Below are 137,180 nucleotides of genomic sequence, written 5' to 3'. Positions count from 1 at the left end.
AGGATGGTCAGATCTGTGTTTGCGGCTACTTTGATTAGTAAAGGGCAATGTTTTGTTTTGTTTTAATTATAAATATGGGTAGGGTAGGCAAAAGTATAGGGTATGAATATATTTTCATGAATAAATCAGCACTTACTATCAGTTCTAATTAATGCTTACATTATCATACTGATAATACATCCATCCATCCATCCATTCATCCATCTTCTACCGCTTATCCGGGTCCGGGTCACGGGGGAATCAGTTGGAGCAAAGAAACCCAGACCTCCCTGTCCCCAGCCACCACTTCCAGCTTCTCCGGGGGTATACAGAGGCATTCCTAAGCCAGTCGAGATATGTAGTCTCTCCAGTGTGTTCTTGGTCTGCCCCGGGGCCTCCTCCCCGTCGGACATGCACGGAACACCTCACCAGGAAGGCGTTCAGGAGGCATCCAGACCAGATGCCCAAACCACCTCAACTGGCTGCTCTCCACGTGGAGGAGCAGCAGCTCCACTCTGAGTATCTCCCGGATGTCCGAGCTCCTAACCCTGTCTCTAAGGGAGAGTCTAGAAACCCTGCGGAGAAAACAAATTTCAGCCGCTTGTACCCACAATCTTGTTCTTTCGGTCACTACCCAAAGCTCGTGACAATGGGTGAGGGTTGGGACGTAGATTGAATGGTAAATCGAGAGGATTGCTTTCCGAGGTATTTAAACTCCTCCACTTGAGGCAGGATCTCACTTCCAACCTGGAGAGTGCATTCCACCCTTTTCCAAATGAGTACCATGGACTCGGACTTGGAGGTGCCGATCCTCATCCCTACCGCTTCACACTAGGCTGCAAACTGGCCCAGCAAGAGCTGGAGGTCCCGGCTCGATGAAGCCAACAAGACCATATCATCCTCAAAAAGCAGACATGGAATCCTGAGACCACCAAACCGGACACCTTCCGCCACTTGGCTACGCCGAGAAATTCTGTCCATAAAAATTGACAATGGGTGACCGGTGACAATGGGCAGCCCTGACGGACTCCAACTCCAACTGGAAACCAGTCTGATTTTCTGCCAGCCATATGAACCAGACTCCTGCTGTTTATACAGGGACTAAATGGCTCGTAGCAAAGAGCCCAGTACCCCATACTCCCAGAGCACCCCCCACAGAATATCCCGAGGGACATGGGCGAATGCCTTCTCCAGATCCACAAAACACATGTAGACTGGTTGAGCAAACTCTCACGCACCCTCCAGGATCCTAATGAGGGTAAAGAACTGGTCCTGTGTTCCACGACTGAGGCGGAATCTGCATTGTACCTCCTGGATACAAGGTTCAACTATCAGTCAGACTCTCTTCTCCTGTACCCATGCATAGACCTTACCGGGGAGGCTGAGGAGTGTGATACCCCTATAGTTGGAACACACCCTCTGATCCTCCTTTTTAAAAAGGGGAACCACCACCCCAGTCTGCCAGTCCAGAGGCACTGTCCCCGATGTCCATGCGATGTTGCAAAGACGTGTCAGCCAGGACAGCCCCACAACATTCAGAGCCTTGAGGGACCCAGGGTGAACTTCATCCACCCCCTGGGCCCTACCACCAAGGATTTTTCCTTCCACCTCGGCCACCTCAGCCCCAGTAATAGACGAGCCCTCCGGGGTCCCCAAACTCTAACTCCTCTGCGGAAGACGTGCTGGTGGGATTGAGAAGATCCTCAAAGTATTCCTTCCACCGCCTAATGATGTCCCCAGTCGAGGTCAACAGCTCCCCACCCCCACCATATACAGTGTTGGTGGAAAACCGCTTTCCTCCTGATGGTTTGCCAGAAACTTCTTGGAGCCGACTGAAAATAGTTTTTCATGTTCTCGCCGAACTCCTCCCACATCTGAATTTTTGCCTCAGTTACAGCAGTCAAAGCTCTGCCAGATGTAGAAGTTGAAGATCTTTCTGATAGGTTCCTCTGCCAAACATTCCCAGCAAACCCTCACCACACATTTAGGCCTACCAGGTCTGTCCGGTGTGATGGGAAAAACGCAGATTCACCTGATTCACAGGGCCAAGAGAAATTTCATGGGGGACCGTTTGATTTACTTAGATGCAATAGGCATTCCTCATGGGGTCACCGATGAATTAAAAGCACAAAACCCTATAGCAGCAGGGTTTGAGTCTAGATTTGTATGGGCAAATGGCTAATATGACTCGTGACACACTGAGAATTCTGGGGGAACAGTTGCATTACACTTCACAAATGACATATCAGAACCAAATTGCCCTAGATATGATTTTGGCTGAAAAGGGAGGTGTCACATGTTTGGTGATCACTGCTGCACTTTTATTCCTAATCACACAGCAGCAAATGGGTCATTCACTAAGGCTATGAAGGAGTTAACAACTTTTACTAAGGAGTTGTATGGATTTTAAGGTATAAATAATGACTGTATGGCATGGTTTCATTCCTATTTTGGCAAATGAGGTGCATTGGGGTTGAACCTGGCTATCGCGGTGATCATTTCTCTATTATTAATGTCATTAATCGGATGTTGTATTATTCCCTGTATCAGAAGTCTGATCATCAAAACTATTGAGCGTTCTGTTACATTCAGTATGGTGAGTGAGACAGACGTACAAGTACAGACGTGTACTTGGAGCTTGACCCTGCAGCCTCTGGTCACAAGAGAAATCCGCTGGATGAGATGCCTCTTGAAATGCCCCAGCCATTGAATGCCTCATTTGATGGGGAGTAAATCTTTACATTAATCTCACTTTTCATTTATTAATGCTGATTTCAAGTTGATTTTATAGGTTTAAATAATCATTTGATTTAATCATTTGACATGTAATCACATCACATGTAATCATTCAATATGCTTTTTTAGTGCATGAGTTATGATGCCTAGACTGAAAGCTTAGCTAGTCTATGGTTGATGTTATCTTTTGCATTTTCTTTTAGCAATATTATGATTAAAGTTCACATTGATTTTTAAATCATAAAAAGGGAGGAATGTGATCGGAAAATGCAGATTAACACTAATGAGTAATGGTTAATGATAACTAATGATTTATATTAATGATACAATATATTCAGGGAGAAATGGTATTGATTAATCTTGATTAATTCTTACTAAATTAAGTGTGCAGCTTAGTGTGATTGTGACCTGAATAGACTTGTTACATTGTGTTGTGTTACTGTGGCCCAGGGATATAGCGGAGACTGTGATGAAGTGCTGAAAAGAGCAATTCTGAGAGTAGTAGGGGAGACTAAATAGAGTGGAAGAAGGGAGTCAACAAACTGAAAGACACCCCTCACCTGCAACCATTTCTCCTGATAGTAATAAACTAGGTTCCACCAATAAGGGAATGTTTGGGTTGATGTAATAACGCATGATGGTGTACGTGACTGGGGTCATATGTATACTGCATGTTTTTGATTAATAAATTAGAGATAAGAGAGAATCCTTGACTGTGTGTCTTTATTCCTCTGGTCTCTCAAAGAATTATTTGAGCATTGATCTTCCTTCCTGGTGATACTTGGAGATTAATTTTAGATTTGCCATAACATCCGGCATCCTGCCCCCTCCAGGGTATATTCCCGCCTTGCACCCAATGATTCCAGGTAGGCTCTGGACCCACCGCGACCCTGAATTGGATAAGCGGTTACATATAATGAATGAATGAATGAATGAATCTGGCATCCTCCCCCGCCATCTGATCCAACTCACCACCAGGTGGTGATCAGTTGACAGCTCAGCACCTCTCTTCACCCGAGTGTCCAGAAACATATGGCCGCAGGTCCAATGATATAATTATAAAGTCGATCATCAAAATGCGGCCTATGTTGTCCTGATGCCAGGTGTACTTGTGGACACCCTTATGCTCGAACATGTTGTTCGTAATGGACAAACTGTGATGGACACAGAAATCCAGTAACTGAACACCACTCGGTTTCAGATCAGTGGGGCCGTTCCTCCCAATCATGCCCCTCCAGGTCTCACTGTCATTACCCACTTGAGCGTTGAAGTCCCCCAGCAGAACAATGGAGTCTCCAGAATGAGTGCTCTCCAGCACCCCCTCTAGGGTCCTCAAGTAAGCATGGTACTCTGAACTGCTGTTCAATGCATAAGCACAAACAACCGTCAGAGCCCTTTCCCTAACCTAAAGGCGCGCAGGGAAATTACCCTCTCATCCACTGGGGTAAACCCTAATGTACAGGCCCTAAGCCAGGGGGCTATGAGTAAGCCCACTTCTGCCTTACACCTGTGGCCCCGGGGAGTGAAAGAGCATCCAACCCGTCACAAGGAGATTGTTTCCAGAGCCCATACTGTGTGTCGAAGTGAGCCCAACTATTTCTAGCTGCTACCTCTCAACCTTGCGCACCAGCTCAGGCTCTTTTCCCACCAGAGAGGTTACGTTCCATGTTCCAAAAGCCAGTTTCAGTCCCCGACCCCGGCTGCCACCCGATCCACAATGCACCAGACCCAGATTACTACCTCTCCCACAGGTGGTGGACCCATGGGAGAGTGGACCCATGTTGCTCCTTTGGGCTGAGCCCGGCCGTACCCCATGAGTGAAAGTCCGGCCACCAGGCGCTCACCAAGGAGTCCCTCCCCCAGGCCTGGATCCAGAGTGAGACCCCAGTAACCCTATTCCGGGCGAGGGAAGCTGTGTCCCTGTTTTTGCAACCACAATAAATGTTTTTGATAACACAATTTAACAAAAACCCCTGGAATCCTCTTGTATATAATCAGTGCACAGATCTACTTTAAGGTGCTCCCATTTCGGACACAGGTCGGATTTCCACACAGACGGCATAATCATAATGAAAAAGCAGGCAAGGAAATGTGTGCTCTGGAGCATTCATGCTTGAGCCTGAGGTCATCAAAGCTCAGCTAAAAAGCTATGAGCTGCGAAGCAGTGGAACTGCAATCCATGGGGTATCATCCAATACTTTAGACATAATAGTATTTGTGATCCAGTATTATATCAGCTGTGTCCTTTCTATCGCTCAAAATCGCCACAGTTCCAATAGAGTACCAACAGATAAAGCAGAAAAGAAGGGGCCACTGCAGCAGACAGGCAGTAAAACTGTGGGAACTGTGTCAATGGTCACACATCTATACGCATCAGGAGCTTTGTTGTCCACTTCATCAACCAAACCCAAACCAAGAATCTTCTAGGGCTGAGAATAGAGAGGGGTTAGATATGTGTTTGTGGTCTGACTTCTGTTCTAGTGCCTCAGACACTCAGATATTACCAACCAAAATGGAACTGAAACCCACTTACCTGGAGGTCAGAAATAAACAAGGTGGGCACAGGTCAGCAATCGTGTGAAGGGTCAGAGCCCAGTTGATCTGAAGTACCCAATGGAACAGTTGTTATATTTCATGAACAGAATTAATGGAATTCATTGTATCATAGAGTAGTAACTTAAATTTATTTGGATTTTATTTATGCTGGGTAGGTGTGTTTCTGCTGGGTAGGGTCCGGACCTACTGCAACCTCAAACTGGATAAGTGTTTACAGACAATGAATGAATGGATGCTAATCTAAAGAAGAGCTTTAATCCACAGTGGTATAAGGCACTGATTATGAATATAACTGTAACTACTGAAGGGAGACCAGTTTTTATTACATTAATGCTTCAACCTGAAATTCTATTAGCTGTGAATAAACCTGGATGGAAGCATATACACACTACACAATCCAGGACTGAGTATTCAGTAAATTATTTCAAAGTAATTCTCAAAATAAATTTAAGTGATTGTGGAGCATTTCTACTAGTCTGTTCATGATGAAATTCTCATGCAGTGTGAAAGAGAGCTGCTGTTAACTAGTAAACAACTAAACAAGCAAAAACAGATAATTCATTTCCAGTTATCAGCTGCACAATTCCCACTAAGGACTGGCGCCCCCTCCAGGGTGTATTCCCGCCTTGCGCCCAATGATTTCAGGTAGGCTCTGGACACACCGTGACCCTGAACTGGATAAGGGTTACAGATAATGAATGAATGAATGAATGAATGAGATAAAATATTTAAAAACTTAATAAAAATTTAATTCAATAATAAAATGATTAGAGTACTAGCTAAAAAGTGCAGTTTACAGGAAAGCTATTGGATAAACAGCTAAAAGTTTGTCATTTAAATGAATAGCTAATTTTTAATGCTACACTAACATTAAATTGCTAACTAGCTAGCAAAACAAATAATCTCAATAAAGCTAATAATTGGATATTTTTTGCTTAATATTTTTGGTAAGGGAAATGCATTGTAACTATCAAATCATTAATAATCATGTTCTTACAGAAGTACTCAGATGTTTAATATGGTCATGTCTTTGTGTTATATTTCAGGTTCTGTCTTTCAGGTTCATCAAGTTTAATAGCTAAGAAAATAGTATTATTATTATATATCAGTATCTTAATACAAACTTATTATTGCAGTAAGCAAAGTGGGCTCTGAGTAATAATTGGTTTCATAACTGTATCAGGAATCTAAAAGAAAAGCAGTTCAATACTGAGGTCTCTCTCTCTCTCTCTCTCTCTCTGAGGATAAGAACAGAGGAAGTGTTGAGAGTTTAACACACTGCAGTTCTCAGTCTTTACTGGGGCAGAATGGAGCTCAGTCCTCTCTCTGTGATGCTCGGTGAGTAAAACTGTCCTTGAATATCTTCATTAACTTCAATAGAGTGAGGGCCGCTGTAGGAAGACGTTGATAAAGTAACAGCTTTAACTTGAGATCAGAGATTGAAGTGATTTATTTCTAAATCAAATATTCATGAGCTCTAGCTGTGTAGGTCCTGAATTGGGTCCACACACACACACACACACAAAGAGAAATTAAACATAATTTTGAAAAAGTAGAGATAATTTATTTCTGATTTTCATGTGTTTAAAGCCATAACGATTGAAAGTTAAACACATTTCATTTTTTAATTGTTGGACTACACTTACAGTCAGTTGTAAAACATGTATTTCTTTTCTTTCAGTGACTAACAATTTGTGTGGTTTATTCATTATGCCTTTAATTAAAAATTCTGCAAAAAACTTTACTCCTCGTTGCAAAGATCCAGATAAAGTCTAGCACCTGGTGTTATGAGTTTAATATTCGCCTTCAGTCTAAAGCAAAGGTTTGGGTGCCACAATTAATTACTATTTAATGTAGATTAGAGTGAACAAATTCACTTGTACACAGCAAAGATGCTCACAGACTGCAAACAAATGCTGAGTAAATAGTAACATTTAGGTAAAAAAAAAAAAAAAGCAACGGGACATGGAGCTTTCCCGAAGGTGAGTAACTGTGCTTGGTCTCTACCTTTTCATCACTGAGAGAATTTTGTATTACATTTTGACTTTATGTATTTTATGTTGAACCTCTTTCTCTACTAGAGAGGGTTACGATCAGGAATAAATGTTTTAGAGCTGTAACATCCTCATTTACATTATTATTTTGCATTGTATTTTCGCCTAGATACAGTACTTTTATTCTGCACTTTAATAACGTGATATTAACAGGACACTCTTTAAAGTAAAAGAGCTACAAAGTGTTCTTCAACAATGCCATAGAAGAACCACTTTTGGATCCACAGAGACATCTTTGCTAACAAGTTCAAGTGAAGTTTCTGTAAACCTTTAAAAGGTTCTTCACACACACACACACACACACACACACACACACACACCTCTTAACCCAACACTGTTCTTTCATGAACCCAAAGAGGTTCTTCTATGGCATCGCTGAAAAAGAACATTTTGTAGCATGTAGCACTTTCACTGGATGGAAATGATGATTGTTTCCTGATCTGATTCTCTAGCTCCAGCTGCACAATCTCTTTCAGATTTCTTCATTCACATTAATGCATCGTATCTTGTGTTCTTCTGTCTGTGCTTTAGTGCTGGTTGGACTTCTCCACTGTGGACAAACTCAAGGTGAATCATGTTCCTCTGCTGAATTAATTCAGTATTATTCATGTACACTCAAACCCAGATTACGTTCCTCACCTAAAAACACCTGTGGCACTCTAATATTTCACTGGACCACCTTTAGTGTTGATCACACTGTGTATTCAACATGGCATAGTATGAACAAAGTCACACAAAATCTCATTTATTTCTGTCCAAACTTGCACTTGTTTCAGACGTGTACTGATGATGTGTTTGATAAACGCTCCGTAAAATACTACATCAGACTTTCACTGGGGTTAAGGTCAGGGCTCTGTGGAGGACAGTTTGTGTGTAACAATGATTCCTCATGCTCCCAGAACTACAATTCCAAAATCTGAGCAATATTATTTTGGGTGGGCTCCGGACCAACCGTGGCCCTGAAGTTTACGAGTGGCTACAGACCATGAATGAATATGCTTGTGCTATCAGGGAAGACACAAGGGAAGTTGTTCTCATTGATTGATTCAGGGCAATACTTTGACTCTTCAAAAACACAGTAGTATTATTCCAAGACTGAATAATTCCAGATACATCTTTTGACATGGCTGCTTAAGAAAAGAGGAGCTACTCCCTGCATCATGGCCATGACAAGAAATGAGTTTTTCTCAATGAATCTCCAGTTAGGAATTTTAATGAGGACACAGAGCTGTAGAAAGTTACAGAGAGAAATACACAGAAATATTACAGACATAAACTTCACAGCATGGACTTTTTGGATGATAGAGCTATTTCATACCGTAATGCACTGCCTGCAATGGACATACTCTGGTCTAAAAAAACACACATTTTCCATTTTTTATTTATTTGTTTATTTATGTATAGTTTAGCGCGGCACAGTGTCGCAGCAGGTAGTGTCCCTGTCACAGCTCCAGGGTCCTGGAGGGTGTGGGTTCAAGTCCCGCTCCGAGTGACTGTCTGTGAGGAGTGTGGTGTGTTCTCCCTGTGTCCGCGTGGGTGTCCACCGGGTGACTGTCTGTGAGGAGTGTGGTGTTTTCTCCCTGTGTCCGCGTGGGTGTCCACCGGGTGCTCTGGTTTCCTCCCACGCTCCAAAAACACACGTTGTTAAGTGGATTGGAGACTCAAAAGTGTGTGAGTGTGAGTGTGTGTTGCTCTGTGAAGGACTGGCTCCCACTCCAGGGTGTGTTCCTGTCTTGTACCTAGTGATTCTGGGGACCCACCGCCGTCTTGAACTGGATAAGGGTTACAGACAATCAATGAATGAATGTATAATTTAAAATAATTTAATGCTGTAATTTTTGCACAGGCCACAATCTTACATTATGTTACATTCTGCAGATAAACACTAATTGTGTGTTAAATGTGGAGAACAGTTTGATGCAGGGCGCTCATTCGTTAACACACAGCTGTGATGTGTAAAGAGAAAAGCTGCTGTGCTGACTTCTTCATTTTATTTCAACAGAAGAACCCACACTGAGAGTGGAGCCTGAGGGCCCAGTCTTTACTGGAGGCACAGTGACTCTGAGCTGTGAGACACAGTCGACTGGAGCTGAGATTTTCTGGTGGAAAGACTCTCAGCAATTTATTCCTGATCTGATTCATAAAGATACTCACACCACCACAGTCAGAGTAACAGTGTCTGATCCAGGAGAAACAGATTTCAAGTGTATTGGGAAATGGTCCCTGCAAAGTTCATATTACAGTGACACCATCAAGATTACAGTGAGAAGTACGTAATGTTTACTGTTTTAATTATTTATTAATAATGTGAGTTATTAATTATAAGAAGAGTGATGCACATCAATGAATACCCGGTGTCTGGTGTTAAACTCTCCAGTGCAGGTGTTTATACCTGTAACGGAACACAGTCAATACAGAGAATATACACACACCACAGTCACACTGTTACTCTGACAGTTTCAGGAGACTGTGGGCTCTTTATCACATTATTTTAATCATTAACAATTAAACATGTCCAGCTGCGTTTTTAGAGAATGTGTATAAGCCACAAATAATTATATAAAATCTTCCTGCAGAGAGACAGAAGCCTACAGTGAAAGTCCATCCAGCGGAGAGTGTGTTCATCGGAGAGAGGGTTACTCTGACGTGTGAAATAAGGAGCGGAGATTGGGATTACAGCTGGTACAAAAATAATCTCCCTGTCAGTGTTACACAGCGTATGAAGGAATACCAGATCTCTGTTAAACCGTCCGACGCAGGTGTTTATACCTGTAAAGGAACACAGTCATCAGGCCGAATGTACACACACACCAGTGACGCTGTTACTCTCACTGTATCAGGTGAGTGTTTTTTGCTTCTCACATTGTTTCACTTTATTTTAATCATAAACAGAAAAAAATAGTGCACTTTTAGGTGAGAATATGTCACAACAAGGTTTAACATCTTCCTACAGAGAGACAGAAGCCTACAGTGAAAGTGCAGCCAGCGGAGAGTGTGTTCATCGGAGAGAGAGTCACTCTGACGTGTGAAACAGGAGGTGGAGATTATTGGAATTATGAGTGGTATAAAAACACACAGTCTCTCAGGGGTTCTGTAATGAAGGATTATATCATCTCTAATGTTGGTCAGTCTGATGCAGGTGTTTATACCTGTAAAGGAACATCAGGCCAGATATACACACACACCAGTGACGCTGTTACTCTCACTGTATCAGGTGAGTGTGGGGTCTCTTTCACATTATTTCTATAATTAACATTTAATAATTTGCAGGTGCCATTTCAGAGTGTTTGTATCTTCCTGCAGAGAGACAGAAGCCTACAGTGAAAGTGCAGCCAGCGGAGAGTGTGTTCATCGGAGAGAGGGTCACTCTGACGTGTGAAACAGGAGGTGGATACGACTGGAAGTATGAGTGGTATAAAAACACACAGTCTCTCAGGGGTTCTGTAAGGAAGGATTATATAATCTCTAACGTTGGTCAGTCTGATGCAGGTGTTTATACCTGTAAAGGAACATCAGGCCAGATATACACACACACCAGTGACGCTGTTACTCTCACTGTATCAGGTGAGTGTAGGGTCTCTCTTGCTTTTATGTTTCCATCATTAAAAATACATTTTTTGGTGCCATTTTAGAGCCTGTTTCTTCCTGCAGAGAGACAGAATCCTACAGTGAAAGTCCATCCAGCGGAGAGTGTGTTCATCGGAGAGAGGGTCACTCTGACGTGTGAAATAAGGAGCGGAGTTTGGGATTACAACTGGTACAAAAATAATCTCCCTGTCAGTGTTACACAGCGTATGAAGGAATACCAGATCTCTGTTAAACCGTTCGATGCAGGTGTTTATACCTGTAAAGGAACATCAGGCCGGATATACACACACACCAGTGACGCTGTTACTCTCACTGTATCAGGTGAGTGTGGGATCTCTCTTGCTTTTATGTTTCCATCATTAAAAATATAAATTTTTGGTGCCATTTTAGAGCCTGTTTCTTCCTGCAGAGAGACAGAAGCCTACAGTGAAAGTGCAGCCAGCGGAGAGTGTGTTCATCGGAGAGAGGGTCACTCTGACGTGTGAAACAGGAGGTGGATACGACTGGAATTATGAGTGGAATAAGAATAATCAGGTTCTCCGCAGTTTTTCAAGGAAGGAATACACAATCGGAAACATTGGTCAGTCTGATGCAGGTGTTTATACCTGTAAAGCAACACAGTCATCAGGCCGAATATACACACACACCAGTGACACTCTTACTCTGACTGTATCAGGTGAGTGTTTTTCGCTTCTCACATTATCTCACTTTATTTTAATCACAAACAGAAAAAAATAGTGCACTTTTAGGTGAGAATATGTCACAACAAGGTTTAACATCTTCCTGCAGAGAGACAGAAGCCTACAGTGAAAGTGCAGCCAGCGGAGAGTGTGTTCATCGGAGAGAGAGTCACTCTGACGTGTGAAACAGGAGGTGGAGATCATTGGAAGTATGAGTGGTATAAAAACACACAGTCTCTCAGGAGTTCTGTAAGGAAGGATTATATCATCTCTAACGTTGGTCAGTCTGACGCAGGTGTTTATACCTGTAAAGGAACACAGTCATCAGGCCGGATATACACACACACCAGTGACACTCTTACTCTGACTGTATCAGGTGAGTGTGGGGTCTCTTTCACATTATTTCTATAATTAACATTTAATAATTTGCAGGTGCCATTTCAGAGTGTTTGTATCTTCCTGCAGAGAGACAGAAGCCTACAGTGAAAGTGCAGCCAGCGGAGAGTGTGTTCATCGGAGAGAGGGTCACTCTGACGTGTGAAACAGGAGGTGGATACGACTGGAATTATGAGTGGAATAAGAATAATCAGGTTCTCCGCAGTTTTTCAAGGAAGAAATACACAATCGGAAACATTGGTCAGTCTGATGCAGGTGTTTATACCTGTAAAGGAACATCAGGCCAGATATACACACACACCAGTGACACTGTTACTCTGACTGTATCAGGTGAGTGTGGGGTCTCTCTTGCTTTTATGTTTCCATCATTAAAAATACATTTTTTGGTGCCATTTTAGAGCCTGTTTCTTCCTGCAGAGAGACAGAATCCTACAGTAAAAGTCCATCCAGCGGAGAGTGTGTTCATCGGAGAGAGGGTCACTCTGACGTGTGAAATAAGGCGCGGAGTTTGGGATTACAACTGGTACAAAAATAATCTCCCTGTCAGTGTTACACAGCGTATGAAGGAATACCATATCTCTGTTAAACCGTTCGATGCAGGTGTTTATACCTGTGAAGGAACATCAGGCCGAACACAAACACACACCAGTGACGCTGTTACTCTCACTGTATCAGGTGAGTGTGGGGTCTCTCTTGCTTTTATGTTTCCATCATTAAAAATATAAATTTTTTGGTGCCATTTCAGAGTGTTTGTTTCTTCCTGCAGAGAGACAGAAGCCTACAGTGAAAGTGCAGCCAGTGGAGAGTGTGTTCATCGGAGAGAGGGTCACTCTGACGTGTGAAACAGGAGGTGGATACGACTGGAATTATGAGTGGTATAAAAACACACAGTCTCTCAGGGGTTCTGTAAGGAAGGAATACACAATCTCTAACGTTGGTCAGTCTGACGCAGGTGTTTACACCTGTAAAGGAACACAGTCATCAGGCCGAATATACACACACACCAGTGACGCTGTTACTCTGACTGTATCAGGTGAGTGTGGGGTCTCTCTTATACTATGTCTACCAAGGAAAGTTCAAATTTGAGTGGTGTTTTATAATTAAATCTATTGTAGTTCTTTATTAAAACTTTATATAGTGTTAATCTAAGTGTATAGTTTTGTTGGTTCTTTAAAATATGTTCTTCTTGGGTTTGCACTTTGTCTTATTTTTAATCTGCTTAAATATCTCCTGAAAATACACTAACTTGCACTTGATGACCATTTTAAAATTTAAAAATAATAAAATATTAAGTACTAAAAAGGTATTGAATCAAAAAAAACCTCTTTACTTTGTTCTTCATCAACAGATAAACCTCATCCTACACTCACTTCAAGCCTTAAAGTAGCCGTACTGACAGGAAACACAGTGACTCTGTACTGCATTCTGGGTCCGTCTACTGGATGGACGTTCTACTGGTCCAAACACACACAGAACCCTGAGAACAACAGCCGCACCTACAACTACACCATCAGGTCAGTTAGGCTCTCTGAGGGAGGTCGGTACTGGTGCAGAGCTGGCAGAGGAGACCCAGTCTACTACACACACTACAGTGATGCACTCTGGGTAAACGTCACAGGTGAGTGAGACTTTCACTAAGGGACAAGAGAGAATGCTATTAGGACACATTAAATCATGGGCATAAGTTTGATTTAAAAAGTGAGAGAATGCACATTAGGGGTTACATTTAAGTCCACTGCTCTTCAAGGTCCTGAGCAAGAACCCTAAATTTCAGTGGAGCCCATGGGACCCTGGCTGTGGCTGCAGACATCAAGTAGAAGAGAAAGTGCCACTGATGCAGTGCCGTATGAGCCCCAGAAGTGAGCTGTACACTCTCAACTGGGGCTAACTTGGCTCTCCAATAGTGAGCTGCTGCTGTAACTAACCACACTCTTCTCTGCTTCTTGCTCCTGTCTGCAGCCAAAACCATGTTCCAATAGTCAGTGTTGAGCCCCAGTGTATCTCCCTCCTCCAGGCGGGTTTGTCCTCCACAGCTTTCCCCTCAGGGACTTATTCATTTTGCTAGTACGGACCATGCCCGTAAAGGTTGATATGGAGGTGTTCAGGGCTTTGGAGTGTGTATGAAGACAAACCGTGTGGACACCATAAAAAGGTGTAGAAGGGATAGAGGTGGGAGCAAGTTTAGCCGACACGGAAATGATGTGAGATCACAGGGCTGTGTGGAGGGGTTTGTGTGTAGCCCTACTCCCAAAAATTATGTCATTACATAACAAATATCATAATGATTAATTCTTAAAATTATCTTCTATTTTGTTTGTATTATTAATTGTTTTATCTGTAATTAAACTGGTAATATGGCAGGATATTTTACTTTAACACAGTTAAAACAGTTTTAAACATCACATTAGCATTCATGTTATACAGAAAAGTTAAAGCCTTTCTCAGAGGCTGAGAAAATAACATTTACACCATCAAATTATAATTTTAGGGCTTCAGGGTGATTCAGTTTATTTCTGTAGCCTAATTTTAAAAATGACCTATTACCCATATAATATTTTATGAATAACGAGTTGGAATATGCTTACAAATCCATCCATCCGGTATACTGGGGGTATACCGAGGCGTTCCCAGGCCCGTCGAGTGAGTACCGATTGACACGGTCGAATGCCTTCTCCAGATCCACAAAACACATGTAGACTGGTTGAGCAAATTCCCACGCACCCTCCAGGATCCTAGCGAGGGTAAAGAGCTGGTCCTGTGTTCCACGACCGGGGCGTAATCCGCATTGTTCCTCCTGGATCCGAGGTTCAACTATCAGTTGGACTTTATTCTCCAGTACCCTCGCATAGACCTTACCTGGGAGGCTGAGGAGTGAGATCCCCCTATAGTTGGAACACACCCTCCGATCCTCCTTTTTAAAACGGGGAACCACCACCCCAGTCTGCTTACAAATCAAATAATATAATTTAGTGTCATTTAAATATAACAATTACTTTCTAGCTTTTGACCCTGCATTAAACCCTCCCAGAGAATCACTGACCACCTCCTGCTCCCTCTCACATGCGCCTTACTAATTTTATACACTTCATATTGCATATAGCTCACAGACTATCACTTTTACTTCTGATCTTTGTTGTGCTTTCAGGTGTTGACCAGAGGAGGATGGGTTCCCTCCAAGGTTTCTTTCTCGTGCGCTGAGGGAGTTTTTCCTTGCTCCTGGCTTGCTGATAGGATGTTTGGATTAAATCGCTGTAAAGTTGCTTTGTGATTGTCACGCACTCGTCCTGTCATACCTGTTTTCCCCGCTATGTGCTCTCTCCGCACATGGCTCTGTCTGTTGTTGTCTATGTCTCCGCCCATGTCCCGCCTACTTGTCCATATTCCTCATTATCTGTTTCAGGTGTGTCTCGTTTGTATGTATTATTTAAGTTCCCTTTTGTCATTTCCTGGTATCGGCCATTCGTTTTGTTTTCAAGACATGTCATGTTGTTTCTTTCCCTCTCCCAGTCATGTCGCTTTGTTTCATTCGCGTTCCTATTCCTATTCCTAGTCACGTTGATTTGCTTCCGTTGTTATGTTGCTCAGTCCAGTCTGTCTGTCCCTCGCTTTGGTTTGTTCTCTGTCTGTCTAGTTCCCTCGGTTTAGGTTTAGTCAGTATCTGTCTCTTTAGTCTAGGTCTCTGTTTAAGTCTTTCTGTCCAAGTCTGCCTGTCTTTGTTTTGTTTTCTTTGGTTTAAAATAAAGTATTCTGTGTTTTAACAAGTGCGTCCGCCTCCGTCGGTCCGCACAGCTAATCGTGACAGTGATGACTTCTGCTGTGAAAAACGCTATATGAATATAATTTGATTTAACCTAATTTTCTTTATACAACATTCTAAACAATTAACATTATAAATTAATCCATAAATTAAACTTAACATATTAAACACTCTAACTGAATTATTAACAAAATCAGTTATGTTTCATATCTCCTGACCGCCAGGGCGGTGCCAAAAATGGAATGTATCCCTGCCGTGCCATGGCCAACCGAGAGCGTATGCCAATGAAGTCACTCACGTGCCACAGCATGAGAATCCCATGCAGTATATAACTGCTCGGATCATGCTGTACTGCCTCCTTCTCTTCTCGCCTTGGAAGCTGATTGAGCGCAGCTCGCCTTGAGCTTCAGAATTTTTCCTGACCTCTTCTCTTCACGTCTCTTCGAGTGATACGTCAGCCGACCGCCGTACTTAGCCTGGTACACCAGAGTAGGTACGAGCCTATACGCAGTACAAACCACCGCAAACCTAACGAGTGAGTACCCTTCTCCAGCCTTCAGACGCACAAGCCACGGTACAATGAGGGCTACAGCGCTAGGCATCCACGCATTTTTTCCTTCCTGCTCCCCAGTGCTCGGTACACTGAATCCACTGAGGCCATGCAGTATACGTCGGTAATGAACGGCTGTCATGACGCGATGGCTTTTTTTATCTTAGGCAATGCTATTTCAGATTAGCTGTATTCACTGCCCCTCCATTTTGAAGTCCAACGATGGACACAGACTGTGTTGGTCGTGTCCCTCTTTCTCTTCGAGTGGAGCTAGAGAGGATGGCGAAACCCATGCGGCGTCTTCACGCAGGTCTTCGGTGGAAAAGACATTGAAACTAGCCCTGGCCAGGCTGGGCCTAGATACTCCAGGGGCAGAATGCTTGCGCTCTAACGCTCTGTTTAAGCGCTTTGAGGCAGATGAACTTGCAATAGCCCCATGTCAGGATTTTGTTGCGGAATTCTCTGCCGCCTTTCATAGTGAGAGAGCATGCTGTCCGACAGATACGGCTTGCATGCTATCTTCCATGTCCAGAGCGGCTGACTACGGTTTAGTGAACATGCCGCCTGGTGGTTTCACTGGATGAGGCTCTTCGTCAGGAGCCCCGCTGCCCCAGTGTGGAATGCAGACGCAATGATGAAATGGTTGTTAACCTGCATAATTCAGCGATGTGGCTGGGTAGGCTGCTCAACACACTATGCAATCTGCTCATAGCCCTTCAGAACCCTCCTGCTACCACAGAGGACCCCACCGCTCCAGAAGGATTACTGAATCTGGCCCTTTTAACGGCTGGCTATATGACCCATGATACTGGACGACTTGTGGATACAAGTCTACATGCTCGTCGTCAAGTGTGGCTGGCCCAGTCCTCGCAACCCGAGCCACCACACTACAATCAGTACCCCTGGCTCCTGGTTATCTCTTTGGCCCTGCAGCCAAGGAAGCCCTGGACCCCTAAGTTCTAGCCCAGTGTTTACCAGAGTTCAAGACCCACACCGGTCTCTCCCAGGAGTTCTCCTGGACAAGGGAACCTTAGAGTTCAGACAGAGGGTTTATACTCTGTTTACTTTGTGGTTCCCAAAAAGAATGGTGGGCTCAGACCCATTTTAGACCTCCAGCGGCTAAGCACCTATTTAACGGTTCTACCGTTCTGGATGCTGCACACGGTGGTCACCCTTCGTATGATTGACAAGGTGGAACGGTTCGCGCTTGTTGACCTTGCAGACGCCTACTTTCATGTTCCCATTGCTCCAGAGCACAGGTGCTTCCTCTGGTTTGCCTTCAATCAAAAGGTGTACCAATTTCATGTCTTACCATTCGGCTTCTCCCTGGCTCCCAGGGTGCGTACATGCCATCCTGTCCCCATTTATGGCACAGGGACTGAAAGGTCTGCCTTACCTCGATAATTGGCTTATGTGCACCCCGACAGAACAGTGCGAGCACATAGACACACTCCAGTTGCTGCAGCACACGTAGGCACTGGGGTTCACTGTGAATTGGGGCAAGTGCATGCTCACTCCGACCCAAACCATCACCTTTCTGGGAATGGTACTGGACTCACGCCTTATGAGAGCATTCCTCCCTTGGGCTCTTGCTCGAGTCATACTCTGCACCATCCGCCACTTGAAACTAGGACGCAAGGTCCAGATTTTGGATCTCTTGCGGCTGCTTACCGCAGCCTTGCAGGTGATGGCACTGGGGAGGCTCTACATCCGACCCTTCCAGATATGGATCACCAGGTTAAGGCTGGACGCAGTGCATCACAGGCATTTTCTTGTCCACATTTCAGGAGAATGTGTTTCTGCCCTGAACATATGGACCTTGAACACCTTCCTCCAGCCAGGTGTCAGGCTGGGGTGCATCCCCTCCCGCAGGGAAGTGATCCTGCAGACACCTCCTCCATTAACTTGACTCTGCTGAAACACTGGAGAATCTAAAATGGTGGCGATGACTCTCGTTCACAAAAATGACACATTAATTAACCGTATTAAGTTCGATTAACTAATATTCACATATCGAAGTAAAGGCTTATTAAATAAACAATCTCTATGATTACATTTTCAAATGTATTTAAACTCTATTTTACTGGTTTTATATCTAAATAGGGAAATGAACCTCACAGTACACAAGCGCTGTTTCCCAAAGCTGGCTTTATGAAGAACAAACCCCGCGGTCGCCCCCTACTGCCCGAGTCGAATATAGCCGAGCAATAAAAGACAACTGAAATAAAAGTTTTCTAGATGCAAATGAACACCTCTAGATACTCTGTATGTATGTAATAGTTTCCTCTTAAAAATACTGGACAATGTATTATGTGCCATTTTTATGTTAACTATTTAACACACAGTTTACGTTCACTGAACAAAATTCAGTACTATGAAGAGGATAAGGAAAGTTTTTTGATGATGCTGTGAAGCTGATAATTTCTGAATGTATATGAACAGTACAGGCTGTGGTGTTAAATAATCTGTAGTGTTGTTTAAAAATGTGTTTGTTTACAGATAATCCTAAAGCCATATTGTCCATAAAGCCTGATAAACAGGTGTTTAAAGGAGAGACGGTCACACTGAGATGTGACATACTGGCAGTAGGAGACACTGAGTGGACTTACAGCTGGTTTAAAGATGATGGATTTTATCTGAGCAGTGGAACACAGGAGAACACCATCCACTCTGTTACAGAGTCTAACAGCAGTAAATACACCTGCAGAGGAGAAATGAAGAATCAGAACTCAGAGATCAGTGACGCTGTTACACTGACTGTGTCTGGTGAGTGTGTCATTTATTTTATTGTTAATTCTACTGTATGTAATAATCTGCTCTCTCTGTATGACCGTGTTTGTGTGTGTTATATCCTCCATGTTGTCTCTGTCAGGTGTAGTCCAGGCAGTGTTGAGTGTGTCTCCACAGAGCTGGTTGACTGAAGGAGGCTCAGTGATTCTAAACTGTGAGGTTCCAGGCTCCGCTGCAGACTGGACATTCAGCTGGTACAGAGCTGTTCCCCTCAGACAAGGTTTAACCCCGGTAACAGATGCTCATGGTACCGTCATGTATTATGAGGAGCTCCTGTCAGACAGCAGAAGAGGAGCTGGAGGTTCCTACACTCTCAGTCCTGCTGCTCTAAATCACACAGGAGTTTATGTGTGTGGAGCAGAGAGAGGAGAACCGCTCTATCGCACACAGCACAGCAGACCACACCCGCTATGGATCACTGGTGAGGAACTGGAGAACTGTGTTACGTCTTTGTTTAGCCTTATGTTACTATTTATCAACATTCTGTGTATTTTCAGGTAAATCTCCTCCAGTGTCTCTGATCATCAGTCCCAGCAGGACTCAACACTTCAGCACTGACTCTCTCTCACTGAGCTGTGAGGGACAGAGAGACTCTACTGGATGGAGAGTGAAAAGATACACACAGAATAAGATGTCGAATTGTTCAACAGACACAGGATTTACCTGCAACATCAGCTCCCTCTCCACATCGTACACTGGAGTTTACTGGTGTCAGTCTGAATCTGGAGAGGGAAGTGATCCTGTAAATGTCACAGTGTACAGTGAGTCTCCATTACTCTCCTCAACAATATATCTGTATATATTTATTTTATGTTTAATATTTTGTGGTTAACAGTTTAAAAACACTCTTTTCACTGTTATCCTACAGATGGTGATGTGATTCTGGAGAGTCCTGTGCACCCTGTGACTGAGGGAGATCCTCTGACTCTCCTCTGTTTATTTCGCTCCACAAAGTCCTCACCTCTTCCAGTTGATTTCTATAAAAACGGATCACTCCTCCAGAACCAGACGACAGGAGAGATGACCATCCATGAAGTCTCAAGGTCAGATGAAGGACTCTACCACTGTAAACACCCAGAGAAAGGAGAGTCCCCACAGAGCTGGATTTCAGTCAGAGAAATGACTGAAGAGTTCAGTGTCGAAGGTGGGTCAGGCACCATTTTAACTCCATCAGGTGGCTTTATTTGTTCTTAAAGACAAGGAGAGTACTGCTGTAACTGCAACAAAGTCCCATCCAGTGTATTTTGAACTGAGCTCAAGGGACTGAATATTTTTATCCATACACTGTTTACAAACTATATGACCACAAAGAGGTATTCTGCCCTCCTATCCACTCCTATCTTACTGAGCATGTATATTTCACACTCCACACTAAACTAAAACAACAAGTAAAAATAAACAACAAGAATATGGATGGGGCATGGGGTATTAAGATGGCTGTAATGCCTAGGGCCTGACCTGTACATAATATATCCCACTGATAAAGCACCAGTATTCAAATTTAAAAGCTTAATGTATAAACATAAATAAAACACATTAAACATAAATAAATAAAATTTCTGTAGATTCATTAATTAAAACAAGATATCCCAATTAATATTCTGTTAGAAAACAGAGCTATGCAAAGACAGCTAAGATAGTCACCTCAAAAATCTATAATATTTTTCATTCATTCATTCATTGTCTGTAACCCTTATCCAGTTCAGGGTCGCGGTGGGTCCAGAGCCTACCTGGAATCATTGGGAGCAAGGCAGGAATACACCCTGGAGGGGGCGCCAGTCCTTCACAGGGCAACACAGACACACACACACACATTCACTCACACACTCACACCTACGGACACTTTTGAGTCACCAATCCACCTACCAACGTGTGTTTTTGGACTGTGGGAGGAAACCGGAGCACCCGGAGGAAACCCACGCAGACACAGAGAGAACACACCACACTCCTCACAGATAGTCACCCGGAGGAAACCCACGCGGACACAGGGAGAACACACCACACTCCTCATGGACAGTCACCCGGAGGAAACCCACGCAGACACAGGGAGAACACACCACACTCCTCACAGACAGTCACCCGGAGGAAACCCACGTGGACACAGGGAGAACACACCACACTCCTCATAGACAGTCACCCGGAGGAAACCCACGCAGACACAGAGAGAACACAACACACTCCTCACAGACAGTCACCCGGAGGAAACCCACGCAGACACAGGGAGAACACACCACACTCCTCACAGACAGTCACCCGGAGGGGGAATCGAACCCACAACCTCCAGACCCCTGGAGCTGTGTGACTGCGACACCTACCTGCTGTGCCTAATTACAGAGGTGTTTAAGAGAAAATGTAGAAGGAGGGACACTGTATAAAAGACTGATGTTTCAGAGGTAAATCAAAACTGTGCTTTTGCTCTGCACAGTCAAAGACCCCACCCTCCACCCAAATCTAACCCACAATCTCCAGGCCCCTGGAGCTGTGTTACTGCAACATATAATATTTTTATAATAATCTATAACATAATGTTAGAAACAAAAAAAAGAAAATACATAAAAATGATTCTTTTAAAATGATTCTGAGTTGAAATCCATTATTGCTTTTAATATCACACAGAAAAAAGCAGCCAGTAGTGAAAGTGTGTTCAATAACTCACCTGAAAATATGTAATTTGTTTTCATTATTATAAGCTCTTTAAAACCAGAATCAAATATGTTTAGACCCTTTTTTGCATTCCCTACTCTCCTCACACAGTCCTTTCTAGATCAGGGAACCCATGGCATGGTATCTAATATAGCACAGCTTTTTTCATGATATTGCATTCAGTATTAATTTCTGTCCTACAGCGATCAGTTTTCTCGGTCATGTCCTGGCAACGTCTCCATTTGTGATAATCTCTGTTGTGCTGGCGGTTAAATGCTGCAGATTTTGAGGTAAGAGTTCCAATGGTCACCCAAATTTTCTGCATCAGGAATTTCTTTATTCACTTTAAACTGAATCCTAACGTCTGATGAAAGACTAACTTACATCACTGTGTTTTTCACAGTTAAACCTGATGAGGAGAACCGCCCCTACGCAGTGACAGAAGCTGGAGCAACTGGCTGAGATACTCCAATGATGCAGAGTGCATGCAGTTAATGCAGCAGTTATTTTACCCATGGCTGCCCCCCTGTGGAGGACACGCTGTATAGAGCATGAACTTAATTGTGGTACTTAATAATAATCTGATACTTCATTTCTCTTCCTGATATAATTATTATATAATAACTTTGCTACATTAAGCCATTCTGTTTTTTTTTTTTTTTTATTCAGTAAGAAAATTAAATTTATAAATTTATAACAATTATTCATTCATTGTTTGTAACTGCAGGTGCAGCAGGTAGTGTCTCTGACACACAGCTCCAGGGACCTGGAGGTTGTGGGTTCAAACCCTGCTCTGGGTGACTGTTTGTGAGGTATTTGGTGTGTTCTCCCTGTGTCCGCGTGGGTTTCCTCCGGGTGGTCCGTTGTCCTTCCATGGAATTGGCAGATTGGCGACTCAAAAATGTCCATAGGTGTGAGTGTGTGCCATACATTGAAGGACTGGCGCCCTCTCCAGGGTGTGTTTCCACTTTGCGCCCAGTGATTCCGGGTAGACTCCGGACGCATTGCCACCCTGAACTGAATAAGCTCCTACAGACAACTAATGAAAAAGTTTGTTGTAAGTGCTTCTTTAGTTCAAGGTCGCAGTGGATCCAGAGTCAACCCGGAATCACTGGGCGCGATGCAGGAACACGCCCTGGAGGGGGCACCAGCTACATGGCCAGTCCTCTTACCAATGTTTGTTTTTGGACTGTGGGATGAAATCAGAGCACTAGGAGAAAACCCACACAGACACAGGGAGAACTTACCATGCTCCTAAGAGGTAGTGACCTGAAAGCGTGGTTTAGACCCATAATCCTTGGTCTCTGGAGCTGTGTGTCAGTGACACCATGTTGCAGCAGTATGACGTCCTTTTTAAAGATGACATTATTCTTTATACATGATTAAATTGTGTCATTTATGTGTATATTTTCATGACTTAGCACACTTTTGTATTATTTTTACCGTCCTGTTTCTTTAATCACATGGTATATGCTTAGGACTTCTTTTACAGTTATAGACAATTTAGACTCTGAAATAATTTCATGAATTTTTAAACTGATTCAGTGAATGTGCAATGTTTAATCATTTATTTAGTATATTAATAATTTACATTTTTAATGTTTTTGTATTATTTTTTTATGATTTTAGAGCATTTGAGGCACATTAAAAGAAATCCATATATTAATATTTTTTACACATAATTTTTATTTTTTGGTTCATATTTACACATTCCAATTCATTCATTCATTGTCTGTAACCCTTATCCAGTTCAGGGTCACGGTGGGTCCAGAGCCTACCTGGAATCATTAGGCGCAAGGTGGGAATACACCCTGGAGGGGGCGCCAGTCCTTCACAGGGCAACACAGACACACACACATTCACTCACACACTCACACCTACGGACACTTTTGAGTCGCCAATCCACCTACCAACGTGTGTTTTTGGACTGTGGGAGGAAAGTGGAGCACCCGGAGGAAACCCACACAGACACAGGGAGAACACACTACACTCCTCACAGACAGTCACCCGGAGGAAACCCACGCGGACACAGGGAGAACACACCACACTCCTCAAAGACAGTCACCCAGAGGAAACCCACGCAGACACAGGACACAGGGAGAACACACCACACTCATCACAGACAGTCACCCGGAGGAAACCCACACAGACACAGGGAGAACACACCAAACTCTTCATAGACAGTCACCCGGAGGAAACCCACGCGGACACGGGGAGAACACACCACGCTCCTCACAGACAGTCACCCGGAGGAAACCCACACAGACACAGGGAGAACACACCACACTCTTCACAGACAGTCACCTGGAGGAAACCCACACAGACACAGGGAGAACACCCCAAACTCTTCACAGACAGTCACCCAGAGGAAACCCACGCAGACACGGGGAGAACACACCATGCTCCTCACAGACAGTCACCCGGAGGAAACCCACACAGACATAGGGAGAACACACCAAACTCTTCACAGACAGTCACCCGGAGGAAACCCACGCGGACACGGGGAGAACACACCACACTCCTCACAGACAGTCACCTGGAGGAAACCCACGCAGACACAGGGAGAACACACCACACTCCTCACAGACAGTCACCCGAAGCGGGAATCAAACCCACAACCTTCAGGTCCCTGGAGCTGTGTGACTGCGACACTACCTGCTGCGCCACCGTGCCGCCCCACAATATGTTTAAACATTTAATATTGCGCAATCAAAAAATGTTAAGGGCAGATTTACAAGGCAATGACAGCTATTGCCAATAAGTAATAAAATATTTTTCTTTGTCTAGTAAGTCATGTAAAGTCTACATTTAATGTTGCTGATAAAGACATGACAAAAATCAATGTAGGTTGTTGTTTATTCTAATAAAATCAATAAAGCAGTTGCACACACACACACATGTATTATGATCTGCTGCCCATGGTACCACAAACTTTCAGTGAGAGATAGGGCAAGGACACATTCCTATACTGGCACAAATGAAGGCAAATTTGTAAATAGCATTTCATTATATTTATCACTGTGACAGAAACTGTGAACACAGGATAAGTGTCCAACTGTGGCAACATGATCCAGCACAGTTACACTTACAGTTAATGGTCATAATTAACATCATAATGGAAGAATTTAATACTGTTTAACTACAGAAGCATATTTTGCCATCAGAGCAGGTTTAATAATAGTCAGGTTTATCACTAGATTAGTTATGTTCCCCTTAGAAGTCATGGTGTCAAGGTATTCCTCCTTACAAAGTGGTGCCTCTTCCCTTTCGTGTGGTCACCTGCATTATATTTAAAATGAAATATAAATATGTTTGGAGCAATAACCATTTGAGAACAATTCTTGTAGCTTAAGCTGAAATTCATATCATAGCAATGGTGAATAAATAAAAAAACTTACAGGTTACAATTTGGAAGAACAGCACAGTGTCTATGAGATGTATTGATCCCTTGGTTGTTTCCCCTTTGAATGCATTTATAAATGAAATCATTGTCAATATCATTTTAATTGTTTTGGACAGAATTTCCAAAGGATAAAAAATAAAAATTAAAAAGGAAAATCTACAAAATAATGTCAACTAAATAAAAACATAATATAAAATAAGTGACTGGACGCAGTTACAACACTGAGTCTGTGTGGAAACATTCAATAAATGCTCTATCTTTACAAGTCTTCCATAGTTTTTAAAATACAGCTTCCCTTGTCTTGGATGTTTTATGTTCTTTCATTTCTGGTGTTGTTTTATTTATTTTTATTAAATTATTTATGTGTTAATACATAATAAGGCTTTTTTCATTTTTGATTTCAGCTGAAGACTATTACTACTAATAATCAGAATAACAATAATACTGTTTATATTACAATCAAATAATGACACAAGTGGGGGAAATGAAAGGTAAATATAAAGTATAAAAACAATGATGTATGTGCGTGTGTAATAATATTTGATGTGTATTAAATCTAAAAAGCTGTGGAACTACAGGAAGTGTGGCCAGAGCAGGGAGAGGATACATTGAGGCGGAGGTGAGATTGCAGGAGGAGCAGATAGTAGGGCTGTAAAGTATGTGTTAATTCTGTCGTCTAAATGTGTGTATCCAGGGTGTAAATATCATGTAAAAATAACCACATTCTGGAGATGCATTTAACTGCACTTTCATTCAGCAGTTAGTTTCGAACCTCTGTTAAGTTCTCTTTACAGAAAATGTGATTTATGCACAAAGTTGTATGCTCTGTGTGACTTGTATTTTCAGAAAATTTGATTCACTAAAAATCTGATGCAGTGAATTAAAGATTAAATGAATCTGTCTAATGTATAATTTTAAAAATAAATTCTGATGTGAACAACGTAGACGCCCAGATTGCCTCTAAATACATCTTTAATGATATGAACTTTGTGGAGTTAGAAACTGAGTTCTTTTGCTGAGGTCTTTGTCAACTTCATTCTTCACATGTTTGGTTAAATATATTGTGTCAGCTGGTTAAACACAAGGCATACGAATTATTAATCATAAGGAGTGTATAGATCATAGTGTAATAGCTGAAGAATTAGGGTCCTTTTACAATGAACTGTGTTCTTCTCTAAGAAATAGGTGAGAACATATTTTTGTATTTTTTAATCAATATGTAACACTTTTTGTGTGAAGCAGAAACTGTATTTCCCAATTAATATCTTATATATTCCCTCTCACAATGAGACAAATTATTATTATCCTTGTTCCAATATCAGAAAAAGACCCTAGAATACTTGATAATCTACAGCCAATAAATTTACTGATTTCTGGTTTAAGACTAAATCTTTTAAATGACTCGTACACATACAAAATTGTCATTTAACAAAATGTAATGGTGTTTCAGTTAAACTAACTTTAAAATAAATTGTTTTCTAGCTTTCAAAAATGAAAAATATGAAGTCCACAACTATCTTTGTCACGCTCTTGTCCTGTCGTGTCTGTTTTCCCTGCCATGTGCTCTCTTAGAACATGGCTCTGTTTGTTTTTGTTCGTGTCTCCGCGTTTTTCTTTCACAAATCTTCAGTTGAGAATATCATGTGGGAACAGTGTTGTTACGATGTGTTAAGACAGTGCTTCTTAAAATGTGGTAGGCGTACCACTGGTGGTACATGAAGCAGCAAGATGTACACCAGCTGACCTAGAAACATTTACTATAATTAAGAGATTCACAATAACTGAAAATCTAAAGCTTTCATGTAAATTACATAATGTTTCATGGGGTTTTGTTAAAATTTATTTCTATTAAAAAAAATACAACATGGCCTACACATACACCGTAGTTCACTACGTCTGTAAGGGAAGGTGGCGAGGGGCAGTAGGAAAGGTGTCCCCTGCAGTTTTCCACCGAGGAAGGAAACACAACCCTAACCATAACCCAGTATTTTGTGAAATCCTTGTAAAAAAGAAGCCAAGTTTCAGCTCCTCACTGGATGTAAAGAATGGCTAGAGACAGATGTGAGCAATTTGGGCTTTATTACAAAAAGGGCAAAGCGGAAACGAGAAAAACAAGCTGTGACCGATGCTGTTTCTTAATACAAAGTACGTCAAGTTCAAACTGCCATACTTGGTAGTACAAAGGAATTTGACTCGCGATTACAAACTTCAGAGAACACTGTGGTTGTTCTGTAATTGGAAAGGCAGAGTACTTGATGAGTCACCATTTCAGTAGCAGGAAAAGCTGAGGTTGGTGCGAAATGCATTCTGGGATATCTGACGCTCTCAAGTCTACAGAAGTCAACGGGTATTTGTACTGTACTTGGCTAGATGTGGACTTTTAAATGGAACATTACTTGGGCTGCAACTCATGATGTTTCCCAAGAACCCACAAGGACACCTACTGAGAAACGGCTCAAGCCTCAGAGATACTCTGGCGCTCAATCGACAGACAAAAAGAGAGAGAAACAAAGCGAGAATTCTGTACGCATGAAGACAAAATAGAAGAAAATGCTCAGGCTCCTCACATCATTAGAGTCCTAAAACACTGTTTAACACTGCATTTCTTTGACTTCTTGATACTGTAAGCACCTGCTCCGAACAACACATTACCAAAAATATATATATATATTTTTCATAAATGTTGTCTCTATATGTTTACTAATTATCTTAGATTAACTTTGTGTAAAGAAAATAAAATTGAGTAAAAAAAGGAAACAAAACATGCAAAACTCAAACCAAAGCTTTGCCTTATGCCCTCCACCTGCCCACAGAACAGAGGAAGAACCAGGGGCGCATGTGTCAGTGATAAGACTCGTTTGGAGGTTTTGGTTTGATAATGGGTAGTACTTCATCTAACAAGTTTGAGAACCACTTTGTTAAGGGAATGTGACCTACTTTGAGGACAAGAGTGAATCCTATGTCTGTTAAATCACTTTGTTAATGATATCTACATCAAATTTATGTCTATAACTATGGTGTAACTATGCAACATATTACACATTATGAATACTATGAACGATTTATTAAGAGTACATGTGATTTTAAGGTGATGGAGCTAATTCTTACATTCCTTCACTGTCTACAATTTTATGTATATTTTGGACACACCCACTTTTCCTTCGTATAATGTTGTGTATAATTTCTATTTATTTATTTTTAGTTATTTATATATAGTTTAAAATACTGAGGAAAACTATGCTTTACTTTTTTACCAATATTTTAAACAGTAATTATTCTAAATGTCCAGAAGAATTTGATGAAGTGCACTCACACTTTAACACACAGCTGTAAAGTGTAAAGAGAAAAGCAGCAGAACTGATTTCTTCATTTTTATATCAACAGAAAATCTCAAACAGAGAGTGAAGCGTCAGAGCCCATTCTTTACTGAAGACACTTTAAACTATGACACACCAGAGAGTACTGAAGCAGAGGACTCTCAGTTTAAACCTCCTTTGACTCCTGCATATACTTACACCAGCAGGGGCAGAGCAAAAAGGTCAACAGTGTTCGAGTGTCCTACCAGCCACAGTGTTCCCACACCTTCTCCTAGACGTATGTTATTATTATTATTATTATTATTTTACTTTTTCAAAAATGGTTATTAGGGAAAATTTATAATTAATCTTTAACCAGTGCGCATAAACTCCAGCATACAGACAGGCTATTCAATCTCTTACTTCCAGGCATTTTAGGCTGTCAAAGAACACATATATCCAAGTCCTAAAGTGATTTTCTCTAACAGGTCTATGAAGAAATCTGTGAGGTTGTGGTACAGAAAAAAATGTTTGAAGACAGAAGTGAAGACAGAAGATAATATACATATTTAGACTCATCTCTGGAATACAACATAGGTGCAGTGTTCCAATGATGTAGTTAAATAAAAATGTATAAACATTGAGTTTTTGATTGGACAGCAACGATATCAATATAATTTTTTTGCCAGTATTGTGTATTGATGATGTGAAAGGGGTTTATTTGTTCATTACTCCTTTAGCATTTCCAACCTTGGCATAGTTTAGGAACAATTAAATATTGTGAACAGCAGAGTATAATAGTTTAATAATATATTAATAACAAATGGGGTGGAACAATTTCAAACATGCATACATGGAATTTTCAAATTGGTGACTGAAAACAGTCATCCTGGATACATGATTGTCTCTTCCGATGGTGTCTAATGTGAGACAATGTGGTCCTGTTAGTGAGTGCTACACCCATGTATTGTAGTTTGATAGCAATCAGCTAGTTAGTTTTGTAAGTCTAGTAAACTCCTCAATAACATGTTTAGTTGAGTGCTTTCAACCGTAAACCTTCTACAGTCAATTTGTTGTTTCTGCATGATACTGGTTTGTTGTAATATGTGAAAATGAACATAGATGTACAAATGTGGTCTTGAATTTACAACATAAATCATATGCAACATATGTCATTATAATATATAACAATGGGAATGTGGGTTGTTGTGCAGGGTGTTGTAAGTGTGTGGTAAGAAAGTGAAGTAATATGTCTCTCCACGCAATATCTGTCTTAAATTAAATCTAAAAATTGTATGAACCACAAGAAGTACGGCCAGAGCAGGGGGTGAAAGAACTAAGGCAGATGTGAGACTGCAGATGGAACAGAAAGAAACATGATTGATGTCATTTATTTTATAATTGTTTATATTCTTATTAAAATACATTTGTAAATCTTTTCAGTCCAGTTGAAATAATAGTAATAATTAACATTTCCTTGAATTGTTTTTTAATACATAACCAAAAGGTATCAGTGAAATTAACTATATATTTTTTAATTTTTGCTGATGCTTGAAATGAATGGAAATAAATATATTTTGACCAGAAACACTAGTTCTGTTCATTTCTGATCAAATGCCAACTGTGTGGATGGTAATAAAACTGGTAGAGTACAAAATACACCAATTTGCAGCAGTTACCTATTCATTTATTTACATTAAAAATACATATATGCCATTGGCCAGAATCTGTGGTCACTTGTCTTTTTGGAAATATCTTAAAATAAATGAAGTCTTAAAATAGGAATCTTGCTCATGGTGTGTGTAGTTTGACCTACTGAAAATCTGATATAGTGAATAAAGGATTAAATAATAATAATAATAATAATAATAATAATAATAATAATAATAATAATGTGCATATCTGTCATTGTATAATGTAAAATATATGTGTGTGGCACAGAACACATACACACACACACTACAGCACTAGGGGATATGAACACACACCCAGAGCAGGGGTCAGCCATCTCATCAGCTAGTGAGTTTTTTAACTGGACCCATGTGGCCTGGTCTGATGAACCATGGTAATTGGTATGAATTAATTTTTCAGTCTGATGGTACAATTCATGCTTGTGATGCAAACCTGTCATGTTGGTTTTGTTATGCTAGCCACAAGGATAGTATTTAGCCAACTGACTTCATGTTGTCTGTGAAAAGATTCAATCAATAAATCAATGAGCAGAAAAGATAATATTTTCATGTTTACATCTGCTGTGCATATATATATCATCATTACTTTACTCATGTTTTAATAAACATATGATTAAATTGCACAACTAAACAGAACTTTACACAAAGACTTTAACAGCATCTACAAAGAGGATTTGTTTTCATTTTTGTAACTGATGTACAAACACATATTGCAAACTGTCATTGCAAGGTGTTGGCATGAGACTTGAAGTGGAAGTTACCAGTTATATGCTCATCTGATTGGAGAAGGGAAGGAGCGCCAGTGGTCATTTCTGACAGTGGGGTCATCACAACTCATTGGACAGCTACCACCCGCCTTAAACTTGTCAGCCCCCAATCAGTAAGATGATCGCCATGGCTTACCTGCTTAACTGGGTCCATGGAGAACCTTCTTGAAAAGTCAGCCAAAAAACCTCTGCACTAGGCAGTCAGAACAAACAAAAGAAATAAGACTGCAAAACAACGATGCAAGGAAGACTCACTCACTGAATTGCCTGCCTCCAGGAAACTTGACCTGCTGACAGTGGCTCCATCAGGGAAGCAAACTACACCTTCTTTTTGCAAGAGAAATCCTTCAGTTCAGTTCAGTTTATTATTATTATCTCTCAAAGAGAAACTTGATTTGCAAGCAGTCACTAACAATCTCATCCATAAATACAGTAAAATTAAAGACATAAAATACAAAGACATACATTGGCTGAACAAGTTCATATACACCAAAAGGAGTTAACATTATGCAGCGGAGGACTGAGAACTTTATTTTGCTCTTGTATTTAGCAATAAAATTGCACTAGGAATAAATACATTCTTAAATCTATTGCAGCGTATTTTCATAAACTCTCCCTTCAGAAGATGATCAACATATACAATAATTAACTCAGCTTTGTTCAATATATATTTCTGATACAACTGTGATAAGGATGCTTGCTGACACCCAATAATCTGATTTCTAATTTGAACAATACTGCTGAGAAGATTTTTATTCTTAATACTCAAATTTTCAAACCAAGTAATGAATGTGAAGTCAAGACTGATTCAATAAAACACTTATAAAAAAAACCTAGGCCATTTGGCTTTGGTGTGAAGGACACACTTGTTGCCTCCATTGAGCCATCATCTGCAGATACTGAAAGAATTCTTGTTCTTTGGTTGTCAACATTCTCAGGCCCAGTCAACATCATCAGCTCTTCAAACCTTAGATCTTCACCTGAGGAAAAAGATCTATTCTATGAGAACCTGGATGAAGTACCTGGGATATCTGGGATCCCCAGCACTGAAAACGTCTACCTTGTAGGAGATTTCAGTGCGAGAGTGGTAGCTGATCATGAGGCCTGGCTGACCTTCCTCTGGAAGAGGCAAGATAATCGAAAATGGCCAGCGACTGTTGGAGCTGTGTTGCATGCGCAACTTATGTGTGACTAATACCATCTTCTAATCCAATGAGATCCACCAAGTGTCTTGGAGACATCTTTGTTTCCACCACTGGCACCAGCTAGATTTATTCATCATCATTTTGCCAGCACCCTACTCACCCAGTTATCATAGCGTAGACTGTGACAGAGATCACTCTTTCATTGCTAGCAAGGTGCATTTAACACCAAAGTTGCACCACTTGATGAAGAAGGGATGGCTCTGTAGAAATACCTGCTGTGTTAGAAACCCTGCGAAAACTGTTTTTTTTTCAGAAAGCTGGAAGAAACACTCACTGAGAAGAGGCCACTGAAACCATCGACTCCAAGTTGGCATGTCTCACAGAACCTGTATACAACTCAGCGACCACTGCCTATGGAAATAAGGAACGCAAAAACGCTGACTGGTATGAGACCCACTGGGACGATATGGAGTTTAAGACAGAAATGAAGAGAAAAGCACTCCTGGCCTATAAGTCTGCACCAAGCTCCAGTGAACTAGAAGCCCTCAGATCAGCCAGGAAAATTGCCCAGCAGACCACCCACCACTGCACCAACACCAGTGGGTTGGACCTTTACAGCAGCATACAGACAGCTACAGATGCTGGGAACAATAGAGTGTTCACCCAAGTCACTCTAGAATGCCTGCAGACCCTAGCCTCCCACCTTTATCCCGAATCCCAGTGTGGATTCATAGTCAGAAGGTCAACAACAGACATGATATTCCCATTACACCAGATGCAGGAGAAATGTCTAGAGCAGCAAATGCCTCTACATTGCCTTTATAGACCTAATGAAGGCATTTGATTTGGAGACTCCTCTTTGGAGTCAGCATGGGCGTGGGAAGCCGAGGCCGTCCCCACCTCCACCGCAGCCAATCTTCACTTCTGCCAACCGGTTTGAGGTGCTCAGCTCCTGGCCTTCACCTGCACCTGTTCCAGCACCGAAGACTAAACAGGACGGTGTTCTTATTATTGGTGATTCAATAGTTAGACATTTAAAAGTGCCGGGGATAAAGAGTAATGCAACCGTGTCTTGTCTCCCAGGCGCACGTGTCCTGAACGTTGCCAGGTGGCTTCCGTCGGCGCTTCGGCAGCGCGAGGACTTCGGCACCGTCATTCTCCACGTGGGAACGAACGACGTCTCCGCCCGCCGCAGCGAGGTCCTGAAGGAGCACTACCGTTCGCTTCTGGATACCGCTTGGAAGAAGACAGATGCTAGGATCATCGTCTCTGGTCCCCTGCCCACCTACCGTCGAGGATGCGAGGTGTTTAGCAGGCTCTTCGGGCTCCACTCCTGGATTGGTGTGGCACTGTCAGCGTGGACTACGTCGACAACTGGGAGTGCTTTCGTGAGCATCCGACCCTGTATCGTTGGGATGGGCTTCATCCGAGCCGTCTAGGATCCGTAGTTCTCTATGAGAACATTGAGGTGGTTCTGCGCTGGAACTGACTGGTCATTCCCAGTCACATCAGTCAGGTAGGTGGAATGGATAGTGAGCAGGTAAGTAATATTAAAATTCCTAATGTTCCTCCTGACCATCTCTCTACTGCTAGTATGATGAGTAGCATGTCCATATCACCCACTCTGATTAACGCTAATCAATTTTTCAGCATTGAGACTGTGTCTGTTCCCCGCAAAGCTTGTTATCACAAACACCCAAAAATCAGTTTTAACAACCTAATTAGAATTAACACCAAGGCACTGCAGCGAACGCAATATTTCAGCACTTCCAGCATTAAATTAGGACTTTTAAATATACGATCTCTAACATCCAAAGCACTCACTGTCTGTGATATTTTTACTGATAACAAACTCTATGCATTATGTCTCTGCGAAACATGGGCTAAACCCAATGAATACATTGGGTAAGTGAGTCCACTCCCCCTGGCTTCAGCTATTACAGTTGCCCACGAACATTTGGTCATGGTGGTGGTGTAGCCACAATTTATGACCCTACCATTGACACAACACAAAAATATAGTTATGATACTTAATCCTTTGAAGTACTTACTCTTAAAGTCACTGCATCAAAAAGGAAGCACTCTTTTATGCGCATCACAATCTATTGTCCTCCTGGCCCTTATACAGTATTTCTTTGTGAATTTGCTGATTTTCTCTCAAGTGTAGTTATCGTTTCAGAAAAGGCCTTAATTGTTGGTGATTTCAATATTCACTTTGAGAAGGATCATGATCCACTTAAAATTGCATTTGAATCAATTTTGGATGCGCTAGGGTTCACTCAGAATGTTACTGGGCCCACTCATCAATGCAAACATACAACAAACATACAAATATGAAATTGCGTTAAACTTTGATATTTGTCCACAGCCACGGTATATTAGAAAGCGCACTATAACATCCTCAACAGTTAGTGATTTTATCAACAACCTTCCAGACCTTACCACCACTTCTTTTCCAACTCACCCAAATGACCTTGAGCTCATTACAAACAACCTACAACACTTATTGTGTACAAACCTAGATAGTGTTGCACCAGTCAAGGCCAAACAATTTAGAGAGAAAAGGTTTGCTCCATGGTACAGTGACAGCACACGTGCCTTAAAACTGGCTGCTCGTAACCATGAATGTAAATGGAGACACACAAAACTAGAATGTTTCCGAATTGCATGGCAGCACAGCCTCACCGACTACAAACATGCCTTATCTAAAGCCAAATCACAGTACATCTCTTCCCTTATAGAAAACAACAAAGACAACCCTAGATTTCTTTTTAGCACTGTATCAAATCTAATTGGCAACAAAAAGGAAATCAACCCCATTGTCCCCTCTGATTTCTGTAGCAATGACTTTATGAGGTTTTTTAATGATAAAATTGATTGCATTCGCCTCAAAATCCAAAATCAGTCCAAAGTCACATCGACTTTTGTTGATGAACCCCCCGCCAGCTCTGAGGTGCACTTAGACTACTTGAATTCTGTCGGTGAAAATGACTTGCTTAGATTAGTTAGCTCATCTAAATGAACTTCATGCTTACTGGTTCCTGTACCAACACAATTATTTAAACAAATCTTACCTAAAGTCATTAGACCATTGCTCACAATAATAAACTCATCCCTCAACATTGGATATGTACCAAAACCTCTGAAACTAGCGGTAATCAAACCAATTATTAAAAAACCCAATCTTGACCCTCTTGACCCCCCTTGTACTTGCAAACTACAGGCCAATATCAAACCTCCCTTTTATTGCTAAGATTCTAGAAAAAGTCATGTCACAGCAGTTGTGCTCTTATCTACAAAACAATGACATTCATGACATTTTTCAGTCTGGATTTAGACCAAATCACAGCACAGAAACAGCTCTAAAAAGAGTAACTAATGACTTACTCCTTTCACATGATAAGGGCTATATCTCTATTCTGGTGCTGCTTGACCTTAGTGCAGCGTTTGATATCATATATCATGTGATGCTTCTTGATAGGCTGGAAAATCTGGTAGGAATAAAAGGATCTGCCCTCTCTTGGTTCAGATCTTATTTATCTGAGCGTTATCAATTTGTTTATCTGAATAATAAATCCTCTAATCATACGTTAGTCAAATATGGTGTTCCACAAGGATCAGTGCTTGGCCCTGTATTGTTCACACTCTACATGCTGCCACTGGGTAGAGCATGGGATTCAATTCCACTGTTATGCTGATGACACACAACTGTATATATCAGCCAAACCTAATGAAGTTGCTTGTCTATGTAAAATAACAGAATGTCTAACTGAAATTAAAGACTGGATGATGCAAAATTTTCTCATGTTAAATTCTGATAAAACTGAGGTCTTGTTACTAGGTACAGATACTCAGATACATTCACTCAGAAATGCTGCTATTAATCTTGATAATTCAACAGTAAAACACAATACCATCATTAAAAACTTAGGGGTAGCCTTTGATTCGACTCTCACATTTGATACCCACATATCCAATACAGTCAAAACCGCCTTCTTCCACCTACGCAATAATGCCAAAATTCTGCATATTTTATCCTTAAATGCAGATGCAGAGAAACTAGTGCATGCTTTTATAACTTCACGTCTAGACTACTGCAATGCGCTCCTGGCAGGGAGCTCGTGCAAAGTGTTACACAAGCTTCAGTTAGTTCAAAATGCAGCAGCCAGGGTGCTCACTAGAGCTTGAAAATTCGAACATATCACCCCAGTTCTCTCGTCCCTACACTGGCTACCTGTAAAATTTCGCATTGACTATAAAATACTCCTCTTAGCTTATAAATCTCTAAATGGTTTATGCCCGCAGTATCTTACTGAACTTCTCATATCTTATCGCCCGTCACGTACACTTCGTTCACAGGATGCCCATCTACTCTTTGTTCCTCGCTTTAAGAAAAACACAGCAGGAGGAAGAGCCTTTTCTCACAAAGCTCCTCAACTCTGGAATAGCCTTCCGGTTACTGTTCGGGGCTCAGACACCCTCTCAATCTTTAAATCTAGATTAAAAACCTACCTTTTCAAACAAGCTTTTGGTTAATCATTCACTTTCAGGTTACTCCTTCTCTATTGGTGTTCGGGCTGTTTTTCATATTATCACTGTTCTATATTTAACCCTGTCATATCACCATAGCTACAGCATTTTTAGTTAGCTTTCTAGTAACCGCCAACACGCTGTCTGTCGCTGGGTTCTCTTGCCTGACCCGTGGAAGCTTTCTTCGCAGGACAAATTTGCCCGTTCTTTACCATGACCCTACTAACCTATGTATTTTTATTTGTTCCCTTTGTCTGGTTTTGAGATGCTTTGAGATGTCCTGTTGCTCTCCAGGTGTTGCCCTGATCCAGCCCCTGTGTATCCTGTACAAGATCCTGGCCTTGTCTCATGTACAATATCATGCTTGGCCATGCTGTTTTATCTCAGATTAAGTCTGCACCTAATTTTAACTCACACAGAATCCCTGATCACCTTCTCCTTCATCAGACTCATACATCACTAATATACTACATTTATATTACTATAACCCCTTCGTCTGTCATCATTTCACTTACTTCTGTTTTGTTCTCTGTTGTGTCTCCGGTGTCGACCCGAGGAGGATGGGTTCCCCGTATGAGTCTTGGTTCCTTCCAAGGTTTCTTCCTCGTGCGCTGAGGGAGTTTTTCCTTGCCACTGTTGCCCCTGGCTTGCTCATAGGAGGCTTGGACCCGGATCTCTGTAAAGCTGCTTTGTGATGACTTTTTGTTGTGAAAAGTGCTATATAAATAAAATTTGATTGATTGATAGATTGATTGATTTGGTCAGAGGGCTATTAAGGATGCTGCAGAAGATTGGCTGCCCCCCACATCTGCTTGTGATCGTCACCTCGTTCCATGAGAACACATCCAGCACAATCTGCTTCAATGGTGCATTATCAGGGTCTTTTCCAGCAGAGTGAAACAAGGTTGCATCCTTGCACAGACTCTCTTCTGTGTTTTTACTCCATGCTTCTTCCGTGCGCCTTCAAGGATTGCAGCGAGAGAGTCTACATTCAAACTAGGAATGATGGCAAGCTGTTTAGTCTTGGCGTGAAGACACGCAAGGTTAAAGTCAAAGAGGTACTCATCCGTGAGTTGCTCTTCGCTGATGACACATCCTTGACGCCACACACTGAAGGTGAAACAAGCATCATGGCTGAAGTTTCAGACCATCCTCCAACCATCACTATTAATGGGCACAGCTTGGACATTGCTGAGAACGTCACATACCTGGGATCCATTATCACAGCTCACTCTCCATTGAATGCAAATGTGAACAGCAAAAGCCAAGGCACTGACAGTTATGGCTAGACTAAACCAGATGGTCTACTACAATCACAGTCTCACTGTGAAGACAAAGCAACATGTCTACCAGGCCGAGTGCTCAGTACACTCCTCTACAGTAGTGAATCATGGATCACTTTTGCAAGGCATGAGAGGAAACTCAATAGCTTTCACCTGAGGTGTCTGTGACGCATTCTGCACATACAGTGGCAGGACAAATTACCCAACACAGAGGTATTGGAACGTGCCAACATGAACAGTGAGTTTTCACTACGTTTTCAAACACAGCCTACATAACAACCAATTAAATAAAAGCATCCGCCTGATATAGCAACAAAGAAACCAGCACCCATTCCTGTGTAGGTGCGGGGAAGAGAACTCTAATGCAACAGCAGAACATATGTTTATTTAAATGTGAATGAATATGTGAATGGTACTGCATTTTCACAAAACCAAAAAAATGGGACAATAGGTGTCCAGAGAAGGATGATTACTTTTCCGGGACAGAGAGAAAAAAGAGGACAATCCCGGGAAAACCAGACCATGTGGCAACACTAGGCATGTCAGGAATTTATCAGGGGCGTATCCCCAAAGACATACCATATGGTGAACTGGTAGAGGGCTGATGACTGTCTGGACGCCCATGCATACGCTACAAGATGTTTGTAAAATGGGCATGAAACTGTGCAACATCACCGCCATCGCATGGGAAAGCTGTGCAGAAGATCAAACAGGACAGTTTAGCCACTTACAGAAGTGCAGAAAATAATCGCTTGGATGCTACACCATCGCCAGCTGAAGACGGAAGGATAGGGACAACAAACAAATTAAACAAATTAAAGAATAGAACTGCAATAAGGTATGTTTCTTCTTCACAGTCACAGACTTTAAAGTGTTTGTAATGTATGATCACTAATAGGTTCAATAAAACAGAACCTTGTATTTTAAAGTAAATGCCTTATTAACAGTGTCTCACTCACACAGAGACAATAAAACTGTGGGAACTGTCTCATGGGTCACATTTTTATAAGCATAAGGAGCATCATTGTATATTTCATCAACCAAATTCTAACCCAGAACTTTTCAGAGCTGAGACCAGAGAGGAGTTAGATATGTGTCTGTGGTCTGACACCTGTTCTAGCCTCATAACAGCAATGACATTATAAACCAAGGAGAAACTGAAACCCACTTACCTGGAGGTCAAAAATAAATGCAATTGGCATAACATGATGCATTGTGCAAAGAGCTTCAATTAACATGCATTATTATATATCAAGACACAGATATTGCCCATTAACTATGTATATTAGTTTTAATAGGGCTGGACTGAACATGTTTTCAAACATGTACTCAAATATTTATTCTCAATGGCACATTTAGGACTCTACTTTCATGATTGGGGCATTAAAGCTGCCTAATGCTGTAGGCTTTACTGCTGTTTGTTAAGTTGGTTGATAGAAAAAATGCCCCTGGCATAAGGTGGGTGCTGTGGTGCAACAAGTATGGACAATCTGTATATGTACTAATATCACTCATCCACTTTAACCTCTTGGAAATGACAAATTTTGCCCACTATTTTATTTATTCTATATTCTGGATTCACTTTGTTTGATACTTGTTAGTAGTCTCTGGGCCTGTCTGGCTTGTTTTATATGTTACATGTTATACATATGTGCACTTACCAAGACAAAGTTCTTGTAAAAATCAACATACTTCTGATTTTGATTCTGATTCTGAAATTGTGTGACACTTTAAAATCTGCTGATGCAATAATATTTTTGAACAAATGTCAGCATTAAAAGGTGACACAATCTTATAACAAATACAACACAGTGTAATTTCCATGGCCTCATGACCAATCTTCAGCAGAGAGAGAGTTGACTGTTGATCTCTCTCTCTCCCTCTCCCCCACCACTCTCTCTCTCTCTCTCTCTCTCTCTCTCTCTCTCTCTCAGGTGTGTACTTCAACTACAGAAGCACAGGAAGTATTATAGTTTTCACTCTTTACTGAGGTGGAATGGAGCTCAGTCCTCTATCTGTGATGCTCGGTGAGTATTTATTTGTTTGAGTGAGAGCTACTGATGGTGATGGTGATAAAATAACAGCTTTTCTTTGAACTTAAGATCAGATTTGAGGCCTTTTTTCTGGCTTAAATTTAAATGAATGGTATCCGTTGTAAAACACTTATGTTAAGAATATGTGATAGAAAGAAAGGTATGATCCTTTGATTTGTTTTTGTGTTTTACCGTAGTGTTTTAGAAATAAACAATTATATGATGCTTGCAAAAATAATTAAAAAAACAAATATTTGGACAGTTGTAACATTGTTTGCGACACATTCTATACCGGCGATAAATTAAAACCACACTGGGCCCATCCAGCCCCTGCCACCTCTTGTAATGCCTGCAGAACATTGACTTGCATTGTTGAAATATGTAGGGCGTCCCTGGTACAGTCTTCTTGTAGACAGCACATACATGTTTTAGTAGTAGTAGTAGTATTTAGTGGTTATTTCGGTTTTTCAAAATGAATACACTATATAAAAATAATAAAAAATATTACCTAAAAGAAGACAACAGTAATGATAACAAATATTTAAATTAATAGACATGACAGTCAAAACAAAACAAATGCAAACCACAAAGGTATAGGCTGAAGCATTAGCTTATTGTGCCTACCCTTTTTATTTAGCTCATTAACATTTAGCTCTTTTTACTTCAGTATTTAGACGATACAAAACCACCGAAAGAAAATCAACATTCCACATTTTTTTTTTTTACAATAATCATTCCTTGGTTTTATACGTGCTCCCCGCCTTATTTTTGAACATTTTTTGCCAAGTGAGTTACACATTTTTAGTTCCTTATCAAAACTATTCCACAAATTAACCCCTTGATGGATATACATCTATTTTTTTTATATTTGTCCTTGCTCTTGTTTTTGTAAACATACATCTTCCCCCAAGTTCATATTTGCCCTCTTTAATTTCAAACGACACAATTGGGAAGTAAATTTTATTGTAGTTTTACAATATTTCTGCAGTATTACAGATTTTATTACAGACATTGAATTTTAAAGCCTATAAATTAATAAATAGTTTGTTGGTTGGTTCATAATAATCCTTTCGATTTACAATTCTTATAGCTTCCTTTTGTAGCATGATAATTGGTTTAGTTTTGATTTTGTATGTGTTTCCCGTACCTTCACACAGTAGCTCATGTATGAAACTATGAAAGAACAGTAAAAAATATAAAATGATTTCTGATTCAGGATATTTTTTAATTTTATACAATACTGCAATTATCTTTGAGATTTTTGTTTTTACATGATTTATATGTGGTATCCAACCTAATTTATGATCAATTATCACACCTAGAAATTTGTTTTCATACACTCTTTCTATTAATCTCTTTCTAATTTTTATTTCATTCTTGATTTGTCTATTTCTGAATATTCGGAATATATACCATTTCTTTAACACTTCCAATTCCCTTTCCACTGCATTCAGAAGCTGTCCCAAACTTTTTCTGGAGCAATATAAATTTGTGTCATCAGCAAATAAAACAATCCACAAAGGCAAAACAAATGCCACAAAGATAACTCTTGAGCTATGAATATGCTACTCCTCTAATACCATATCTCTCCAGTTTTTTCATTAATAGGTCATGATCAATTGTATCAAATGCTTTTTTAAAGTCTATAAGCACCCCCACAGTATATTTTTATTGTTGCATCACTGCCACTGAGGTGGCCCTATTTGCTCTGAATCCGTACTGTTGATCACTCAATAATTTATGTTTTTCTATGAACTTAACTATAACACTTAATTGTGATAGCAAAGAAACAGATCTATAACTGAGGAATGGGTGTCTGTCTCCACTTTTAAAATAGAAATGACTTTTGCTGTTTTCATTTTATTTGGAAATATACCAGTTTTGAAGGACAGATTGCAGATATGTGTAAATGGTTTAGCTATGCATTCTATAATATTTTTTTACCATTGAAATATCAGTTTCATTCCAATCAGTGGGCCTTTTGTTTTTCCTTTTTTTTTTTTAAACAATATCCAATATTTCTTTTGCATCAGTACTCCTAACAAAGATGGAATGAGAATTTTTAGGAACTATATTCATATCCATGCCATATTTATTTCTTGGCTCTTTTGCTAAATTAAATCCAACCTTTACAAAATAGCCATTAAATTCATTAGCAATTTCTGTTATTTTATTTATGACTGTATTATCTTCTTTTACAAAGTTATTTAGAATTTCTGCTGTTCCAAATCCCTTTTTAATAATGTTATTCAGCACATTCCATGTGCCTTGAACATTACTCCTATACTTCTCCAGTAACATCTGATAATATTCCTTTTTGCAAAATCTCATAACACTTATTAATTTATGTTTATACGTCATATTTATTTTCTGCTTCTTTAGTTCTTTGTTTTAGGAATATTTTATATAGAAAATGTTTCTTTTTACATGTGTTTGATATTCCCTTGGTAATCCATGGTTTACATGGCCCTCAAATTTATGCTTGGAAGTTTTTAAAAGGACATTTTTGTTCATATAACTCATCTAATATGGACAAAAAAATCCTCATATGCTTTGTTCTGGTCCTCCTTTTCATAAACCTGTCATATACAAGAGACTGCATAAAAGACTAGAAATATTGACTTGTCAGATAACACTACACATTTCCACTGTGCGATGGTCTCTCCCAATCACCTCCAAGACCAGAGAATTCAATGGGACAACTTCTTTTTGGAACAGTAAAATTTTAATTTTTATTTGTTGATGTAATGGTTAAATGTTTGCCAGTGAACTCCTGAACTCTTGTGGTTATAATGACAATAAATTAATGATGATTCTTGATTAATTGCCATTTGAGGGACCACAGATCATGGATATTCAGATTAAACTTGCACCCATGCGCTTTTTTAATTCATAAGGAATTGATTTATTTACAAAGGAAATAAATCTGATGAGGCAAATACACAATCTCATGCACATGTGTGTGCAATCAAATATATTGTATGTTGTAAATATTGCAGAAGGTGACTAAAACATTCTGTATTACATATAACCTTGTTTTATACTGAAACTGCACTAGATGAGTTTAGTAATAATGATTTAGCTGATTATCTCCTGTGATCTTAGCGAGTAATGAGCTTTAAACTCTGTTTACACATTTATTTTTTATTTTATTTTATTTTATTATGCATCAAAAAATTATTTTCACCCTGCACTTTGAATACATGCTAGTGACAGTAAACAGTAATTATATGTGATGGTGAGTAGAGCACATGTACTTGATCGAAATGGGGATTATTACACTACCTGATTCTCCAGCTCCAGCTTTTTACCATTCTTTTAGATGTCTTCATTCAATAATAATAATAATAATAATAATAATAATAATATTAATTAATTATAGGTTACATTTATCTGGCGCCTTTTTAAATACCCAAGGTTGTTTTACATAAGGAGACAAAAAAAGAGATAGGGAACACACTTATACCTGAAGAGGAGTGCAGAAGTACTGAGAGAAGAGGGAGGTTTTAAGCTGAGATTTAAAAGCAGAAAATGAAGAGCATAAACAACCTGTGTCTAGTAATGCTTCATATTCCCTGTTTCTCTGTTTGCTTTAGCGCTGGTCTTACTTCTCTACTGTGGACAAACGCAAGGTGAATCATTACATGTTCTGTTAATTTATTATTTCTTTATCATTCACTTACACTTGCATTCACATAGTGTAATTCACATTGTAAAATGTCCATGAACAACGAGCTGGACTGTTGAGGGCATGCTTGATTTCTCAGATTACAGATTAATTCTTCTTAAGACACAGAAGTGATTCTATTCCCATAGTTATACCACAGTTAGTTCTGACCCTGCAGTGATTCGCTGAGAGAGTGACCTTATTGCACGATAGTGACACTCTGACTGAATCTCTTCTTGTGTCACTCCGCAGAATACATGTAACCTAACAGTGACGCAAGTGCTTACAACAGGTGCCTGGACTTTTTCAGCCAATAGGGAACCGGTTCAGTTTCTGTTCGCACATCTTATTTTGAACAATGTAAAGAGTTATAGTGCAGTGGACCCGTTATACACTTTAGGATTTGTAAACAAAAGAAAAATAGCAAGGGATTTAAAAACAGGAAACTGCTATGTTTTTTATGATTTTTGTGACTGTGTTTAACTCGAGTCGAGGTGCGCCTTTGTTTTCTCCGCTCCTCTCGTTCACCATCCCAGCAGGACGGCTTTGGAGACTGTGGCCTTTTGAGAAATATGGTTAAACTAGACGTATGTCAGATTTTCATGTGCAGATACTAGTGACTGAGCAGTTAAACTTGTGTGAAGACCTGAAAGAAACCACGATAAAACAATATAATAATATCACTGCATAGGTACAGTATGGTAAACACTGAACTGACATCTGTTGGATTCATGAAGTATTTATTAGAAATGATCATTTTTTTGAGTATTACCTCTCAGTATGTGCACACAAAAATCTGACATGCAGCTAATTTAACCATATATTTCTTCTCTAGCCATATTCCAAAATTGTCCCTTTAAACTTAACCAGACAGAACCTGGCATAATTTAGTTAAGCAATAAAACACCAGAGGAAGTGTGTTATCATGAAATAACAGTTAAACTTACGCGTTTAACAGTGAAAACAGGTATAATTGGTATATGATTTTATCGGTTTAGTATCAGTGTATACTCTCTAAGTAAACTTAAGACAATTTATTGGTATGAAACCTGAACCGAACATTGTTTACTGCTGAAAAATGTAAGAAGGACAGCTGCAGCATAAAGAGCGCTTTTCGCAACGGCACAGCGGAGTGAGACAGTGGTTTTGAACAAACCATGCTCTTATTAAGAAATAAAACACACTGTAGAACGCTTCTCAACAAATCAGAGTGCATGCCTGGAACTAACTGTTGTATAATATATGATGTAAACCATGACATTTTAATCATGTTAACGCTTCAGCAAAGAAACAGTAATTGTGTTTTAAATGAGCAGAAGAATTTCATTCAGAGCACTCATACTATTACACAAAGCTGTAAAGTGTAAAGAGAAAAGCTGCTGTGCTGACTTCTTCATTTCATAAAACAGAAAGACCCACACTAAGAGTGGAGCCTGAGGGCTCAGTCTTCACTGGAGACACAGTGACTCTGAGCTGTGAGACGCCACATTCACAAAGCAAAGTGGAGGAGATTCACTGGATGAAAGACTCACAGATTTTAAAACCTTCTATAATTCCTGAAAATGCAAACACCACCACAGTCAGAGTAACCGTGTCTGATCCAGGAGAAACAGAGTTCATGTGCGCAGTGAGATGGTCACTGCTAGAGTTGAACAACAGTGACCCTGTAACGATTACTGTGAGAGGTAAGGCATATTATCTGTTTTCTTTCTTTTTTTTTTTCTTAGTTTTTTTTTTATAATTGATTTAGTTATTAACTCTAACAAAATATATTTTTATCTTTATGAAAATATATCTTCCTGCCAAAACACAACCATAACATTCCCCCCAAAAAAGTAAATTTGTCGTTGTAAGTTCAATATTAGTTCATGTAAAAATATTTTATGTAATTTTTGATCATTTCCATTGTTCAGTTTTTGAAGAATTTTGTCAGTGTTTTACGGGTTGCATGCGCGAGACCTGTGTGACAGATTAAACATCTGTAAATGCAGAAAAGAAATGAAGACAAGAGAAACGTGTTCAGTGTTTCTAATACAAAAGATTCAGCATTTCTCTTTCTCACAGAGCACAAATACCATTAATTTTTATTCACAGACATATATCAGCTGAAATGATAAACTTATAAAAGTACACATAGTAACTCTTTTTCCAGTAATATAAAATACTAAAGCATATATCTTAAGGACAAGTTTATGAAAACATTGAACCTGTTTACTGTTATAAAACACATTTTACTAATACAAAACAGCTTTTATACTCCATTTCACATTTAGAGGCTTCATTAGACTCTCAGCATCAATGTGTAGTATGGCTGCCATTTCACCATGAGGTCTGCTCAACATATCACTCAAAAACATGAGAAAACTCGGTCCTACCAGTGTAAACTCACTACAGACATAAAAATATATGCTCATGTGCTATGCACCATCGTTTTAGCAGGGATTAAAGTGCTTTTTGACACACTGCTCACCTGTAAGTACAGAGAAGAAATGAAGAGGAGAATGTGGCTGTCTTCATGAATGCCCCTCAGCTCTGAGAGTCGTTCTATCAGAGAAGAGTCGATTCCCCGTCACAACCAATCGTTACCCTGCCCCCTTGAATTAGATTTAGATTAAACTAAATGTATCACTGATTTTACATAAAAACAAATCACATACTATAAGTAATAAAGGAAATCAAACAAAGCGTATTTACAAATGTAACAACACTTTGTGGGTGTCACAAGAGCATAAAGGGCAGTTGGTATTCCATTTTTTTTAAAGAAGAAACATCAAAAACAAGAGAGGGACAAGTTTTTGTTCTGAACCTAAATGTTCATTTGTTCTAAATCTATCTGTTGAACAGAGAGACCAAGGCCTACAGTGAAAGTGCAGCCAGCGGAGAGAGTGTTCATCGGAGAGAGGATCACTCTGACGTGTGAAACAGGAGGTGGACAAGACTGGAATTATGAGTGGTATAAAAATAGAGAGTATATCAGTGACTTGAAGGATTATATAATCTCTGACATTTGTCAGTGTGATGCAGGTGTTTATACCTGTAAAGGAACATCAGATCGAACACACACACACACCAGTGACACTGTTACTCTCACTGTATCAGGTGAGTGTGGGGTTTTTCTTAATTTTTTTCATCAAAACAATAGAAAAGATGTGTGTGAATTCCCATACTACTCAATATTTAACTGTCTGTTTAAAGTTTCAGACATTATTTGTGTGGTCTTATTCCTTAGTGGACAATCTGAATTCTGAATCTGTTACCCATGGTGCACTGTAAACCACTAAACAGAAAATGCACAGTGAACAGTGGTTTCAAAATTCATATTTTCTTGAACTGATTATTCTGAACTGTTTGTGTTTATTAATCACCACCCTGAACTGGAAAGTGGTTACAGACAATGAATGATAGAATGTGTGAATTAATCAGAGGTCTGATTTGACCCCCTCTCTCTCTTGGGGCTAACATCTCCAACACAAAAAGCACTGTCAATGTAGCAGACAAATGAGCAAATGATGGCACTAATGGAGTTTTATAAAGTGAAATCTCAGAATGTTAATGTAAAATAAGCTGGAATAAATATATATTTAGTACAAAAATTATGAAGCAGAACAGGATTTCACAGGATTTATTGTTAGATGGGAATGTGGATGTAGCTATAGATATGAAATTACACTGCTAAATTGACTGACTTTGATGCCTAATGATGAATGTATCACTGTTAAATCAAATTAATATTTTTATCACTTTATCCAGAACTTAATATAATTTCTAGATTATTTACACTGTGAGAGGTCACAATAATAAATATTTCCAGAGCAAGATTCTGGTCCCATGTTTTGGGTTCAACAGAGGACCATCTGAAAAATGGTCAGCGAATGATTTATGACTGAACCATTTCAGACACAGCTCAGAACAGTGATCCACACAGAAGAATACCCAGTGTCTGGTGTTAAATGGTCCAGTGTTAATATACAGTGTTTATACCTGAATACACACACATTCCCACTGTTATCCTGACTGTATGAGGAGAATGTGGGCCTTTATCATAAACTAATTCATTCATTCATTTATTCATTGTTAGTAAGCACTTATCCAGTTCAGGGTCACATTGGGTCCAGAGCAGACCCAGAATCACTGGGCAAATGACAGGAAAACATCCTGGAGTAGGCTCCAGTCCAGTGCATGGCGACACACACTTACACATTCACTCACACCATTCATTCATACACCTACCAACGTGTATTTGGACCATGGGAAGAAACCGTAGCACCCACAAAAAATGATATATAATTTTTCTACAGAGAGACAGAAGCCTACAGTGAGAGTCCATCCAGCGAAGAGTGTGTTCATTGGAGAGAGGGTCACTCTGACGTGTGAAATAGAAAGTGGATATGACTGGAATTATGAGTGGAATAAGAATAATCGTGCTCTCCCCAGTTTTTCAAGGAAGGAATACACAATCAGACATGTTGGTCAGTCTGACGCAGGTGTTTATACCTGTAAAGGAACACAGTCATCAGACCGAATGTATACACACACCAGTAAAGCTCTTACTCTGACTGTATCAGGTGAGTGTGGGGTCTCTGATGTTGTCACGTATCCCAATAAAAACATGTATCTTCCAAAATAGTAACTTTACAGGAGAAGAAAACTTAATAATCTTAAATTTCAATGGAAGTCAATGTAAAAAGATTTTATTCCAAGTAATTTTGGAACATTTCTACTGGTCCATTTCAAGAAAGGTTCTGTGTTCAAATGATGTAGTAACTAAACATCCACAAACATGGAGATACCTGTTTTTGGACAGTGATGATATGTTATTTCTTTTATTAACAGTTAAATATGTCAAGGTACATTTAAAAGGGAAGTGTTAATATACTGACCGTTTAGATGTACAGCATTGATCATCTCATTACAATGGCACCTCTCCAGGTTGGGTATATGTCATGCAGCGAGTCAGTTCCTGAAGTTGATGTTGAAATGAAAAAAAAAAAAAAAAATTGGTGAGCATAAGGAATGGATTGGTCTCAGCAAGAGAAGTTCCACACACAATTTGACTGAGAGTTTGATAGTTTTTGTTAACTAATCTGGCATACTGTTTTACCTTAAAAGATGTGGAGCTTAGAACTGTGTTTACCCACAGTCATAACGTTCACTTTAAGGGATCAGAACTTACAGTTTATCACAGCTTGATGCATAGACGGCTGCATGCCCGTGACCAACAAGAGGGGCCTTTGTAAAGAGATAATCATTGGACTGGGGTCTTTCTCACATTATTTCTAAGTTTAGTTTTATTACAATTATAAAGTCCATCCTTTGCCTTTATCAAAGGTTCAGGGATTTTTTCAGGAGACTTGATGAAAACTTTATGTAGGGTTTCTCAGATGGTAAAAATGTTGGTGGTTTACCAGGTCCAACTTTATTTTCTTTTTCCTGTGGCTTATGCATTGTGTTATGTTAAATCTCTTCAGAAATATATTCTGGAAAATAACATTAGAGGTGTTGGGGCTGGAGTAGCTTTATGTGGGATTAGCAAATAATCATGATCAGGTCAGGCTGGGGTCAGAACACAGATATATGTGAATCATTTAGATGAATCCATTGTCAAAATAACAAGAAACACGACAATAACACAAAAGAAAACTGCAAATTTAGAACAGAGACATAGGGTGAGATCCATTTATTAATTTTACCCCTACCATTTGTTTTCAAGTGTCCTTTGACTAACAGGGTGTAGTCATTAAAATCTTCCCCTATGAAAAGGGATGACCCTCCAAGATCCTGATTCATCATCAAAACACAAAAAAGTGCTTCAACAGTTCTCTTCTGCAGTCTGCAGTTATATCAGAATTAGCTTAGTTTATGTGTCTAAAACAGACTGTGTCTTGTCAAAGAAAGTATACTTAAGTTATGTTGTTTAGGGACCACACATATGTACTAAATCACTACTAATATGTAATTTCAATTATGTTAATGTACATCTAATATATACTGAGTGTATTAGTCATATGTTAGTTTTGTGACTCTTCTAATACAACTGAAATATATTTCTCTGAGCTGCAGCCTAAAATATAAACCACATTAAAATGAGCTTCAATTTTTAATAAAATATCAAATAAATGTCACTTATATAAGCAATCAGACCATGTCAAAAATAATCACTAATACAAATGATGCAGTAGCACAAAGTGAAGTCATAATGTACCTCTGCACAGCTCCATGTATACCCCTCCACTCCCTGTGTTGAACAACATCGCAACCAACACCACCCCGTATCCTTTCTTTTTCCTCTTTGACGCTACACACACGCCTCTAAGCCACCTCGAACTCCAGCCCAAACCTTCTGAATTTGCCCCCCTCTCAGACGTTTCTCTGGGCATGGTCAAATACCAATACATAGCATTACAACCTACAACACTTGTAAGTGAAAAGAATTTGACTTATACCAAACGCAGCATGTAAATATATTTAAAATGTACTTAGAGTTGCAGAAATAACATATGACTAGTTCACTCAGTATATATTAAGTGTAAATTAATGTAATTTAAATTACATATTAGTAATGATTTAATACAAATTAGTGTTAATACAAAGTACACTCTCTTTTTCCACAAGTTGTGTTTTGGTTTCAAACTACATTACTGAACAGAAAACTAAAAAAATGAAAGGCAGTGCTATAGGAGTGTGTGGTACTTCTGGAAGACTCTTTACTTTATTCTTCATCAACAGATAAGCCTCGTCCTACACTCACTTCAAGCCTTAAAGTAGCCGTACTGACAGGAAACACAGTGACTCTGTACTGCAGTCTGGGTCCGTCTGCTGGATGGACGTTCTACTGGTCCAAACACACACAGAACCCTGAGAACAACAGCAGCACCTACAACTACACCATCAGGTCAGTTAGGCGCTCTGATGGAGGTCGGTACTGGTGCAGAGCTGGCAGAGGAGACCCAGTCTACTACACACACTACAGTGTTGCACTCTGGGTAAACATCACAGGTGAGTCTTTCACTAAGGGACATGACTTTTTCGGAAACATGCAATGATTTTAATTTTTAATTGTGTAAGCGTGATAGAATGAATAAGGTCAGGAACTAACAATGAAATGAAGATCAAATTTGATTTCAGATTTACTTTAAAATTAATTGGAGCATCTTAAAATGTATTCATTGCTGTACTTTGTATGTAATTGTTGGGTTTTTGTCAGACATTTAATAAAAATATGGGTGTTTCCTTAAATTTGTATCCAAAAGTGAGAGTCAAATAATAGAAATAACGAAACAAAATGGCTGTCTTCTATTAAGAACAAAGCATTCATTTTTGATTAAAACTTCTCTTCTTCTCTAACTTCTCTAATTCTCTGAATGATGTGTAACAAATTAGTGTCAATCTTAAATTATTGGGTTCTTGAAAAGCATGTTATAAATGCAATGAATTATTATTATTATTATTATTATTATTATTATTATTATTATTATTATTATATGTCCCGCTGGCTGAAAGAGTTGTGTGATGCCATGTTTTGTTTCCATAAAAACCATCATTAGATCCTCCTTTAGAGAATGATTTTTGTAAATATTTTACTATTACTAATGAGTACTTTATGGTTACTGAGTACACTAATCTGTTTAATAACTTTGAGAACTGTAAAAACAAAGTAATACTGTCATATTGTAACATCTTAAACATTTTAAAATGTTCTTCACACTAAAACCTCTTTACAAATTACATGTGGTTCCCTTGGCCTTGTCTGAGGGTGTCAGACATGAAAAATTGTAAATACTGTAGATGTGGAGTAACACCTCAGTCCTTTCATTTGAATTAATGCATGCTGAGAAATCTGGAAAACATTTATTATTGCAGCAGGGAATATTTCAGTTCTAATTTATTAATGTGGAGACTATAATGATGTAAGTCCATAAATGTAATCTCATAACACTGTCTCTCACTTTAATACAGTTTTTAATGCAGTGCACACCATTTAGAAGATATGAATATTTTTGACAGCCCCCCACTCCGAAAAAATACGTACACAAACTCCACAGGAGTTTATTTTAAACACTGTAATTTATACAAATCTGCAACTTCTTACTGAATAAGCAAAAAGTGACAGATCAAAAGTGACGTGCATCTCATTAATTTGAAAACTGGGGAAAGTGAGAGTGAAAGAACAGCCTCAATCCACGGCTGAGTGTGCACTAGTGTGTGTGTGTTCAGTGCCACAGATGGGTTAAATGAGGATGACACATTTTGTTGTACGTTGTACAATGACAAATAATTGCACATTATTATAATTATGTATATTATTATAATTACTACCCCCCCACAATAGCTTTGTGCCTGAACTTCACTTTGAGAACAACTGCTTTAATAACTGAACTGTGATTTTATTAATGATTGTGTTACAGAGAATTCTAAAGCCATATTGTCCATAAAGCCTGATAAACAGGTGTTTAAGGGAGAGACGGTCACACTGAGATGTGACATACTGGCAGTCGGAGACACTGAGTGGACTTACAGCTGGTTTAAAGATGATGGATTGTATCTGAGCAGTGGAACACAGGAGAACACCATCCACTCTGCTACAGAGTCTAACAGCAGTAAATACACCTGCAGAGGAGAAATGAAGACTCAGAACTCAGAGATCAGTGACGCTGTTACACTGACTGTGTCTGGTGAGTGTGTCATTTATTTTATTGTTAATTCTACTGTATGTAATAATCTGCTTTCTCTGTATGACCGTGTTTGTGTGTGTTATATCCTCCATGTTGTCTCTGTCAGGTGTAGTCCAGGCAGTGTTGAGTGTGTCTCCACAGAGCTGGTTGACTGAAGGAGACTCAGTGACTCTAAGCTGTGAGGTTCCAGGCTCCACTGCAGACTGGACATTCAGCTGGTACAGAGCTGTTCCCCTCAGACAAGGTTTAACCCCAGTAACAGATGCTCATGGTGCCGTCATGTATTATGTGGAGCTCCTGTCAGACAGCAGAAGAGGAGCTGGAGGTTCCTACACTCTCAGTCCTGCTGCTCTAAATCACACAGGAGTTTATGTGTGTGGAGCAGAGAGAGGAGAACCGCTCTATCGCACACAGCACAGCAGACCACACCCGCTATGGATCACTGGTGAGGAACTGGAGAACTGTGTTACGTCTTTGTTTAGCATTATGTTACTATTTATCAACGTGCTATATGTGTCTCTTCTGTGTATTTTCAGGTAAATCTCCTCCAGTGTCTCTGATCATCAGTCCCAGCAGGACTCAACACTTCAGTGCTGACTCTCTCTCACTGAGCTGTGAGGGACAGAGAGACTCTACTGGATGGAGAGTGAAGAGATACACACACATTGAGGTGTCGGATTGTTCAACAGACACAGGATTTACCTGCAACATCAGCTCCCTCTCCACATCGTACACTGGAGTTTACTGGTGTCAGTCTGAATCTGGAGAGGGAAGTGATCCTGTAAATGTCACAGTGTACAGTGAGTCTCCATTACTCTCCTCAACAATATATCTGTATATATTTATTTTATGTTTAATATTTGTGGTAAAAACACTCGTTTCACTGTTATCCTACAGATGGTGATGTGATTCTGGAGAGTCCTGTTCACCCTGTGACTGAGGGAGATCCTCTGACTCTCCACTGTTTATTTCGCTCCACAAAGTCCTCCCCTCTTCCAGTTGATTTCTATAAAAACGGATCACTCCTCCAGAACCAGACGACAGGAGAGATGACCATCCATGAAGTCTCCAGGTCAGATGAAGGTCTCTACCACTGTAAACACCCAGAGAAAGGAGAGTCCCCACAGAGCTGGATCTCAGTCAGAGAAATGACTGTAGAGTTCAGTGTCGAAGGTGGGTCAGGCACCATTTTAACTCCATCAGGTGGCTTTATTTGTTCTTAAAGTCAAGGAGAGTACTGCTGTAACTGCAACAAAGTCCTGAATTCAAGTGACTGTATCTTTTCATTTGTATCCTCCTTACACACCATATGTTATGGTAACCACATGATTCATGAGATTCTGTCCTCTGATGTATTCCAAATTTACTGAGCACCTACATTTCACACACAATATCTGTTCTATATGGGGCATGGGGCATTAAGATGGCTGCAAAAGGTTTGACCTGTACATTGACTGACTTATGATATGGGGGCAATATTGGGGTTTCACACACAGATCACTATCAGTGATGTGTACATACGTAAACATAGATTTATATTAAAACAAGATATCCCACTTCATATTCTGTTAAAAAACATAAAAATGCAAAGACAGCTAAGATAAACATCTCAAAAATCTATACTGACATTAATAATGTCAACACAAACCCATCAGAATCCAAAATAAATTGTCACTGCTATACATCACTATCTCAGATTAAAACAGATAGATCCTATAATGGAAGTGCTGTTAATTTTTCAACTGGAAGAAAATGTATACATTTGTTATCATCATCTTAAACTCTTTGAAACCGGTATCAAATTGGTGACACTTGTCTTTGCATATCCCATGTTCCTCAAAGAGTCCTTTCAGGAAACCCATGGCCTAGTATCTAATAATTATAATGTACTAATAATGTAACTTTTCATGATATTGCATTCAGTATTTATCTCTGTCCTACAGTGCTCAGTTTTCTCAGTTGTGTCCTGGCAATGTCTCCCTTTGTGATAATCTCCATTGTGCTGGGGGTTAAATGCTGCAGATTTAGAGGTAAGAGCTCCAATGGTTTCTCTATATCAGGACTTTCTTTATCCACTTAAAACTGAATCCTAATGTCTGATCAAAGACTAACTTACATTGTTTAACACCGTGTATTTCACAGTTAAACCTGATGAGGAGAACCACCCCTACGCAGTAATAGAAGCTGGAGCAACTGCCTGAGATTCTCCACTCATGCAGTTTTATATTATGTTTAAATTCTTTTGAACCTTCATGCAGTGTTTAGAGACGGCTGAGTCCAAGAGGTCAGAAAAGAGGCTTTAAATAATAGTTCAATATCCAGGAGGTTCAGTTTGCTCTGTCTGAAGATGCCGTTAATGCAGCAGTTATTTTACCCATGGCTGCCCCCATATGGTGGACCCGCTGTATGGAGCATAAACTGGTTAATTCTAGGACTTAATTTGATATTTCATCTCCCTTTCAGAAATAATGTTATTAACTCTGCTATACAGACTACATTGTTTTATTCTTATTCAGTAAGTAAATTAAATGAATACATTTTAAACAATTATTTATTCTTTGTTTGTAAATGCTTCTTCAGTTCGGAGTCACAGTGGGTCCAAAGCAAACCTGGAATCACTGTGTGCAAGGCAAGAACACAATATTCTACATAATTATTTGTGTGGATTATATTTAGATTTTCAAGACTTTGAATACGTTTGTATTATTTTTACTTTGGAGAATTGATGAAAGACTTGATTTGAAACAAATTCAGTGAATGTTTAGTGTTCAATCATTTATTCAGCTCTTTGATATTTTTGTAATAGTTTTATGATTTTCCATAATATTTTACCATTTGAATCAATGATTTACTCAGATATAAGATAAATGCACTCAAGTGAGATTGTGTATTTTATTTAGATTTGACCAATTTTATAATGTTTAATATAATTGTTTACCACATTTATTTCTAATTATTTATATTTTTTATATTGGATCTATTTTTATATTTTTGTAACACCCCCATTTCATATTATTTCACTGTGAAATAAAGATTAAAATGTATCATTTGAAAAATAAAATTGATGTGTACTGTGTTTGTTCTGAATGACTGGGTCATGGAAAATAACTTGATTCAGTTTCTTATTTTTGGAGGAAATATGATTCAATATTATTTATATTTATTATTCAGGATGGTCAGATCTGTGTTTGCGGCTACTTTGATTAGTAAAGGGCAATGTTTTGTTTTGTTTTAATTATAAATATGGGTAGGGTAGGCAAAAGTATAGGGTATGAATATATTTTCATGAATAAATCAGCACTTACTATCAGTTCTAATTAATGCTTACATTATCATACTGATAATACATCCATCCATCCATCCATTCATCCATCTTCTACCGCTTATCCCGGTCCGGGTCACGGGGGAATCAGTTGGAGCAAAGAAACCCAGACCTCCCTGTCCCCAGCCACCACTTCCAGCTTCTCCGGGGGTATACAGAGGCATTCCTAAGCCAGTCGAGATATGTAGTCTCTCCAGTGTGTTCTTGGTCTGCCCCGGGGCCTCCTCCCCGTCGGACATGCACGGAACACCTCACCAGGAAGGCGTTCAGGAGGCATCCAGACCAGATGCCCAAACCACCTCAACTGGCTGCTCTCCACGTGGAGGAGCAGCAGCTCCACTCTGAGTATCTCCCGGATGTCCGAGCTCCTAACCCTGTCTCTAAGGGAGAGTCTAGAAACCCTGCGGAGAAAACAAATTTCAGCCGCTTGTACCCACAATCTTGTTCTTTCGGTCACTACCCAAAGCTCGTGACAATGGGTGAGGGTTGGGACGTAGATTGAATGGTAAATCGAGAGGATTGCTTTCCGAGGTATTTAAACTCCTCCACTTGAGGCAGGATCTCACTTCCAACCTGGAGAGTGCATTCCACCCTTTTCCAAATGAGTACCATGGACTCGGACTTGGAGGTGCCGATCCTCATCCCTACCGCTTCACACTAGGCTGCAAACTGGCCCAGCAAGAGCTGGAGGTCCCGGCTCGATGAAGCCAACAAGACCATATCATCCTCAAAAAGCAGACATGGAATCCTGAGACCACCAAACCGGACACCTTCCGCCACTTGGCTACGCCGAGAAATTCTGTCCATAAAAATTGACAATGGGTGACCGGTGACAATGGGCAGCCCTGACGGACTCCAACTCCAACTGGAAACCAGTCTGATTTTCTGCCAGCCATATGAACCAGACTCCTGCTGTTTATACAGGGACTAAATGGCTCGTAGCAAAGAGCCCAGTACCCCATACTCCCAGAGCACCCCCCACAGAATATCCCGAGGGACATGGGCGAATGCCTTCTCCAGATCCACAAAACACATGTAGACTGGTTGAGCAAACTCTCACGCACCCTCCAGGATCCTAATGAGGGTAAAGAACTGGTCCTGTGTTCCACGACTGAGGCGGAATCTGCATTGTACCTCCTGGATACAAGGTTCAACTATCAGTCAGACTCTCTTCTCCTGTACCCATGCATAGACCTTACTGGGGAGGCTGAGGAGTGTGATACCCCTATAGTTGGAACACACCCTCTGATCCTCCTTTTTAAAAAGGGGAACCACCACCCCAGTCTGCCAGTCCAGAGGCACTGTCCCCGATGTCCATGCGATGTTGCAAAGACGTGTCAGCCAGGACAGCCCCACAACATTCAGAGCCTTGAGGGACCCAGGGTGAACTTCATCCACCCCCTGGGCCCTACCACCAAGGATTTTTCCTTCCACCTCGGCCACCTCAGCCCCAGTAATAGACGAGCCCTCCGGGGTCCCCAAACTCTAACTCCTCTGCGGAAGACGTGCTGGTGGGATTGAGAAGATCCTCAAAGTATTCCTTCCACCGCCTAATGATGTCCCCAGTCGAGGTCAACAGCTCCCCACCCCCACCATATACAGTGTTGGTGGAAAACCGCTTTCCTCCTGATGGTTTGCCAGAAACTTCTTGGAGCCGACTGAAAATAGTTTTTCATGTTCTCGCCGAACTCCTCCCACATCTGAATTTTTGCCTCAGTTACAGCAGTCAAAGCTCTGCCAGATGTAGAAGTTGAAGATCTTTCTGATAGGTTCCTCTGCCAAACATTCCCAGCAAACCCTCACCACACATTTAGGCCTACCAGGTCTGTCCGGTGTGATGGGAAAAACGCAGATTCACCTGATTCACAGGGCCAAGAGAAATTTCATGGGGGACCGTTTGATTTACTTAGATGCAATAGGCATTCCTCATGGGGTCACCGATGAATTAAAAGCACAAAACCCTATAGCAGCAGGGTTTGAGTCTAGATTTGTATGGGCAAATGGCTAATATGACTCGTGACACACTGAGAATTCTGGGGGAACAGTTGCATTACACTTCACAAATGACATATCAGAACCAAATTGCCCTAGATATGATTTTGGCTGAAAAGGGAGGTGTCACATGTTTGGTGATCACTGCTGCACTTTTATTCCTAATCACACAGCAGCAAATGGGTCATTCACTAAGGCTATGAAGGAGTTAACAACTTTTACTAAGGAGTTGTATGGATTTTAAGGTATAAATAATGACTGTATGGCATGGTTTCATTCCTATTTTGGCAAATGAGGTGCATTGGGGTTGAACCTGGCTATCGCGGTGATCATTTCTCTATTATTAATGTCATTAATCGGATGTTGTATTATTCCCTGTATCAGAAGTCTGATCATCAAAACTATTGAGCGTTCTGTTACATTCAGTATGGTGAGTGAGACAGACGTACAAGTACAGACGTGTACTTGGAGCTTGACCCTGCAGCCTCTGGTCACAAGAGAAATCCGCTGGATGAGATGCCTCTTGAAATGCCCCAGCCATTGAATGCCTCATTTGATGGGGAGTAAATCTTTACATTAATCTCACTTTTCATTTATTAATGCTGATTTCAAGTTGATTTTATAGGTTTAAATAATCATTTGATTTAATCATTTGACATGTAATCACATCACATGTAATCATTCAATATGCTTTTTTAGTGCATGAGTTATGATGCCTAGACTGAAAGCTTAGCTAGTCTATGGTTGATGTTATCTTTTGCATTTTCTTTTAGCAATATTATGATTAAAGTTCACATTGATTTTTAAATCATAAAAAGGGAGGAATGTGATCGGAAAATGCAGATTAACACTAATGAGTAATGGTTAATGATAACTAATGATTTATATTAATGATACAATATATTCAGGGAGAAATGGTATTGATTAATCTTGATTAATTCTTACTAAATTAAGTGTGCAGCTTAGTGTGATTGTGACCTGAAAGGACTTGTTACATTGTGTTGTGTTACTGTGGCCCAGGGATATAGCGGAGACTGTGATGAAGTGCTGAAAAGAGCAATTCTGAGAGTAGTAGGGGAGACTAAATAGAGTGGAAGAAGGGAGTCAACAAACTGAAAGACACCCCTCACCTGCAACCATTTCTCCTGATAGTAATAAACTAGGTTCCACCAATAAGGGAATGTTTGGGTTGATGTAATAACGCATGATGGTGTACGTGACTGGGGTCATATGTATACTGCATGTTTTTGATTAATAAATTAGAGATAAGAGAGAATCCTTGACTGTGTGTCTTTATTCCTCTGGTCTCTCAAAGAATTATTTGAGCATTGATCTTCCTTCCTGGTGATACTTGGAGATTAATTTTAGATTTGCCATAACATCCGGCATCCTGCCCCCTCCAGGGTATATTCCCGCCTTGCACCCAATGATTCCAGGTAGGCTCTGGACCCACCGCGACCCTGAATTGGATAAGCGGTTACATATAATGAATGAATGAATGAATGAATCTGGCATCCTCCCCCGCCATCTGATCCAACTCACCACCAGGTGGTGATCAGTTGACAGCTCAGCACCTCTCTTCACCCGAGTGTCCAGAAACATATGGCCGCAGGTCCAATGATATAATTATAAAGTCGATCATCAAAATGCGGCCTATGTTGTCCTGATGCCAGGTGTACTTGTGGACACCCTTATGCTCGAACATGTTGTTCGTAATGGACAAACTGTGATGGACACAGAAATCCAGTAACTGAACACCACTCGGTTTCAGATCAGTGGGGCCGTTCCTCCCAATCATGCCCCTCCAGGTCTCACTGTCATTACCCACTTGAGCGTTGAAGTCCCCCAGCAGAACAATGGAGTCTCCAGAATGAGTGCTCTCCAGCACCCCCTCTAGGGTCCTCAAGTAAGCATGGTACTCTGAACTGCTGTTCAATGCATAAGCACAAACAACCGTCAGAGCCCTTTCCCTAACCTAAAGGCGCGCAGGGAAATTACCCTCTCATCCACTGGGGTAAACCCTAATGTACAGGCCCTAAGCCAGGGGGCTATGAGTAAGCCCACTTCTGCCTTACACCTGTGGCCCCGGGGAGTGAAAGAGCATCCAACCCGTCACAAGGAGATTGTTTCCAGAGCCCATACTGTGTGTCGAAGTGAGCCCAACTATTTCTAGCTGCTACCTCTCAACCTTGCGCACCAGCTCAGGCTCTTTTCCCACCAGAGAGGTTACGTTCCATGTTCCAAAAGCCAGTTTCAGTCCCCGACCCCGGCTGCCACCCGATCCACAATGCACCAGACCCAGATTACTACCTCTCCCACAGGTGGTGGACCCATGGGAGAGTGGACCCATGTTGCTCCTTTGGGCTGAGCCCGGCCGTACCCCATGAGTGAAAGTCCGGCCACCAGGCGCTCACCAAGGAGTCCCTCCCCCAGGCCTGGATCCAGAGTGAGACCCCAGTAACCCTATTCCGGGCGAGGGAAGCTGTGTCCCTGTTTTTGCAACCACAATAAATGTTTTTGATAACACAATTTAACAAAAACCCCTGGAATCCTCTTGTATATAATCAGTGCACAGATCTACTTTAAGGTGCTCCCATTTCGGACACAGGTCGGATTTCCACACAGACGGCATAATCATAATGAAAAAGCAGGCAAGGAAATGTGTGCTCTGGAGCATTCATGCTTGAGCCTGAGGTCATCAAAGCTCAGCTAAAAAGCTATGAGCTGCGAAGCAGTGGAACTGCAATCCATGGGGTATCATCCAATACTTTAGACATAATAGTATTTGTGATCCAGTATTATATCAGCTGTGTCCTTTCTATCGCTCAAAATCGCCACAGTTCCAATAGAGTACCAACAGATAAAGCAGAAAAGAAGGGGCCACTGCAGCAGACAGGCAGTAAAACTGTGGGAACTGTGTCAATGGTCACACATCTATACGCATCAGGAGCTTTGTTGTCCACTTCATCAACCAAACCCAAACCAAGAATCTTCTAGGGCTGAGAATAGAGAGGGGTTAGATATGTGTTTGTGGTCTGACTTCTGTTCTAGTGCCTCAGACACTCAGATATTACCAACCAAAATGGAACTGAAACCCACTTACCTGGAGGTCAGAAATAAACAAGGTGGGCACAGGTCAGCAATCGTGTGAAGGGTCAGAGCCCAGTTGATCTGAAGTACCCAATGGAACAGTTGTTATATTTCATGAACAGAATTAATGGAATTCATTGTATCATAGAGTAGTAACTTAAATTTATTTGGATTTTATTTATGCTGGGTAGGTGTGTTTCTGCTGGGTAGGGTCCGGACCTACTGCAACCTCAAACTGGATAAGTGTTTACAGACAATGAATGAATGGATGCTAATCTAAAGAAGAGCTTTAATCCACAGTGGTATAAGGCACTGATTATGAATATAACTGTAACTACTGAAGGGAGACCAGTTTTTATTACATTAATGCTTCAACCTGAAATTCTATTAGCTGTGAATAAACCTGGATGGAAGCATATACACACTACACAATCCAGGACTGAGTATTCAGTAAATTATTTCAAAGTAATTCTCAAAATAAATTTAAGTGATTGTGGAGCATTTCTACTAGTCTGTTCATGATGAAATTCTCATGCAGTGTGAAAGAGAGCTGCTGTTAACTAGTAAACAACTAAACAAGCAAAAACAGATAATTCATTTCCAGTTATCAGCTGCACAATTCCCACTAAGGACTGGCGCCCCCTCCAGGGTGTATTCCCGCCTTGCGCCCAATGATTTCAGGTAGGCTCTGGACACACCGTGACCCTGAACTGGATAAGGGTTACAGATAATGAATGAATGAATGAATGAATGAGATAAAATATTTAAAAACTTAATAAAAATTTAATTCAATAATAAAATGATTAGAGTACTAGCTAAAAAGTGCAGTTTACAGGAAAGCTATTGGATAAACAGCTAAAAGTTTGTCATTTAAATGAATAGCTAATTTTTAATGCTACACTAACATTAAATTGCTAACTAGCTAGCAAAACAAATAATCTCAATAAAGCTAATAATTGGATATTTTTTGCTTAATATTTTTGGTAAGGGAAATGCATTGTAACTATCAAATCATTAATAATCATGTTCTTACAGAAGTACTCAGATGTTTAATATGGTCATGTCTTTGTGTTATATTTCAGGTTCTGTCTTTCAGGTTCATCAAGTTTAATAGCTAAGAAAATAGTATTATTATTATATATCAGTATCTTAATACAAACTTATTATTGCAGTAAGCAAAGTGGGCTCTGAGTAATAATTGGTTTCATAACTGTATCAGGAATCTAAAAGAAAAGCAGTTCAATACTGAGGTCTCTCTCTCTCTCTCTCTCTCTCTGAGGATAAGAACAGAGGAAGTGTTGAGAGTTTAACACACTGCAGTTCTCAGTCTTTACTGGGGCAGAATGGAGCTCAGTCCTCTCTCTGTGATGCTCGGTGAGTAAAACTGTCCTTGAATATCTTCATTAACTTCAATAGAGTGAGGGCCGCTGTAGGAAGACGTTGATAAAGTAACAGCTTTAACTTGAGATCAGAGATTGAAGTGATTTATTTCTAAATCAAATATTCATGAGCTCTAGCTGTGTAGGTCCTGAATTGGGTCCACACACACACACACACACAAAGAGAAATTAAACATAATTTTGAAAAAGTAGAGATAATTTATTTCTGATTTTCATGTGTTTAAAGCCATAACGATTGAAAGTTAAACACATTTCATTTTTTAATTGTTGGACTACACTTACAGTCAGTTGTAAAACATGTATTTCTTTTCTTTCAGTGACTAACAATTTGTGTGGTTTATTCATTATGCCTTTAATTAAAAATTCTGCAAAAAACTTTACTCCTCGTTGCAAAGATCCAGATAAAGTCTAGCACCTGGTGTTATGAGTTTAATATTCGCCTTCAGTCTAAAGCAAAGGTTTGGGTGCCACAATTAATTACTATTTAATGTAGATTAGAGTGAACAAATTCACTTGTACACAGCAAAGATGCTCACAGACTGCAAACAAATGCTGAGTAAATAGTAACATTTAGGTAAAAAAAAAAAAAAAGCAACGGGACATGGAGCTTTCCCGAAGGTGAGTAACTGTGCTTGGTCTCTACCTTTTCATCACTGAGAGAATTTTGTATTACATTTTGACTTTATGTATTTTATGTTGAACCTCTTTCTCTACTAGAGAGGGTTACGATCAGGAATAAATGTTTTAGAGCTGTAACATCCTCATTTACATTATTATTTTGCATTGTATTTTCGCCTAGATACAGTACTTTTATTCTGCACTTTAATAACGTGATATTAACAGGACACTCTTTAAAGTAAAAGAGCTACAAAGTGTTCTTCAACAATGCCATAGAAGAACCACTTTTGGATCCACAGAGACATCTTTGCTAACAAGTTCAAGTGAAGTTTCTGTAAACCTTTAAAAGGTTCTTCACACACACACACACACACACACACACACACACACACACCTCTTAACCCAACACGGTTCTTTCATGAACCCAAAGAGGTTCTTCTATGGCATCGCTGAAAAAGAACATTTTGTAGCATGTAGCACTTTCACTGGATGGAAATGATGATTGTTTCCTGATCTGATTCTCTAGCTCCAGCTGCACAATCTCTTTCAGATTTCTTCATTCACATTAATGCATCGTATCTTGTGTTCTTCTGTCTGTGCTTTAGTGCTGGTTGGACTTCTCCACTGTGGACAAACTCAAGGTGAATCATGTTCCTCTGCTGAATTAATTCAGTATTATTCATGTACACTCAAACCCAGATTACGTTCCTCACCTAAAAACACCTGTGGCACTCTAATATTTCACTGGACCACCTTTAGTGTTGATCACACTGTGTATTCAACATGGCATAGTATGAACAAAGTCACACAAAATCTCATTTATTTCTGTCCAAAGTTGCACTTGTTTCAGACGTGTACTGATGATGTGTTTGATAAACGCTCCGTAAAATACTACATCAGACTTTCACTGGGGTTAAGGTCAGGGCTCTGTGGAGGACAGTTTGTGTGTAACAATGATTCCTCATGCTCCCAGAACTACAATTCCAAAATCTGAGCAATATTATTTTGGGTGGGCTCCGGACCAACCGTGGCCCTGAAGTTCACGAGTGGCTACAGACCATGAATGAATATGCTTGTGCTATCAGGGAAGACACAAGGGAAGTTGTTCTCATTGATTGATTCAGGGCAATACTTTGACTCTTCAAAAACACAGTAGTATTATTCCAAGACTGAATAATTCCAGATACATCTTTTGACATGGCTGCTTAAGAAAAGAGGAGCTACTCCCTGCATCATGGCCATGACAAGAAATGAGTTTTTCTCAATGAATCTCCAGTTAGGAATTTTAATGAGGACACAGAGCTGTAGAAAGTTACAGAGAGAAATACACAGAAATATTACAGACATAAACTTCACAGCATGGACTTTTTGGATGATAGAGCTATTTCATACCGTAATGCACTGCCTGCAATGGACATACTCTGGTCTAAAAAAACACACATTTTCCATTTTTTATTTATTTGTTTATTTATGTATAGTTTAGCGCGGCACAGTGTCGCAGCAGGTAGTGTCCCTGTCACAGCTCCAGGGTCCTGGAGGGTGTGGGTTCAAGTCCCGCTCCGAGTGACTGTCTGTGAGGAGTGTGGTGTGTTCTCCCTGTGTCCGCGTGGGTGTCCACCGGGTGACTGTCTGTGAGGAGTGTGGTGTTTTCTCCCTGTGTCTGCGTGGGTGTCCACCGGGTGCTCTGGTTTCCTCCCACGCTCCAAAAACACACGTTGTTAAGTGGATTGGAGACTCAAAAGTGTGTGAGTGTGAGTGTGTGTTGCTCTGTGAAGGACTGGCTCCCACTCCAGGGTGTGTTCCTGTCTTGTACCTAGTGATTCTGGGGACCCACCGCCGTCTTGAACTGGATAAGGGTTACAGACAATCAATGAATGAATGTATAATTTAAAATAATTTAATGCTGTAATTTTTGCACAGGCCACAATCTTACATTATGTTACATTCTGCAGATAAACACTAATTGTGTGTTAAATGTGGAGAACAGTTTGATGCAGGGCGCTCATTCGTTAACACACAGCTGTGATGTGTAAAGAGAAAAGCTGCTGTGCTGACTTCTTCATTTTATTTCAACAGAAGAACCCACACTGAGAGTGGAGCCTGAGGGCCCAGTCTTTACTGGAGGCACAGTGACTCTGAGCTGTGAGACACAGTCGACTGGAGCTGAGATTTTCTGGTGGAAAGACTCTCAGCAATTTATTCCTGATCTGATTCATAAAGATACTCACACCACCACAGTCAGAGTAACAGTGTCTGATCCAGGAGAAACAGATTTCAAGTGTATTGGGAAATGGTCCCTGCAAAGTTCATATTACAGTGACACCATCAAGATTACAGTGAGAAGTACGTAATGTTTACTGTTTTAATTATTTATTAATAATGTGAGTTATTAATTATAAGAAGAGTGATGCACATCAATGAATACCCGGTGTCTGGTGTTAAACTCTCCAGTGCAGGTGTTTATACCTGTAACGGAACACAGTCAATACAGAGAATATACACACACCACAGTCACACTGTTACTCTGACAGTTTCAGGAGACTGTGGGCTCTTTATCACATTATTTTAATCATTAACAATTAAACATGTCCAGCTGCGTTTTTAGAGAATGTGTATAAGCCACAAATAATTATATAAAATCTTCCTGCAGAGAGACAGAAGCCTACAGTGAAAGTCCATCCAGCGGAGAGTGTGTTCATCGGAGAGAGGGTTACTCTGACGTGTGAAATAAGGAGCGGAGATTGGGATTACAGCTGGTACAAAAATAATCTCCCTGTCAGTGTTACACAGCGTATGAAGGAATACCAGATCTCTGTTAAACCGTCCGACGCAGGTGTTTATACCTGTAAAGGAACACAGTCATCAGGCCGAATGTACACACACACCAGTGACGCTGTTACTCTCACTGTATCAGGTGAGTGTTTTTTGCTTCTCACATTGTTTCACTTTATTTTAATCATAAACAGAAAAAAATAGTGCACTTTTAGGTGAGAATATGTCACAACAAGGTTTAACATCTTCCTACAGAGAGACAGAAGCCTACAGTGAAAGTGCAGCCAGCGGAGAGTGTGTTCATCGGAGAGAGAGTCACTCTGACGTGTGAAACAGGAGGTGGAGATTATTGGAATTATGAGTGGTATAAAAACACACAGTCTCTCAGGGGTTCTGTAATGAAGGATTATATCATCTCTAATGTTGGTCAGTCTGATGCAGGTGTTTATACCTGTAAAGGAACATCAGGCCAGATATACACACACACCAGTGACGCTGTTACTCTCACTGTATCAGGTGAGTGTGGGGTCTCTTTCACATTATTTCTATAATTAACATTTAATAATTTGCAGGTGCCATTTCAGAGTGTTTGTATCTTCCTGCAGAGAGACAGAAGCCTACAGTGAAAGTGCAGCCAGCGGAGAGTGTGTTCATCGGAGAGAGGGTCACTCTGACGTGTGAAACAGGAGGTGGATACGACTGGAAGTATGAGTGGTATAAAAACACACAGTCTCTCAGGGGTTCTGTAAGGAAGGATTATATAATCTCTAACGTTGGTCAGTCTGATGCAGGTGTTTATACCTGTAAAGGAACATCAGGCCAGATATACACACACACCAGTGACGCTGTTACTCTCACTGTATCAGGTGAGTGTAGGGTCTCTCTTGCTTTTATGTTTCCATCATTAAAAATACATTTTTTGGTGCCATTTTAGAGCCTGTTTCTTCCTGCAGAGAGACAGAATCCTACAGTGAAAGTCCATCCAGCGGAGAGTGTGTTCATCGGAGAGAGGGTCACTCTGACGTGTGAAATAAGGAGCGGAGTTTGGGATTACAACTGGTACAAAAATAATCTCCCTGTCAGTGTTACACAGCGTATGAAGGAATACCAGATCTCTGTTAAACTGTTCGATGCAGGTGTTTATACCTGTAAAGGAACATCAGGCCGGATATACACACACACCAGTGACGCTGTTACTCTCACTGTATCAGGTGAGTGTGGGATCTCTCTTGCTTTTATGTTTCCATCATTAAAAATATAAATTTTTGGTGCCATTTTAGAGCCTGTTTCTTCCTGCAGAGAGACAGAATCCTACAGTAAAAGTCCATCCAGCGGAGAGTGTGTTCATCGGAGAGAGGGTTACTCTGACGTGTGAAATAAGGAGCGGAGTTTGGGATTACAACTGGTACAAAAATAATCTCCCTGTCAGTGTTACACAGCGTATGAAGGAATACCAGATCTCTGTTAAACCGTTCGATGCAGGTGTTTATACCTGTAAAGGAACATCAGGCCAGATATACACACACACCAGTGACGCTGTTACTCTCACTGTATCAGGTGAGTGTGGGATCTCTCTTGCTTTTATGTTTCCATCATTAAAAATATAAATTTTTGGTGCCATTTTAGAGCCTGTTTCTTCCTGCAGAGAGACAGAAGCCTACAGTGAAAGTGCAGCCAGCGGAGAGTGTGTTCATCGGAGAGAGGGTCACTCTGACGTGTGAAACAGGAGGTGGATACGACTGGAATTATGAGTGGAATAAGAATAATCAGGTTCTCCGCAGTTTTTCAAGGAAGGAATACACAATCGGAAACATTGGTCAGTCTGATGCAGGTGTTTATACCTGTAAAGCAACACAGTCATCAGGCCGAATATACACACACACCAGTGACACTCTTACTCTGACTGTATCAGGTGAGTGTTTTTCGCTTCTCACATTATCTCACTTTATTTTAATCACAAACAGAAAAAAATAGTGCACTTTTAGGTGAGAATATGTCACAACAAGGTTTAACATCTTCCTGCAGAGAGACAGAAGCCTACAGTGAAAGTGCAGCCAGCGGAGAGTGTGTTCATCGGAGAGAGAGTCACTCTGACGTGTGAAACAGGAGGTGGAGATCATTGGAAGTATGAGTGGTATAAAAACACACAGTCTCTCAGGAGTTCTGTAAGGAAGGATTATATCATCTCTAACGTTGGTCAGTCTGACGCAGGTGTTTATACCTGTAAAGGAACACAGTCATCAGGCCGGATATACACACACACCAGTGACGCTGTTACTCTGACTGTATCAGGTGAGTGTGGGGTCTCTTTCACATTTTTTCTATAATTAACATTTAATAATTTGCAGGTGCCATTTCAGAGTGTTTGTATCTTCCTGCAGAGAGACAGAAGCCTACAGTGAAAGTGCAGCCAGCGGAGAGTGTGTTCATCGGAGAGAGGGTCACTCTGACGTGTGAAACAGGAGGTGGATACGACTGGAATTATGAGTGGAATAAGAATAATCAGGTTCTCCGCAGTTTTTCAAGGAAGAAATACACAATCGGAAACATTGGTCAGTCTGATGCAGGTGTTTATACCTGTAAAGGAACATCAGGCCAGATATACACACACACCAGTGACACTGTTACTCTCACTGTATCAGGTGAGTGTGGGGTCTCTCTTGCTTTTATGTTTCCATCATTAAAAATACATTTTTTGGTGCCATTTTAGAGCCTGTTTCTTCCTGCAGAGAGACAGAATCCTACAGTAAAAGTCCATCCAGCGGAGAGTGTGTTCATCGGAGAGAGGGTCACTCTGACGTGTGAAATAAGGCGCGGAGTTTGGGATTACAACTGGTACAAAAATAATCTCCCTGTCAGTGTTACACAGCGTATGAAGGAATACCATATCTCTGTTAAACCGTTCGATGCAGGTGTTTATACCTGTGAAGGAACATCAGGCCGAACACAAACACACACCAGTGACGCTGTTACTCTCACTGTATCAGGTGAGTGTGGGGTCTCTCTTGCTTTTATGTTTCCATCATTAAAAATATAAATTTTTTGGTGCCATTTCAGAGTGTTTGTTTCTTCCTGCAGAGAGACAGAAGCCTACAGTGAAAGTGCAGCCAGTGGAGAGTGTGTTCATCGGAGAGAGGGTCACTCTGACGTGTGAAACAGGAGGTGGATACGACTGGAATTATGAGTGGTATAAAAACACACAGTCTCTCAGGGGTTCTGTAAGGAAGGAATACACAATCTCTAACGTTGGTCAGTCTGACGCAGGTGTTTACACCTGTAAAGGAACACAGTCATCAGGCCGAATATACACACACACCAGTGACGCTGTTACTCTGACTGTATCAGGTGAGTGTGGGGTCTCTCTTATACTATGTCTACCAAGGAAAGTTCAAATTTGAGTGGTGTTTTATAATTAAATCTATTGTAGTTCTTTATTAAAACTTTATATAGTGTTAATCTAAGTGTATAGTTTTGTTGGTTCTTTAAAATATGTTCTTCTTGGGTTTGCACTTTGTCTTATTTTTAATCTGCTTAAATATCTCCTGAAAATACACTAACTTGCACTTGATGACCATTTTAAAATTTAAAAATAATAAAATATTAAGTACTAAAAAGGTATTGAATCAAAAAAAACCTCTTTACTTTGTTCTTCATCAACAGATAAACCTCATCCTACACTCACTTCAAGCCTTAAAGTAGCCGTACTGACAGGAAACACAGTGACTCTGTACTGCATTCTGGGTCCGTCTACTGGATGGACGTTCTACTGGTCCAAACACACACAGAACCCTGAGAACAACAGCCGCACCTACAACTACACCATCAGGTCAGTTAGGCTCTCTGAGGGAGGTCGGTACTGGTGCAGAGCTGGCAGAGGAGACCCAGTCTACTACACACACTACAGTGATGCACTCTGGGTAAACGTCACAGGTGAGTGAGACTTTCACTAAGGGACAAGAGAGAATGCTATTAGGACACATTAAATCATGGGCATAAGTTTGATTTAAAAAGTGAGAGAATGCACATTAGGGGTTACATTTAAGTCCACTGCTCTTCAAGGTCCTGAGCAAGAACCCTAAATTTCAGTGGAGCCCATGGGACCCTGGCTGTGGCTGCAGACATCAAGTAGAAGAGAAAGTGCCACTGATGCAGTGCCGTATGAGCCCCAGAAGTGAGCTGTACACTCTCAACTGGGGCTAACTTGGCTCTCCAATAGTGAGCTGCTGCTGTAACTAACCACACTCTTCTCTGCTTCTTGCTCCTGTCTGCAGCCAAAACCATGTTCCAATAGTCAGTGTTGAGCCCCAGTGTATCTCCCTCCTCCAGGCGGGTTTGTCCTCCACAGCTTTCCCCTCAGGGACTTATTCATTTTGCTAGTACGGACCATGCCCGTAAAGGTTGATATGGAGGTGTTCAGGGCTTTGGAGTGTGTATGAAGACAAACCGTGTGGACACCATAAAAAGGTGTAGAAGGGATAGAGGTGGGAGCAAGTTTAGCCGACACGGAAATGATGTGAGATCACAGGGCTGTGTGGAGGGGTTTGTGTGTAGCCCTACTCCCAAAAATTATGTCATTACATAACAAATATCATAATGATTAATTCTTAAAATTATCTTCTATTTTGTTTGTATTATTAATTGTTTTATCTGTAATTAAACTGGTAATATGGCAGGATATTTTACTTTAACACAGTTAAAACAGTTTTAAACATCACATTAGCATTCATGTTATACAGAAAAGTTAAAGCCTTTCTCAGAGGCTGAGAAAATAACATTTACACCATCAAATTATAATTTTAGGGCTTCAGGGTGATTCAGTTTATTTCTGTAGCCTAATTTTAAAAATGACCTATTACCCATATAATATTTTATGAATAACGAGTTGGAATATGCTTACAAATCCATCCATCCGGTATACTGGGGGTATACCGAGGCGTTCCCAGGCCCGTCGAGTGAGTACCGATTGACACGGTCGAATGCCTTCTCCAGATCCACAAAACACATGTAGACTGGTTGAGCAAATTCCCACGCACCCTCCAGGATCCTAGCGAGGGTAAAGAGCTGGTCCTGTGTTCCACGACCGGGGCGTAATCCGCATTGTTCCTCCTGGATCCGAGGTTCAACTATCAGTTGGACTTTATTCTCCAGTACCCTCGCATAGACCTTACCTGGGAGGCTGAGGAGTGAGATCCCCCTATAGTTGGAACACACCCTCCGATCCTCCTTTTTAAAACGGGGAACCACCACCCCAGTCTGCTTACAAATCAAATAATATAATTTAGTGTCATTTAAATATAACAATTACTTTCTAGCTTTTGACCCTGCATTAAACCCTCCCAGAGAATCACTGACCACCTCCTGCTCCCTCTCACATGCGCCTTACTAATTTTATACACTTCATATTGCATATAGCTCACAGACTATCACTTTTACTTCTGATCTTTGTTGTGCTTTCAGGTGTTGACCAGAGGAGGATGGGTTCCCTCCAAGGTTTCTTTCTCGTGCGCTGAGGGAGTTTTTCCTTGCTCCTGGCTTGCTGATAGGATGTTTGGATTAAATCGCTGTAAAGTTGCTTTGTGATTGTCACGCACTCGTCCTGTCATACCTGTTTTCCCCGCTATGTGCTCTCTCCGCACATGGCTCTGTCTGTTGTTGTCTATGTCTCCGCCCATGTCCCGCCTACTTGTCCATATTCCTCATTATCTGTTTCAGGTGTGTCTCGTTTGTATGTATTATTTAAGTTCCCTTTTGTCATTTCCTGGTATCGGCCATTCGTTTTGTTTTCAAGACATGTCATGTTGTTTCTTTCCCTCTCCCAGTCATGTCGCTTTGTTTCATTCGCGTTCCTATTCCTATTCCTAGTCACGTTGATTTGCTTCCGTTGTTATGTTGCTCAGTCCAGTCTGTCTGTCCCTCGCTTTGGTTTGTTCTCTGTCTGTCTAGTTCCCTCGGTTTAGGTTTAGTCAGTATCTGTCTCTTTAGTCTAGGTCTCTGTTTAAGTCTTTCTGTCCAAGTCTGCCTGTCTTTGTTTTGTTTTCTTTGGTTTAAAATAAAGTATTCTGTGTTTTAACAAGTGCGTCCGCCTCCGTCGGTCCGCACAGCTAATCGTGACAGTGATGACTTCTGCTGTGAAAAACGCTATATGAATATAATTTGATTTAACCTAATTTTCTTTATACAACATTCTAAACAATTAACATTATAAATTAATCCATAAATTAAACTTAACATATTAAACACTCTAACTGAATTATTAACAAAATCAGTTATGTTTCATATCTCCTGACCGCCAGGGCGGTGCCAAAAATGGAATGTATCCCTGCCGTGCCATGGCCAACCGAGAGCGTATGCCAATGAAGTCACTCACGTGCCACAGCATGAGAATCCCATGCAGTATATAACTGCTCGGATCATGCTGTACTGCCTCCTTCTCTTCTCGCCTTGGAAGCTGATTGAGCGCAGCTCGCCTTGAGCTTCAGAATTTTTCCTGACCTCTTCTCTTCACGTCTCTTCGAGTGATACGTCAGCCGACCGCCGTACTTAGCCTGGTACACCAGAGTAGGTACGAGCCTATACGCAGTACAAACCACCGCAAACCTAACGAGTGAGTACCCTTCTCCAGCCTTCAGACGCACAAGCCACGGTACAATGAGGGCTACAGCGCTAGGCATCCACGCATTTTTTCCTTCCTGCTCCCCAGTGCTCGGTACACTGAATCCACTGAGGCCATGCAGTATACGTCGGTAATGAACGGCTGTCATGACGCGATGGCTTTTTTTATCTTAGGCAATGCTATTTCAGATTAGCTGTATTCACTGCCCCTCCATTTTGAAGTCCAACGATGGACACAGACTGTGTTGGTCGTGTCCCTCTTTCTCTTCGAGTGGAGCTAGAGAGGATGGCGAAACCCATGCGGCGTCTTCACGCAGGTCTTCGGTGGAAAAGACATTGAAACTAGCCCTGGCCAGGCTGGGCCTAGATACTCCAGGGGCAGAATGCTTGCGCTCTAACGCTCTGTTTAAGCGCTTTGAGGCAGATGAACTTGCAATAGCCCCATGTCAGGATTTTGTTGCGGAATTCTCTGCCGCCTTTCATAGTGAGAGAGCATGCTGTCCGACAGATACGGCTTGCATGCTATCTTTCATGTCCAGAGCGGCTGACTACGGTTTAGTGAACATGCCGCCTGGTGGTTTCACTGGATGAGGCTCTTCGTCAGGAGCCCCGCTGCCCCAGTGTGGAATGCAGACGCAATGATGAAATGGTTGTTAACCTGCATAATTCAGCGATGTGGCTGGGTAGGCTGCTCAACACACTATGCAATCTGCTCATAGCCCTTCAGAACCCTCCTGCTACCACAGAGGACCCCACCGCTCCAGAAGGATTACTGAATCTGGCCCTTTTAACGGCTGGCTATATGACCCATGATACTGGACGACTTGTGGATACAAGTCTACATGCTCGTCGTCAAGTGTGGCTGGCCCAGTCCTCGCAACCCGAGCCACCACACTACAATCAGTACCCCTGGCTCCTGGTTATCTCTTTGGCCCTGCAGCCAAGGAAGCCCTGGACCCCTAAGTTCTAGCCCAGTGTTTACCAGAGTTCAAGACCCACACCGGTCTCTCCCAGGAGTTCTCCTGGACAAGGGAACCTTAGAGTTCAGACAGAGGGTTTATACTCTGTTTACTTTGTGGTTCCCAAAAAGAATGGTGGGCTCAGACCCATTTTAGACCTCCAGCGGCTAAGCACCTATTTAACGGTTCTACCGTTCTGGATGCTGCACACGGTGGTCACCCTTCGTATGATTGACAAGGTGGAACGGTTCGCGCTTGTTGACCTTGCAGACGCCTACTTTCATGTTCCCATTGCTCCAGAGCACAGGTGCTTCCTCTGGTTTGCCTTCAATCAAAAGGTGTACCAATTTCATGTCTTACCATTCGGCTTCTCCCTGGCTCCCAGGGTGCGTACATGCCATCCTGTCCCCATTTATGGCACAGGGACTGAAAGGTCTGCCTTACCTCGATAATTGGCTTATGTGCACCCCGACAGAACAGTGTGAGCACATAGACACACTCCAGTTGCTGCAGCACACGTAGGCACTGGGGTTCACTGTGAATTGGGGCAAGTGCATGCTCACTCCGACCCAAACCATCACCTTTCTGGGAATGGTACTGGACTCACGCCTTATGAGAGCATCCCTCCCTTGGGCTCTTGCTCGAGTCATACTCTGCACCATCCGCCACTTGAAACTAGGACGCAAGGTCCAGATTTTGGATATCTTGCGGCTGCTTACCGCAGCCTTGCAGGTGATGGCACTGGGGAGGCTCTACATCCGACCCTTCCAGATATGGATCACCAGGTTAAGGCTGGACGCAGTGCATCACAGGCATTTTCTTGTCCACATTTCAGGAGAATGTGTTTCTGCCCTGAACATATGGACCTTGATCACCTTCCTCCAGTCAGGTGTCAGGCTGGGGTGCATCCCCTCCCGCAGGGAAGTGATCCTGCAGACACCTCCTCCATTAACTTGACTCTGCTGAAACACTGGAGAATCTAAAATGGTGGCGATGACTCTCGTTCACAAAAATGACACATTAATTAACCGTATTAAGTTCGATTAACTAATATTCACATATCGAAGTAAAGGCTTATTAAATAAACAATCTCTATGATTACATTTTCAAATGTATTTAAACTCTATTTTACTGGTTTTATATCTAAATAGGGAAATGAACCTCACAGTACACAAGCGCTGTTTCCCAAAGCTGGCTTTATGAAGAACAAACCCCGCGGTCGCCCCCTACTGCCCGAGTCGAATATAGCCGAGCAATAAAAGACAACTGAAATAAAAGTTTTCTAGATGCAAATGAACACCTCTAGATACTCTGTATGTATGTAATAGTTTCCTCTTAAAAATACTGGACAATGTATTATGTGCCATTTTTATGTTAACTATTTAACACACAGTTTACGTTCACTGAACAAAATTCAGTACTATGAAGAGGATAAGGAAAGTTTTTTGATGATGCTGTGAAGCTGATAATTTCTGAATGTATATGAACAGTACAGGCTGTGGTGTTGAATAATCTGTAGTGTTGTTTAAAAATGTGTTTGTTTACAGATAATCCTAAAGCCATATTGTCCATAAAGCCTGATAAACAGGTGTTTAAAGGAGAGACGGTCACACTGAGATGTGACATACTGGCAGTAGGAGACACTGAGTGGACTTACAGCTGGTTTAAAGATGATGGATTGTATCTGAGCAGTGGAACACAGGAGAACACCATCCACTCTGTTACAGAGTCTAACAGCAGTAAATACACCTGCAGAGGAGAAATGAAGAATCAGAACTCAGAGATCAGTGATGCTGTTACACTGACTGTGTCTGGTGAGTGTGTCATTTATTTTATTGTTAATTCTACTGTATGTAATAATCTGCTCTCTCTGTATGACCGTGTTTGTGTGTGTTATATCCTCCATGTTGTCTCTGTCAGGTGTAGTCCAGGCAGTGTTGAGTGTGTCTCCACAGAGCTGGTTGACTGAAGGAGACTCAGTGACTCTAAGCTGTGAGGTTCCAGGCTCCACTGCAGACTGGACATTCAGCTGGTACAGAGCTGTTCCTCACAGACAAGGTTTAACCCCAGTAACAGATGCTCATGGTACCGTCATGTATTATGTGGAGCTCCTGTCAGACAGCAGAAGAGGAGCTGGAGGTTCCTACACTCTCAGTCCTGCTGCTCTAAATCACACAGGAGTTTATGTGTGTGGAGCAGAGAGAGGAGAACCGCTCTATCACACACAGCACAGCAGACCACACCCGCTATGGATCACTGGTGAGGAACTGGAGAACTGTGTTACGTGTTTGTTTAGCCTTATGTTACTATTTATCAACATTCTGTGTATTTTCAGGTAAATCTCCTCCAGTGTCTCTGATCATCAGTCCCAGCAGGACTCAACACTTCAGCACTGACTCTCTCTCACTGAGCTGTGAGGGACAGAGAGACTCTACTGGATGGAGAGTGAAGAGATACACACAGGGTGAGGTGTCAGATTGTTCAACAGACACAGGATTTACCTGCAACATCAGCTCCCTCTCCACATCGTACACTGGAGTTTACTGGTGTCAGTCTGAATCTGGAGAGGGAAGTGATCCTGTAAATGTCACAGTGTACAGTGAGTCTCCATTACTCTCCTCAACAATATATCTGTATATATTTATTTTATGTTTAATATTTTGTGGTTAACAGTTTAAAAACACTCTTTTCACTGTTATCCTACAGATGGTGATGTGATTCTGGAGAGTCCTGTGCACCCTGTGACTGAGGGAGATCCTCTGACTCTCCGCTGTTTATTTCGCTCCACAAAGTCCTCACCTCTTCCAGTTGATTTCTATAAAAACGGATCACTCTTCCAGAACCAGACGACAGGAGAGATGACCATCCATGAAGTCTCCAGGTCAGATGAAGGACTCTACCACTGTAAACACCCTGAGAAAGGAGAGTCCCCACAGAGCTGGATCTCAGTCAGAAGACAGGAAGAAGAAGGTGAGAAATGGCTTCATGTTTTTTATGTCTCACAGTAAACATTTCTACAGTAAACGCATGTATTTCAATATAAACTCATGCATCTTTCTCTCCAGTCTCTGGTTCTGGATCTACTGTTGTTACAGTGGCAGTGGCAGTGGGACTGAGTGTATTCTTGCTCATCATTATCATACTGGGCATATACTGCTGTTACAAGAAAGGTTTGAAAATAAAACATTAATTAATTCATTCATTCATTAATTCATTATCTGTAACCTGTTATCTAGTTCAGGGTCGCGTTGGGTCCAGAGCCTACCTGGAATTACTGGGCGCAAGGTGGGAATACACCCTGGAGGGGGCGCCAGTCCTTCACAGAGACACACACTCACACATTCATTCACTCACACACTCACACCTACGGACACTTTTGAGTCGCCAATCCACCTACCAACGGGTGTTTTTGGACTGTGGGAGGAAACCGGAGCACCCGGAGGAAACCAATGCAGACACAGGGAGAACACACAACACTCCTCACAGACAGTCACCCGGAGGAAACCCACACAGACACAGAGAGAACACACCACACTCCTCACAGACAGTCACCCGGAGGAAACCCATGCAGACACAGGGAGAACACACCACACTCCTCACAGACAGTCACCCGGAGGAAACCCACGCAGACACAGAGAGAACACACCACACTCCTCACAGACAGTCACCTGGTGGAAACCCACGCAGACACAGGGAGAACACACCAAACTCCTCCCAGACAGTCACCCGGAGGAAACCCACACAGACACAGGGAGAACACACCACACTCCTCACAGACAGTCACCCGGAGGAAACCCATGCAGACACAGGGAGAACACACCACACTCCTCACAGACAGTCACCCGGAGGAAACCCACGCAGACACAGAGAGAACACACCACACTCCTCACAGACAGTCACCTGGTGGAAACCCACGCAGACACAGGGAGAACACACCAAACTCCTCCCAGACAGTCACCCGGTGGAAACCCGCGCAGACACAGGGAGAACACACCAAACTCCTCCCAGACAGTCACACGGAGCGGGAATCGAACCCACAACCTCCAGGTCCCTTGAGCTGTGTGACTGTGACACCACCTGCTGCACCACCGTGCCACCTGAAAACAAAACATTTGCCTGTAAAACATAAGCATACTTTTGCTGTATCTGTAAAACAAAAATATGTGTCAAAAAACCCGAGGGGAAAAATGTCCTACATTCATGGTTCTGACTGGATCAGGCTTAATATTAATTGAAATTTGTTTTATAAAATATCACCATCCAGATGAATATGAATTGGCTGCCTTATTGTTCCAGTCCAGTAGGGGGCCATAGTACCTTTTTAAGAGAGATATCTAAATACAATGAAGACTGAGAGGAACAGAGGTTTAACCTCAAATTATAACCTCTATACTTGGAGAGTCTTTTCTAAAACCTCTACAACACCACTTCCCTGTGGATGAGAGGCCAATACACAGTCAAGAACCTCATTTTAAAAATATCCATATCCGTGTGGATGAGGTCCTAAACTCAGTACAGATTCTGCATAATATATCTGCAGATATCTAACATGAGAATTAAAGCAGTGCAAAAGAAATTGTGACCCAAGAAAACTCCTTGTTGTGGTGTAGTTCCTGCAGAAACTGAGAGTGTTCCAGCTGTAAAATGCCAGTTGTTGCACAGATTTACAAAAACAGAAATTCGATGTTCAGACATTTATCATTCACTGTAGGAGCTGAAAATGCTGTTTCAACTGTGATATCAAATGCATTTATATTAAACATGTAAATTTGTGTGTGTGTGTGTGTGTGTGTGTGTGTGAGAGAGAGAGAGAGAGAGAGAGAGAGAGAGACGTAACACTTTGTGGCAGTAAAATTTCAAACATTCAGTCATTTTCTTTTAAAAAAACATTATATTTGAACAGATGCAGTAGGGAAACTACACTGAATCAGTGTGTCACAATAATTTTTATGAGTAATAAAAAACAACCCAAACATGGCTTTGATGAGGTGAAAACACAGCGGAGTCTCTAATGTCTGACATTATTGCTGCAGGTGATTCTGCGGTTCGGTCCGATGACGTTACTTACACCAGTGTTGTGACTGTTAAAAACAAAGAGTACAAGAGAAATGGTAAGAACTGCACTTCTGTAAAACACAGCTCCACTGCTGTATTCTTACTAATGATTTATTTTATTTTATTTTTTCTTTTTAGGGAAAAGTCTCAGTTGTGTGACTTACTCTGAGATTAAAAGCAGCTCCAAGGGCCATGGAAAAGGTGAGAATTTTAACCATACCAAATTATACAACAGATATGGGTTACTTCAAAAACATGAATGTGACACAGAAAGTGGGTCTTGTCTCTGAAAAATGTAGTTGTGGACTGTAATGTGTGACTGGTTGAGAACTGTGTTTTAAGACTGAGTTTATTAAAGTGTGATTAAATAAATATAATATTTTAGAATGATAACAACTTCTGCTCTCTCTCAGATGGAGCTGGACACAGTGATGGGGTTTATGCAGAAATTGAACTGAGGCCAAAGAAAAATAAAGGAGACAGCTGCTTTACATTTAAGGGTGAGGTCAAAATAAAGTAACTATTTACACCATGATCAGAATTCTACTTCTACATTACATTTAAGATCATTGTTAATCCTGATTACCTTGTTAAGACCCAGATTATCTTGTTATAAATTATGAATACCCTACAGCTTGGTGTTATTAAGTACTGTTTTGTGCTGTAATAAAAATTCAGTGCATTTATGATGGACTAGTTTTTGGCACTACTCTAATGCCTTGTGTGCTGTTCAGGTTTTTGTTACTGAACCCAACGTTAATGGACGTGGAGACCCCACATTACTGTACTATTTATAAAAATATATCCACAACAAAAACTGTAAATATGATTAAGAGATGTTAACTTTCCACAAATGTACCATATAACAACCATTAACCATTTAACAAATCAGATTAGTCAAAAATCTGTGATAAAATGTGATGTGTTTAACACAAGTTTTAGTGAAACACTGAACACAGGTATCACGGACCTGAACACCACAAGTTCTTTTGTTTCTAAATCATGTACAAAACACACCACCACCACTTTATTCTCACAAAAATGAATAAGTTCTCTGTAAAACAAAAGTGACAGGAACATTTTTCCACATGGTTTTGGTGACATTTGCACAGAAGCTTCAGCACAAAGAGAGGAAAGGTCACAACTTAAACCCAAGCTTCTTAAACTGTCAGACATGCTCAAATATCCACCCCCTAAAGTGATTTTCTCTTCTAGGTCAGTGAAGAAACCTGTTGTTGTGATATTGAAAAGAAATATTTATCAAGACTAAGGTTTAAAGTGTGCAGACAGAAGAGGATCTGACCTTATTTAGACTCAACAGAACACCCAGGAATACAATATTCATTAACAGTAGTTCTGTTGGTTTTGTTTGTTGATGAAGTGAATTTAATAACTGAATTATATTTATACCAATACCAAAATTCCCGGTATCACCCACCTCTAGTTTATACAGGAAGGCGTAAATATAAAGGTTTAGTTCCCACTGATGCCCTTCCTTTGATGTTCCTTTAACCAATGTATATATATTCTGTTGTCTTTTTTCCTTTTGTAAATGAGTTTTTTGAGTGGCATTTCAGTACATAGTCTTTTAAAAAACGCTGATGTAAAAAGCCCTCTTTAATTTGCTGTAGTGAAATAAAAGACGAGGACCGTGATCAGGGCAAGCCTTTTATTATCTGTTTATAACAAACTACAGCAATGAAGACTACACTGAACTGAAATGAATTCAATTTCAAGCAACTTGTTTACACTTTAACTGTGACATCTTAGCCTCATTAAATGCAAGCACCTTTACAGTTTTTTTTAACCAGAACTAATATATAACTGATAACAGAACAGCTCTTTTATGTAGAAACACTTAGCTATGAACGATTGATGAAATTGAGTGCTGTATTTAATGGAGGTCCACAGCCTCATTAAAATATTGAGCAAACCCCTCGCTCCCTGGTGTTCTGGCTTTAAAAATGTGGACCTTTCACCTGTTTTTGTGTAAAATTAAACAGTGTTCTGTGGATTGGTGTGGGACAGATGAACTGACTTTTAGTTTTGTAAAATATCAGGGGGTCAGACAGCTCTGTGAATGGTTAATGTGTCTCTGAGTTTATGAAATATTAGTTTTCAGGATCTGTTTTTTTTTTTATTTATTTTTTTTTTTTATCTGAATATTTCACCGCCACAAATCACACACAAAAAAGCTCTGTTAATTTCGCATTTCTGAATTACACCATTTAATATTTCAAGTTTATGAAATGCCCTACAAATATAGTTTAAAATGAAAAGCTTTTATATTGTTGGGCAGAGAGCTATATATGGAACAAAAAAAAGTATTGTGCGTCTCTCTGTAATGTCTATGTAATGCATTATATCTAAAAAAAAAAAAAAAAAGCCTGAAACCACAGGAAGTGTGGCCAGAGCAGGGTGTGAGAGAACTGAGGTAGAGGTGAAACTGTAGGAATGTAAAATGCATTAAAGCAGCATGATGGTAAAAGCATGCTTTAATTCACTCATCCAAACTTAAATATTCCAGTGGCCCAAGTATGTCCTTAGATGTTATTCTTTAGTTTATTGTGGGTCATGACCATTGTTGACCCAAAAATAACGTTGGGATAATGTCTAATACCCAGCATCACTGTGATGTACAGGGTCAAAAAGAGCAGGAACCACTTTTATTTCAGAAACAAGAGAAAAAAAAATGACAATCATTACACATTGATTTTATTTTAAAGGGTTGTATGCCACTGTTTTAAACTTTGCCATTTTGTTTTGCTTTTGTGTTTTTTCTGTATGAATTACATATGTTTTTTAGTCATGGATTTGATGCTCAGTGAATTTTAGACTATAGTTTTATGCAGAAAGTTTTTTGTTATTATCTTAAATCAATGTCTAACTAAAAATATTCATAAATTAATGGTGGTTCTAATAACACAATGTGTACATGTGCTTTTTAGTGTCTTTTTATTATATTTGTAATAATTATAAAATGCATTAATTATTTTTTGTTATTAAATGTTGAATAGAATTAATAGATTAATGGTTAAAATACTTATTTTTATTTAATTAAAACATTTGTTCATCTTTGAAATTCAGTTTAAGTAAAAACATGTTTCCTTTAAATAAAGGCTTTTATTAACCAATACAGATGTGTTCAATTAAATTAAATATATTTTTATTATTCTTCTGATGCCTGAGTGTGAAACAAATAAATAATTATTGCAACCAAAAACACCACTTCTCTTCTGTTGTTTATTCAGAGACAGGATTCTGATCAGGTGATCAGGGCTTTGGGACCGGTGTTCTGTCGAGTTGTGCTACCTTGTCGAAATGTGCTACTCTGCAGCTCTCAGACCCAAAATGTTAATGTTTTCATTTGTTTTTCATGTTAAAGCTGTTTTTCTCTGGTGCATTACACAGTTTTAGTTTACAGAGAGGATGCACACACTCAGCTCTACAGCTCCTCCCACAAATGCATGTTCCTTACAAATGTGGCACCATTTAAAAGGGAAATTAACAGGTGTAAGATTTACTGCCAAGGAGCACTGTTACAACAAAGAAATAATCTACAAACACATTTCCTTACTTTTTGGGCTATGTTTAGTTAATGGAAAATCTATGTAACAGCACTGTTGATTTAGGCCTCTTGTATGATCCAAATGCCCACTGCATTTATTTTTGACCTACGAGTAAGTGGTTTCAGTTTCCCCTTCGTTGCTTATGTGATTGCTGCTGTGACACTCATAACTCAAACCACAAACACATATCTAACTCCTCTCGGGTCTCACCTCTGGAAAGTTAAGAGTTGGAGTTTAGTTGATGAAGTGGGTAACAAAGCTTCTTTTATTTATAGAAATGTGACCCATGAGAAAGTTTTATTGTCTTTGTCCGAGTGAGACACTGATACAAAGTATTTACTTGAAAACGCAATGTGCTGTTATAGGAAACATATTTTTAACAATAGGTTACAGTTATGTAAATCTGTCAGGCAAAATAAGGTGAATACAGACTTTATATGTATATTCACACTTTTTGATCATCTGTTTAATTTAATCAAACTGTAAACTCTCCCTGGCCCCGAGTACAGGGCGATCTGTGAACTCTATACACAGGGATAAGGCTGGACAATAATTCAATATTCAATATATATATATATATATATATATATATATATATCGCAATATAAACTGTTTCAATAACAATCATATGACTTTTAAACACATTTTCAAAATTTCAATATACATTATTTACAGCATCTTTCACTGACTGACGGTCATTAGAGGGCGCTGTCGACAGTTCACTGCCCTCAATTTTACAGTTAGTTTAACAATATTAATATTGACATAATCAAGAGGTTTATGTTTGATGGTGATTGTTTGTTCTGGGAAGTTTTTCTGTGGCTTTTATGTCATTTATATCGATATAGGAATGATATCACATCGATTGAAACATAGAAATATATTATGATATAAATTTTGGCTGTATCGTCCAGCCCTAGGCAGAGTCAAAAAAATCCCAATATTTGACAGCCTCGATTTTAAGGCTCTCAGAGAACGCTGCGTTTATACCAGACGGGATTCTGTATTGGAAATCACAGCATGGGCTCTCAAACATTTTCCAAAACCACTGACTCTGAAAACAGTTTGTCAATGCATCCTCAAATGCAAGTAAAAAAATAACTCTACTATACAAAGAAGAAACCCTATATAAATATATAAAATACAAGAATTCCACCATTTTCTCTGGGCCTGGGCTGTTTTAAGACGGCTTGAGGGAAGGTGGAAATGTATCCTGTCGTCTGACGACTTTAAATTAGGGATGCTACATCCATTAGGCTCAAGAGGAGAGGAACCATCCAGTTTCTTATCAGAGCACAGTTCAAAAGCTAGTGTCTGTGATGGTAAGGGGTGCATAAGTGAACATGCTTACATCAGCAAGAAAGTGCCAACCCACATTGGGCACGTATTACCACTGCATGGCCCCTTATTAGAAGAGTCTGGGTCCTGTCCTGTCTCCTGTCCAGACCCGTCATCCACTGAAAACATTTAATGCATTATGAATCATACGACAATGGAGACTGTCCTGATGTGAGTGAATGGGTGTGTATGTAAATGAATGTGTGTGTGTGTGTGTGTGTGTGTGTGTGTATGTTTGTGTGTGAGAATGCCTAGATTTGGATTGGCGCTCTAAACAGTGTAAACTGTAGTACATGATGCAGTCCTCCAGGTGGACAGCTGATCCTGGTTGAGTACGCTGTGCACGTTTGGCTGCTACTTCTTGCCTGCATGTGTGTGTCTGTATTGAATGTTGATTGAAATGGCAGTTTTGATTGTAAAATGTCCTTGGGTTTCTAGAAAGGTGCTATATAACTGTGACGTAAAAAAAAAAAAAAAAAATAATAATAATAAATAAAAGATCTAAAGTGTTGAGCGGCTGAATTCCTGTATCAAACAAAAATGGAAAAATATTTCACTTTCTAAAGTATAGCAATGAACCTCTCAAATCCCAAAGCCCTAGTGTGTGTTGAATCGGAGGAGGGATGCAACACGGTTAAATGATTAAAATGTGGTGAGTAAAAAGGCATAAACAGAGTATCACAACTGGCTCAACGAAAACCTCAGTTTAATCATTTGTGATTGGAAGTTATTTTAAAATATTTTCCTACATTGTCCCTGGCTGATTCTCAAATTACTCCCTACATAGTGCATTAAGCAAATTGTTATTAAAGGCACTATATATCTAATATAAAACCATTTATATTCACCCACCAGTTTGTCCTGTCTAACATTCAAGCTCTATCCGGGTGTAATATCCATGAACTCATGATGTATTCAGCTTCTTCTGATCTTCAGCCGATAGTCACTCTGCCTTCTGCAGGTTTCTCTGATAAAAATTTATCTTTCACTCAGTTTTCACAATAAGTTCAAGCCCAATTTCAGAGCATGTGTCTCTCAATGCATTTACATCTCTCTCTCTCTCTCTCTCTCTCTCTCTCTCTCTCTCGCCCCTTCTCTCTCTTTCTCTCTCTCAGATGGGTATTTTGTGTAAAAAAAAATCCCCAGGAAGTGTTGAGTGTTTAACGCTGCATTTCAGTTTTACTGTGGCAGTATGGAGCCCAGTCCTCTCTCTGTGATGCTCGGTGAGTAGTAAAGTATTCCTTTAATATCTTCACTTTCGTCTTCATTAGAGAGAGAGCTGCTGTATGAGGTTTTTAAGAAAATAACAACTTTTCTTTGAACTTAGGGTCACAAGTTAAGGTCTTAAATTAAAATGAATGGGGTAAAAGATTGAGGGGCCATTAGTAAGATGTGCTAGAAAGAAGAGTATGATTCACTGTGGCGATAACGTTAGACACAAGGCACCAAATTTATTCTAAAAACTGACAAAAATGTAGATACATGGTTTTCTTTAGACAGTGATGATATAAAAACATAGAACAATGATTTATAAATCATCGGTTACTACATTGAAACTATTACAACAGCTCATTATTTGGTGTTTTACCTCAAGAATCTTTCTTCTTATGAATAATGCAAAAATATTTAAAATATATTTTTTGTAAATTTTACAGAAGTGTTTTGTTGCCACACAAAAAAAAATCCGTAGTATGTCTTTATTATGAGATAAGTATTAAGTCTTGTTATTATGAGATAGTATCTCATGAGATACGTATCTCATAAATATGAGATCTCATTATTACGAGGTATGCAAATATGACAGTCACGTGTCCCTCAACATTATTCATTATGTATTGTTTCAACAGCCCAGTAAACACACAACGTTGTCTACTTTCTTACAACGTTGCTACTACATTGTCAAAAAGTGGAACTGATTACGTTGTGTAAACATGGTTGCCACAAAATAACCGTGTTTGTTGGGAGAAGACTACTTCAGCACACATTCCCAGTGCTCTACTTCTTTAAAACTGTAAAGGACAGTGAGGAAAGACTAACTCATGTTATGTGTGTTTATAGTTACTCACTCTTTAATATAATTCTCTTTGCTTTGCTGCTGTAAGCTACAAGAGAGAAGGTCTGCGCATGCACCGTCCAAATTAGAATGGTCGTGCAAATCCCCCGTGGTTCCTACACCAATGCCTGGCTGAAATATGCAGGGCTTCTCTAAAAAAGATGTCTTTTGAAGACAGCGCATGCTGTTGTATGTGTTTTACCGTTAATGGTACGGTCACTTAAGTGTTCATTTACCAGACCCTCACAGACTCTGGCTATTGGACTTTTGTTTCTAAGAATCTTGAACTTGAAATATTGATTACTGTGACTGCAGTATACGTTTCCACGTGTTTTGCTCCATCCCAGACACCTCCAAAACCAGATAATCCATGTTGCTATTTGTGGAGGTAATGATTTTCTAAAGACTTCCTCATTCTTCCTGTTTTACCTGATAAAACTTTACATTAATATCCTCTGTCCCTCTCTCTGCTTTAGTTCTGATGGTACTCCTCCGCTGTGGACAAACTCAAGGTGAGTCATGGCATGTTCTACTACACAATGATGTCATTGTACTTTATGTACTCTTGTATTTCCATATTCTTCAAAATGAATAAACAACCATGGCCACAACAAGCTGAGTGCAGGTCTGGACTGTAGTGTGTTCTTCCATGAATCTTAAACATAGAAAAAGTGGTTTGGGTGTGCAAACTTGAATTATAAGGTTATTAAATCAACGGATTGTGTATGACATCCAGACTGATCCATGTGATGCTAGCTGTAGCTATAATGTAAATATAAGAGTTGTTGCAAGAACAAATGATAAAATGTTATCCCTATTATCAGTTCTTTATTAAGAGCACTAATAAAGTGAGTAAAATCAGATTGTTCCAGAGAAACGTGTTGAGCACAGATGCAGTAACAGTGCCATTAAAGTCATAAAGCTCAGAGCATGTACTTTTAGAAAAATAATTTCTTTTACATTCCTGCACTGTTTATCAATGGATGCAAATATTGGACACACCCTCTGTTCAAACAAACAGTGTAATACACAGATTTTACCTTTTCAAATGTATAATTGCTTATTTATGTACTGTTTATGATACTGAGGAATAAAACATGAAATATAAGATCTACTCAAGCCAGACTGTAGGCTTATTTTTTTAGTATTTGAAGTTCAATAAATAAACAGTAAATAATAAATAGTAATTGTGTGTTAAATGTGACACTATAATACATTTACACACAGCTGTGAAGTGTAAAGAGAAAAGCTGCTGTGCTGACTTCTTCATTTTATTTCAATAGAAATACCCACACTGAGAGTGGAGCCTGAGGGCTCAGTCTTTACTGGAGACACAGTGACTCTGAGCTGTGAGACACAGTCGACTGGAGCTGAGATTTTCTGGATGAAAGACTCTCAGTATTTTATTCCTGATCTGATTCATAAAGATACTCACACCACCACAGTCAGAGTAACAGTGTCTGATCCAGGAGACACAGTGATCATGTGCGTAGACGGAGAGTCATACAGTTTTCCCGTCAAGATTAGAGTCAGAGGTATTCTGTTTTCTTTTGATGTACAGGGTGGGCCATTTATGTGAATACACCTTAATAAAATGGAAATGGTTGGTGATATTAACTTCCTGTTTGTGGCACATTAGTATATGGGAGGGGGGGGGGGCTTTTCAAGATGGGTGGTGACCATGGTGGCCATTTTGAAGTCGGCCATTTTAGATCCAACTTTTGTTTTTTCAATGGGAAGAGGGTCATGTGACACATCAAACCCATTGGGAATTTCACAAGAAAAACAATGGTGTGCTTGGTTTTAACGTAACTTTATTCTTTCATGAGTCATTTACAAGTTTCTGACCACTTATAAAATGTATTCAAAGTGCTGCCCATTGTGTTGGATTGTCAATGCAACCCTCTTCTCCCACTCTTCACACACTAATAGCAACACTGCAGGAGAAATGCTAGCACAGGCTTCCAGTATCCATAGTTTCAGGTGCTGCACATCTTGATGGTATGGTGTGGTATATGGGGTACAAGGATAGTGGGGCCATTCTTCATCAGTGGAAACCTCAAGGCCACTGGATATGTGAAATTGCTATATGATGATGTGTTTCCCTCTTTATGCACTGAAGCTGAGCATTCGTAGATGAACAGTTTCCTGGAAAGTGGATTGGTCGTCGTGGGCCAGTTGAATGGCCCCCAAAGTCTCCTGATCTGACCCCCTTAGACTTTTATCTTTGGGCTCATCTGAAGGCAATTTTCTATGCTGTGAAGATGCGGGATGTGCAGCACCTGAAATACTGGAAGCCTGTGCTAGCATATCTCCTGCAGTGTTGCTATCAGTGTGTGAAAAGTGGGAGAAGAGGGTTGCATTGACAATCAAACACAATGGGCAGCACTTTGAACACATTTTATAAGTGGTCAGAAACTTGTAAATAACTCATGAAAGAATAAAGTTACGTTAAAACCAAGCACACCTTTGTTTTTCATGTGAAGTTCCCAATACGTTTGATGTGTCACATGACCCTCTTCCCATTGAAAAAACAAAAGTTGGATCCAAAATGGCCGACTTCAAAATGGCCGCCATGGTAACCACCCATCTTGAAAAGTTTTCCCCCTGTAATTTTATTGCAAGCTAAGCTTAACGATTTTATTTTTAGTAATTGTTTAGTGGTTCTATTTGTCCATTTTTTCACAGAATAAATGTCATTTTCTGTTAAAAAAAATTAATAATGGAGATTTTGTGACAGTGATAAACGTACATTTGAATTTCAAGAGAACTTGTTATTTTGTGACAGCGAGACAGAAGCCTACAGTGAAAGTGCAGCCAGCGGGGAGTATGTTAATCGGAGAGAGGGTCACTCTGACGTGTGAAATAGAAAGTGAATATGAGTGGAATTATGAGTGGAATAAAAATGCAGAGTCTCTAAGTTATTGGAAGAAGGATTATATAATCTTTAATGTCGGTCAGTCTGACGCAGGTGTTTATACCTGTAAAGGAACACGTCAGTCATCAGACCGAATACACACACACATCAGTGATGCTCTTACTCTCACTGTATCAGGTGAGTGTGAATCCTTCTCTCTTTATTTCTACAGTAAAAATGTGTAGAAGTTCATTATTGTTCTGAATATAACTTTCTATAGTTTGTTGGGCTAAATTCATGACTTATTAAGTCTTAAATGAGTGAAAAATCACTTATTAAACAAGCTTTTCCACACAACTGTCTTTTGTAATTTTCCATTCCATATGAACAGATAAACCCACACTGAGAGTGGAGCCTGAGGGCCTGGTCTTTACTGGAGACACAGTGACTCTGAGCTGTGAGAAACATTCAACTGGAGCTGAGATTCTCTGGCTGAAAAACTCCCAGATTTTAAATCCTCCTCTGATTCCTGAAAATAAACTCATCGACACAGTCAGTGTAACAATGTCTGATCCAGGAGAAACCGAGTTCAGGTGTGAAGTCAGGCAATCGTTTAAGTACTACAGCGATCCCATCAAGATTACAGTGAGAGGTATGTATATTTTCTGATTTTTTCCCTTTACAAATAACTTCCAGTATTGATTAGAGGAAAAACATTTTTAATATTTGAAGCATGGGTAAACAATCATATCCAAAGACCTGGTGTTGACCCTAAATAGGCAGAAGCACTTCTGATTCTACTTGTTTAGCAAACTCCAGCAGCACTGCTGTGTCTGACCCACTCGCACCAGCACAACACACACTAACACACCACCACCACGTCAGTGTCACTGCAGTGCTGAGAATGATCCACCACCACATCACACCTGCTCTGTGGGGGTCCTGAGCGCTGAAGAACAGGGGGAAAGGGGGTTAGGAAGTATGCAGAGCAACAGCTGGACTATTGTCTGTAATTGTCGAACTACAGAGTGCTCCTGTATAAACAATGGAGCTGATAAAATGGACAATGGTGTAGACACAAAGTAGGTGTTATTAATCCAGTGATCGTTTTGTGTATATTCTTTTAAACTTAAATACAAGTAAATGAAACCAAACTATATTTTAAGTGTTTTTTTATAATTTCTATTTTTTTTCAAGAACTTTTTTACAGTATAAAAAATAGTTGGTATTTCCAGATCCTGTGAGAAATGAGGAACTTCAAAAATGAAGCCTCAAGGTTCTTCTTGCAAGTGTCGTAATATTACCTTTGAAAGTATTGTCTTTGAACAGAGAGGCCAAAGCCTACAGTGAAAGTCCATCCAGCGGAGAGTGTGTTCATTGGAGAGAGGGTCACTCTGACGTGTGAAATAAGGAGCGGAGATTGGAATTACAGCTGGTACAAAAATAATTTCCCTGTCAGTGTTACACAGCATATGAAGGAATACCAGATCTCTGTTAAACCGTCCGACGCAGGTGTTTATACCTGTAAAGGAAGATCAGACCGAACACACACACACACCAGTGACGCTGTTACTCTGACTGTATCAGGTGAGTGTGTCATTTATTTTATTGTTAATTCTACTGTATGTAATAATCTGCTCTCTCTGTATGACCGTGTTTGTGTGTGTTATATCCTCCATGTTGTCTCTGTCAGGTGTAGTCCAGGCAGTGTTGAGTGTGTCTCCACAGAGCTGGTTGACTGAAGGAGACTCAGTGACTCTAAGCTGTGAGGTTCCAGGCTCCGCTGCAGACTGGACATTCAGCTGGTACAGAGCTGTTCCCCTCAGACAAGGTTTAACCCCAGTAACAGATGCTCATGGTACCGTCATGTATTATGTGGAGCTCCTGTCAGACAGCAGAAGAGGAGCTGGAGGTTCCTACACTCTCAGTCCTGCTGCTCTAAATCACACAGGAGTTTATGTGTGTGGAGCAGAGAGAGGAGAACCGCTCTATCACACACAGCACAGCAGACCACACCCGCTATGGATCACTGGTGAGGAACTGGAGAACTGTGTTACGTGTTTGTTTAGCCTTATGTTACTATTTATCAACATTCTGTGTATTTTCAGGTAAATCTCCTCCAGTGTCTCTGATCATCAGTCCCAGCAGGACTCAACACTTCAGCGCTGACTCTCTCTCACTGAGCTGTGAGGGACAGAGAGACTCTACTGGATGGAGAGTGAAGAGATACACACACAGTGAGGTGTCGGATTGTTCAACAGACACAGGATTTACCTGCAACATCAGCTCCCTCTCCACATCGTACACTGGAGTTTACTGGTGTCAGTCTGAATCTGGAGAGGGAAGTGATCCTGTAAATGTCACAGTGTACAGTGAGTCTCCATTACTCTCCTCAACAATATATCTGTATATATTTATTTTATGATTAATATTTTGTGGTTAACAGTTTAAAAACACTCTTTTCACTGTTATCCTACAGATGGTGATGTGATTCTGGAGAGTCCTGTGCACCCTGTGACTGAGGGAGATCCTCTGACTCTCCGCTGTTTATTTCGCTCCACAAAGTCCTCACCTCTTCCAGTTGATTTCTATAAAAATGGATCACTCTTCCAGAACCAGACGACAGGAGAGATGACCATCCATGAAGTCTCCAGGTCAGATGAAGGTCTCTACCACTGTAAACACCCAGAGAAAGGAGAGTCCCCACAGAGCTGGATCTCAGTCAGAGGTCAGAAACATGTCACAGGAAATACTGAAGAGTTCGGTAGTGAAGGTGAGTCAAAGGCAAAGAAGGAGAAAACCACACAGTGTTCACTAAGACTCCAGTAAAGTCCCACACAGTGCATTTAGACTCTTCTGTTTCTCCATACCGTTTACTCACTATGCATTTCTATAGCACAGACAACATGAATGTGATTCTGAGCTCTGATCCAGGCAAACATTGCTGATCAACTAAATTACACACATTACACTAAACAAAAACAATAAAAACAAACAAAAATAGTATGTCTCTTTAAATGCTAAACAAATCAAAAACTTTTTTCAACATGGGATGCTCATCTGAACAAATACATTACATAATTTTTGACACAAAGTGTCGTCAGCATCTAATAACGCTCTTTGAAAAGATCCCTCTATAAAGTCTAACTATATATAAAAATTGTTTGTATTCACATTGGGTTAGAAATATAAAAACAGACTTATATAATGTAGAAGATAAAAATAAAAACAAAACTGTGATTCTGCCACATATATCCATTCCACCTTAAATACAAACCAGATTCCAAAAAAGTTGGGACACTAAAAAAATTGTGAATACAAACTGAATGCAATGATGTGGAGGTTCCAACATCTAATATTTTATTCAGAATAGAACACAAATCAAAGATCAAAAGTTTAAACAGAGAGAATGTTTCATTTTAAGGGAAAAATATGTTGTTTCAAAATTTCATGGCGTAAACAAATCCCAAAAAAGTTGGGACAAGGCCATTTTTTACCACTGTGAGGCATCCCCCCTTCTTCTTACAACACTCAACAGACGTCTGGGGACAGAGGAGACCAGTTTCTCAAGTTTAGAAATAGGAATGTTGAACTGTTCAATCGTCTTGGGCCTTCTTTATCACATCTTCCTCTTTATGATGCTCCAAATGTTCTCTACAGGTGAAAGATCTGGACTGCAGGCTGCCATTTCATTACCCGGATCCTTCTCCTACGTAGCCATGATGTTGTGATTGCTGCAGAATGTGGTCTGGCATTATCTTGTTGAAAAATGCAGGGTCTTCCCTGAAAGAGATGACGTCTAGATGGGAGCATATGTTGTTCTAGAACCTGAACATAGTTCTCTGCATTTATGGTGCCTTTCCAGACATGCAAGCTGCCCATGCCACAAGCCCTCATGCAACCCCATACCATCAGTGATGCAGGCTTCTGAACGGAGCGTTGATAACAACTTGGGTTATCCTTGTCCCCTCTGGTCCGGATGACATGGCATCCCAGTGTTCCATAAAGAACTTAAAATCGTGACTCATCTGACCACAGAACAGTCTTCCATTTTGCCACACTCCATTTTAAAAGACCTCTGACCCAGTGCAAACGTCTGAGCTTGTGGAGCTTGCTTAGAAATGGCTTCCTCTTTGCACTGTAGAGTTTCAGCTGGCGACGGCGGATGGCACAGTGGATTGTGTTCACTGGCAATGCTTTCTGGAAGTAATCCTGAGCCCATTCTGTTATTTCCTTGACAGTGGCATTCCTGTTTGAGGTGCAGTGATGTTTAAGGGCCCGGAGATCATGAGCATCCAGTAGAGTTTTACGGCCTTGACCCTTACTCACAGCAATTGTTCCAGATTCTCTGAATCTTTTGATGATGTTATGCACGGTTGATGATGATAACTTAAAAGTCTTTGCTATTTTACGCTGGGTAACACCATTCTGGTATCGCTGCACTATCTTTCTGCGCAACAATGGTGGAATTGGTGATCCTCTTACCATCTTGGCTTCAGAGAGACACTGACACTCTGAGAAGCTCTTTTTATACCCAATCATGTTGTCAATTGACCTAATTAGTGCTAATTGGTCTTCAAGCTGTTTGTTATATGCTCAATTTCCTTTTTCCAGCCACTTATTGCTACTTGTCCCAAATTTTTTGGGATTTGTTGACACTGTGAAATATTGAATCAACATAGTTTTCCTTTAAAATGTTACATTTAGTCAGATTAAATTTTGATCTGTCATCTATGTTCTATTACGAATAAAATATTGACATTTGCCGTCTCCACATCATTGCATTCAGTTTTTATTCACAATTTGTTTAGTGTCCCAACTTTTTTGGAATCCGGTTTGTACTATAGAATTATTTGAAATATGCAATCATTGGAAACTGATATCATATCAGTCATAATTGACATGCCCTACCGTCCCCAGTACCGTTTAGTAACAGTCAATTCATAACACTATCATAATATACTATATTTTTTAATGAGGTTGCTTTCAACAGTAATCTCTGTCCTATATTCCAGTGATCAGTGTCCTCAGTCGTCTCATGGCAGTGTCTCCATATGTGATAAGCTCCATTGTGCTGGGGGTTAAATGCTACAGAGCTAGAGGTAAGGCCACAGTTTTCAAGAGTTCTCTCAGTGTCTCTGGATCATATATTGTCTGTCTGAACTGAATCCTAGTGTCTGATCAAAGACTACCATTCACTGTTGAACACTGTGTATTTTACAGTTAAACCTGATGAGGAGGACAGTCCATACGCTGTGATCGAAGCTAGATAGAATGCAGAGATTTACAATATGTTTATAATTGAATGCCGTGTCATATGCCTCCTTTGGTGTCTGCTGAGTCTTACAGGCTTTAAACAACAAACCAATATCCAGGAGCTTTCATGCAGTTATGGTGATACAGCAGTTATTTTACACATGGCTGCACCCCGTGTGGGGGACCCACTGAATGGAGCATAAACTGGTCAATTCAGAGACTTAAAATAATCAGATACTTCATTTTACTTTCAGAAATACTGTCTTTTAAATTGTTATTAGGCTTTATTTGCATTTTGGCATAACCTTAAACATTTGTACTTTCACAAATAAATGATCAGCAAAAATATTTTCCACAATTTTTTGTGGTGTCCATGTGGTGTCAAATTTAGTTATTGATTAGTATTTGATATTTAGTTTTTATCTTTTACAGGTTCTTATTAGATTTTTTAAAATTTTAAATAAAGGAAAAATCATTTGAATAAAACATGATGTGGACCTGTGTTTATTTCAAGTCACTGGATTGTGTAAATATCTTGATTTAGTTTGTATTTTTGTAACTTCCTGTAGGAACAATTCAGCACATTAGCTCCACATGGAGTGGATTTTTATGCAAATTTCAGACTTTTTTCTTTTCATTTTATATATAAGTGAATAAACTTAAGTTGACTAAGGTTCAGTAAACTTTAGATTCGCATCAAATCATATTCCTTCATTGGGCGGCACAGTGGAGCAGCAGGTAGTAATATGTCACAGCTCCAGGGGCCTGGAGGTTGTGGGTTCGAGTCCTGCTCCAGGTGACTGTCTGTGAGGAGTGTGGTGTGTTCTCTCTGTGTCTGCGTGGGTTTCCTCCAGTTGACTGTCTGTGAGGAGTGTGGTGTGTTCTCCCTGTGTCTGCGTGGGTTTCCTCCGGGTGACTGTCTGTGAGGAGTGTGGTGTGTTCTCCCTGTGTCTGTGTGGGTTTCCTCCGGGTGACTGTGAGGAGTGTGGTGCGTTCTCCCTGTGTCTGTGTGGGTTTCCTCTGGGTGACTGTCTGTGAGGAGTGTGGTGTGTTCTCTCTATGTCTGCGTGGGTTTCCTCCAGGGACTCCGGTTTCCTCCCATGCTCCAAAAACACACGTTGGTAGGTGGATTGGAGACTCAAAAGTGTTCGTAGGTGTGAATGTGTGAGTGTGTGTTGCCCTGTGAAGGACTGGTGCCCCCTCCAGGATGTGTTCCCTCTTTGCGCCCAGTAATTCCAGTTAAGCTCCGGACCCACCGCCGTCCTGAACTGGATAAGGGTTACAGACAATGAATGAATGAATGGATTACTGTCACAGGGCTCTTCTGTCACGTGGGCATTTTTCTGTTGTGGAAAAGAAATAAACCATCTATTGCAAACAAACCACATCCAGACAAGGTGTGGTCTCCTGTCTCCTGATTGGCTAAATGCAATGTGCAATCTGTTTGCTAATGCCGTAAATGTTTGGGGCTGTGTGTCCATGATCCCGGTAAGTAAAGGCTTCACCCACCATCTCTGCCACATGCACATATCCTTAAGAGTGAACCCAAAGGAAAACAACATGAGCGGTGATCCTCGGCCTGTCTGAAATGCAGTATGTTTCTGAAATGTTCTGTTCCAGCAAACTTCTCCAGCACAGTTCCCGAATGACTGACAGTAATAAACCCATTCTGATGAAGCTGATGTGTAGCCCTGATTCTGATTCTAAAAAGCAACATCTCCACTTTGGGATCAAACATTAGCAAATTTAATCAAATATAATTATTTTAATCATTGCACCACCCTTGGGGGATGCATTTGTTAAGTCCAACCACCTGGAATTATCCTATTTACATCTGATGTGTGACCAATGCAATGTTAGCCCATGTGAGAGCAGTTAAAGACAATTCTGAGCTCTCCTTTCAGTCACTTTACCAAGCATTCTTCAGTGTAGTGTTTTAGTGGGTTGTGTTGACCAGACTGTTACAGAATAAGCAGCTCAGCTGTTTGCAGGTGGAACCTCCCTCTCAAATATATGTTGGTTACAATAGATCATTTCTGAATAGGTGTAATTATTATTTCTTCTTCCCGAAGACAGAATCTGAAATCCTTTTAAGTTCATAAAAGCAACACAACCACTATTTTGCCCTGTCACACAGAATATCTGTGCATGCAGTGTTTACTGAGACCTGTAGCAGAAGCTGCCGTGCTGGTTAGACAACTTACCCCACCTGTTTTAGAAGATTATACCAGACAAAAATGTAGGATATAGACTCTGACGTTCTGAAAAGCGAAGTATTCCCAAAACAATGTGTGCTGGGGTCAAACCTGGCTCTTCAGGTGAAAGCAGAGCCACATAGAGTAGCGTATTGGTAGCCAGCGTGTATTGTGTTAGCAGTGTTTTATATTTCCCTGCTTCAATTTCAGCAAACCAAGTACACCTCAGCGTGCACACATACACACACACATTCAGGGACACACCCGGACTCACTAACTCTAAGCTATTTTAGCTTCACACATGCCTCTGCATGCCTCTTATGAAGGGAAGAGAGCACGGGAAAGAGTGAGTGGGAAATCGAAAGGGAGACAGAAGGAAAGAAAGAGGAAAGAAGGAGAAACAAGGAAAAACAATGGAAACTGAAAATGGAGAGAGTGAAGGACTGGAGCTGAATCAGCTGAGGTCTAAGATGCAGGACTCTGAGAACATTGAAGACCATCTGGATGGTGATGAGGATGATCATCGTTCAGACGATATGGACAGTGACCATGTCTCTGTGATGGTGTGGGTTCCCAGTGGCCGTGGACTAATCACTGGATTCCTGGGGCTGAATGTTGTGCTCTTGGGCGCTGCCCTGGTGGCGGGAGATGCCTTCAATCCGTCAGGGTTACAGCACCAGGAGCCTGAGGTATGGTTGCTGCTGCTCATGGGGCTGAGTGTGGTGTGGATGCTGTGGTATCTGCTGTGGGCTCGGAAACAGCCTGGATTACGCCCCCACACGGACCACCACGCTGGGGGTGTCACCGTAACTGGTAAAAATCTGCATAATTAATACTTTTGCTCTGAGAAATATCTACACAACGTCAAAGAAAAGCAACTAAACAAGACAAAGGACAATGTTAATATAAAAATGGTAACACTCACTAATGGTTACAGCTCGCTAATTAGTGGTCATGTACCTGTACACGTAAGCCGTAAGATAAAATAAGATCTGAGTAAATAAAGGGTATGATACTAGAAATATGTGATTACCACTGTGTATCTCACAATTAATTTCACCATTTCCTCATTAGTCAGCTATGTTCATATACTGCCTCAGTACATATAGGCAAGGCAGTGTAAACTATCTCTAGTATGTGATGATGATTGATGTAGTAAATCACATCCTGAACCTAATGAGTACAAAGCACCTTGAAACTCTGCTAGTGTCTGTAATGAAAGTAGCTGACCATGTCCTTCTCTGTAGGTGCAGTGTAAATAATGTTAAAGTATCTTTAATTACATTCAGAAACACAGTCAATTCAAAATACTAGCTGCATTCCTTATTTACAAATAATGACAGTAATAGTCACTTATTAATCAAATGTCATACTTTTAATTCAATTTTATAATCTATAATTATGCTGAGAAGTACAATGGATTCGGAACGTAGTTACGTGCCTTATTTGTAAATGTTTGTAAAATACCCAGTAATAACCACATATTTCTAGTGTCATACCCTTTGTTTAATCAGTATTTATTTTATCTTACGGCTGACTTAACAGGCACTTATTCTGTACTTAATTAATTAATTAGTTAATTAATATTTACATTAAAATAAATTGTAATAAATAATTAGTGGGCTGTACTTTAAAGTGTTACACTTTGGTGGTCTATTCTCAGTGCAGCAGTCACACTGAGGGGTTTAAAAACTTCAGCAGCACTGCTGTGTCTGATCCACTCTACACGAGCACAACACACACTAACACACCACCACCACATCACACCTGCTCTGTGGGTGTCCTGAGCGCTGAAGAACAGGATGAGTATGCAGAGCAACAGATAGACACCAGTCTGTAATTGCAGAACTACAGAGTGCTCCTGTATGATCAGTGGAGCAAATAAAAGGGAGGAGAGAAAGTAGTGTAGACTTTAACAGAGATATTTACACATGGAATAATTTATGGATTTTGTATGTGTGTGTGTGTGTGTGTGTGTGTGAGACAGTGGTATTGATGCTGTTTGCAGGCTTCAGTTTACTGCTGTGTGTGTTTATGATGGTCCACAATATTTTGATGAAGGACTGTCAACCCTTGGCAAAAGTTATTGTACCGTTTTTCCAGACTCCCTTCCTCGCCTTACAGGTAAACAACTTTAAACATCATTTAATCACTGCATAATAATACCGTCATAATTATAATCTGATCCATAAACCGATCGAAATCTAATTTATCCATATAATGCTTTAACCACAGTCTAATTCACTCTCACATAATCATAATCTAACCAAAGGATCATATACCCATTCTCTAATCATACCCTACTCGTAAATTAACCATTCAAGAACATTAAGATCTAGCATAAGCTTTCAATCATAAACTAACCATAGAATCATATGCATCATCTAATAATAACTACATAATTACTTCATTATCTTTACTTAGATCCATCTAATCATTTATCGTAATCTATTCATAAACTCATCTGATGTAATCTAACAACAGGGCCATGTAATCATGCACACTCCTTAATAAAAAAAATAATGCACCAAGAAGGAGCTGTTAGAATCAAATTAAACTTTCTATGTGTCAATTTAATGAGGATATATTTAAGTGATCACAATATTACAGTGAAAGGGTAGGTTTATTGGATGAAAATGTACAATTAATAGAAGGCTCTAGTCCCCTGTTTGGCCACATCCAACCTGGATACAAGATGAGATTAGGTTGGACATGGTGGCAACACAGGTACCATACGGCATCCTGCGGCTCATTTGCCCATAGATGTTGCAGCTGGGCCTGTAGATCCTGCATACTCATAGGTTGCTGAAGCTGATGTCCCATGCTTGATAGTGTATTAATCAGGCAGTGTGTGTGAACATTATCCTGCCACTTGGAAGCCCTGCCTTGAGAGGAACACATATGACGCAGGCGTCCTGCATGTATCTCTGATCTGTTAGTGTCCCTCCTATCACTACTAGAGCTAACAGACTGTTGTTTGTGACACCAGCAGGGGGCAGTGTGTTGCTCCACTGCAAAGGCAGGATTGAAGCCCACCATGAGGCCTCCACACTCAAACTCAATCATAGTCGGATCCCAAATAGAATCTGGATTTATCGCTAAAGACGATACGGTTTCTCGTTCTTGCCACTGCTCCCAACAACTTGGTCAGATTGGTCTAGATGGAGGCAACTCCTCGAAATGTATGTCCTGCTTTCATCAGTCCAGTGATGTGATCCCTCTCAAAGTCTGTCAACTGGGGAAAATGTCTGAGTGCCTCATACAGGCATCTAGCAGCCAACGACCTCTCACCAGGATGTACACAACTGAAAAGTAGCATATGAGCGCATTTTTTTATAGGGCAGTAGGGGAAGCAATTTTACAAAATCTTGTAGCAAGACCCAGTCTCTAATCAAACCACACCTGTATTTACCAATCTGCCTGAGACAGAACTGCAGGCCAAGGTTTGGATCATTCTGGGTCCATTTATTTATTCATTTATTTATTTCATATTTAAGCATAAAATTATCTAATAATCTAATTCCAATCCCATCTAATCATAATCTAAACTTAATCTAACCACAATCTATCCATAGCTTCTAAAAAAATCTATCATAATCATAATCTATCCACAGTATCATATGATCATTATTTAACCAGAGTATTTCCTCATCATAATCTAACCATAAACCAATCATAACGTCTAATCATCTAGTCATAATCTCATCATACATTCTTCATATATATATCTCCCAGTCTCATCTAACCATAATCCAACCATATATTGTCAGTATTCTAATAATTTACCATTCCATTCATCATCGTTCTGGCCCTAAACTCATCTAATCATAATGTAATCCTAGAATCAGAAATATAATCTAATCATAGCCTAATCGTGATTTTATTATTATCTGATTATTATCTAACCATAATCCAGCAAGAGTATCATTTTACTGTAATACAATCATTGTATCACAATATAAACAAACACAAATAAATGCAAAATGATTTAATCATAAGTGTAAACCAACCATATTAACAACAACAACAACAACAACAATACTAATGTAATGCTTATATAATCTACTGCTATAATCTGTTCACAGTAATCATATTCTAACAATAGTCTCATACCATGTATTTTATACACTAACACATAACAATAATAACCTGACCATAAATAAATCCCATCCTAATGTATATTTAGTATAATCTACTCATAATTAAACTATAGTATCATAAATTACACAGTGTCATCAATTCACAATCCAACCACAGTAGCTTAGATTACATATGAATAAACATAGAGAAAGTCAAGAAGGTAAAATCAAAGTAGTCCAAGCAGCAGCACAGAAGGACAGAGCCAAACTGGGCAATGAAAGGAAAAACAAAAACAGAACAAAACCTCTGTACTCTCCTCTTTCTTTAGACCTATCTGCTGTGGGCTCACTCTAAAGACTGCATCCACAAACACAGGATCCTCACCAGGTACCATTCTCCTCTGCGAGGTATAATCTGGGAAACACAATCACAAACACAGGTCTGGGGTGAGCTGCACCAACAAGGAAGGAATTCACCAGGGCTTTGGTCTAAGAAAAGATATGTTGATGTGTTTCTTGTTGCATCACATCATTTTAAACGTAGCACAACAACTGAGTAATCCCTGCTATTACATTAAAGGAGCAATCAGTCATTTTCACAAATGGTTCTTACAAAACACATTGCAAAAATGATGTTACACTGATACCAATTGGTTTGGATGGTAAATATTATGTACTAAACCAGGTTAAGTAAACCTATATTAAACACACACCCTCAAGTAGGAGGAATGGGTGACTGTCTGTGAGGAGTGTGGTGTGTTCTCCCTGTGTCTGTGTGGGTTTCCTCTGGGTGACTGTCTGTGAGGAGTGTGGTGTGTTCTCCCTGTGTCTGCGTGGGTTTCCTCCGGGTGACTGTCTGTGAGGAGTGTGGTGTGTTCTCCCTGTGTCTGCGTGGGTTTCCTCCGGGTGACTGTCTGTGAGGAGTGTGGTGTGTTCTCCCTGTGTCTGTGTGGGTTTCCTCCAGGTGACTGTCTGTGAGGAGTGTGGTGTGTTCTCCCTGTGTCTGCGTGGGTTTCCTCCGGGTGACTGTCTGTGAGGAGTGTGGTGTGTTCTCCCTGTGTCTGTGTGGGTTTCCTCCAGGTGACTGTCTGTGAGGAGTGTGGTGTGTTCTCCCTGTATCTGCATGGGTTTCCTCCGGATGACTGTCTGTGAGGAGTGTGGTGTGTTCTCCCTGTGTCTGCATGGGTTTCCTCCGGATGACTGTCTGTGAGGAGTGTGGTGTGTTCTCCCTGTGTCTGCGTGGGTTTCCTCCAGGTGACTGTCTGTGAGGAGTGTGGTGTGTTCTCCCTGTGTCTGCGTAGGTTTCCTCTGGGTGACTGTCTGTGAGGAGTGTGGTGTGTTCTCCCTGTGTCTGCGTGGGTTTCCTCTGGGTGACTGTCTCTGAGGAGTGTGGTGTGTTCTCCCTGTGTCTGCGTGGGTTTCCTCTAGGTGACTGTCTGTGAGGAGTGTGGTGTGTTCTCCCTGTGTCTGCGTGGGTTTCCTCCGGGTGACTGTCTGTGAGGAGTGTGGTGTGTTCTCCCTGTGTCTGCGTGGGTTTCCTCCGGGTGCTCCGGTGTCCTCCCACGCTCCAAAAACACAGTAGGTGGTAGGTGGATTTAAGACTCAAAAGTGTCCATAGGTGTGAGTGTGTGTTGCCCTGTGGAGGACTGGCGTCCCCTCCAGGGTGTGTTCCCGCAATGCACCCAGTGATACTAGGTAGGCTCCGGACCCACCATCCCCCTGAATTGGATAAGGGTTACAGACAATGAATGAATGAATGAATGTAAGAGGCCAATCAGGAATTAGTCAGAGTGCTAGTTTATCTTTGGCCAGTTGAGGGAGGCAGAGGTCTCCCTCCAAGTAATTGAGTCAACCACCTACACCTGTTCATCCGCTTAAGAGCTGCTCACAAGCTCAGAGGTACTCAGTCTTGTTTTTAGAGTTCTGGTAAACAAACTTAACTCAACATTTTTTGTAGAGGATCTAGAGTTGTTTCTCAAGTCTCTCTTCTTACTTCACTTAAGGCATTTCTCTGTTCTGGGGGGAAACTTTAAGAAAACAAAACAGAGATTAAAGAAAGAGTGTAGGTTCCTTAGTTGTTTGGATTCCTGCTTCTGTTTTGTGGGGAAAGTCAGTCTTTAAGGAGTTATCCTGATATAAGCCAGACAGTTTGCTTTCTCCTGGCAGCTTTAGTTCCCCTTTTGCCATATTCTTGGGTTCATTTTCATGTATCCTCAGTTTGTCTTTTTCATTCTGTTCTGTTCTGTTCTACCAACTGAGGCCTGGATTCGAACCCCCCACAATGTGGGGCATCTAGAAAGCATCAAAAACTTTTGGTATTGTTTGTTGGTAAAAGATACTTTATGCCATGAAAAAATATGCCATGCATGCGTATTAACAATTAAAATGTTAAAGTACTTAAATACAGCCCTGAGATAAAATAAACTAGATTTTATATTTAGTGCAAATATAATTACATCACGTGACCTGTTGGTGTCTGGGTAAAATGACCAGGTATTACAGTTACCTCTGATATATGTGCTAAACTTTGTGTGTGTGTGTGTGTGTGTGTGTGTGTGTATGTATTACAGGTCTGGGTTGATGCTGATCTTGTGCACTGATATCTTGTTGTGGCTGAGTGCAGTAACGGAGGACTCTATTCATATGCAGATTGAGATGGAGAAACAGTTCAACAAGACCATCGCGCAACCTCAGTTAGGTAAATCACACCCTCTTTTATAAAGGAAATGTTCCAGGCACTTTCCATCCATCCATCCATTCATTATCTGTAACCCTTATCCAGTTCAGGGTCGCGGTGGGTCCAGAGCCTAGAATCATTGGACGCAAGGCGGGAATACACCCTGGAGGGGGCGCCAGTCCTTCACAGGGCAACACAGACACACACACACATTCACTCACACACTCACACCTACCAACACTTTTGAGTCTCCAATCCACCTACCAACGTGTGTTTTTAGACTGTGGGAGGAAACCGGAGCACCCAGAGGAAACCCACGCGGACACGGGGAGAACACACCAACTCCTTACAAACAGTCATCTGGAGGAAACCCACGCAGACACAGGGAGAACACACCACACTCCTCACAGAAAGTCACCCGGAACGGGAATCGAACCCACAACCTCCAGGCACCTGGAGCTGTGTGACTGCAACACCTACCTGCTGCAGCACCGTGTTCCAGGCACTTTAACAGTCTAAGTTTACCAAAGCCAAGACTCAACATCTAATCATCCAACATCTGTACGTGTCTTCACTAACCTTACTACAGTAGAAATGTTTAAAAATGTGGTCTAAAGCTCTCCCAGGAGAGTAGTAACGGAAACTACAGCAAATGAAAAGGGGGCAAACTCTTAATGAATCCCCTTAATCTCAGAAGAATATAATAACAATAATCCTTTGCACTTTTGAAGTGCCCAAAACATTGGGACAAAGGCTTTACTGGATAAACATATGCCCAGAAAAATTTAGATGTTGGTAGTTATCAACCTGATACAAACTGTGTAGAGGAGGCTGGCTTGTTGTTCATAACAAACACATACAATGTAATTCTGCAGTTATATTTTGAAAGTACTTTTACAGCAATCTCTTCAGTGGTGGTAAAATGTCAAATGTAGGTTAAAGTGGATGCTGCCTGCAATTTGTCTGTTCAGATGATGAAGAGGATGATGACAATAATGCCACAGAGTGTCACTGTGGCCAGCAGCCTGCGTGTGCGGCTCTGAGGAAAGGCTACGAGATCCTGTACCCGTTTAACATGGAGTTCAGCCTTCTGGCAGGTGGGAGGAGTCAATATTTTGACCATATTATTATTATTTTTCCTAATTAAATAAAAAAGGATATTCTCCATGTATATGATATTGTCTGTAATACTACACATAGCCAGAGAAACATGAGCTGTGTGAACTCCACCAGAGGGTGTTAATGAGCCAGTAAATGTTTGGTCAAAGTTTAGTCTGAACAAAGACAGAAGCGCAGGGCTGAGGCACAGGCTCCTGAGGGTGTGGCAGAGACATGGACTGATAAACTGGTAACTGCATACAGTGCATTTCCAAAAAGGTGTTGGAGCCGGAAAATTGGAAAAGGGCGGTGTAACTGCTAAATTAATTTAAGAACCTGCATTTTTATGGGATCCCTTGGTGGCTTGGGACCCAGGGCCCTAAGCAAATGTTTTTATTGCTTATAGGTAGCAACAGGCCTGATTTTATATTTTTTTGTTTAAATATTTAATGTCTCAAAGTGGATTTATGAATCCATCCATCCATTATCTGTAACCCTTATCCAATTCAGGGTCGCGGTAGGTCCAGAGCCTACCTGGATTCATCGGGGCGCAAGGCGGGAATACACCCTGGAGGGGGCGCCAGTCCTTCACAGGGCAACACAGACACACACACATTCACTCACACACTCACACCTACGGACACTTTTGAGTCACCAATCCACCTGCAACGTGTGTTTTTGGACACACGTTGGGAGGAAACCGGAGCACCCGGAGGAAACCCACGCGGACACGGGGAGAACACACCAACTCCTCACAGACAGTCACCCGGAGCGGGAATCGAACCCACAACCTCCAGGCCCCTGGAGCTGTGTGACTGCGACACTAACCTGCTGCGCCACCGTGCCGCCCGTATTTATTAATCACTGATCATTTTTCAAGTTGCATTTTTATTTGAATATTTGTCCAATAGTAACTTACAGCTTTGTTTGCAAATCATATGCAACAGAATAAAACAAGTGCATAAAACATCTAAACCACTGGAATATGTACAGTATTCAAGAAAAACTGAATAAAAAACTATTATAGACAAAGAGATGGTAACGGGGCACACTCTGCCCACAGGCTGCATGCTGTATGTGATGTGGAAGAACGTGGGGCGTCACACTGGGAGCGATGATTCCGGTCAGAGGCAGAAGGTCACGCTGAGGATCATGCGGTGCAGAGGCATGCTGCTGGGGCCAGTGCTCGGTTTGTTGGTGCTGGTGAGCGGGAGTGCTGTTTTCCCGCTCTACCAGGTGTGGGTGGGACAGACTGACAGGCGAGTCCAGGCCTTTCTGATCTTCTACAGCTTCCATGTGTCCGTGATGCCCCTCATGGTGCTTTGCTCTCTGGTGGGAACAGTGATTTACCGTCAAAAAGAATGGCTGAATCCTAAGGGGCAGGGCCAAGCAGAAGATGGGGGGACCACGAAAAACCACGCACGGAGACTGGATGTGCTTTTGCTTGTGGGCTCTGGTCTGGGCCAGTTGTCCCTCTCCTACTTCTCCTTGGTGGCCGCTCTGGCCCTGGGACCACAAAGCATTTTGGAAGCTCTGGACCTGTCCTACTCACTCCTCAGCCTCCTGGAGCTGGTGGTACAAAATATTTTCATCATTGAGGGCCTGCAGGAGCACAAACACACTCCTTCACACGCACACTCTCGTCCAGACCGAGCCGGGGAAACACTGGACAAGGTCAGTTTGATGAGTGCAAAAAAAAAAAAATAATAAACTGGGGTTGTTTGAGTTATTTAAGATTCTATGTATTTGCAGATTAGTCAGAAAATTCATTGTTTCTACAGTTATTGTCCATTTTTCCAGATCATACTGTAGGTTGATCATGCATAATGTTGATCATACAGGGGCACTCTGTATTTCTACAATTACAATCTATAGCCGAACTGTTGCTCTGCATTCTTTATTATGTATATTTCACAGAGCAGGTGTGACGTGGTGGTGGATCATTCTCAGCGCTGCAGTGACACTGACGTGGTGGTGGTGTGTTAGTGTGTGTTGTGCTGGTGTAGAGTGGATCAGACACAGCAGTGCTGCTGGAGTTTTTAAACACAGTGTCACTGCTGGACTGAGAATAGTCCTGCACGCAGACACAGAGAGAACACACCACACTCCTCACAGACAGTCACCTGAAGGAAACCCACACAGACACAGGGAGAACACACCACACTCCTCACAGACAGTCACCCGAAGCGGGAATCAAACCCACAACCTCCAGGCACCTGGAGCTGTGTGACTGTGACACTACCTGCTGCGCCAGGCACTTTATCAGAGTCTAAGTTTTCCAAAGCCAAGCTTCAACATCTAATCATCCAAAACCTGTACGTGACTTCACTAACCTTACTACAGTAGAAATGTTTAAAAATGTGGTCTAATGCTCTCCCAGGAGAGTAGTAATGGAAACTACAGCAAATGAAAAGGGGGCAAACTCTTAATGAATACCCTTAATCTCAGAAGAATATAATAATAATAATCCATTGCACTTTTGAAGTGCCCAAAACATTGGGACGAAGGCTTTACTGGATAAACAAATGCCTAGAAAAATTTAGATGTTGGTAGTTAGCAACCTGATACAAACTGTGTAGAGGAGGCTGGCTTGTTGTTCATAACAAACACATACAATGTAATTCTGTAGTTATATTTTGAAAGTACTTTTACAGCAATCTCTTCTATTTAATTAAGATACTAGTATTACAGTGGTGGTAAAATGCTCAGGACTCCCACAGAGCAGGTGTGATGTGGTGGTGGATCATTCTCAGCGCTGCAGTGACACTGACATGGTGGTGGTGTGTTAGTGTGTGTTGTGCTGGTGTAGAGTGGATCAGACACAGCAGTGCTGCTGGAGTTTTTAAACACAGTGTCACTGCTGGACTGAGAACAGTCCTGTGGGTGGCATCCTGTGTCCTAGGACTAGAGGACAATCAAAACAAACTATGCAGCGACAGATGAGCTACTGTCTCTGACTTTACATCTACAAGGTGGACCAACGAGGGAGGAGTGTCTCACAGAGTGGACAGAGCGTGTACACAGGGTTTAAAAACTCCAGCTGCACTGCTGTGTCTGATCCACTCTACACCAGCACAACACACACTAACACCACATCCACCACATCATACCTACCTCCTGAGTGTTGAAGAACAGGGTGCTAACAAAGTATGCAAATCAGCAGCATACAATTTACTGATTTTCTGATTTTCTTGCACACTCTGACACCCCCTACTGGACCCCAGGTTTTGGACACGCCCCCTACTGGAACAAAGGGGAAAAACACTCACAGCTGGAGCAAGAGGTTTATTCGGGAGATCTGCGCCTTCCTTCTGTTCTCCAACATCATGGTGAGAAAATGGAGAAGAGGAGGATGGAAGCTATTGCTCATTAAATTATACTTTCAGACACTGAACTAGCATTTATTTTTAATGAAATAATTCTGAATGAAATAATTAATGCCCAGAACTCACACATTCAGTAAAGTATTTATATTGACAATATGTAATTTAGTAAAGAAACTTTTGAAAGAGTTGGTAGCTTTGATGATTATTCACTTAATAGTTCTGTCCTCAAAAACTAAATATAATACCAGTATTTGTCATATTTTTTAGTGTTTAAAATGTCCTCCCTTGGCAAATCTAACTGAAGGTGTGTGTGTGTGTGCAGCTATGGGTAATCCCAGCATTCGGAGCCCATCCCCAGTTTGAGAGCGGCGTGGGGAAGCAGTTTTTTGGATTCTCCGTTTGGTTCGTGTTGGTGAATCTGGGTCAGCCGCTCACAGTCTTCTACAGGATGCACTCAGTCGGAGCTCTGATGGAGCTGCTCATCACGGCATGAACATTCCACATTCTTCAGACCCTTTCCTCAATAAAGAGACAGCACTGTTACACACTGGGTGTGTACTATTTTTGGTGTACTATTAGGTCTGTAATTTTCAAATTTAGTGACAATAATAGCACCAAACAGAAATGAATATGTATTTAGGGTGTTGTATATGTTTAATTAGACTGGAACTCAAGTGCAATAAGCATGAAAAGGATCTGTCCTCTCTTGGTTCAGATCCTATTTGTCTGACAGTTATATATTTGTTTATCTGAAAAATAAATCCTTACATCATATTTTAGTTAAATATGGTGTTCCACAAGGGTCAGTGTTTGGCCCTCAATTATTCACACACTATATGCTGCCACTGAGTAGACTAATCCGTAAGCATGGTATTCAGTTCCACTGTTCCGCTGATGACACATGACTGTATATATCAGCCACACTGTTGTTTGTCTACGTAAAATAACAGAATGTCTAACTGAAATTGAAGACTGGATGATGCAAAATTTTCTCATAAAACTGAAGTCTTGTTACTAGGTACAGATACTCAGAAATGCTGCTATTAATCTTGATAATTCAACAGTAACACAGCACCATCATTAAACACTTAGGGATAGCCTTTTATTTTACTCTCACATTTGATACCCACGTATTCAATACAGTCAAAGTTGCCTTCTTCCATCTACGCAATATTGCCAAAATTTGGCATGCTTTATCCTTAAAAGATGCAGAGAAACTAGTACATGCTTTTATAACTTCACATCTAGACTACTGCAATGCGCTCCTGGCAGGGAGCTCGTGCAAAGCGTTACACAAAATTCAGCAGCCAGGGTGCTCACTAGAGCTAGAAAATTCGACAATATCACCCCAGTTCTCTCGCCCCCTCTCGGCCCACACTGGCTACCCCGTAAAATTTCGCATTGACAATAAAATACTCCTCTTAGCTTATAAATCTCTAAATGGTTTAAGCCCGCAGTATCTTACTGAACTTCTCATACCTTATCACTCGTCACGTACACTTCGTTCACAGGATGCCCATCTACTCTTAGTTCCTCGCATTAAGAAAAACACTGCAGGAGGAAGAGCATTTTCTCACAAAGCTCCTCAACTCTGGAATAGCCTCTGGTTACTGTTCAGGGCTCAGACACACTCTCAGTCTTTAAATCTAGATTAAAAACCTACCTTTTCAAACAATCTTTTGGTTAATCACTCACTCTCAAGTTACTCCTTCACTACTGGGGTTAGAGCTAGGTTTTCACATTATCACCACTTTGTATTAACCCGGTCATACTACCATTACAGCTTTTTAGTTAGCTTTCTGGTCACAAAGCAGCTTTACAGAGATCCAGGTCCAAGCCTCCTATGAGTGAGCCAGGGGCAACAGTGGCAAGGAAAAATTCCCTCAGCACACGAGGAAGAAACCTTGGAAGGAACCAAGACTCATACGGGAAACCCATCCTCCTCGGGTCGACACCAGAGACACAACAGAGAACAGAACAGAAGTAAAAGTGAACTGATGACAGATGAAGGGGTTATGGTAATGAGAATGTAGAATATTAGTGATGTATGAGTCTGAGGAAGGAGGAGGTGATCAGTGATTCTGTGAGAGTTAAAAGTATGTGCGGAGTTAATCTGAGATAAAACAGCATGGCCAAGCATGATAGTGTAGATGAGACAAGGCCAGGATCTTGTATAGGACACACAGGGTCAGGGGCTGGATCAGGGCAACACCTGGACAGCAGCAGGACATCTCAAAGCATGAGAGAGACAGGAGAAAGAAAACCAGACAAAGGGAACAAATAAAAATACAGAGGTTAGCAGGTTCATGGTAAAGAATGGGCAAAATTGTCCTGCAAAAAAAGTTTCCAAGGGTCAGGCAACGGAGAGCGTGTTGGCGGTTACCAGAAAGCTAACTAAAAAAAGCTGTGGTAGTATGACAGGGTTAATACAGAACAGTGATAATATGAAAACCAGCTTGAACACTAATAGAGAAGGAGTAACCTGAAAGTGAGTGATTAACCAAAAGTATATTTGAAAAGGTAGGTTTTTAGTCTAGATTTAAAGATTGAGAGTGTGTCTGAGCCCTGAACAGTAACCGGAGGCTATTCCAGTGTTGAGGAGCTTTGTGAGAAAACACTCTTCCTCCTTTAAGAGTAAGCACTTCAAAGGATTTAGTGTCATAACCAGATTTTTGTGTTGTGTCTATTGTAGGGTCATAAAGTGTGGCTACACCACCACCACGACCAGATGTTTATGGGCAACTGTAATAGCTGAAGCCAGGGGGAGTGGACTCATTTAGGGCAATGTATTCATTGGGTTTAGCCCATGTTTCGCAGAGACATAATGCATAGAGTTTGTTATCAGTAATAATATCATAGACAGTGAGTGCTTTAGATGCTAGAGATTGTATATTTAAAAGCCCTAATTTAATGCTGGAAGTGCTGAAATATTGTGTTCGCTGCAGTGCCTTGTTGTTAATTGTAATTAGGCTGTTAAAACTGATTTTAGGGATTATTTACTTGAAGACATTGCTGGTATTGAACTGCACAATTATTTAATAATTGTGCCATGCAGTGGATTGGCTCCCTGTCCAGGGTGTGTTCCTGCCTTGTGCCTATTCATAAAATAGTATGACTATATGTCCACTCTGCAGTTTAGCTATGCTAAGGTACTTAAGAAGATTGCTGTAAGGGTTTTGAGCTTGTATTTATGTTGTGTGTATCTTGATGAATAAAAATGTAAAGACCTCTTCTCTGTTATGCAAGAACTGAATGGGAAGTAAATCTGGGATAAATCCCTTTACTGCTATTTGGCCAGTAACTGTGATTTTCATTTTCGTTAACTGAGGACAAAGGAGAGTGTGAGAATTCTCATTAAACTCACATTTACTGACTCAAGACAGTACAGATGCAAGACTATACATCAGACCTGTTTGTCTAGACTCAATTCTGGTCTTGTTCTCTGTACAAGACTTGACTGAAGAAGAAATATATTTGAGACTTCATTGGTATTGATTAAACTGGACCTGGACTTGGCTTAGTTAACTTGGAAGTCAACTTGAACAATCAAGAATCAATATTCTTCCAATGATTGAGCAACATGATTTCACATCTAATATATAACTAAACTACTAAAAACATTTCCTACAAAAATATTGCTGTTTGTATGTTAAGGAGATTGCTTGTTAATTATTGTATGTTCACTGTGAGCCTCCATCCACTGGTGGTGTTATTTCACTGCATACACTCAAACTCTGTTATTTACCCTAGATGTAAACTTGAGCCATTTCTCAGTATGTGTTCTTATGATCTTGCTTGACGTCATCCTCCACTACCAAAATTCTCAAGAACACAAATGGCAAAAAAATGGTTCTTGTTTCATTCAAAATAACAAAGACACATTGGTTCATGACTCGCCAGAGAGAACGACCAGAAAATGCCATCGTTCACTGCAGCATCACAAATTTGTTTTTGGGAAGTGACTTCTTTTTATTATTGGTACTGAGAAGTATCCTTGGTGTTCTCAAAGTTTACTATTCTTAACCCTTTAAAGCCTAACATATACAACTAGAGGTCTGCATTTCCAGGAGGAAACGCGAGATGTTGCGCTGCTGAAACCCCCGTCCTCCGATCCGCGTCTTTCCCGCTTAAAGCGAGGCCGCCAGCACAGAAAACCCGTGTGGTTCCCTAGGCGACGCTATGGTGAAGGAGTTGACTGCCAAGCTGTTGGTAGTGGGATGTTAAGAGAGCACTCTCCCACAGCAGTTTACCGTATTTTCCGCACTATAAGGCGCACCGGATAATAAGGCGCACCTTCATTGAATGACCTATTTTAAAACTTTGTCCATATATAAGGCGCACCGGATTATAAGGCGCATACAATAGACACTACAGTAGAGGCTGGGGGTTACGTTATGTATCAATTAGATGGAGCTGCGCTAAAGGGAATGTCAACAAAACAGTCTATATATCAGTATATAACAGTATATATCCAGCATGCACCGCGCGCGGAAGAAAATGAAGTAGGTGGCTGCTTACCGTAGTTGCGAGACCTGTTGTGGCTCAATATTGGTCCATATATAAGGCGCACCGGATTATAAGGCGCACTGTCTGCTTTTGAGATAATTTGAGTTTTTTAGGTGCGCCTTATAGTGCGGAAAATACGGTACATTGGACTCTATGGAGCTCCGTGGGCCATGAATGGAAAACGATACATTTTAAAAACCACCTTATAAAACAATTCCACCTTAAGAAACCCACAATTGTATTGAGATGTCCACCTTTAAAAATGACCGCTAGAAATAAAAGTTAAAATGTTGAAAAGACAGCCAGTATATTTTGAATGAGGTATTCCAAAAAAAGTCCACCTTAAGAAACCCTGGATAATTAAAACGTCCCCCTTAAAAAAGACATTTAATGTGTTAATTTTAACATAATACTGGCTATGTATTTCTGTTTCCTTCACACCTCTCCCCCTCAGTCTCTGCCTCTGCCCCTCCCCCTCCCCTCTCTCTCTTTCTCTCACACGCACGCTCACAGAACACAACTGGCAGACTCACAATTCAAAGAATTTCCACCAGGGGGGGGGACCCTCCAAAAAATCACCTGTAGCTCGAAAACTTTTCCCGATCAAAATTGAACGAAACATACCATAGCGACAAGGAAAGTCTGGCGCTCGAGATGGTGTAAAAATTTTTGCACTTAGAGCGAGAATTGATGGTGTAATGGCAAGTTAAGAACAGGCAAAATTTTGAAAATCTGCGCGCCGACCCGCTCTTAAAATACATTGAGCTCTATGGGAGTGAAACCCTCCCAAGTGTCGAACTAAAATTCATAACTCAAAAACGGTATTCTCAAACAGTCTGAAACTTACAAGTGTGAGGAAGGAGAAATTTCTCTACCATTTAAAATTGAAGTGTGTAGGTGAAAGTATAAGAAAGTTATGGTGAAATGTTCGACAGAAAATTGAAAAAGAAAAAAAATTATTTCAATGCATTCCTATGGGAGCATACCCACCCTCCGAACAAATGCTTATAGCTGGGAAAGATTTCCCCACATCACTTAACCGTATATACTGTTGTGACAAGAAGAGTCTGGGGATCGATATGGTATAAAAAAAAAATCTGCAGATTAAGTGAGAATTGAGCATGTTATGACGAGTTAAAAACAGGAGAAAAATTTAGAAACCGCACTCTGAGCCGCTCCGAAAATACATTGAATTCTATGGGAGCCGAAACCGTCCCTAGTGCCGAACAAAAAATCATAACTCATAAACTGTATCTTCAAAAACATTAGAAAGAAGTTTCTCTACCATTTAAAATTTAAATGAAGTTTCTAGGTGAAAGCATGAGGAAGTTATGGCGAATTGTTTGAAAAGTGAAAAAATGGCTTTTGGGCAGAAAAGCTAGAGTGTGATGACATCACGCACTGTACCCGTTCTCCATTCAAATGAATGGGGGGATTTTGAAGAAGGAAAAGAAAGGGAAGGATGAGTGCAAGAGGTCCGAAAACGGACGTGACGGGTCCTGGTATGCCCGGGTCCGACCATCGGAAATCTCGTGTCTGTAGCTTGAAAAATGAGTTAGAGCACTTTGAAAATTAATTCCATAGAAATGACTGGGGAAAAATGGAACGAAAAACGAGTGTAGCGGGCGAATGAGTGCAGGTATCCAAAAGTTGTATACAAGCCCACATCATCGCTATAGGACGCACGATTTCCAGGTAGAACGGAGTCGATAGCTCAAAAACTGCGTGACTAGTTAAGCGGACAAGGAAACGCGTAATAATAAAAATTAAAAAAGTCGGATAACAATATATTGCGCCACTGCTTAAAGCCGCATAATGCGCCGCTGCTTAAAGCAGCAGGCGCAGCATAATAATAATAATATAATAAAACTGATTTTTTTGAAAATTAAACATTATGTGGCCCTTTAATTAAAATCTAAAATTGATAATTTATAAACTTTGGATCATATAATTTCTGAATGCAGCATATTTAAGCATTTACCAATATATATTTTTTCTTTAATTGGTCTTTCATTTAGTTTACTGCATCAGTTAAAACTGTTCTTTAGACGTTTTTACTATTTTTTTCTTAATTTTGATTTATTTCAATTAAACAATCGATATCAAATGATTATCTCTTTTCTTCAGACGTTTTCAGGAAACATAACATTGAGCCGATGAGAAACACTTCTCCAGAGGGCCTTGACCTATTAGTACACTGTGTTCTTCATTCTGACCTGTTTACATTTCATAAACTGGTGGTAATAAAAACACCAAAACCACAAAGTCTCTTTATTGTTGATCTGTTGAACCTTGGCCTGAGGTCATTCAACAGACCTCCCACAGTCCTCTGTATCATCATCGTCATCTTCCTCTGAGTCTCACAACATTTTTTATGTCGACAACTGAGCAACACATTTACACACAACGGCTTTTGGAAAACTACAAATACATTTTTTTCATAAAAAACACTTTAAAATTGTCTAAATGTGTTTTTCTGGATATTTACAATTTTTCTCAATCGATTTGGTACATTTCTCACATTATGATTTACACTGGCATCACAAAAAATGCATTTCCCAAAACAGTTTGTGCACACAGCAAAACTCAATGGAATACCCGCAAAAGCATGTGCCTCACTCAGAATTCTTTGTTTTTGCCTCAAAAGCAAATATTTATGTCAATCAACTTGTCAGTGCCATCAGAATGTCTAGTCTGTGTGTCATTGCCTATGAACAAGGCAGTCAATATACTTCGTATTACAATGTCAGTGCAGTGTACACCGTAAGTATGTTCTAATGTAAATTAGATAAGCTTTTGATTAAAGAACTCTGCCCATTCTGTAGCATATCAATTGAAACGGTACGTGTTATGCAAAAATACAAACTTACACAGGACACAAATTTATACATGACTGTATGTGAGAGACTGACAGCAAGAAATTGGACTAGAATTTCGTTCACACTGCAATTTATTGACAAAATATCAGATAGAAATTCAGGAAAGAGACGACTGTCTGACAGTGCCCTATAACACAAAAGAAAAACAGCAAAATTAGAAACTTACTCTAAATATTCAAAACTTGAGATAGCAACTTAAGAAATTATAGTGCTTTCTTTTCTATACGTCCAGACGCTCCTTTCTGTTGGTCCACATGTTTTCATTCACGTCACACCGGACTTTCCTACCTCTTGCTCTGTCTTGTCCCCTCAGCCTTCCTCCACATAGCCTTACCCCTCTTTTTTCCATTGTGAGAGTTTGTGACACTGCAGTGCTTGGTGTCTATATGTGTTTGTCAATTGAAGGTTCATGAGATGCACCTCTGACCTATTGGTGAGAGCTGTTTGAGCATTGGGTGAGCTAAACCTTCACAAATTCCCCTTCTTACAGTTTTTCTCAGTTGCTTTGGTGCATTTCTGACATTACTATTAACATTTGCATAACAATAAGTAAATTTCTCAAAACAATTAGTACAAACTGCAAACCCTAGTTGAGAACCTGCAAAAGCATGTCACTTGCTCAAAATGAATAGTTCATTCCTCAAATGCAAGTATTCATATCAGTGAAAGTGTCAGTGTCATCAAAATAAACACTCACGAGACCATTGTTCATGAACATAATCAAATGGCTTTGTCATGTTTTCATTATGACAATTCACTCTGTAAGTGATTTCCAGTACAGAAAACTCAGATTATGGTGACACTACCTGAAAATGCTCAAGACAGCACTATACACTATTAGCACACCCATTTGAAGTCTACAGTTAAGTTACACATTATACAAACCGGATTCCATAAAGCTTGGGACACTAAACAAATTGTGAATAAAAACTGAATGCAATGATGTGGAGATGGCAAATGTCAATATTTTATTCATAATAGAACATAGATGACAGATCAAAAGTTTAATCTGAGTAAATGTAACATTTTAAAGGAAAAATATGTTGATTCAAAATTTCACAGTGTCAACAAATCCCAAAAAAGTTGGGACAAGTAGCAATAAGTGGCTGGAAAAAGGAAATTGAGCATATAGCGAACAGCTGAAAGACCAATTAACACTAATTAGGTCAATTGACAACATGATTGGGTATAAAAAGAGCTTCTCAGAGTGTCAGTGTCTTTCTGAAGCCGAGATGGTAAGAGGATCACCAGTTCCACCATTGTTGCGCAGAAAGATAGTGCAGCAATGCCAGAATGGTGTTACCCAGTGTAAAATAGCAAAGACTTTTAAGTTATCATCATCAACCGTGCACAACATCATCAAAAGATTAAGAGAATCTGGAACAATTTCTGTGCGTAAGGGTCAAGGCCGTAAAACTCTACTGGATGCTCATGATCTCTGGGCCCTTAAACGTCACTGCACCTCAAACAGGAATGCCACTGTCAAGGAAATAACAGAATGGGCTCAGGATTACTTCCAGAAAGCATTGTCAGTGAATACAATCCACCATGCCATTTGTCGTTGCCAGCTGAAACTCTACAGTGCAAAGAGGAAGCCATTTCTAAGCAAGCTCCACAAGCGCAGATGTTTGCACTGGGCCAGGGGTCTTTTAAAATGGAGTGTGGTAAAAAGAAAGACTGTTCTGTGGTCAGATGAGTCACGATTTGAAGTTCTTTATGGAACACTGGGACGCCATGTCATCCGGATCAGAGAGGACAAGGATAACCCAAGTTGTTATCAACGCTCCGTTCAGCAACCTGCATCACTGAAGGTATGGGGTTGCATGAGTGCTTGTGGCATGGGCAGCTTGCATGTCTGGAAAGGCACCATTAATGCAGAGAACTATGTTCAGGTTCTAGAACAACATATGTTCCCATCTAGATGTCATCTCTTTCAGGGAAGACCCTCAATTTTTCAACAAGATAATGCCAGACCACATTCTGCAGCAATCACAACATCATGGCCACGTAGGAGAAGGATCCGGGTACTGAAATGGCAGCCTGCCGTTCAGATCTTTCACCTATAGAGAATATTTGGCACATCATAAAGAGGAAGGTACGACAAAGAAGGCCCAAGACGATTGAACAGTTAGAGGCCTGTATTAGACATGAATGGGAGAGCATTCCTATTTCTAAACTTGAGAAACTGGTCTCCTCTGTCCCCAGACGTCTGAGTGTTGTAAGAAGAAGGGGGGATGCCACACAATGGTAAAAAATGGCCTTGTCCCAACTTTTTTGTGATTTGTTGACACCATGAAATTTTGAAACAACATTTTTCCCTTAAAATGATACATTCTCTCTGTTTAAACTTTTGATCTGTGATTTGTGTTCTATTCTGAATAAAATATTAGATGTTGGCACCTCCCCATCATTGCATTCAGTTTTTATTTGTTTAGTGTCCCAACTTCTATGGAATCTGGTTTGTACATACGTTATTGTATTTAGTGAGTTAAATGAGTACAAGACACTATGCATGTTTCTCATTTTTCCTCCATATGCTCTTTGAAATTCTAATTTGTTCACAGCACTGTGCAAAAGCAAAGTACAAACTTATTTACGACAAAAATAAGAAACACCCTTAAACAATATTGCAGTACATATTGGAACTGAATAGGAACATACAAAGAACTGTAAATCTTTCTCGCACATCCAGAAGTTCCTGTCCTCCAGTACATGCTTTATACCAAGAGAGAGGGTGAGGAAAAAAAAAACTATAACAACTTTTCCTGTAAGGCGGCACGGTGGCGCAGCAGGTAGTGTCGCAGTCACACAGCTCCAGGGGCCTGGAGGTTGTGGGTTCGATTCCCGAACTGGGTGACTGTCTGTGAGGAGTTGGTGTGTTCTCCCCGTGTCTGTGTGGGTTTCCTCCGGTTTCCTCCCACAGTCCAAAAACACACGTTGCAGGTGGATCGGCGACTCAAAAATGTCCGTAGGTGTGAGTGAATGTGTGTGTGTGTGTGTGTGTCTGTGTTGCCCTGTGAAGGACTGGCGCCCCCTCTAGGGTGTAATCCCACCTTGGGCCCAATGATTCCAGGTAGGCTCTGGACCCACCATGACCCTGAATTGGATAAGCGGTTACAGATAATAAATGAATGAATGAATGAACTTTTCCTGTGTAACATAATGCAGTTAAGACAGTAACCAGTTTACAGCACTGTACATTAGAGAATGCATAGAACACATATATGCTTTACCTGTACATACTGGTGACGGATCTCCTTCACTCTGTCGCTGTTCCGTTCAAATGGCATATTGTACAATTGATTCATGTGCATTTCATTTCTTCTGAGCACTCTGTCAATTGAAGCAATTAAAACGGATTCAATGTTCCAAAAAGATATTGTCCCATTTGAAGTCTACAGTTAAGTTACACATTATCGTATTTAGTGAGGGAAATGAGTACAAGACACAATATGTATATTTCACATTTTTACTCCATATGTTCTTTGAAATTCTAATTTGTTCACAGCACTGTGCAAAAGCAAAGTACAAATATATTTACGACAAAAATAAGAAACTCCCTTTGGATAGAGTTGTGCACAACTGTAAACAATATTGCAGTACATATTGGAAATGAATAGGAACATACAAAGTACTGTAAATCATTCTCGCACATCCAGACATTCCTGTCTGTCTGGCCACATATTTGCATCGACATCACAGCGAAGATCATCCCTGGCAATGCAGCAAGGAAAGTATCTACTCGAGTGGTGACTCCACCCTCTGCAGGACTCTGCTGTGATGCCATCACATGCTGCATCCATGGCCACTTACAGGGCCATTTGGGTCTGTGAATGCCGGTCATATACCTTCCACCACCAGGCAGAGAACAACTCCTCTATTGGATTAAGGAATGGGGAGTAGGGAGGGAGATATTCCACCAGCAGCCTTTCATGTGCTGCAAACCACTGTCTGACCAAATCTGAGTGGTGAAAACGCACATTATCCCATACTTATCCAAACTTGTTCAGATGGTCTCCATTTAGACCCCTCTCATTCTCAGGGATTATGTCCCTGTAAAGTGTCAAAAAAATTCAGCAAATGTTGTGTGTTGTATGGACCAAGACGGGGGATATGGGTGAGGATGCCATTTTCTGGGATGGCTGCACACATTGTAATGTGTTGGCCTGGGACATCAATGGTTGCTATATGTCCAATGCAATTTCTTCCACGCCTTCTACCTTTTGCCAGATTGAAACCTGCCTCATCAACGTATATGAATGTGTGCTGCACTTCCTGGCCTCCAGCTCCAGTACATGCTTTTTACCAAAAGAGAGAGAGAGAAAACCTATAACAACTTTTCCTGTGTAACATAATGCATTTTGGACATTAACCAGTTTACAGCACTGTACATTAGAGTATGCATAGAACGCATAAATGTTTTACCTGTACATACTGGTGACGGAGCTCCTTCACTCTGTCACTGTTCCGTTCAAATGGCACATTGTACAATTGTTTCATGTGCATTTTATTTCTTCTGAGCACTCTGTCAATTGTAGTGATTAAAATGGATTCAATATTCCGAAAATATATTGTCATCCTTTATAACAGCACTTTGTATTTCTCTCAACCTTAGGGCATTGTTTGCAATCACCATTGCACAAATGGCTTCCTCTTGTTGCGGAGTAAAAAGAGGCCCTCTTCCACTTCTGTGAGGTTGTCTTGCAATCCTATGTGGTGCAGAGTAAAATTACAGTAATGTACAGTAAACATGAGATATATTTCTTTAACCTGTATTACTGTAGTGTACAATAACAGTGCTTACTGCTTGTAAATGTTGCAGTACAGTACCATACTGTAAATATGGCAAATCTTTACTGTAACACTACTTTACACTACAATATAGTAAATCTGTGCTGCAATAACGCTGTAAGTCTAAACCTAAAATGTAAAAAGTTCTTGTCTCACTGTAAGCTTCATGTATGACACAGTAGAGCAGTGCAGATTGTTTAGTGCTGAGTTACTGTCCAATACACACACCTGTTCTCCCAACGAAATGTTTGAATAATTGAATTTACAGTGGATCTTCCAACATTTGGCTGCACCCTTCGCCCAGCCTCAGCCATTGTGAGGCCATGATTGACAACATGGTCCATAATTGTAGCCCTAATTTCATCAGGAATCTGCCTATGTACTTGGCCTTTTCTTCATCTTCCTCTGGTTTGTCTCCTTCCCCTTCCTCCACACATCCTCACCCCTATTCCACGATGCTGACCTTCCATTTCTGTGTCACTGTATTGTCAATATGGTACACATTATGTCCTGCTTGGTTCATATATGCTTGCCAATTGTGGGTTCATGGGATTCAGCTTTGAGGGACTGTGGAGAAGTGGCTTATCATTGGTTACAACTAACGCTTCAAACACTCCTCATCAGTGAAAACTGAGGTTCACCTGAGAGGAATTGTTCAATTTGGGAGACAATTTCAGATAAAAATGATAAAGAAATGCATAAGATTTTCTTGACTGCTTTTGGCAACTAGCTCAACATTTTTGTTTGTAATGATTCAAACAATGAAATTAGGACTATTGGTGTCATAGGGAAAGACTATTCAGCATTCATAAGTATAGTTTATTTTGACTGACATGACATAAGCAAATGATAATGTTATAAAACAGCAGAGAATTGTCTGGAAGCAATTGACGCATGTCCAAAAGCATTTGCAGTTTGTTGGACGGAATGAGAAACTGCTACTATGATGTGCACAAATGACTCTTGTGGAGGTTGAACAAACAGTTATGAGAATTTTAATTATGATCAGAGAAATGCACCAAAGCAACTGAGAAAAACTATAACTAAAAGCCAAGATTCACCTGAGAACAATTTAATCAATTTAGAATAAATTGCCAAAATTTACAAAAAGTTTTCATAGAAATGTACAAATTATTCCTGAGAGATTATGACAACATGTTCAGCACTTTTGTATGTAATGACCTAGGCAATGACCTAAAGCCCAAATGTTTTGGAGGGTAAGACAATTCAACAGACAATCAGTAGAACACATTTTGATGAACATGACATAAGCAATTGATAATGCAAAAAACAGCCGACAATTGTACATTAGAGTATGCATAGAACGCATAAATGTTTTACCTGTACATACTGGTGACGGAGCTCCTTCACTCTGTCACTGTTCCGTTCAAATGGCACATTGTACAATTGTTTCATGTGCATTTTATTTCTTCTGAGCACTCTGTCAATTGTAGTGATTAAAATGGATTCAATATTCCGAAAATATATTGTCATCCTTTATAACAGCACTTTGTATTTCTCTCAACCTTAGGGCATTGTTTGCAATCACCATTGCACAAATGGCTTCCTCTTGTTGCGGAGTAAAAAGAGGCCCTCTTCCACTTCTGTGAGGTTGTCTTGCAATCCTATGTGGTGCAGAGTAAAATTACAGTAATGTACAGTAAACATGAGATATATTTCTTTAACCTGTATTACTGTAGTGTACAATAACAGTGCTTACTGCTTGTAAATGTTGCAGTACAGTACCATACTGTAAATATGGCAAATCTTTACTGTAACACTACTTTACACTACAATATAGTAAATCTGTGCTGCAATAACGCTGTAAGTCTAAACCTAAAATGTAAAAAGTTCTTGTCTCACTGTAAGCTTCATGTATGACACAGTAGAGCAGTGCAGATTGTTTAGTGCTGAGTTACTGTCCAATACACACACCTGTTCTCCCAACGAAATGTTTGAATAATTGAATTTACAGTGGATCTTCCAACATTTGGCTGCACCCTTCGCCCAGCCTCAGCCATTGTGAGGCCATGATTGACAACATGGTCCATAATTGTAGCCCTAATTTCATCAGGAATCTACCTATGTACTTGGCCTTTTCTTCATCTTCCTCTGGTTTGTCTCCTTCCCCTTCCTCCACACATCCTCACCCCTATTCCACGATGCTGACCTTCCATTTCTGTGTCACTGTATTGTCAATATGGTACACATTATGTCCTGCTTGGTTCATATATGCTTGCCAATTGTGGGTTCATGGGATTCAGCTTTGAGGGACTGTGGAGAAGTGGCTTATCATTGGTTACAACTAACGCTTCAAACACTCCTCATCAGTGAAAACTGAGGTTCACCTGAGAGGAATTGTTCAATTTGGGAGACAATTTCAGATAAAAATGATAAAGAAATGCATAAGATTTTCTTGACTGCTTTTGGCAACTAGCTCAACATTTTTGTTTGTAATGATTCAAACAATGAAATTAGGACTATTGGTGTCATAGGGAAAGACTATTCAGCATTCATAAGTATAGTTTATTTTGACTGACATGACATAAGCAAATGATAATGTTATAAAACAGCAGAGAATTGTCTGGAAGCAATTGACGCATGTCCAAAAGCATTTGCAGTTTGTTGGACGGAATGAGAAACTGCTACTATGATGTGCACAAATGACTCTTGTGGAGGTTGAACAAACAGTTATGAGAATTTTAATTATGATCAGAGAAATGCACCAAAGCAACTGAGAAAAACTATAACTAAAAGCCAAGATTCACCTGAGAACAATTTAATCAATTTAGAATAAATTGCCAAAATTTACAAAAAGTTTTCATAGAAATGTACAAATTATTCCTGAGAGATTATGACAACATGTTCAGCACTTTTGTATGTAATGACCTAGGCAATGACCTAAAGCCCAAATGTTTTGGAGGGTAAGACAATTCAACAGACAATCAGTAGAACACATTTTGATGAACATGACATAAGCAATTGATAATGCAAAAAACAGCCGACAATTGTACATGACCATTTGCATGAATGTACAAAAGCATTTGTAAAATTTGAAACACAATGAGAAATGCTATTATGAAGTGGATGTGTCAAGGAGATGTGAAGATTGAATTAACAGTTTTGAGAATTTCAATTCTGATCTGAGAAATGAACCAAATTGACTGAGAAAAACTGTATTATAATTAATGAGCATGTGACAGGTAGAATACACTACATATATGAAATGGAACAAAAATGCTTAGTTTTACTACAAGTAACATAGTTTTACTACAAGTAGCAATAAAGTAGCCTTAAGATTTTCTCCTGTGATTTCATGATGATAGCAATAAATTTGTAATGGTTTGGTAGAGAACTGGTGGATACTCCCCTTTATCAGTGAAAGTCATCGTTCACCTGAGAGCTACTCATCAGTTCAGTAAACCTTTACCAAAAATGTCAGAATTATACAGAAATTTAAAAATATTCTCCACAGCTCATGACTGGATCAACATTTCTGAGAGTACTGACTTAAGCAGTGAACAAGTGCCTGGATGTTTTGGGAGTTGAACTGTTCAACAGAGGTCCAATCTGATACATTCTGAACAACATGATAAAAGCAGCTGATAATGTAAGAAAGAGCAGACAGCTGTACAACATCATCCACATGATTAACCAAAGCATGTGCTGTTTGTCCAAAATGAACGAGAAATGTATTTTATGAGGTGCACATGTAACGAGACGATGTGGAGTTTGAACAAGTCATTTTGAGAAATTTAATTCTGATCTGAGGAATGCTACAAAGTGACTGAGAAAAAACTGTAACATAACTATTCCCACATTGAATGTGACATACCATACTTTTTATACTAAAAAATAGCAATTTTTTTTTCTTTTGATAAACAACTATATGGGAGACCCGAGACATGTTTAGTATCTCCTCTATGTGGAATTGATTAGAACATCTTTGATCTAGTGAAGAGGTAAAAACTTGCTTCAAGTATTTTACAAATGCAAATCTTAAAATGATTATAGAAAAGTTCTTTCTTTAGTCAGACTGTGAGACAGGTTCCTCAGAATCTCTTCATTTTCTGCAAACTTGTAGCCAAACAGAGTCATGGCAGGGCCGCACACCTTCTGCACCACCTGGGCTAATTTGAAGGGCATAGTGACCCTCCACTTCTCTATCTGCTGGTAGGAGATCTTCTGGGTAGAGTAGACTCCACTAACCTCACTGGAGGCATGAGTGTTCTTCAAGATCCAGTCCTTCACTTGAGAAGTGAAGGGGATTCCAGTGAACTGATACATCTCTGCAGCTTTCTGCATGGGAAAAAGAGCAAAGTCTTCGTAGCACACTAGCATGTAGCGTCCGTGAAGCCAGGCGGGACGTTTCAAGCCTGTTTCTGCAGACATACGGATGTTGTCACAGTTTCCTTTGAGATTCCTAACTTCATCGTCGTCATCAGGAATTTCATCGTCTGTTGCCCCGTTTTTCAAGTTCTTGTAATTCTTTCAAAAAGCCACCATCCTGGAAGCTAGCACGGCCCGTGGGTCAGCTGGATGAACTTTATGTCCAGATGGGGATCTTCCACTAGGGGACCCAATGTTTCTAATTTCTGAACACGGACAGATTTGATGGCCCTGTGCTGCTTCTGAAGGCAGGATTGTGAGGCCAGAGTGAAGTTTAGTGGACCACAGCAACGAGTGCAACAATGGAAGGACTCATAAACCTTCATGACATATGGTGTACAGACAGGTTTTTCACAAAATGATTGACTGGATTCCTGGCGGAAAAGGAAAACTTCACACAGGAAAAGTTGCCTGAGGACTTCCCAACAGACTGAAGATAAAACTGTACAATTTATCCTTCCCCAGTTTAAGCCAGTTTAGAATGTGCCACAGAGGCTCGAACAGATAGAACATATTTGACCCCTGCTGGTTAAAAAACTCACCTACAAAGGATGAGCCTGTGTGAGTGGTGGCAAAGAGAACGATGTGTTTTCTCCCATTGGATTTAGAAGCAGGAGGCAGGTCACCTTTGCCAGGTTTGGTGGAGAAATTTAGCCTCTGAATGGTGTATCAATGTAAAGGTTCAGAAGGGTTTGAGACAGTAATGTTAGAGCCTTTCTGTCTGAGGATTTTCCAGTGTCCACCTGCCCCAGGAGCAGTTTGAAGATTCAGAAAATGCTCATCAGAGACCCTTAGAAATAAAGAGAAAATCCAACAGTCTATACTTTTTTAAAACACATTATTCATCTGACCAGAGTGGATTTTTTATCATCTGCACAATCTTTATGACTTGGCACAACTTTTACACTGGATGTCTTGCATTCAAGCATTTGTCCTTCTCAAATAAGCCTCACACAACAACATTTCTAATACAGATATGACATACTCTAAATAAGATACACCATACAGATGACAAAGACTGATATTGCAACTGAAGGAGCTTTACATATATCCTCATTTTGTAAAGGTATATCGTTTTTGCCCAATCAGACCTAATGCAGCATTAGGAGTCATACCCAACCATTCTAATTAGTACAGCATGATTCTCCTAAAAAACTCCTTGGCTACTGACACCTAATATTGAAAGGTGCATGCACGAGTTGGAATTGTTAGTTCAGCCGTATTATATCATCAGTTCGAGTACAGAAAGTACTCAAGGTGTTGCTCCTACACCATCTGTAGTTAGTTCAGCCATATTTCACATTCCAGTTTGTGAACTAAATTTGGAACCGTTTGCGAACCAGAAAAATTTGTTCCCAGCTGGAACCAAAGAACAGTAGGTTCTTCAGCGTGAATAATAGGAAATAAGACACGAACACACTCTGTTTGTGTGTGTTTCTGGGGCTGTATTTGACACGACACCATGCGCGTTCCCAGAGCCTCGGCTTGGCGTTGCTTATTTCTCAAGCTCAGCAGCATGGCACTGAACTTGGCAACATTTACACAGTATTATATCTCACAGAGAGATGAGCACTGCTGAATTTGTCGTATTTCACCTGGGTGTGGATCTTTGACTGAAATATTGTGAAGGGAAGTGGTGGGGAGACATTTTTGGCGTTAGTGTGTTTATAAAACTCCATAGAGCTGCACACAGCCTTCTTAAACTTCACATGCTTTAACCTGTTTACACTGAAATAATAAGTAATTGTAATTCTTAAAATCAACCTAATGTTCTTGGTCTTTGTTCTTTGGTGGTAGATCATCTAGTTTTTTTTTTAATAAAATGAACAAGAGAAACACTGATGCCAGTGTTATTTATTATGAACAAACTTTGTGCTCCTTTTTTCATTTCTGCATTCATTACCTGCCCGCCATATTTTCTGTACAACACAGTCACAGAATAAACATGTAACTCATGTAAACACAGAAACACCTCTGTGACAATGCCTATATGGAGGTCCAGTAAAAATAGGCTTGCCTACATTCTCTTTGCTCTTGTTTTTGTTTTTTAATTGGCTTCATGTGTTCACTGATGGACACCATGAACATAAATATTTAAATGGACTTGGACTTACATGGAGATTAATTTGAAATTTCTCTCAATGATGAACACAGACATAAGGAACACAACGTAGATCATGCAATTAGTCCTCATTTTACATTAAGTTCCAGTTGTGTCTGTAGCCTGGAAGCAGAGTGGTTTTACTGCCAAACAGACCCCAGCCTCCCTCAGCTCTCACACATTTTTCCTGAAGTTTGAAGAACAGTATGAAAATAGCACAAACAATGTATGCAGATCAACAAATAGTGCACCTCTATGTTCAGGGAAGGTGTTAATGCGAACAGTGAGTGTAGTGTCTTTTATTGCTCTGTGTATCGCTAAATGTATATGACTGTAATAACAGCCTAAATATTATAATTGATATAATTTTTTTAAAGAAAATTGTACACCACATACCAAAAATCTCTAACTCAACAAAGGGCTGAATAAACACCACTCTCCTTGATCTCTTCAAGAGTTAAAGGACCAGTATTTCTGTTTTCAGGATTCGTGTTTCAGATCATTATCATTAAATCAAATTCAAATCAAATTTATTTGTATAGCGCTTTTTACAACTGACGTTGTCAAAAAGCAGCTTCACAGTTTCAAAACAGAACATTTAAATCAAAGCCCAATGCAAGCAAGCCGAAGGCGACAGTGGCAAGGAAAAACTCCCTCGAGGCTGGAGGAAGAAACCTTGGGAGGAACCAAGACTCACAAAGGGGACCCATCCTCCTCTGATCAAACTATAGATTGAATTTTAAATGATCACCAATGAAGTGTCATTATGCTACATAATAATAATAATAATAATAAGGTGAGCAGCTGGTCTGGTCTGGTCTGGTCTGCAGGAGAATCCAGCAAACAATCTTCCATCAGTGGGCCACCATTCTCTCAGAAAACAGTAAAACAGTAAAAGGGAAGCAGTTAGTTGAGTTGAGTGCAGCAGAGAATAAGAGCATGTGAATATTTTCTTTAGTGTAGTGACGGATCAAACTGTAACAGACTGGGAGTAGGGAAACCAGAAGGAGCTCAGGCAAAGACATCCTTTCGTTCCAAGCAAGAGAAATTGTGAGCACATCATCCAGGTTTACCCTGATTCTCCATGTCCATGAGTTCCTGAAATGACAACCTTAAACTAGACAGAGGTTAGTTGCCAAAGGCTAAACTGAACAAGTGTGTTTTGAGCCTGGACTTAAACATAGTGACTGTGTCTGCGTCCCGAACACTAGCTGGAAGATTGTTCCAGAGCTGAGGGGCTTTGTAGGAGAAGGCTTTCCCCCCCGCTGACGTCTTATGAATTCTGGGTACTAGTAAGAGGCCGGCGCCCTGAGATCTGAGTAATCTTGGTGGTTCATAGTGTGTGATGAGGTCTTGCAAGTATTCAGGGGCGAGACCATATAAGGATTTATACGTGAGTAAAAGAATTTTGTAATCAATACGGAATTTAACTGGAAGCCAGTAAAGGGCCGATAAGACTGGACTGATATGATCAAATTTTCTAGTTTTAGTGAGGACCCTGGCTGCAGCATTTTGAATTAACTGGAGTTTACTCAAGTTTCTGCTGGAGCATCCTGATAAAAGTGCATTGCAATAATCTAATCTTGATGAAATAAAAGCGTGAACTAATTTTTCCGCATCTGGGAGGGATAAGGAATTTCTTAACTTAGCGAGGTTCCGAAGATGTAGGAAAGCTATCATCTCTGCTGTAATCACATTTTATTCATTGCTATTCATATGCTTCACATACCTGAAATAATCTGAAGTCACAATGACACTGAAACACTGAATAGACCTAAACCAGCATAGTTTACTAATGAATTGATGACATACAGTGCTATGATAAAATTCCACACTGTGGACAAGCCAAATACCAGCTTTCATTTATCTAATTTTCAATCCAAATATACATCAAATGCATAAAAACAACAACAACAACAACAACAACAACAGTAACAGCTAAAAAAAACAACAATTAAATTTGAAGGAAATGACACAGAAACCTCAGTAACTTGATAATATATCTTTCAGTCCTACTGCATTAAATATAATCTCCACATCCCTGAAGGTCACACCCTGAATTTAGGGCACGTGCAGCTTCTTTGCTTGACTTGATGTCAAAACCGGCTAATTTCAGGGGTGAACAAACATTAAAATCAAATTCCATGTTTGAAATCAAAGATTCAAAATACACTGCACAGCAACAGGTTTAGATTCTTCATTCCTTCAGAGAGCAAAACACAAAAGAAATTATAGTAGCTTTATAGAATAATAATATAATAGTAACTTTTTAGAAGGAAAAATATTTCCAATTTATAAAGAAAGTAATGTAAAAACAGTGATTCCATTATTGATTAATACTAATACTACTAATAATAACACATTTTGAAAATCTGTATATATTTTATAATTTATATTAAATTATAATGTTTTCTACCAGTGTATTTATTGTGATAATTTGAAACAATGTAAATAAAGTGGAAAAAAAAAAACTATTGTAAAAATTACAATAGTAGCCAAATTGGCTTTTCAGAGGTGTCCATAGTAGTGACAGTGTGAATGAATGAGTGAGTGACTGTATGAGTGTTCAATGCCCTGTGATGGACTGCTGCTCTGTCCAGGATGTGTTCCTGTGTTAGCACCAAGTGATTGTGGGCAGGCTCTGGACCCATCGCAACACTCAAAAGGACAAAGCTGTTAAAGAAAATGAATGAATGTTCATGTATTGATTCTTCACTTGATACATACATTTAAACTAACTAGACTCTAGACTTGAAACTCAACTGTCTTGAGTCAAAACCTAAGACACTGTGTCTGTATTGACTCTGAACATAGCACCAGTCTGTGTTGACCCTAAACCACACTTTAACCATTCGTGTCTTGACTTGAGAGCTTTGTCTTGATGTGGGAATAAGTTAAAATCTTGTATGTACTGAAGGCTCATGTACTGACTTGAGAAACATATTGAGAGTGCATATATTCAATCTGGAATAGACTAAAGAACTCTCTTCGTGCATGACCTGTCAGTCTCAAGTCATCTCAAGGCTTTTACTTTGAATCTTCAATTACTGACCCAGGACTCAGCTTGAGACCTGCCTGTGTTGACATGAGGCTTAGGATACAAGACTTGTCTGCCTTGTTTAAAACTTTGTATTTATTAATTTAAATGATAAATGAGAAGTAATACAAAAGTAGTGAAAAATGCAGTTGTATGGTACTTTATATTAGACAATAAATCCAATTTGAAAACATTTTTAAAATACCTTTTGTTACTCTGAATTTGACATACCATACTTATCCTCCAGTTTGGAATAAAACATACAAGATTTAACTGCTTATAGAAAAGTCCTTTCTTCAATCAAACTGATGGACAGGTTCCTTAGCATCTCTTCACTTTCTACAAATTTGTAGCCGAACATAGTCATGGCAGAGCCGCACACCTTCTGCACCACCTGGGCTAATTTGAAGGGAAAAGTAACCCTCCACATGTCCATTTGCTGGGAGGAGTTCTTCTTGGTGGAGTAGATTACGTTAACCTTACTGGAGGCATGAGTGTTCTTTAGGATCCAGTTCTTTACCTCAGAAGTGAAGGGGATCCCAGTGAACTGATACATCTCTGCAGCTTTCTGCATGGGAAACAGAGCAAAGTCTTCGTAGCGCACTAGCATGTAGCGTCCGTGAAGCCAGGCGGGACGTTTCAAGCCTGTTTCTGCAGACATACGGATGTTGTCACAGTTTACAATGAGCTTTTTCTCTTCCTCCTGATCATCAGGAATTTCGCTGTCTGTTGCCCCATCCTTCCAGTTCTTGTATTTGAATGGAAAAGCCACCAATCTAGAAGCTAGCACAGCCCGTGGGTCCCGGACTAGCTGGATGAACTTTATGTCCAGGCGAGGATCTTCCACTAGGGGGCGCAGCGTCTCTAATTGCCGAACACGGACAGATTTGATGGCCCGGTGCTGCCTCTGAAGGCAGGATTGTGAGGCCAGGGTGAAGTTTAGTGGACCACAGCGGCGGTTACGACATTGGAAGCGCTCAAATACCTTCTTGTCATATGGTGTGCAGACGGGATCTTCACAAAGGGGTTGACTGGATCCCCGACGAAAAAGGGATGTTGTGACATGGTCCTGAGGTGGGGGCTTGATGAAGCTTTCCAAAAGAGAAAAATCACACAAGAAGAGTTGCCTGAGGACTTCCAGATAGGATGAAGCTAAAAGTGTCATGTTTGTCCTGCCATCTTCCTTGAATAGTCCATGTTCAACGTGCCACAGGGGCTCAAACAGGTAAAACATATTTGCCCCATGCTGGTTAAAAATCTCACCCACAAAAGATGAGCCTGTGCGAGTGGTGGCCAAGAGAAGAACGTGTTTTCTCCCATTGGCTTTGGAAGGAGGAGGCAGGTATTCTTTGTCTGATTTGGTGGTGTTTACCAGCCTTTGACTGGAGTATTCATATAAAGGTTCAGCGGGGTTTGAGAGTGTCATGTTGAAGCCATTTTGTCTGAAACGTATCCAGTGTCCATCTGCCTCAGGGGGAGGCTGAGGGTTCGGAGAGAGCTTATCAGAGACCCTTAAAACAAAGAGAGGTGTGAAACTAGATTAAAAACTGGCCTGAAATCATTCTTAAACACCTTTTTCTAAAGTCCCACACTTAAACATTAGGTACAATACACAGCTGTTAAATCTGGGGCAGATTATAAACAGGTTTTCTTTGTTTAAAATCCACTTTCTATGTCATGGATGGAAAGACATTAACACCATGTCACAGGTGCATAGAATAGCACACATAGGAATGGTTCTTAAAGAAATACTATGTCAGAATTGGCTTTTTGTTTTCTGGGCTCCTTCTTCCTGTTGATGGGGGTACGTGAATTTTACAGTAGTGTTGTGAAATCAAGTTACACACACCCATCTTTCTCTCTTTCTCTCTCTCCCTCTCCCTCTCTATCTCTCTCTCTATCTATCTGTGTATCTATTTCACACACACACACAAACAAACACAGAGTAACCTAATGAAATGAATGAATGTAACGTAATGACAAGATGTACATATGCTGAAATATTAACCCAGAATTGATGTGTAACACTAAGCAGTGAACGAATCAGGTAAACGTTAGCAGCTCAGTGCTAGTGTTACCGTGGCTCACTGCTCTGTGACTGATTATAACACTTTTGTCAACAAAACATATAACTAACCCAGCAACACATGAAGTGAGAATAAGAAGGCATGCTTCTTGTGTCTCTTTCAGCTCACTGCACTTAGCAAAGTCAGTCCAATTTTAACTCTTGTTCAGCCTCTCTCTCTCTCTCTCTCTATATATATATATATATATATATATATATATATATCTTTTATAGTTTTTTCTGTATTTACAACGTCTGTTTACTTTTTGCATTGTTTTCATTGGCAGTTGATTTAGGACCCATACAGACTTGAGTAGGTGACCAAAGGGATCAGAAAAATCTAAGATGTGACATGCTTGCAAATGACCAAACTTTCCCTCCGACTATCAACTCTGACAGCACCAAAATCTGGAGACTAGAGCCAACTCCAACAGACTCAGCCCAACTGGAAATCAGAGTTAAAATTAGTCTAAAAGTTAGTGTAGTGTAACCCTGGCTTAAGGTTGTGTGAGTTATGAAACCTTGGCTGTTTTTGAAACTGTGCTGTTTTAAAGTGGATATGAACAGCCGTGGTGCTGAAGACTTGTTGACTCTGAATTTTCATGGGTATGGCATGATGCTCCTCAATTCTGGAGCAGCGGTGTTATCCACAACAGTGTGCATCCTCTTATTGGCTTCATGTGTTCACTGGTAGACAGCCTGAGCATAAATACTTCAATGGACTTGAACTTACTTGGAGATGAGTTTGTTTTCCTTCACAATGATGAACACAGACAAGAGGAACACAAAGCAGATGATGGTTTTAGTCCTCATTCTTCACTACATTCCCGTTATGTCTCCAGCCTGGAAGCTGATTGGATCATTGGATCTACTAACATATAGGCTTCACAGATCACACACACACACACACACACACACAACACATACCAATTCTACATTCAATATGTTGTCTATTCAGACAATGACCGTAATGTGACCATAAAAGTGTACCCTATAGTTACAGACTGTGGTGCATCTGTTGACACTGATGTGGTGGTGGGGCTGTGTTAGTGTGTGTTTTGCTGCTACGAGTGGATCAGACACAGCAGGGCTGATCAAGGACATTTCAACCGTGAACACTGAGGGAAGAGAAAGCGCTGTGACTTTACACCCCCTGCCCCCATTTTTCCTGCTGGTTCAGAGGATTGAACCAGCCACATATCCACGGGTTTAAATAGTGCAGCATTAATATTCTTACATGCCTAAAAGTCATGCAGAATACTGTAACACTTTAGATAAGGACATCAGAGGACTGAATACACACTCTCTTTGAACTCTTCAATAATTAAAGAGCAGTCAGGTGTTCTTACTGTGTTTGTCCTTCAAAGTAAGTAGCGTTTTGAACAGATACATTGTGTGTTTCAGATCATTATCGTCTCAGATATTAAATATCATTCACTAAATCTTTGTCTCCTGTCATTATATTTTACATTTTTAAAAATGTATTGTTCTTAGACGTCCTCCTTTATGCAAAATTTATGTCTTAAATCTTATCTTCTCAAAAATGTCTGAGGTAGACTGAATGCACTTATGAAGTGAATGTGTTTTGGCTGAGCCGACTATAATTGAGTTTGCAGGAAGGAAAAAATTGGGGTGGAAAGAGCGATGGAACGGTGTTTCTCTTTCCTCAAGACAACTCACCTGCCCTCCATTTCACTGTGGCTGGCTGGCTGCCTCTCCTCATGTGTGTGTGTGTGTGTGTGTGTGTGTTGCGAGCCATGATTTCTGAGCATGGGTTACACACTGAGTCTGAATTTTCCCCAAGGGTTCAGTAATAAAATATCACTTCTTTTTCTTCCATTGTCAGTATTAGAATGACTGCAATTATTTTACAGACAGCTGGTTAGTGACAACACTCCTGTCCATCTTTGCAATGCATTTCTTTCAAAAAGTCTTTGTTTCTTTGTGGAAATATAGAGGATAACTTTTCAAAATGTCTGTGGACAGTGAGCCCTCGTTCCTATCTATTTAGAAAACTGCAGCACAGTGAGAGAAATGGAAGCATTCTCCTCTGCAATTTATAGTTGGGTTAGTGCCGTCAGGTTGGAATTCTACTCTGGGCTCAATGACTATAGAGAACAAAAAATTAAGAAACACTTATAACTTAATAAAGTTTCAATCATCACAAATAATTATTGTCAAAATACTTTGGCAAGGCAGCACTGCTACGTTTTGATTTTGTTCTCATTTATTTCACTGTCACCTGTGTTCATCCAGAAAACTCATTTTCATCATCGTAATATTTTGGATTATTGCTGTTGGAGTAAAACATTATTTATTTCATTCATTAAACTCCTGCTGCCCCTTACACATTTACATGTGTATGTTTCATTATAAATGAATACATTAATCCATTCATAGTCCAAAATCTATAATGTATCAGGTGTCGTCTCAAACCCCCATCAAGTTGGAATTCTACTCAGGGCTCAATGAGTTCAGAGAAAAAAATTAAGAAACATTTAGAACTTAATAAAGGTTCAATAATCACAAATAATTATTGTCCAAATACTTTTGGAAACATTGCTGAATTTTATAATTGTTTATATTTTTTTCTGGTTGCAGAAATCTCATTTTCAACAGTGTTCAAAAATTTGCGCTGCCTTTTCCACATGTGAGTGCACACAAACGCGAGGTAAAAAAAGAAAGCTTTACACTGACCTTATTTTGCCATTTGGTCTCTCCCCACACAGTTACACTGCAGCATTGTACAGGTTTACTTTATTAATTTAAGAAAGAAATCAGCCCAAACCTTTTATTTGCTTAATTTGCAATTAATTTATTTCAGCACGAGCAAAGATTCTTACCTGCGTCGTTCTCCTAGAGCTCTGTGGAATGTGATCTCTTGAAAAAAAAGTCCCCTCAGCACATCTTATCCATCCCACTTTGTTTTTAAAAGGTGGCTGAAAGCTTTTTGTACATATTTCTCATGAACAGACAGGTTTTTGGAGAGGTGACATCAAAGCCCTGCCTCTGTCACAGCCCTGTGTTTCACATATCAGTGACACTGAGTGCTGAGGGTTGGCCAACTGCTACCACAGAGGCTTAAAAATGTGACTCTTTAATAAAGCAGTCAGCCATGTTAACATTAACCTTTAAACAATTCTACACAGTGCAAATCACTTGAGATTTAGTCTTTGAAGTAACAAGTCTAGACATTGGGTTTAGAGCAGAATCGCTGATACATTCAGGCCGCTAGCTTTTTCATAACGTGAAAAAGAATCAGTGGAAAAATGCCTGACTGCTCCTTGGTGACCCCCCACAGGAGCTGGGAATCACATCCTCTCTTCTCCATTGGAGGATCTTTTATTAAATATTGATGAGGTCATGATTAAAGGAGGCTGGACACATAATCTGTTTATACATTCATTTAAATATATGTTCTGTTAATTTAAAGATGATATATGGAGTGAATTTACTGTATTTCTTCAAATAAATGTAAAGGCAGCTGTGGGCTTAAGGTTAGAGAAGTAGGTTGGGGACAAAACAGATGTTGGACCAGCAGAAAGTTATGGTTAATAAAGGCACCTAACTTCCAACTGTTGCCTGGTCACTGGGGATGGCTGCCTGTTGCTCTGGGATTGCATATGTATGTGTGTTATGTGTGTGTGTGTGTGTGTGTGTGTATGTGTGTTATTTGTTTTTGTTTGCACTCAGTTGTGTGCTGAGAATAAATTAGAGTGATGCATGTCCTCTTTTTCCCGGACATGTTCATTATTTAGGATGTAAAACATATGCCTGTTATTCATTATTCATGAAAATACAACACAAATAGAAACTGTGATGTTTACATTGATTTGTTTATTTCAACACCTTTAGTGCTCATTTGGAGGTTAAAAGTAAAGAAATATGTGTGAGAGCATAGGAAATATTTCAGAGTTTCTTCTAAAGCACATGTTTCATCTCCCACTGTGAGAACACACCGGAGGCAGAAAATCTTCCTCTGAGAGCTGGATGTGTAAACGACCGTTCCGGGTAGTGATGGGAATTTCGGCTCTTTTTGGGGAGCCGGCTCTTTTGGCTCGGCTCTTCATAAAGAGCCGGCTCTTTCAGCTCCTAAATGGCTCTTTGTTTTACCACTTATTTCCACTGGTACAGAACAATATTACCTACATTTTACATGACTATATGGACAAAATATTATTGTTCAATATTAAAAATAATAAATAGTGTTGCAATGGCCAATTGTTTTTATGTCTTGTAATAACTCACTGATTTCACTCACACATTTAATTGTATAAATAACTGGATTTTTATTTAAACACCTTAATAAAAAATCACTTGTAAACTCTGAAATACAGCCAATGGAACCCAAAAGGTAGGTATTACGAAATAGCTTATTAAATTAAATAATCATCCATTTCTGGATAATAAAATAAACACATACTCTGCAAAGTGCAAAACAGCAGCATTCAACGGTAGTGATTAAAACAACCACAACTGTCAACAAACATTTAACTGATTTAACATTTTCTTTTTTACTATTTTTTGGAAGGCAGATTGGCATTCAGGATAACCAAGTGTCTCAGCTTGGAGGGGTTGATCCGGTTTCTTCTCTCTGTCATGCCACCCACACCTCCCCTCCCTGCTTGGTGGTAGAACCCTTCACTGATTGGTACCTTTTCTTGTTGTTCTCTGATTGGTTGAATGACAAACATTAGAAAAAAATGGCTCGGTCTTAGATGGGAACCGGCTCTCATCGTTCACTTACAAGAGCCGGGTCTTTGAACTGGTTCGTTCGCGACCGACACATCACTAGTTCATCACTAGGACATTCTCCAGAGTTCATGTGTGAAAGGGGCATATGTCTAATCCCCTTTCCATTTTCTGCAACCTACCAAACCTTGCCATTCCATATTCATGAATAATTCTACCTAAACTATTGATTAATTTCTCTTTTGCCTCTGGTTTCACCCTCTCCTTTCCACCATTCCTCTGGTTAACATCAGATTCACCCTCCTGTACTTTTGTCCTGGTGTTCTCCTCAGTAGCAACAGAGGTGTTGATATCCACAAAACTGTGGTGAGTAACATGTCAGTGGCTTCTTCTCCTTCCTTCTTTTCCTCAGTCCTCTCGCTATGGTAGATTCACATTATTGGTCACTCAATATATTGTTGGAACAGTTCAGTTTAGATATAAAGACAAAAATCTAGTAGAACTGACAGGAGAGCAGAGCTAGGAGACAAGAACAAATATTTTAGAAAAGCATAACATTTAGCTCTAGGAAAGCAGTCTTTATTTTTAGACATAGAAAAGTTCTTGACACCCCACAGTAACTCTCCCCATGTGGCTGAGAAATGTTTCACCCTGAAGGAAATTCTCAAGGTGTGTCCAAACTGTGCATTTCAGACAATAGGCAACTAGTTTGACAACATAGAGTATGTTGTATATTCTATAGCTAAAGTTCAACATGTCAGTGTTAGGTACATTTCACATTCCACAGTGCATACTTATTGCTTAGTGAATACTAAGCAATGCATGAATGTGATCACAGAGCGGCACAGTGGCTCAGCAGTTGGTGTCACTGACTCATAGATCTAGGTCTGACTTGTGCCCAATGATCCTGGGCATGCTGCAGACAATGCAAATCACAGCAGGTTGAAAGGTTACAAAAAATGAATGAATGAATTTAAGGCCTCAACAAGCGAAGATCAATTATTTAACCTAGAGAATGATTTACGTTAAATGCTGCAACCTTCATGCCAGATTTGTAGAATCTAGAAATCACTTAAATATACTTGTCTGACAACAGGAAGTAGGGTAAAGTATCACAAAGCTAATTTAAGAACAGATGAGAAATAAATTCATTGACATCTATCAGTCTGGAAAATGTTACAAAGCCATTTATGTGTCTTTGGGACTCCAGCGAACCACAGTGAGAGCTATTATCCACAAATGGAGAAAACATGGAACAGTGGTGAACCTTCCCAGGAGCGGCCAGTCGACCAAAATTACACCAAGGGTGCATCAACAACTCATCCAGGAGGTCACAAAAAACCCAGAACATCTAAAGCACTGCAGGCCTCACTTGCCTTAGTTAAGGTCGGTGTTCAAGATTCAACAATAAGAAAGGAACTGGGGAAAAATGGTATATGAGAGAGTTCCAGGGTGAAAACAACTGCTGTCCAAAAAGAATGCAACAGCCCGTCTCATATTTGCCAAAAAGCATCTTGATGATCCTCAAGACTTTTGGGCAAATATTCTGTGGACTGACGAAACAGACATGCAACTTTTTGGAAAGTGTGCGTCTTGTTCCATCTGGCGTAACTCTAACACACCATTTCAGAAAAAAGATCTTTATAATGACAGTCAGAATGGCTTACAAATGGTATAACAATGGCCTAATCAAAGTCTGCACTTAAATCCGATTGAGATGCTGTGGCATGACTTTACACAAGCTGTTCATGCTCAAAAACCCTACAATGTGGCTGAATTAAGACAACTCTGCAAAGAAGAGTGGGCCTCCCCTGAGATGTGAAAGACTCATTGCTGGTTATTGCAAACGGTTGATGGCAGTTTTTCACGACAAGCGTAGCACAAAAGGAACTTATTTTTTCACATAGGGCCAGGTTGTTTGGGATAGCTTATTTCCCTAAACTGAAATCATCATTTAAAAACTGCTTTTTGTATTTACTCAGGTTATTTGTGTGATATTCAAATTTGTTTGATATTCTGACAAAAACAAACAAACAAGAAAGAAATTAAAAGAATAAAGAAAATATATAAAGGCCAACTAATTTTTCACAGCACTGTATTAGACTGTTCATGCGTATTTAGATGTTATTATCTCTCTATATCCTCTGAAGAATGCAGAAGGACAAGCTCTGGCACCTGATCATTCAGAAATGATAGCTATTTTTCTGAAAGATGAAGAGATTTCCTTGGAATTTGC

At 40.3% G+C, this 137,180-nt stretch overlaps 4 protein-coding genes and 2 pseudogenes across 4 annotated transcripts; 4 read left to right on the top strand and 2 right to left on the bottom strand.

The window, feature by feature from the left end:
* The first annotated feature begins 6,578 nt into the window (after window positions 1-6,578).
* LOC136690861 (Fc receptor-like protein 5) lies at window positions 6,579-22,018 on the top strand. Its single transcript, XM_066662917.1, has 16 exons — window positions 6,579-6,609; window positions 9,902-10,165; window positions 10,279-10,539; window positions 10,629-10,889; window positions 10,977-11,234; window positions 11,323-11,493; window positions 11,703-11,969; window positions 12,059-12,323; window positions 12,411-12,664; window positions 12,756-13,022; window positions 13,338-13,607; window positions 18,796-19,062; window positions 19,169-19,507; window positions 19,584-19,847; window positions 19,955-20,230; window positions 21,933-22,018. Exons 1-16 carry the CDS (start codon window positions 6,579-6,581, stop codon window positions 22,016-22,018), a joined length of 3,801 nt encoding a protein of 1,266 aa, XP_066519014.1.
* A 17,758-nt stretch (window positions 22,019-39,776) lies between these two features.
* On the top strand, window positions 39,777-54,922 carry LOC136691288 (Fc receptor-like protein 2). Its single transcript, XM_066663778.1, has 9 exons — window positions 39,777-39,871; window positions 43,474-43,509; window positions 44,954-45,229; window positions 51,950-52,216; window positions 52,323-52,661; window positions 52,753-53,016; window positions 53,114-53,389; window positions 54,160-54,246; window positions 54,359-54,922. Exons 1-9 carry the CDS (start codon window positions 39,841-39,843, stop codon window positions 54,415-54,417), a joined length of 1,635 nt encoding a protein of 544 aa, XP_066519875.1. The 5' UTR covers window positions 39,777-39,840; the 3' UTR covers window positions 54,418-54,922.
* Window positions 54,923-61,963: 7,041 nt separating this feature from the next.
* Window positions 61,964-93,126, top strand: LOC136690855 (basement membrane-specific heparan sulfate proteoglycan core protein-like; annotated as a pseudogene).
* A 2,591-nt stretch (window positions 93,127-95,717) lies between these two features.
* Window positions 95,718-107,119, top strand: LOC136690854 (proton channel OTOP3-like). The gene is made up of 8 exons (XM_066662908.1): window positions 95,718-96,117; window positions 97,292-97,428; window positions 99,713-99,771; window positions 101,954-102,081; window positions 103,032-103,157; window positions 104,222-104,832; window positions 106,383-106,487; window positions 106,807-107,119. Exons 1-8 carry the CDS (start codon window positions 95,718-95,720, stop codon window positions 106,975-106,977), a joined length of 1,737 nt encoding a protein of 578 aa, XP_066519005.1. The 3' UTR covers window positions 106,978-107,119.
* A 15,549-nt stretch (window positions 107,120-122,668) lies between these two features.
* Window positions 122,669-123,978, bottom strand: LOC136690853 (carbohydrate sulfotransferase 3-like; annotated as a pseudogene).
* A 3,472-nt stretch (window positions 123,979-127,450) lies between these two features.
* On the bottom strand, window positions 127,451-133,210 carry LOC136692612 (carbohydrate sulfotransferase 3-like). The gene is made up of 3 exons (XM_066666164.1): window positions 133,096-133,210; window positions 130,986-131,135; window positions 127,451-129,698 (listed from the first exon to the last, which is right to left on the bottom strand). The coding sequence occupies exons 2-3, from the start codon at window positions 131,063-131,065 to the stop codon at window positions 128,465-128,467; spliced, it is 1,314 nt and encodes a 437-aa protein (XP_066522261.1). The 5' UTR covers window positions 131,066-131,135; window positions 133,096-133,210; the 3' UTR covers window positions 127,451-128,464.
* Between the last annotated feature and the right edge of the window lie 3,970 nt (window positions 133,211-137,180).

The sequence above is a fragment of the Hoplias malabaricus genome, chromosome 3 (assembly GCF_029633855.1).
Source record: "Hoplias malabaricus isolate fHopMal1 chromosome 3, fHopMal1.hap1, whole genome shotgun sequence".
NCBI lineage: Eukaryota > Metazoa > Chordata > Actinopteri > Characiformes > Erythrinidae > Hoplias > Hoplias malabaricus.
The sequence above is the reverse complement of the archived record's forward strand: the minus strand, read 5'-3'. Positions and strand labels throughout refer to the sequence as shown.

What these genes read in the sequence shown, in the direction of transcription:
- LOC136690861 (XM_066662917.1), top strand. Translation starts at nt 6,579, where the DNA reads ATGGAGCTCAGTCCTCTCTCTGTGATGCTCG. An exon ending in ACTCTGACTGTATCAGGTGA is followed by an intron (nt 12,324 to 12,410) that starts GTGTGGGGTCTC and finishes TCCTGCAGAGAG; the next exon opens with ACAGAATCCTACAGTAAAAG. An exon ending in ACTCTGGGTAAACGTCACAG is followed by an intron (nt 13,608 to 18,795) that starts GTGAGTGAGACT and finishes GTTTGTTTACAG; the next exon opens with ATAATCCTAAAGCCATATTG.
- LOC136691288 (XM_066663778.1), top strand. Translation starts at nt 39,841, where the DNA reads ATGGAGCTCAGTCCTCTATCTGTGATGCTCG. An exon ending in CTACTGTGGACAAACGCAAG is followed by an intron (nt 43,510 to 44,953) that starts GTGAATCATTAC and finishes TTCATAAAACAG; the next exon opens with AAAGACCCACACTAAGAGTG. An exon ending in TGTAACGATTACTGTGAGAG is followed by an intron (nt 45,230 to 51,949) that starts GTAAGGCATATT and finishes ATTGTGTTACAG; the next exon opens with AGAATTCTAAAGCCATATTG.
- LOC136690854 (XM_066662908.1), top strand. Translation starts at nt 95,718, where the DNA reads ATGGAAACTGAAAATGGAGAGAGTGAAGGACTGGAGCTGAATCAGCTG. An exon ending in AAACACAGGATCCTCACCAG is followed by an intron (nt 99,772 to 101,953) that starts GTACCATTCTCC and finishes TATGTATTACAG; the next exon opens with GTCTGGGTTGATGCTGATCT. An exon ending in CATCGCGCAACCTCAGTTAG is followed by an intron (nt 102,082 to 103,031) that starts GTAAATCACACC and finishes TTGTCTGTTCAG; the next exon opens with ATGATGAAGAGGATGATGAC.
- LOC136692612 (XM_066666164.1), bottom strand. Translation starts at nt 131,065, where the DNA reads ATGAGGACTAAAACCATCATCTGCTTTGTGTTCCTCTTGTCTGTGTTC. An exon ending in GAAAACAAACTCATCTCCAA is followed by an intron (nt 129,699 to 130,985) that starts GTAAGTTCAAGT and finishes CTTTGTTTTAAG; the next exon opens with GGTCTCTGATAAGCTCTCTC.